Below are 144,179 nucleotides of genomic sequence, written 5' to 3'. Positions count from 1 at the left end.
GGCTGATGGGCACAGGCGGGCAGGTATTACGCTGATATTAATATCCAGTTAAATTGTATTTATAAATGAAATTCATACTGAGGGTATGACCCAACGGCCCTATCCCCCCACCCTTGAATTTAATAGACCATTCAATAGAGGAAAAAGCACAACCAATATAGTGCTTTTATTTCGGTCTCGTCAAAAACGAGATTTAAACCCTGCGTTTTAAATTTTAATACATCCCTGCCCTTCTCCACCACCTCGCCACGGTGGCGTCCTTGCGTCAGGTTAGTTTTTGTTTACGTATCTGTACCCTCTTCTTCCCCACGCCCTTGTTATCCATATTTGCACCAGACTTGATCTGCTCCGTAACATCAGGTTCATTATGTCGCCGAGGACGGCAAAGAATTCTAATATTTAACTAGCTCAAAGATGGGCCGTAAATACCCTGTTAGACTTTTTTTAATGCCCTTCAGAATTTAATTGAAGACCAACTATACAAAACCGAAATTGAAGAAAAAAAACTACATCACTTACTTAGGGTTAGGGATAATTTTGCTCAAATGTTTATAGCAACATAAAACATGACCTTTTTTTTGGTCCAGTGAAAAAGTAAGATGATCTACTTCGAACATGTAATATTTTCTAGTGTGGAACACAGGGAAAACAAGAATATAAAAATCATGAATCATCAGTAAAACGGCACAACTGGCTGAGAACCAGAAATCTGAATAGCCACTCTACTGCATTCATCAAGTATTTTGCCTTTACGCGAAGCACCACACCACAGGATAACATGCTCGGAAAAAACGGGGTATGGAAGAGTGTGTGCATGCCCCTTTAAACCTCCCGCTGCCACATGGTGAAGCCGGCACTGCCAGCATCATGCAAGGTGTGAGGGTGTGAGGGCCACAGCTTCCCGCCGCCATCAGCTGAGCTCCCACACTGCTCTGCCTGTTCTTGCTGCAGTAGCTCCAGAAACTTCCAATCGACGTTTGGTCCATCCATGGAGACTGAGAGTAGCTTATGCCTGTCCAGGTCCTTTGCATCCTCCTGAGAATTAAAGGATGATTAATGAAGCATATAACGATTGTAATAATTACAAAAACAATGATGCTGCATTCATATGGGACCCAGTAAACATATAGCAAACAGCACATCTTTGAAATGAATGGGAGGCCAACACAGGTAAGGCATCAATAATAATAATAATAATAATAATACACTTATTTTCTAACGCCACGCTGTTTCTGTTGTGTCACATTTTGATGGTGCAAACAAGCAACACACCTGTTAAATGATCGGCTGTTTGCGTGTTACTCGTAGCACGCTCCATTATCAAGGGATATGATCGTCTGTTTATGAGCCAGGGAGGGAGCACGCTTCACTAATAGCACAGCTAATGCTCAGTTAGCTGTCTCAACTAACGCTAACAGTGCTATAGCCATTAGCAGTAAGCTAAAGCAGGACAAGCTAAAGTTACTCTTAAGTTAACAATAGTCAATCACCCCCCAATCAGAACCGGGAAATACCCGGCGTCTGTTGGCGGGTTGACATGGCAGTTTTGTGTTTCTCACTCAGTATTTGCTCTATCCTGATCTTCATGACCTAAATGCGAAAGGCATTCGGTAAACTACATACAGTATAAAAAAAGTGAGCAATTATTTTGAGATTTTAAATTGCAATGAGTCTCAGCATTAAGACTTTTGAAAGATAAATTTTAGACATTTTAAAACCAATTAAGGCCTTATTTTTAGATTACTGAATTCAATGCCTTTTAAGACTTTTTAAGGATCCGCGGGTACCCTGCTGTGTGCGTGAACCAGCTCAGCGGGTCTCGCCTCCAACTTCTCCATTTTGAAAAAAACTGAGGATAACCGCACCTCGTGCCGCTCGCTGAGTTCCCCACACAGCATGGCGCTACCCCCCGGTGAGGTCATTAGCGTTTGTTATCAATGAATCGAAGACTATTTATTAAGGTTAACCTTAATAAACAGAGGGTGCAGAGCCGTGCCGAGGGTGGTGCGTTCAACCGAACGTACCACTGGAACTACCCTCCCCTCCCTGCAGGACTTATACACCAGGAGGTGTAGTAGCAGATCCAGCAGGATCATGAAGGATCCTCACCACCCCAACAACGGACTGTTCCAGCTGCTGCGGTCAGGCAAGCACCTCCGCAGTCACACAGAGAGACTGAGACTCCAGTCTTCCTCCACTCTGTATTACCTTTTTGAGCCTTATTTTATATCATTCTATTAACTAACTGCATTACGTTTTAGGAATCAGTTAGTTTCAGTTAGTAAGCGAGGTAGAAATTAGGTTAGCTATTATGTTCGGTTTAGTAACTATTGTGCATAATCTCTGGGTGCGTTGCAAAGACATTTCACTGCATATATGTATGAACACATGTATATGTACAGTATGTGTCAAATATACCTCTTGAATCTTGAACCATCAATTGAGGAAATTCATTTAAATTTGCATCCCTACAGGAAACGATTCAATATATTAATCTTCGTGACTATGAGCATGAAAAAGCATGAGACCGGGTTGTGTAGCCAGGTGAGGTCCAATGTTCAATCTGCACAGGATAATTTCCAGTGTCAGACATAGAACTACATGTAAGCTTCTGCAGTGAAATGTGATTGTCTTGTCAACTTGCCTTATGTTTCCTATGTCTATAGGGCTCAAAGTCCTCCGAGGTTCCAAGATAGCTCTGTGTTTATTATCGCTATGATGGATTGACAAATAAAAATCTTGAATCTTGAATCTTGAATTTTTACATAAACATGAAAAGATAATTACCTCACAGGTCAGAAGCGAGGGAAAAGACAATTATCTAGAACTGTATGTTTAAAGGACAAGTACGAATGTATTCATTTTGTTTTTACATTGGTATGGGAAACGATCTTTGCCAGCTTGACACAATCAAGACATGCTCCGATCCGGATCATAATTTGATAACATGTTTCCGTGATATATTATATCATGGTAACCAATCTGGCCATGTGCCATTTCGTTAATTTGTTAAAATTCAGTGCATTGTGTATTTAATTTGAATAATTAAAATCTTTCGACAGTGAGGAAGATTAAATAGTGAATGAGGGAATAGAACACACCCAACATTGCAAACCAAACTGATTATATTGTTTGATTGTTTCACAGTTTCATTTTTATTAAATTTTATCAATTTTTTTCCATTTGTAGATTCCTTTTCGTGCCATTTTTGTATTTACAGGTACTCCTCACTTAACGACCTGTTTAATAACCGGTCTGACTTACGACCAGCTCTCCGAACCAGTCGGTATTGTACGCCGCGCGGCGTCTCAACGTCAAGCATCTCATCGCGCGTCACCCTTTCTCAGTCTCGTTCCTGCAGTCGGTCAGTATTCACCACACTCGCGTTCGCAATCTCCAAGACTGAAATAACGGTAAGGGGGCGGGTCCTCCCTTATCAACCAATTTGCGTCATGGTCATTAATGCGTTGTTTCATTTGTTTTGGAGCTGGGAAATCTAAGAATTTCACTACATGTTGTACTGGGTATGATTGTGTATTTGACAATAAACCTTGATTTGATTTGGAAAAAAAAAAAAAAAAAGATTACCTTCCTTAAAAAGCCATCCAATGCTCCAACAACCACAATGGTGTACCTCACAAAAAGTTGATTGCTAAGACAGGACCGATATTAGGATCGGGCGACATAAAATCACCAGTGATTACAGTTCAGTAGGAGAAATAACACCTTATTAACTTGTTGTTTGTGTCTCTGCGCACAAGAGACAAGGGAGCAGGAGCAGAGTATGTCTGTCTTCCAATGCACGACAGCTGGACACCTGCCAATTACTCCTGCACCATCCACGCGCTGACATCTTCGCTGTTCGCCACAAAATCCGAAGCCCCATTGCTTGTAGAGATACTTTCACTAGCCTGTATCCAGCATGGGGCATTCTTGCCTTTATGGACCTAACCATCTGATCTGGCACATCATCTGCACATCTATGTCAGAATGTAATTTTCTGACAGAGAGGTTACGCCGTATCAACACGTCTAAACAAAGTTCATCTGGAAATCAAATGGAGGTCAGTCAAAGTAGTCAGTCGTAACCCAGTAATCAGTGAACACAGCGGGACTGTCGGACCGTCTTCTCTTCAGAGATTCACAGAAGGGGTTGACCAACCCCGCTGAGATCACGGGATCAGCAACACCTTTCTGTACTCCCAAACAATAAAGAGGCCATTGGGACCGAACGAGGACAGACAGGAGGACCATTTCGCCTTGTTTATTATCAGGCTGAGACTGGACCAACTCCACCCCCCCGCTTCGCGCGTAACACACATCCTTACCTTTTGGATCACGAAACCACTCAAGAACCCAACGGGATCAGTGGACCTAACAATGAACACCTGTTTCCTTTGAGCCAGACCCTCCCATGGAGAGCCAGTCTCCAAGACACGTCTGGAAGGAGATAACCCACCGTCTGAATTAATATGGACCAATGTCAAATCCGTCAGTAATTGAAGTAACATTCTGCAGATGTTTATATGAAGAAGGATCCAACTCCCATCACTGTACAACGTAAATTGGCAAAGTTACCAATAATTATATTTAAAATGTACTAACTAATGTTGCCAAGTTGCCATCTGGTGGCAAATGGGGAAAACCGTGATAACCATCGGATAACAATGCCCATTGTGTGGGATATAATCAGAATAAAGTTTTAGAGAATAAATAAAGAATAAATTTTATGACTTTTATTAGGAGTGTTGAGATTATGTTTTTATAGTTAGTAATTAGAAATAGTTTTAATAGTTAATTAGTCACAAATGTTATGTTACTGATAAAAAGTTGTTTAAAGATGACTGATATTTGAATAATTTATTTTCATTTTAGGTTCGTATGTAAAACATTATCACAAGAGTTTGTTTTGAATTCATTAACTGTTTTGAACATGGTGTTTTGTAAAGCTATGTGACTTGTGTATAACGTTAAATTACCTTCACCACCTAGAAATGATCAGCAGCCAGTTGAAAGAAAGGCACAAAAACTCTGCCTCCTCCTCCGCCATTTTGAGACGGAGAGACACCCTGAACTCCTCCTCCCCTGGTGAGTGTTTGAATCAAGCCTTTAGGCGGGTCCTCACTCGAGTAAAAACGTTTTGTTTTTATTGAAGTTAAAAAAAAAATGTCCTTAAAGCCTTTGTTTTTTATTTATTTAAAGTTTACTGAACAAGCCTGCTCCAGCCCCAGCTAAAGAACTGGGTTTTCTTATTTTCGGTCTTTTATTTTATTTTATTTTCTTTTGAGGTTTTCGCAACGTTACATTTTCTTTTTTTGGTTTTCCTCCGATCCACGGGAGATTCAAGCCTGAGGGCGAAAGTTAGCGTGGTCTGATTCATTTGATTCGACGCACGACCGCGACCAGGGAAGCAGGCGGGAGTCGTCGCATTCAACCAGGGAGTCGTGGGAGAATCAAATCAGTTCGCCCTGGAAAAAAAGTGTGTTATTAAAGATAGAAAAGAGATTATATAAAATGACAGCAAGTATGAGAAAACATGTGGCTACCTCCCCACTCCTTGTCATTGGGGAGAAGTGACCTGGCTCTTTAACATGCTTAATATTCATGAAAAACTAATGAGGACTCAAGCGGCGGCAGGTTAAAGCGGCATACACATAGCATTGCCATAAATTGGATTAAAAATGGATTGCCTTAGCGGGGTTTATCTACTCTCTAGCACAGGCCCGGTGACCTTATCAGTGTCGCCACGGAGACGGGGGGTGGGGACGCAGGGTCCCAGTGGGAACCAGCTGGAGAGACCCACTAACCCTATAGGACAAGGGATACACCACCCCTTATATAGTGGGAGAAGTACTCAGAATACCCCGGCACAAATCGAAACTCTGTTTCCGCCGGTGAGAGCTCATGCATAACCTGATTGATACAGTACTTGCAAAATAAATCTGAGTAGGTGGTTTCAGCCCATTTACCGAGATATGGACCTAACCAACCATTGATGAGTAATTCTAAATCGGCAGTTTGATGGACACCGTCCTTGACCTTTCCTCCTACCTTGGCTTGCTTATATATAAAACATCCTATAAAATACTCTATAATAAAAACAAAACTACCACGACTGTGTTCGAATGGTACTGCATTACAGTCAAAATATAAATATAAATATATATATATATATATATATATATATATATATATAGATAGATAGATATTTGCTTTGTGAGTAAAAGTCAAAACTCCCCAAAACTGTATAAACCCAGGTACGAATACTTGAAAAATGTACTTTCCGCCATGCTTATACTGACATATAATCCGACAAGATTCTTTGTGTCGTTGCACAAATTGAACCAGAATCACCTGAACCAAGATTAAAAAAACGGATTTTTCCCCAACTGAGAATTATGTGGGAAGGTAGATGTCTCGTTTACCTGACAGAAACATGGCCGCTGCTGATGCTGCTGCTGCTACTGCTGCTGCTGCACCCTTCAGGTTCTCCTGCCACGGCGTTCACTTCAGTGGTATTGTGATTTTGTGTCGAGCTTCTTCGCTCACTCACATTTTCATAAAAATCAAATTTATGAATTGGTCGTGTAAAAATGGAGGCAGATACGGTGATGTCTCCCGTTGGTTTCTGGAGTCACGTTTTGAAGGCTCGAGTTTGGCTTTACACTGGCCGCCATCTTGGCAGGCCAGAGCTTTATAAATTCGAAAAAGCGGGCGTGGTCAGTGAAACCACCAGACAGTCGAAGGGTTGCCTGAATTGAGAGGCCTGTCGATCAAGGCAACCACACCCCCAAACGTCCCCCTATTTAAGGGCTTAATGGAACAAAAGATAATCACATACTAGAAGAATTAAACATACATATTTTATATAGTATATTATTATACTATACAATTAGTATATAGTTTTTCTGTTGAGATGTTTCTTCTTTATCCATTGACTTACCGAGTGGGAGTTTTTCTGGATCCAGCTTCTGGTGGCTATTAGTGGAACTGCGGTTCCAAGCACTTGGGATCCTGAATATCTTGAATCCTAAATTAACATTCACATTCACGTTAATAATTTACATGCATCCATATTTATCTTTAAATTAAATTACACATGCTCCCATTCCTTTTTCTCCTGACTGGTGCTGACATGTTTACACTCACTTCCTGCCTTCACTTTGTGATGAACGAATCGACTCTTTTTTGGGGAGTTCGGTTCTTGACGAGTCACCCAGCAAAAGAGTATTTCGATTTTCTCACTCTTGATTAGTTTGATTCAGCACGAACAAATCTTACACTTGAAAGCAAACGTCAGAAGAACACTCCCAGCTGCAAAGTGTATTTACTCAGACACAGTTTTATTGCCAATCGTAACACAGACAGAATTTAAAATATTCTTAAGAGCCGTTCTTTGAACGTTGGAACATAAAAAAGTGGGGAAACAGTTCATGATTCAAAATTCTATTTGTTGCAAAATTTCCAACATTGGTTTTAAATTCCCCTTAAATTTAGATGAGATTTTACAAAATGATTGCTATCCACTCAAATAATAATAAATGGTAATATAAATGTATTTTTTTATTTGTATCAGCCTTTGATAACCTTATTACAAGTAAGAAATGGGTTATGTAACCTAGATAAATAGAAAATACATTTTCTTAATTTCTCCAATACTGTTAACAGTACAGGTAACACGGAGCTTATTACAGTCTTTAATAATTTTGCCCTGAGGCCCGTTTAATACCGGGTCTCGGTACACAACCGAGAGCTAGAGAGATCACTCGTGCCACGTTCCTCTATGCCCCCCCGAATATTTGCAGACGAACAGACGAATCCGAATTAACGGACAAAATTCTGGGTCGGGCACAGCCCTAAATAGCAGGGTGTTTCAGTACAAAACAGCGGGGAGGACTGACACCCTATAATGACACCCTATAATAATACCAAGGCGGCATTATCTATAATTTAGCTCATTACACACACAGAGGTTTCTATCATCACTGAAACGTTTCCCAGCCCCAGACTTCTTTCAAAGAACTGGTTGTGGCGTGCTGTTGTGATCGGTGGTAATGGAGGGGCCACATATCTGGCTGTCGGTGGGCATGGGATGGGGGGGCTGACATCGGGGTGTCCTGCGCCATGCGCAGTGGCTGGTTGGAGTATTTGGCCGGTTGTGGTATTGGGGGCCTCACCTTCGTGCAGGGCGTTGGTGGGCATGGGGGCCCCGTCGGCGGATCTGGCGGATGTCAGTCTGTCGGCATGGGACCTAGCTCAAGGCCTGGGAATGCTCTGGGACCTGGCGCCCACGGCCGGGTTTATGGCTTGCGAGTGCGTCTTATGCCTGCAGGTGGGGGGGCTTCGTATGTGTGCGCAGTTGTACAGGGAATCCTCGTGTTCTCTGGGACTGGTTTCCCGGCTTCTCTGGGGGCTGGTGGGTCCTCTGTGGCTGCAGGACAGGGTGCTCGGGGCTTATCTGCAGTTGTGGAGGGTCTATACGGCTGTGGGACGCAGAGGTGGCTGCAGGGCCTTTCCACTGCTTGAAGGCGCTAGAATATAATTCCGACCTCATACACCAGAACTAATTGGGACAAGTCTGGAAACTACTCTGGAATCTGTCTTAGAGATTTGAGACTCGGTTCTTGGCGACTCACTCAGTAAAAAGAGTTGTTCGATTTTCCAACTCTTTCGATACATTCAGTGTAATGCACGGTGAGCGAGGGACTCCTGTAGAATAAAAAACAGTCTGGCGTGGGACAGAAACTTCCATTCCCCCTCCCCTCCAATTAGCCTGTTTCAACTGAAGTGGGTCAATGAGTGGCCACCATGAAATTAGCGGCTGATAAATTGTTTGTTTCAAGCTCTCAAACTTTTGTTGCGCTGGAGAAAAAAAGAGAATCGTACGTGACCATGGATTCTTTATGTTGGATGTTGAAACTGTTGGACAGCTTGTGTGTGCAGAGGTTCTACGGTGTCTCTAAAGTTTGTCATTTGGTTGTTTTTCTCTCATTTGAATTGTACTTTTTTTAATGGCTTCCATTACCCTTATCCATGTAGCATGGACCAGTCATGGTGGGAGGGCTCATAGCAGCTCATTAATCATCTAAAGCTAAATTACATTTATATTAGTCTCCAGATCAATCAAGGCACTAAATCATATCATTAGATGAGGTAGACAACTTACCACCTCTTTGTCAGTTAAGAGTTTAGTCTGTGTTCAAATACAGGAAATGGAATCCTTTAAGGCTCAGAGCTTGGCGTTTGAAAGCCCAGATGAAGACCCATCGAGGTGGAGGTGATGCATGCAGCTTTTTGTCACCGGGACATCCTCAGATCTGATTCATTCCACACACTATGCAACGAGGTGACTTCAGGAGGAACAATGCAAAATGTTTCTTGTCCATAGTTAGATTAATGTTGTTTTGACAGACAACTCTTAGATTTACTTCAAAATTGTCATTATTTATTATACATAATTTTTCATAGGCATACTTAGTGAGAACTATTGGAGTGATGAGCTTGGATGCCCCCACTGGACAGAAGAGTAGAGCCCAACAGGTGGATGCAGGGGAGGTGGAGGGAGTGCAGCAAGCAAGCAGGCAGCAAAGCAGGTGGGGTAGAAGAAATTGCAACAACAACAACAACAACAACAACAACAACAACAACAACAATCCATGCACACTAAAGAATAGAATGTAGTTGAAGAGCCCTGTCTTAAAGAAAAATCGTATTGGTGGAAGATACAAAGACTATGTATAACACATAACATCTAAATGATTTGCTATGTGTACCGAATTTAACCTTAAACCTCCAACACTTCAATTTCGCAGTGGAACGACACACTCGTACATTGAAATAGTACATGTGTGGCGGATATTTACTGTACTTGACATTTTTACTCATGCCGTCAATCCTATATTCACAATAACCACCAAAAGTACAGTACTCACGTTGTGGTGTTAAGGTATTTAAAAAAATCGAAAAATCTTTTACAAATAAAAGTAGTGTACCCGCCAGATACTATCAGTTCCTCTGATCCCCCCACCCCCAAACATTAATTAGGACGAATGGCTGTTGACATTTTCAAAATGCACATCAATTAAAATGCTTTGAGGTGCCGCTCGCTCTCTCATCAAACATTAAAGTTCACTATGTGCTTTAGTTTTTCTTTATTATTACTGATTACCGACTGGGGAAAATAAATAATAAAAATCAATAAATTAATAAATCAAAAAGAAATCAAAAAACTCGTGAAAACAAAGAGTTAAATTCAAGGGCTCCGTGTGGCGCCGATAATCATCCTGAATAAATGTGAAGTGAATGTATAATCACCGTGTCAGAGCCTGACGGCTGTTTGCTTTTGTTTCTGGGGAGTTGCGTGGGTCCACAACCCGCCTCGGCTGTACCGGAAAAGTTTCACAGGAAATGAAATTTTCAGCTTACCTAACTCTCTGTTCAGTACCTAGAAATCTGCTATTATCAAGTGTGTGTGTGCGTGTGTGTGTGTGTGTGTGTGTGCCTGCCTGCGTACGTGCGTGCGTGCGTGCGTGCATGGTGAAAATTGCCCGAGTGGTCCATACAGTCGGCTTAATAGGGGTAAAGCATCGTCAAACAAAGCCCCCTTGGCACTCTCTCCCCATGTCGCTTTCGCTTTCATCTGGCTGAGAGAGGGAAAAGGAGAGGTAGAGAGAGAGAGATGGAAACAGCATTCAATAGGAGAGAGAGAGGGAGGAGAGGAGCGACTTATTACAAATCCATCTTCTCACTCACCCCAAAAGGAAAGAGGGTGTTGAATCCGCCGCCCATTACCTAAACCACAGGGAACAAAATATACCTTCTCTTCTCCCTCTCTCTCTTTCTTTACCTCCTTCAATACAATATGCCACGGTCGATATTACCTTTTTTTTTCTCCACCGTTGATGGATGACAAAGTTACGGCAATCTCCGACGCCAACAGCCGGCAGTTATTCAGGAGGAGAGGTGTCGAGGGCCTGCGAAGGTGATCCACTGCACACCCCGACCCCTGGGGTTTTGGGGGTGTGGGGGTGTGAACATTTTTTGTTGTTATGATGTGATGTGTCAGAACTCGATCTATACGAGCGTTTTTCAACCACTGTGCTCACCGGGCTCCCGTGTAAATGTTTCACATGATGGAAACTAGCTCGAACGTTTCAAGATCAAAATTGCAAGGCTGCATTAACACAAACAACTAATTGGCTCCTGCCAGGATAGCAGCTCTGTGTTCATCAGAAAAAGTTTACGTTTCAGACTGAAAGTAAGACTTAGTAGTGGTAGTGGTGAAAGGTTCGGGAAAAAATATACAATAGTTGATACCTGTGATAAAAATGTAATTATTGGTACTTTATATGCTATATATAAAGTATAGGATCATGTATCATGTGTGATATTTCTGTTCGCTTCAGAGCCAGTGTCAGCTAGTGTGACATCACAAAACTGATATTCCGGGCGTACGTGTAGATGTCCACGATGAATTTCCAGAACACAATGCTCTAAGTAACTTCCAGAATGTTTTAACAAACTCCTAGTTTGTTTGATATCAAATTTGTGTCACGTCAAATGTCCGGCTCTCTTCCTAATAAAAGGAGCCGTTTGTGCAGCCTGTCTGATAGGAACGGCTATGCTCCTTTGAATTGTATGCTGTTCTGTTTTCCTCTCCTGTTTTGCAAAATACATTTTGTTAATGAAGCTCAGTCCATTTCTAATAGCACAGATTTATCTCACCGACAACGCACTGGAAATTTCTTGGCCCGAGCCAACGCAGCCGAAAAAGCTGTTGATAAAGCTAACACTGTTCATGTTATAACAATGGTTGTTTTCCCCACAGATGAGGAGGACACAGATTTCCTCATTAACCATTCACACTTTAGGGCTTGAGAATTAAGGTAATACATTTGCAGGTCAAAGCAACCTGAACAGTCCCACAGTCGGGAATTGCTGCATGACCTCCAACCGGGCAACTTGGTGGTGAGCCAGGAATTCTGGAGAAAGAGCTGGAACTTGACTCATTTCCTGGGCCCGTTCCAGATCCTTCTCACCACTGCAGCACTAGTTAAGATACCTTGGTATTGATATATCCACCAATCTGTCAGATTTGTTTAGTCTTAGCGTTATTCCATAGCTCAAATCATTGAAGAAGAACTCACTTGATGGAACAACCTATCCATCTTACTCAATGACCCTAGTCCAACCAAAAGTAAATTGGTTTAATACTCGAGACTCAATAATCAATAAATTATATTGGAAATACAAGAAACCAAGAATTAAACTACAGAGCAATGCTACAGAAAAACAAAGACTGTGGGGGGCCAGCAGCCCCAAACTTCAGATACTTTTATTTAGCAAACCATCTTCAATTTATAATTAAATGGTTACAACCAGAGCAACAATTGGGTCATGGATGGCGAGACACTTAACAAACAGAATGTCAGGATTTATCAATATCTGATCTCCACAATACAACGCAGAATATTCCAACATTTTGTCTGTTTAAATAGTACTGTCTTCCAGACTGACTTAGCTCTATCTCTATCTCATTGAGCAAGAAAGCTACGCTCAAACCTCTATTTCAATAACCAAAACAATGTGTTGTGCTTAGCACATTCTGTAACTTTTCCACTACATAATTCCCCCTTTTCCCCCCTGCCAAGTCCCAAACATTAATTTCCTGCAAAGCAATTGAGTACATATCTCCTGAAGCGAGTCTGCAGGGGCTTCCTCATGATGGAGTTCATCCAAACGTTCACCGATCACGCCCCCTCGCCTTGAACATGGAACTTACGCTGAACTCTTCTGTCTGCTGCTGATGTTTGGTGAGTCCGATCAACTCTGACACTCTGCTTTACAAATTCCTGTAATTATAAACCATAGACCAAAATTATGTAACTTCTTTGTAACATACAGGAATCTAAACAATTTACTACCGTTTTGGACTCAAACTCTCAGTACCCCGCAAAGCCATGCACCCAGAACAATAAAAATGGCTCTATTCAACGTAAGGTCACTTAACCAACAAGTCAATTTTAGTTAATGGGCTTATAAGTATTTATAACCTGGATTGAGACCTGGCTGGATAGAAATGGCTCAGTCGCTCTCATTGAGACAGCACCTCCTAAATTCAAGTTCATCCAAACCACTAGAGCTGACCAGCGATGCGGTGGAATAGCTGCTGTCTTCTCTGATATCTATACCTGCAAAGAAAATCCTCCTCGGAGAATTCACGTCTTTTGAACACCTTGCTATATCTATAAACTGCAGTGCCCCCGTTTTAATCATCGCTGTCTATCGGCCACCAAAATCTAAATGTGGCTTTCTTGATGAATTCTCTGAGCTACTGTCCAAGGTCTCCACTGATTATGATTGTGTAATTATCTCAGGTGATTTTAAAATTCATGTTGACAATCAAACAGACCCAGATGCTCAACACTTCATTAGCCTATTAGAGGCATTTGACCTCACTCAGCACGTTTCTGGACCCACCCACAATAAGGGGCATACTCTGGACTTGGTCATATCAAAAGGACTACATATCACTGTCATGGATGTTGCTATTTCAGATCACTGTTGCATTTTATTTGACATGTCTGCTCTTCCTGTACAACAGAGGGGTACCCGAACAATTAAAAAATGTATCATTAACAATAACACCATTGAAACCTTTAAGATAATTGTAAATGAGTTACCGCTGTTCAAGGCATCATCAACTGTCCTGTGAACAACTTCAACTCCAAACTACAAAATATCATTGATAAGATTGCACCTGTTAAAACTAAAAGCATAGAAAAACAAAAAGCCCCCTGGAGGAATGGAGCATTTATTAGGCAGCTTAAGAGAGAGTGTCGCCAGGCAGAACGAAAATGGAGAAAGACAAATCTTCAGGTTCATCATGAAATTTACAAGGATAGACTCAATCGATCCAATATAGAAATGAAACAGGCCAGACAGTCTTTCTTCTCTAAAGTGCTCTTCTTCACTGTTGATCGACTTATTCATCCACCATCTACAACCCCGTCAGAGATGCTTTCCACTGAAAAATGTGAGGAGTTCGCTACATTCTTCAGTAACAAAATTATAGCTATCAGACAGAATATTAGTGCCTTAACATCCAGAAATGAACCAAAACAAAACAACTGTCATTAAACCACTCCTGTAGAAGAGCAATCTCGATGCAAGTTATTGCCAACTACATGCCCATTTCCACCTGCCGGTCCTCAGCAAAATACTTGAAAAAACAGTTTACCTTCAGCTTAACAACTATCTAACCTCAAACAGCCTTTTAGACACCTATCAATCTGGCTTTCAACCTCACCATAGCACAGAAACGGCACTTATTGAAGTTCTGAACGATCTACACATAAACACTGATGCACCTGGATCTCAGTGCTGCCTTCGGCACTGTTGACCATCAGATGTTATTGATTACAAAAGAGATTACAAAAATGGGTCAGCCTATCTGGCCCGGTTCTAAATTGGTTCAAAACCTACCTACAGGACAGGCAGTTCTTTGTGTCCATTGGAGATTTTGTGCCAAACAAAGTGGATATTGTATGTGGAGTGCCCCAAGGTTCAATTCTGGGACCATTATTGTTTAACCTCTATAAGCTTTCACTGGCACATATTGTAAAGAAACACAAAATAAATTACCATAATTATGCAGATGATTCACAACTGTACATATCCCTATCTCCTGATGACCTACTCCCCATACACTCCCTCACTCAGTGTATTAATGATTTTAATGTGTGGATGTCAAAGAACGTTTAACAACTGAACAAAGACAAAACAGAAATTCTCATCTTTGGTGCAAAGGCTCAAAGACAGAAAATTGTAGCTCATCTTAGATGTCTGTCCCTGGAGAGCAAGAATGAAGCCAAAAATCTGGGTGTAATCATAGACGGCGATCAAAATTTTAAGAGCCATATAAATCAAACCCTCTCTCCCGTCCTCTGCTCCCAGCTACCCTCTAGTGGGGGGGTATAACACTCTCTTCCTCCGCTCTCATAGATTCTGGGGTGAATGCGAGTTTTCTCGACCTGGGACTAGCACGCCAGCTAGGGCTGACACCCGTCCCTCTCCCTACACAACTCGAGGTCAAGGGGCTGACCGGGTCACATCTGACCCGGATTACCCACCAGACGGCACCCCTCGAGCTGCTACTCTCCGGCAAAAACCGTGAGTCCTTGAGGTTCTTCCTCATAGATTCCCCACTGAACCTCCTGGTTCTGGGGTACCCCTGGCTCCAGACCCACAACCCTCAGATGGACTGGCGCTCTGGCAACGTGAGCTCCTGGAGCACACACTGCCATGCCCACAACGGCCAGACGGAGTAGGTAAACCAGGAGGTGGAGGCCATGCTCCGCTGCCTGACAACCACCAGCCCCGCCTCCTGGAGCGACCAGCTGCCATTGGCCGAATACGCCCACAACACCCTGGTCAACGCCTCCTCTGGCCTGTCGTCCTTCCATTGCTCTCTGGGCTACCAACCCCCGCTGTTCCCTGGCCAGGAGGTTGAGATCGCCGTACTCTCCGTCAAGGCCCACATCCATCGCTGCCGGAGGACGTGGAGGAGGGCCCACTCTGCCCTACTCCAGGCCTCCGCCAGGTCCCAGCGGCAGGCAAACCGGCACCGTGCGCCCGCACCCACATACGTCCCCGGACAGATGGTATGGCTCTCCACAAAGGACTTGCCCCTCAAGGTAGACTCCCAAAAACTCGCTCCCCGGTATGTTGGTCCCTTCCCCATTGTGTCAATCATCAACCCCTCTGCCGTACGCCTCCGTCTCCCTCCTGCTAGATGTGCAGCGCCGGGTGAGGGGCCTTCAGTACCTCGTGGACTGGGAGGGGTACAGTCCGGAGGAACGCTCCTGGGTCCCCCAGAGACAGTTCCTGGATGCCTCCCTCATCCGGTATTTCAATCGGACTCGCCCTTCCGGTTCCAGATATCCGCCAGGGGGCGTCCGTAGAGGGGGGTACTGTTAGGCCCACAGCCTCCCAGCCCCACTAGAGGTCGCTCTTGCCTCATCTGCAGCTCCCCCTTGAGCCAATTGCACACACCTGGGATCAATTACCTGCATCACTCCACACAGTATTTAGTCTCAAGCTTCCCAGTCATTCTTTGCCAGACCGTCAACTAGCTTACCCGAGTTGTACAGCTACTGGCTCCATTCCTAGTTCCTAGCTCCTAGTGCTTGTTTCAAGTCTCTAGTCTATTTCTCTTTGTTACGGTTTCCCCTTACCTGCTTGTCTCCTCTCGTCGACCCAGTCTGTCCGTCCATCTCCAGCCAGCCAGGTTTACCTGCTCGTCTCCGCTTGTCGACCAAGGCTGTCCGTCCTTCTCCATCCAGCCCGGTCCCCCGTCTCTCCACCCGGATCCTGGACCCCTCCTCCCGGTCATCATCATCCCTGCCCAGCCCTGCTCCCTCCCTACCTGACCGGGTCCCCCCGGCCAGCTCCACTGTGTGGGCTAATAAACATCCTTTGTCTGCCTCCCGTCTCCCCGTGTCGTGCGCTTGGGTCTCTCCTAGCCCTGGTCGTGACAACGGTCATCATTACAGCCATTTATATCCCATTGCAAGCAGATACCAACACAGCACTGTCAGACCTGTATGATGTGTTGTGCCGATTTCAAATCAAATATCCCGACGCGGCCGGGGTTCTGCCTAATTTCACATCACGTGTGCCACCAGGGGAGACAGAACATTGGACCATTGCTACACACCTTACAAGAACGGATACAAGACCGTCTCGCTCCCTGCTTTCGGGAAATCGGATCACACCACAATCTCGCTGATTCCCGTTTACAGGCCTCTGATCGCGCGAGAACTGGTGGTGACGAGGGAAGTGAAGCGGTGGACGGACCAATCAGAGGTTGCGCTTCAGGACGCACTTGCTGATGTAGAGTGGGACACATTCCAATCAAGTTCAAGTGACATCAGCTAGTTTGCGGACGTAGCAGTGAGCTGCGTGGCTATGCTAGCAGACAGCATCATTCCCACGGTGAATGAATAGTATAAAAATGTTAAACCATGGAGTTAAATATTCCTATTCGATTACATGGGGAAACACAGTTCACTTACTGAGACACTTAATAGCACTGAACAATGACAATCGATGGTTTCCTTTAAAGCGAGCAAGTGAAGATCATTCATTCATATTCTATGTGATGTGAAGTCACAATGTGGAACCATTTTGATAGGGTTCAACGTTTAAATCATACTACTTTTACACACAACGGAGACATCATTGTGGAGGGGGCGTGTACCAACGTCTTCCATCAAAGAAGGAATCCTGACGTCACTGACAAAATGTTGTCCGTACTTTTAAGCTCCAAAATAATTCCACTTTTATAAAACAGGTATCTATAAGTCATAGCTTTAAAAATATGGGGAAAAAACAGAGTTAATTAGGTCCAGCACCTTGCGCAAACCACCGGCGAGCAGTCGGGACCCCCATGCCTACTCGCGCCCCACGCAGGAGTGGGACCGGCCCCACCGCGAGCCCCGAGCACCCATCCATGTAGCTAAGTGTGCTCAGCACAAGGCACATGGATGTTAGCCCCCCTCCCCCCAGCCTCTGCCAATGCCAGCAGGCCGCCAGATGTATGGGCCCTCTACCACCCACAACAGCAAGCGGCCCGGAAGGCACCCAGCAGTGCTCTCCACAGCCCCATTAGGTTGCAGCACACCAGAAACCACCATGTGCAAGCTGCAGTCAAAATTGCGGGGTGTGGGGGTACGAGTCCTCCAAGCAAGTCGAACCCGAAACCACTTGCACCCCTCCTGCCCTGCAGACCTTGGTCTGGTGGAGTGTTGTTCCGAGTAGGATTGGTGTGCGAGTTTATGTGTTTTAGGCTAATATGAGTGGGATGGGGACGGTCGAGTAGCATGTCGGGGCAGGAGCGTGATGGACAAGATCGCCGCCCGCCACATCCCAGCCCACATAGCTCCCACCCCACCAGTCCCACAAGCCCTAGGCCTATTTTGTGGTGTATGTACTGAGTATGAGTTTTGGCACTGGGAGAGACCAACCAGATCAACGCAGCGGCGCAGCATTCCGAGCATCTGATGGGATATTTGTCAACAGCGTATGTGGATTTAGGACCTCTGCCTGTTGGTCTTCTACAATCTCATTCACTGCCCTCAGATCATGTACCAGCCTCCACTTCTGTTTCTCTGCCTTCAGAACTGGGAGCAAAGGTGTATTGTAACAGCTCTGTGTCTCTATTAGTACTCCTGCCATTTTCAACCCTTCTATTGTTGTTTCAATATCTGCCTATGCTTCTGGCTTTATGTAATATTGTGCTCTCCAGGGCGGTTTTGTGTTTGGCTTTACCCATACGTGAACTGGATACGCCGACTTATCCAATCCCACATCCGTGTCATGCTTGGACCATATCTGTTCTGGGATTACCTGCTCCATTTCTTCCCTCAACATTTCCTGTTCACTTCTTCCTTCTTGATTCTGCATCTGTCGTTTTTCTGCTACCTCAATCTCTTGTTGCTCTCCTCCATCTCTTTGTAACTTTACAAAGTATTTTTGTAAAGTTATTTCATTCAGATTTGAGTATCAGTGGGTTATTTTTCATGCTTCATCATGTAACCTAACTCTTTAGTTTCTGTTCTTTTGTTCACCAGCAATGAAACATGTGGTGCCATTTCTGGCATTCTGTACCACTTCTGTATGTCATCTGCCTGTACATGATCTTCAAGTTCCATTGCTGCTCCCTGTGGGCCAATTATGATATATTGTGACAGCATAATTTTCATTTTCCTTGCTGCCTCTTTCTGCCATTCTTGTTCCAGTATTGGATCCTGAACCAGATCATACTGCAGTCTACAATGAAAGCCTCGTTTGGACTGTCTAGCTTTGGAAAGTAATGCCCTGATATACCTTCCCCATATGTCCATAGTTTGCTCCACTACTTGTTGTATTTCTCCTATCCAATAAACATTAGCTGTTTGTTCTTGCCTCATCAACATCTGCATGTTAATTCCTGCTTTTCTATGATCACTCCTTCGGGGGTGCATTATATCTGCAATCCCATTTTGCATAATGCATCTCTTCCTAACAAATTTACTGGCGTGCTTTCTGATCCTTATATTGAAATTTTGGTCACACAATAGCGTGTTTGTAGTTCTACTGGAGCTGTCATGGGGATAAGCTGCATATGTCCCAAGAATCCAACTGTCTTCACAAAATTTGCCAGACATGGGGAGGTGAGAGGCATTATTTGAATTTACACAAGTGTAAGCGGCTCCAGTGTCTACCATCATTGGTGTGCCTCTATCGTTTACCTGAACCTGCAGCATAGGTTCTTGATCAGCTTGCTTAGTTATGGCAGCCAGCTGACCCTCCCCGATTAGACTCTCTCGGCATCCCTGGTATCCTTGTCCCGCCCAGGGGTTTACTGGTCCCTGGATGGTCCTTCCCTGTGTCTGCTGCCACACTCCTTGCCCTGGGCCTTTCCTTGCTACCCACGGATTAATTGGACACTGTCTACGATTGTGTCTAGGCTGAAAGCATCCCCAACAGATCCCCACTGGGCCTCTTGATTCTCCCCTGAAGCCTGATTTTGAGGTCTCCTTTAACTCATCTTTTAATTGTTCCATTGATTTGGATGTTGCCTGTGGTTCTGATCAAATACATTGACAGTGATATTAGTGGGTGACCCTGGGCCCTTTTTCTGTCTCCATCCGCCATCTCTTGACCTGGCTTTGGATATAAGAGTTCTCTGTCTCTCCCAGCCGCTGTCCCTTCAATGCTTTCGGATCTACTCGGGTGGGATACTCCGCCCTCAGTGCTCCCCACAGTTGTTGTCTGTGTCCATCAATAGCAGTGCCATCCCAAAGCACTTGTTGCAAAGCTTCTGCTATACCTCCTTTTCTTAATACTCTGTTCTCGCTGGTCACCCCCAGTACTCTTGCCAACAGCGATTTCAGGTCTCTCACTGCTATTATCCTTCCCATTGTCTGCTCTTCAAATTTCTTGATCCATTCACTTGCTCCCTCATTTATTTTGAGTAAGATCAGTATCAGGGATATATTGGCCTGTTGCTCCTTTTTTTCGTATTGGATTTATTGACATTGGGATTAAGCTATAGATCACATAAAATATCTTGCATTTGGAGTGCTTCTTCGTTTTTCAAAGCTTTTAATATTTTCCTGCAACTGCTGGACTAATGATGAGCTCCTAGGTTGTGCTGGAGTTCCCTCACCTGGGTCTTGTTTCCCCTCAGTCAATGACAGTTCTTCCTCATACTCAAAATATGGATAAAGGTTTCTGGACATTATATCATTGTACCCTTTGTAACAGTCCAACATCAGCTTTTTCTCTTGGTTATCCTGGTCTCCACTGTACTATTCTTCTTCTTCATAACAAGTTGAAGTTCAAGTTCAAGTTCAAGAGATTATTTGTCACATACATATATACGGTCATACATATATCCAGTGAAATGTCATGACACCCAGTGATTATGCACAATAAGCTCTATAAGCTCTAAAAATACCAAAAATTCTAAAATGTGCGTCTATCTCCACTTCTCCCACAATATCTACCTTTCCTTTCACTATTGGGTATTGACCTTGATTGTTTGTTTCACCTTCTTCCCTTAATTTTATCAATACTTCTAGTTCTCTTCCTTTCTTCTTTACCCTATTCACTTTCTTGTCTCCCGGTTTGTAGTTTTTTATCAGAACTTCGATCTCCTCACTCAACGTTACATAGTACCTTCCCTCCTTTGGCAATTGAGAAACTAGCTTTGCTGTGCGTTTAGCCCACTTCTCTGATGTCTTTTGCATTTCTTCCTTATTCAGCAGGAAAATATTTCCCAGCATATGTACTAGTGTATCCTTCGTTTTACTGCTCAACTATAGTATAAAACACTATTTACTACAATCGAAAAATTTTAATTTCAACAACAAGTTAAACAAGTTATATTTCTTTTACACAAGATCACAATGAAAAAATAACTTATTTGTACAATTACTCCACCTACTCCTCCCTCTGCTTATTTATCTATTTTTATTGTTTTTAATTCACCTGTATTGCTTTTAGTTTATTTAATTTAAAATTTGATTGGTATACTGGTATAATTCACCCTGTGAAGCCCTGACACTCCAGCAAATGTTGCTCAGTATCACCCGCCACTCGAGATTAGCAGCCCACAGCGCTGAGTGAAATTACGATTTACGAGCCCACATTGCTGATTGCCCAAATTGGAACCCCTGATCTCAAAATGAGATCAGATCCAGACTTGATGACCTCAGAATTGGAACCCTCTATTCGAAGCCAACATAGCTTCACCCATGAAAACCAGCCTAATCCAAAACAGCGAGCACCTGAGTTTCTTCACGGGAATTTATCAGATCAACACTTGGAGAGTTATTCAAGATCCTTTAACTAAGTATTCTTGATCATCACAATGTCATACCTGGATTTTATCCTTACTACTGGGCAAATATTCCTCCTAATATTCCCTTATGTATTTTTATTTTACCTCAAAGTAAATTCTTTATTCCTTATACTTGTACTTTTTTAGTTATTCTAGTGTTCTGTTTTTCTCTCTCTTCTCCATCTCTCCTTCTCTGCTCCTGACCTCTGGATCTGACCTCCCGGCCAAGCTCCTCAGGGAATTCTTCTACAGGCCCATTTGTCACACACTCAACTCCTTAATTTTTACAGACCTTTGCACCAGTATTCCCTAGGGGACCGTGCTCACTGACACACACACACCAACACAATTAATGTTCAGCCTGCAGACAAACAGTGGACACACATACTATTTTATCAGAATCTCTAGTATTGAGTCAATATATCATAAACAGTTACTTTTAAGGATCTTATTTCAGGAATATTCTATGGGGGACTGTTTTCACACAATAATGTCCCTTGGAAGCAGAAACATAAGCATCGAGACTCAAATCCGAGTCTTTTCAATACACATATATTGCGGGCACCAAGGGAACAGGCCTGCCGGCCTCTTTGTGTTCCTCTAAAATGTATTTCTGTTATTGACCCAAGTTCTTATCTATTTTAATCACAATATGTCTTACAACGAATTATGAACTTTAATTCACACAGTTATTACAAACAGCAGTTTCACACCTGATAATTTAGTTGAAAAAATTGTTTTATCAAAAACAATTTCACAGACCGCTTTGAACAAAAGTTGACATAAGCAGTCTCACTCTGCAGCTGCAACACACACCCTGACACACACACACACTTACACACACACACACAGTCACCCACACACACACGCACACAAAAAGTGACCCACACACACACACCGAGTCACAGAGAAACCTTCTTCTTCCTTCCTTTCCCTCACTCTCTTCCTTTACCAGCCAAATACAATTTATATTATTTTATACTCCACCCTTTCAGCCCTAGAAGTGCACTTTCTTGAGGCGGTATCGCAGAACCTACCAGTCTATCCAAGCAGATCCTAATGAGACATCTCTCCTTAAGGCGGTACATACCCTTCAGATTTTGTCTCCCACCCCTGTTAGAGGCAGAATCTCAGAACAAAGACACACTTCTGACCAAGCAGACCTTTAACAAGACTTATCGCCTTAAAGCGGTATCCCAGAAGTACAATTACTCAAACCATTCAGTCCCTCAAGAGACACCTGTCTGAGGTGGTATCTTAGAGACCTGTTTGTTCAGTAGTTTACAGTACATTTCCTCTAATTTGTACCCAAAAAGTGGTATCCACAGGCTTTTCAAACACATGCACATGCTTTTTCCCAACACGGATCACATTTAATTTTTTTGCAACTCAGCTGTCTCTGCTGCTATAATACAATAATTTAATAATTTGTTCTTTACTTTGGAGAGTCCTACTCACTGCTCAGCCATAAGGTTGGTTGGGACGAACTACACAAAAGTTCTCGCTAAATAGTGAGAACGTTGCTTACCTCTTTTTGGAGCGGCCACTTGCTCTTTTGTGTGGTCCAGACCGGATCCTCCCTGGGCTCCGCAGGTCTTTGGACCCTTCTTTCCAATCCTGTTGATGACGCCAATTATGTCATGGTGCGGGAGTCTTCAAATCTTCAACTTTAAGAAGATGCATCAGATGCACCATGAGATAAGGTTGAGTATACAAATAGACATTTTATTACAGAGTTACAAGAAGCTGACTAGTTCTGCAGAAAAAGCTGATTTCTTCAACAATGTCACACACTTTTATACCTTTGCACACGTCTATTCTTGGGGCTCCCCTTTCAGGTTCTGCCTCTGAGGGATCATGTGTCTGTATTGCCTGGCACCTATATTTTAAACAGAGCTCCTATTCTCCCTTCTTTGGTTAGTAGTCCATTTTAATTGTGGCTGACTGCATGTTTTCATTGGCTGACCGCATGTCCTCTGGAGGACCCATGTTACCAGCTGTCTCCTCAGCTGTCTTTGTGCCACAATTAGGTTTCCCTCCTGACAGTTTGAACAAAATAAATAGGCATGCAGATCTAAACTCATACCCTAAAGGCATGCAGATTTAAACTTATACCATATGTTTGTACTATAACAGTTGGAACTTGCCAAGACAGCAGACAGAGTTGTAACAATACAAAGCAGAATAGCTAGAGAATATTAGAAATTGCCTACCTACATAGAATCTTTCCATGGCAGGGTTATAGAAAGCTTCGCAACAACCATGCCAACTAATAGCTGTCAAACAAAGTCATTTCTGGTCCTGCCTCCTCCTAAAGGAATAAACAGGCCAAATGGACAACTACTCTCCCTCTCTCATGACCATGACTTTTACATGAAGGACTTACTTTACCTGGCTCTGTGGCAAGTCACCTATCTTTTCTTTGTCATTTCCAAATCACGCTTTCCAAACCGCAATGCAGCCAAGTCACAGAGACCCATGGGTACATGTTGTACCTTGAAAGCTTTACTCCCTTTACCATCCCTTAAACCTGGTTGAAGAGCCACCATTTAAAGATTCCTCCTTCCAGCTTGAATAACCGTTTTGGAATGAGTCACGTTTCCTGCATTGAAAAAATGCACCAGATCCACCAAAGCCAACGATATTCCACCAAACCACTACACTCCAAGCTCGGAATAACTCCTACTGAGCATGCGAGCTGTGCCTCGATGTTCTAGGATCTGACAATACGGAATGATTCGGAATTGATCCAAAAAAAAAAAGCAAACAACTCATCTGAGCTGATACGGTGATCCAGACAAAGATGAACCCTGTGAGCTCCAGTAAAGCTTAGCTACATGATGTTGGTGTGGCACTGCGATGATATCTTTATTTTATTATACAGTTTAGAATATGTAGTTGCACCTTAGAGTGCATTTACATACAATCCGTCTCAGTCAATCTCTCCCTCTTTTCATAGCAACCACCATTTAATTTCGGAGATGTGTGTTCGTCTTTTAACCTACTTAAACTTAGATTTTCTACCTCAAGTTTTTAACCATATTATAGAGCTCTGTTATTAAAGATAAACATTCATTGCTTGATTAAGAAGTAGTCATCTAATTATCTAATATATCGTGGGAGTGTAGGAATTTCTGAATGTAAAAGATGCTTCCCTGAGAGCTGAGGACCTTTGTTGCTGCCCGTGCAACCATAAACTAAATTTAATTTCCAGGTTTTTGTTAGGCCCACGGCCTCGAGCACCACTAGAGGCCGCTCTTGATCCATCCGTGGCTCCTCCCCTAGGTCAGACTGTCAACTAGCTTACCCAAGTTGTACTGCTACTGGCCAGTTTATGTCTCCTTGTTTTGTCTTCCCCTAACCTGCTTGTCTCCCCTTGTCGACCAAGTCTGGCCATCCCTCTCCATCCAGCCCGGTTCCCCGTCTCTCCACCCAGATCCTGGACCCCTCCTTCCCGGTCGTCATCATCCCTGCCATGCCCTAATCCATCCTTACCTGATCGGGTCCCCCCAGCCATCTCCACCGTGTGGTCGAATAAACATCCTTCATCCGCCTCCCGTCTCTCTGTGTCGTGCGTTTGGGTCCCTCCTAGCTCCGGTCGTAACAGTTTTAGCAAAACTCGCTCAATTGGGTGGCGCCCAATTGAACTAAAATATAAATATTAATTAAAGTTAGTAATCCATATCCCACTACACATGTGTAGCTTAAATTAAGTTTGGTTACAGGTTAACTTAATTATTTACTTATGTTGATACAATCTTGTATAAAACAGAGAGGTAGAAAGGTCCAGGGTTATGTGTTCCTAGTTTATGGTCGGAAATCTGTGAGAGTTTGCACCTCAGGGTGATAAACAATAGGGGAGGGGATGTGGGTGTCTGTGTCTGTTTTACAGAAGGGCAGTGAGGTTATAAATACAAAGGTTGTGAGTAGTCGTTTTGTCTCACGGGTTTCCAGACCCAGGGTGATTGTGTCTTTGAAGTGTGTATTGTATGCCCGTCAGAGTGAGACGAGTAGAGGAGGGGGTGACGAGTTTGTCGTAGTTCACCATGGTTAGATGAGGGACTTTACATCTGCTTGTTAATTGCTTTTCCAGGTCTGGTGGCCAGAATGGAGCCGGTGACAAAACACAGTTCCAGAACATATGTGATCCACGTAGCAAAACCCGCTGTCTCGCGCATTTCTAAAATCACCAGGAGCAGCCAAATAAGTTGAAAAAACCTTTCTTGAAGGAAAATGAGATTTTTCCAGATTCATGTTCCTTTGTGGTTTTTTTTATCTCAACATATTTTTGAAACCGAGTTTCGATGTTAAACCGTGGAGTTAAATATTCCCATTATATTACATAGGGAAACACAGTTCACTTAGCGAGACGCTAAATAACACTGAACAACGCTGATTGATCGTTTCCTTTAAAGCGACCGTCCAGGTGAAGATCATTCATTCATATTCCATGTGATGTGAAGTCACAATGTGAACCGATTTTGATAGGGTTCAACCTTTAAATCGTACTACTTTTACACACAAACTGAGATATCATTGTGGCGGGGGCATGTACTAACATGTACCATAGAAGAAGAAATCTTGACATCACTGACGTCCCTACCGTAACCAAGACAAGGATCCTTCGGTTTCACTTGTCTGTGAAAACTCTGTGTTGTTATCGATTAGGAGAAGCGGGTGGAGGAAGATCTAAATCATATTGCGGACCTTAATCTGACCAATGCAATAGATCCAAGTCAGTGTAAGCAGCGCGTACTGGACCTCATTTTCCGCGATGATAGTCAGTTCCCTGACAGCGACGCTGAGAACGACAGCGCTGCTGAATCTGATATTATCCCGGACTTGGAGAACATTTCAAACAGCTGATTTCAGCCTGAATGTGACGGTGAAACTGAATATCTTCAAGAACCACTGGAGGAGACCAACGATACGCCCATTATTGTTACAGCCGTACCGTACTTTTAAACTCAAAAATAATTCCACTTTTTTAAAACATGTATATTCTTACTGTTAATAAAAGCTTTTTTTTTTTTAAATAGTTGTGTGTTGATGACGCTGTTCAACATTCCCTCAAAACAAAGAACAAAGAAAAAAGCAGTGATTGCCCCATTCACCAGCGTATCAAGTCTCCATTCAGCAGGGGGTGAAGTAGCCATGTGACAACTAGCTAGACTCTGTTAGTCCTCCAACCATTTGCATTCTGGGAGTTGACTGAATGAACCAAGTATGGGGGAAAACTTTGAAGGTGATTATCTCATAAACACGGTTTGCCTTGTTATTAACAAGTCATAGCTTTAAAAAATATTTGCTTGATTTGCAGAAGTGACACCTTGTTTGGAAGCTCTGATTCTCCACTTTCAAATGATGTGAAAAAGTCGAAAGCCTCCAAATGATCCTAAAGTATGCGGTGGGTCACATACGCTTTGAATATATTTCCCTTTCCAGTAGTTGAGGGTTAGTCCACAGTAATGGGATAATGTCCAGTAGTATGAGGCACTGTCCACTTCAACAACTAAAAAAAGAAGAAAAAAACAATAGAAGAGTATAATGGCTTCACATAGGATTTTCCTCTCAGCACAATTTGGATTTTTTCCATAGTGTGTTGTCATAGGATAGTGTAGAATGTTGTTTGGTCTTTTGTTTTTCCCTGGTCAATTGTGGGAAGAGCGGTTTGGCCAATCTGAGGTGAAGATGTCCTAAGACCTCTGTCATTGTTTGTTTTTTCATTGAACAAGGATTTTAAGTTGTTTTCCAATTACACAGGACAGGTATGTACCTTTTGACTTTTTTTTGCAGAATTTGAAAGTGAAGAATCAGAGCTTCAAAACAAGGTGTCACTAGTGTGAATCAAGCAAATATTTTTAAAGCTATGACTTGTTAATGACGAGTTTGCGGCAAACTGTGTTTCTAAAATAATCCCCCTCAAAGTTTTCCACTCAACACTTGGACCCATTCAACCAGCTCCCAGAATGCAAATTGTTGGAGGACCAACAAAGCCACATGGCTACTTGCCACATTGACACTTGGACCCTGCTGAATTGGACAATCTCTGCATTGTTCTTGTGTTTATTGGGAATGTTGAACAGCGTCATCAACACACAACTATTTTTGTTTTTAAAAAAACTTTTATTTAACAGTAAGAATAAACATGTTTTATAAAAGTGGAATTATTTAGAAGTGTTTTAAGTGCAGACAACACAACAAAATGTAGTCTGTCAATAAAATGAGTCTCTATATATCAACCTTGGTGTGTCATTTAATAAATAAATGTGCGTATGCCAAATAGCCAAAATCACCTAGGAATGTTAATAGTTGACCAACCCATATTTAATTTCTGCTGTAGCCTCTTGTCAACCTCTTTCCTGTAACTTTGTCCATGATGAAAAGCCTAAGTTTGCATCACTTCTTTAGACGATCTACTTACTTGTTGAGCAAAGTCAAAACTGTAATGCATCTTGATGTGGTTGAACGCAGGTTGAACATGACCACCCAAAGAGTGGTTGAGGCGCTCACAGGTGTTCTTGGAGTCCTTGATACTGGAGTTGTAGACCTCTCTCTCTGAGCGTAATTCCTTGTGCTGTAGAAATCGCTTCACGTAGAAACTTCTTCCGTTGTAACAACAACGTCGGTCTCCCTTGGTGGTTCTTGAAAATATTCAGTTTCCTAGTCACTTTCAGGTAGATCCGCTGTTTAAAATGTTCTGCAAGTCTGGGATAATGCCGATATCAGATTCAGCATCGCTGTCGTTCTCGGCGTCGCTGTCGGAGAACTGACTGTCATCGCGGAAAAGTTTGCGATATGATTTAGAGCTTCTGCCAACCGCTTCTCGTAATCCATAACAACACAGAGATGGAAGTTTGACAGAGTTTCTCATCCTGCGCTTTATCCATCTGTTTTATGGAAGTGACCTTTACAAAAATGTATCCAGGTGTGTGAAAAACTAATAACATTTAAAGGTTTAACTCTATCAAAATGGTTTCACATTGTAACTTCACATCACATGGAATATGGAGGAATGATTTTCACCGGGATGGTCGCTTTAAAGGAAAGGATCGATCGGCGTTCGAGCTGTTCAGCGTCTCGGTAAGTGAACTGTGTTTCCCATAATGGGAAACTGGGAGGGGGGCCTCAACGGTGCTCTTGGCATAGCTGGAGGGTTGACTAACTTGCACATCTGCCCAAATGCCTGGCCAATTGAAACAAACCATTATCCGCTGTAGTCTTTTCTCGTGAGCAAGGTGACCGACCATCGCATTATGGTGAGCCGCCTGGAAGAGCATTTCCCGGCGGCTCTTCGGCACTAACAACTGGGTTATCTCCTCTCCTGTCTGAGTGTCACGGCTCACTCAATATAACATGTCCCTAATCATTGAAAAATACGGGTGAGTGAGCACGGCGTCTGGGTGTGTCAATATGCCATCAATTTTAACTACCCCCTCAAAGGCCTTGCGTAGGGTGTCGTCTCTCGACTGTTGCAGCGGAAAATCATTGATAGGGAAGGTTAAAGGAACCAGGGGAGATTTTTCTTGGGTTCCCACCGTCCCTGCACCTGTCGCGCCACCAGCGACCCCTCTGCGTCACCGTGCATCACGCAACACTTACATTTCCCTCCCGACCGTGAATGCACTCCCCTAGCCTCTCTCATCAACACGTCAAACCCTGGCTTTTTTCCCTTGTCATGAATTTCGAGCCGGACCATCTGATATATGTGAATATCCCCCTCCACACAATGAACCTCCACCTGTGACGCCTCCACCTAAGCCCCGGGTTGAACCAAGAGTTGCTGGACCATTGTCTGCGAACAGCCCAAGTCCAGCAAAGCCTAATGTCTACCCCCTTGAAGCCTTACCTGTACTTTGTAGCCCCTTTCCGACCAGGGGAGGGGTCCAGTGGTTTGGTGACCCGGACCACCTGGCCGAGTTCCATCCGAGGACAGGGTCGTGGCCGAACCACCTGCAGTGTCCGCACCCCTGCCCAGGTGGAGGGGACAGCACAGGAAGGGGAGAGAGCGTCCCACGGCACCACAGAACCCGGCGAATCCCGCGTAGGTCCTGTGGTCAGACGTAGCCCCCCCCGGACATTGTCCTCCGGTGCACCATGATGGGCTGCAAACCCCGCTAATCCCGCGTGGGTCCTGGGGTTGGACGCAGCAGCCCCCTGGACATTCTCCTCCTGGCCATCGGGACAGACCCGGGTCCCGGCGAATCCCGCGTGGGTCCCCGGGTTGGACCCAGCGCCCCCCCCGGACATTCTCCTCCGGGCCATCGGGACGGGCTGGTGACCCGGTGAATCCCGGAGTCCTGGGGATAGACGCGGGTCTGTTCCACTGGCCGGCTCTCTGTCAGTGGTGGCGGGCCGGCGGCCAGTCAAGGCGTGCTCCAAGGAGCTCACGCTGGCAAGGATGTGCCACAGCTGACAGCGGAGGTCGTCCCGCTCCTCCTCCAGGTCTGCGAGGCACTTCCACAGCCAGCGGATCGGCTCCAGACCCTCCCCCATGTTGGGTGCCACTTGTGGGAGTCTCTGCCTGCAGGTAAGGGTTTTGGGAGGGAGATGATGGTAGCCAACATGGCGAGAGGTTTTATTGTCACCTTGAACAATAGGGTACGCTGGCCACAAGTATCAATCACAATTGATAATGATGACTATTCCAATAATAATAATAATAATGCTGATGATAATAATAATAATAATAATAATAATAATAATAATAATAATCATCATCATCATCATCTCGGGCGCAATAGGAATGGCGTACCACTGCTGGGCTGCTGACGAGCCTGTGCATTAACAATTCTCCCTTGATTCGAGGCAGCTCGGGAAAGGGAACTGTGCTGTCATCCACAGTCGGTGCTTGACCACACCCCTTTGTCCGCCACACTCCTAGTTAGTGTGATGTCAAACGGTTGTCGCAAAACAATGTCCAACTCTCTTCCTAATAAAGCGCCGTTTGAGCAGTCTGTCTGAGAGAGAAATGGCTATGCAGCTTTGAAGTGTATTCTGTATTGTTTTTCTCTCCTATTTTGCGAGAAAAAAATGTGAACAAAACTCTCAGTTTGTTTTTGATAGCAAAGATTTATCTCTCCGACCACACATCGGAAGCTCTTTGATGGGTTTGACTCTATTTTGAGATAAGATTCTTGACGAGTCATTCATTTACATTACATTTAGTAGACGCTTTTATCCAAAGAGACTTACAATTATTCAAACACCGACGGACGCAGCCATCAGGAGCAATTAGGGGTTAAGTGTCTCGCTCAAGGACACTACAGCATGCTAGCAGGAGGAGCCTGGGATCGAACCAGCAACCTTTAGATTACTAGACGACCAGCTCTACCTCCTGAGCTTCGTTTCATTTGATTCAGGGTAAACACATGGTGAGCGAGGGAGGACTTCCAGTGAACGATGAACGACAGTCAGAAGAATATTTTTCGACTGATTAGAATTCTCACAGGCATCATTTAATTCTGTCAAAATTATTTATTTATGTGGAAGGCTAGTGTGTAGAGCTGTCACATTCAATATGAATTACACCAAATGCCTTCACCTTTAATACATTTTTCAGTTCACCCTACTCTTCTACCAGAGCGATTCCACTCTCCCTTCAAGTCTTGCATCACCAACCATTAGTAGTTTGTGACTATTTTCAGTGGTTAACAAGACAGTGGTGTGCCGTGGCAGAATTTTTTTTTGGAAACACTGATTTATGCCATGGAGTCACCAAGGCAGGGAGGTGGGAGGGTTTGGGTGGAGGGGGCGGGGCAAAACAAACAGCGCCACATGGAGGAGTGACCTTTTGCGTGGTTTGTGGTCGGCCGTCTCTGCCTGGCACCGTCTGAATGTCACTGGTGTGATGCTCCAATGGAGCGGGAGTCCAACACACACACACACACACACACACACACACACACACACACACACACACACACACACACACACACCAAGAAGCGAGTCCAAGCAACGATTTTGAAAGACTCTCCCCTTAAAGCACACACAGTCATGCTGGAAGTCTATTTCTGATTGAATTGGTCAATCTGCTGCCCTGGCAAAGCTGTTTTAACTTAAAGTAAGTAATTTTTGTCCTTAAGCCGTTGCGTGGGGAATATGCATGTTGTTTTTTGGTCCTGTGGGTGTCTGGAGGGGTATGTTGGCTCCAGGAAGCTGCCCCCATGTTAGAGTGGGCACCCCCCACAGGGGATAATTGGCTTGTTAGGGCCCGGCGTGGCGTCGGCCCCTGGTGGGCTGCCGGGGGAACGGTCATGCATATATGGATGAAGGCTGAACACCGCTGACACCCTCTCCCCGGCTCGTGTAACATAGATAGGATGCTGGTCGAGAGGGTGGGGGTGGGAGTGGGTGGATAATCACATCAGTGACTGATTGATGGGTGGAGAAGACGGAGACGGGTTAAGGTAATGATGAACGGGATTCTTTGGCATTTAATTTGGATGAAGGGTAGATCTATGTGATGTGCGTGGATTGTCAATTATTTATATGATTTTATATAATTTTTTTTATTTTATATACGTTTTTATTTCATATGAAATAAAATGTTTTTTGTTTATGTTTTTTGTTATTTTTTGAGGTTATTGGACATTGCACATTTTCTTATTTACTAAATAATTAGTAAATAATTTACTAAACTTATTTACTAAATTAATTATTTTATTATCATTGCCTATTATTATGATTGAAAATATATAAAATATCCATCTATCTAATCCATCCATCCATATCTGTTTACACATCGGGAAACAACTGAAAACCTAATCATTTGCTGCATATTTATGATTCACCACACAGATTATGTGTGTGTGTGTGTGTGTGTGTGTGTGTGTTTGAAATGAATATGTGTGTGTTCTTCAATATGCGTGTGTGTCTGTGTGTGTGTGTGTGTGTGTGTATGTGTGTGTGTGTGTGTCTCATGGGAAGATTCCCACTACAATGACATCGCTTTGGGCGGGACATGCGTCGCTGCCACTCTCCTGCTGACTCGGCACCGTTGATTTGGGAGCGTGTGTGTGTATCCATCTAGGTATTGTATCTGCATCTACGTGTGTGTGTGTGTGTGTGTGTGTGTGTGTGTGTGTGTGTGTGTTTGTGTGTGTACATTTGGGTGGAGGGATTCCCAACAGGAGCGCTGTTTTCGTACACGTCCCACAGCGCAGCCTCCTCAAAAAAACAAAACACCAGCGCAACGACCATAACAACAACAACAACAACAACAACAACAACAACAATCCGGGAGGGGGGGGTATCATGGCAACTATAGAAACTTACCTTCAGAGCCCCCGCCATGCTCCCCAGAGCAGCTTATCAGGGATGTTATGAGTCCCCCCCACCCCCCACCCCACACACACCCACAAACACACACACACACACACACTCGCTGATTGAAAATGGATACAGGTGGAAATAGCAATGGTTAGAAAAAAAGGGAGGGAAACAGAAGTAAGATGGAGCTGCCGACCTATCTTAGGTAAATATATGTAGATAAATATACATCAGCGGGATTATGATGTGTGTGTGTGTGTGTGTGTGTGTGTGTGTGTGTGCAAGCATGTGTTGTGGTGTGTTGTGTGACAAATAAAGACTGTTTCTTCTTCTTCATAACACAACCTTGTTTGGAAGGATTCGGCCCTCTGGAATGAATTTGTCAGTCACCATTCTGTCGGTAGGAGGAAGTACTGTAGTTTGGTACGTTATTCCACGAGATCCTTCTGAGGAACAGCGAACATGGTTGTCGTTGATTGTTGTGATGACAAAATGTTAATTCATTGACAACAATCGTGAGTAGATCTATTGAAATGTTGGCTTCGAAATTCTCATAGCTAAACAAAGGTTTACTTGGGGCCAGTAAAAAATCTGGATCTCTGCAAGACGGTTCTATCCTATTCTGGACTCCAAAAGCTTAGAAGAAAAAAAATAGAACGGGACTGATGTGAACCAGAGACTGATGTGATCAAGTTTATTGTGTATTGGAAAAACAAATACAACAGCAAACTCAGAGTAAGCTTCGCGAAAACTAACAGATTTATTTTTCAGGTGTCATAAATCCCTCAAGACGTTTTGAGACTATCGCAGCTCTTAGTCTTTGTTAGCACTAGACTTCTGATGGCACTTACCAGACAGCCAATTCAGCCACATTCTTACAAAACAACGAGGATAAATGAAACACTAAGTAGTAACACTGGTTATACTGGATAACACGTGGCTTATGGATGGTAGCAATGACAATGCAGGATATATTGTAGGCAAACAAGGGGCACATAAATGTACCTGTAAGTGCAAAATCAAACAACTGTAGTGAATATATGAAACATCTTAATAAACCTCTTGAATCTTGAATCTATATAACACAACAACTGTCGTGAGTATACGAAAAATGCATAACGCCACAACTGTGGTGAGTATAAGAAACAAAAGCGTGACACAACAACTGACAAAAACTGTGAGGATCAGTGAATGGATCCGCCATTGTTTCCTGATGCATATTTTACATAGATGGATGGCTGTAGCAGGTGGGACCCTGGCCAGAAGGGAACTGAAAACCAACAAAGACATGGCTGCCACCATGGCAGGTTGAGCAACCAATGGGTCCACTGTGGGTTCTGGGACCTCCTGTGGGGAGTTGTTTGGAAGGGCGTTGTTTGGAGGGCCAATGTCCAACAAGGAGCCGGATGAGCTGCATTATGTGTTGTAGGAGTCTGGTGTAGTGGGGCTGTGACTGAGGGGTCACATCCAGTCGTCCTGGTCGATGATGGTGTGGGAGATATCCACGTGGACTGGAGTCGCTGAGGCAAGGGATGTCGGCCATGTGTTGGGAGTGCGTGGCTCGGCGCTGCTGTTAGATTTTACGGACGGTGGACCAGTTGTCTGTCATGATTATCGGCACATCTCTGGTCTTGTAATGGTCCTTCAAGTGGGATGGGTAGGGTTGCTTTGGCCTGGGCACATAGACTTAAACACTTGGGTGAGAGACACACATTGTGACAACAATGTCAATGTCCACAATTGTAAAAGTGGAGTAAGTGGAATAATTGTGTGATTCCCAAACAGTTATGTTGAATAGCTGACTACAATCTCAGCACCTAAAGTAAATGCGAGCACCCTAGTGAAACAACAGAATTATATTATCACAATGCCTCATATGTAGGGGATAATGTCCATAGAATATTGATTAGGCTACAAAATATTCAACAGTGTGTAAAATCCTTCTAATAGTTGTACTCACGAGTGTAAATCATCGTAGTTTAACTTTTCAAGAGCTTCAGTAGCAAGATCTGGATGGGGCAAGCCACAATGGCTATCGCTGCCAAGCAGTCATGTGAATCTCCATAAGAGGGAGGAAGAGAAGTTGGAGTAGGATCGGTGCACACGTCAAAGTGACATAAGCGAAGTGAAAGTTGCACATGTTGATGATGGAGGGATGAACCGGTTTGCTTCGTAGCAAGATAAAGGCCACAGCATGTAACCAAACCAATAACTCCAGCACCAAGTTTCCGAGCATAGTATGCAACAAGACGTAAAACAACAATGACCACAGCAGACCAGAAAAGCCATACCAGGATGCGACCCCGAGGAGAAAATAAATAATAAAATAAATGTCATGATTTAAATAGTGAATGTTCTTTTGTGTAAGCTAGAGTTATAAGGAAAAATAAACTATGCGACCATCTTGTTCTCTGTATTTTAGAAAGTCCTGTGTATCCATGAGACAAACAGATCAATAAACTATCAACATTCAAATTAATGTAGTGCCATTAATAAACTCAAAATAAGTCAAAATACATTTCTGTAATGTGTCAAAAAAAACATTACTGGAGGCTCCACAACACTCAACAATAAGTTAAGTAACTAGAGAGGGTAAGGAAAAATAATGCGATTTACACACCAAAACATTTTTTAATTTAGCATTCAATACTATATTCCTGATTTATTTATATAATTTTACTTATATCATTAAAGATACAACTAATAACTGTAACGAATAAGCCTGAGGTCTTCAGCAGTCATCAAGCTAATAGATGCCTGACTGGTGTTAATGAATAACATTTGATCAACTATCTATTATCTCATGATCATTTAGTGTTACCTAACTTCTAACAAATCACATGAATTATGCGTTAAGCCTTGAACTGCTAGTCCTACCCCTTGGCCAGGGGGTATTCAACTATAAATCACATCATTCTGAAGTCTGATTAGAGCAAAATTGAGAGGTTATTTGGCAATTCAGTTAACACCTTTACTAAAAAAAAAAACCCCATATATGTATATATATATATATATATATATATATATATATGACGATAACTCTTATACAATTTTTAAACTGGATTGTCTATCCTCTTAGGCTATTTTAAAACTCAATTGTCTATCCTCTTGGACATTTTTTAAACTCCATTGCCTATCCTCTTAGACAATTTTTTTACTTTTTTTACGTGCTACCTATCTGATGTTCTTTCTCGATAAAACTTCCTCAACACTAGAAAGTTGTATGTAATTATGAGCTGGATGAGCTGTATGTTTACCCACATCCACACTATAAAAAAGTGTTTTTACAGGGGTTTTTTTTCCAGTAACTAAATTATTCCCTGTATTTCAATTTAGAAAAAGAAAATGCAATGTGCAAATTTGAATTAAAAAATAACAATTTGACAGACTTTTTCTGCAAAACTCTTAACAGTATATTTAAACTTGGGCATTTGCAAAGTAAAATTACATGTTTTTTTGTGTCTTACATGTGAATGGTCTTAGATTGATGGTATTTTTGTAATAACAATAGTTATTATCTGTACTTAGGCTTTTCTTTATTGTTTTTAAAGATAATAATTCTGTTTTTTAGAGGTGTATAACTCTATCCTAATAGTTAATATATGTTATAAGTCAAAGATTTCATGAAATTATAGGGATATTTCTTGTAAAATTCCAGTAATGGATGTTAATTATGGGAAATGGCTCTGCTCAGTCAGAATAATTATGACATACATGCCCTTGTCTCTTATGATACTGTATTTTAACCGATTATAGCAACATTCACCAGAGAATCACTCACTCTTTTCATACCATGGTCTTTCATTAGCACACATTCATACAGATTTTTCGCACCAGCTTCTGTTGAAGTTCCTTTTTCTGATTACATTTATAATTACAGTAATTTTTAACTAGGTCAATATTTTAGGTTCATTGGAGAAGAGACTTTTGCGATATCTTACGACCTGGGTGGAGTTCTGCACTCAGACACAAACCGAATTTGTAGAAAAATAAACTTTGCTTAGCTCTAAAAAAAGTCATTTTTTTTTTTTTGGTCAATAGTGTCTTTGAAGTGCAGGCCGACTCCCCTAGGTTTTCAGTCTCCATCTAAGTCGTCGTTCTCGCTTGGCTCGGCTCCGACAAATGTCATGGCTAAACAAATGTCCAGACTTGGGGCCAGTAAAAAATCTGGATCTCTGCACGATGTTTCTATCTTGACTCAGAAATCTTAGAAGAAAAACACCGTAACCGGACCAGTCTGATGCGATTAAGTTTATTGTGTATTGTAAAAACAAATGCAACAGCAAACTTGGAGTTAGCTATTGCTTTATAGTCCCATCAAAGCTTTGCTCATTTACATGTCTTGCCTCTTTTGGTGATATGAATCCCTCAAAATCCTGTTTTGAGCCAATCGCAGCTCTTATTCTTTGTTTGCATGCCTTCTGATGTCACTTTCCAGACAGCCAATTTCAGCCTTCATAGTTGAACACCCTCCCCTCTTTTGGAGAAGGACGTTGCTGTAGTTTTCCATTCCAGATGGCTCAGAAGAGCTGACTCTGCAGTCCTTGGCTGTGCGACCTTGAAAAATGCAACATCTAATTTTCTGTATTGTGGAAGGCTTTGGCTCCCTCTGCTGGTCTCAGGATGTACTAGACTTTGGCTCCCTCTGCTGGTAAGCGTGGTGAACTAGAGTTTGGCTCCATCTGCTGGTTTAGCATGATGTACATTTAATATTATAATTTAAGTAACTTCTGTATATCATAATATTTCTGGATCATGTTTAGTGTAAAATTGATATTTGTTAATCTATTCTCGAGTAGATCTCTTATTATTCTGATTATGATTACAAGGGGTCCAGTCCTTGGGGTTGGACCCCATTAGACCCCAATTCCAAATTTCCCAATTCTTCAATCACAAACAAAAGAGTAGCTGAACATGTTTGAGTCAAACATGTCTTTTTTTGTTTGCAAAATAAAGTAGAGTGGAAATTTTAGAGGAATGATGACAAGACAGGTCAGATAATTGTTTCATTGAAAAATTGGCCAAAACATCTGGACAAAGCAACAAAACAAAATATAATAGTATTTATAAAGATCCCACCACATGTGGGTCAATATTTTTTAGTAAAAAAAAACAAGGCAATCTTTAGGAAAAAAAATCAATTTACAACGTAAACAAAGTTGTAAAATAAAACAATATTTGTGGACATCGCCTGATGTGTTATCTTTTTAGAAAAAAAAACAAGGCCATCTTCAGGAAAGTAATTTCATAAAGACAACTGACATTTATTAGTTTTTATTACAAAAACAAGGCCATCTCGAGAAAGGTAAATAAATCAATGATTCACCTTCATGTTCTGTTTTGACCACTTTTTCATCTTTGGTCATATCAGTATCACCATATTGTTGTTGGTGTAGCTGAGACTGAAGTAGCCACCTGTAACAAATTGTCGCTGGACGGCTGTAATATCTGTCATTAAGTTGGTAATTTTGTATTTTACCAAGTAATGGTGCATGACAGACATTGTAATAGTGACTGTAACATCCAGGTTATGTTCAACTGCATCATTTTTGCCATTTGTGCCACTCATTGTCGTAGTTGTATTTATCATTGAGCTGGAATCTATTGCAATCTTGGCAAGTGTGGTCTTCACACTTGATGCATACATGTTTGTTTTTCAAAGTAGTGGATGTTATTATGCTCGCTATTTCTGATGGTTCCTCCTGGAGTTTCATGTCAGTTTCATTATTTGCGACATCTACATCTAATCTCGGTAGAATGATTGTGTTCTTCGTACTTGTAAGATACACACAGTCGTCCAGATGACGTGTCATCAGCATCTTCACTGTGTACGATTGGACCTTTGTCACATGTTTAATTTGGTCTTCCCAAGGGCTGAGCTTCATTCCCATCATCATGTCACCAACGTAGCATTCCAGTAATTCCCTGTTTTCTCCACGAACATTCACTATTTTGGTTGCCAATGCGGTGTCCATAAGTTTGACATGGATTTCTCTGACCTTAAAGACATATCATTGATATTTACAGTTTTCCCGCAACACATACAGTTGGACTTTAATTATAATTAAGTGCATTATTTATGCGGTCTGAAAATGCCTCTTTGTGGTCCCTGGGCTTCAACTTCCTTCAATGTCAATTGTAATTTGAACTTGGAGATTTATGCATAAACAATTAACACAATTTGTATATACAAATATACAAAATTTGTTTATTTGTATATTTTATTTGTATAATTGTTTTATTATTTTTATGATTATTCTATTTTATTTTTTATTATAATTGTATTGTATTTGTTTAGAAATCATTCACTTAAATAAGATGTATCCTTCTGCAATGTATTTTAAAGTTTGTAGTCTTGTAGTCATTAGTCATTATATTGGTATAACAAAAATAAACACAAACTGAAATATACAACGTAAACAGTAACTAGATCACCTTCTTCCTAACTATAAATAATATGTTAACTTATGTAAGCTCTTGTTAACGTTTTGCTGGATATTTCATTATGAACTTTGTCCTTTCCAAATATATTTGATTTGCTACATACTGTATTCAAACACAGCCTTCTATATTTTTCCATTTTCACACGTGATGACTTCATAATGACTTTCATTGACATGTTTCAGGTAAATTGCTGTTTCTAATTTAAATTGTGATTTTGATGCAAAGTACTTCAACCACTTCTTATGTATTTATATACATGCATACTTATGTATGTATAATATGTGAAAATATGTATACCAAGTACATCTGCCGCTGCCTGTATTTCCACCTCAGTAGCCCAACTTCCAACACATTTCATATGCGATACTTGCAAATAATTTTCCACAGATGACTGCTCATGTCTTTGATTATTAACCTATTTGCCTAAGTTTTCCTTCATGTGTTTAACAACAGTACGTCTGATCTTTTTTGGATTCTGCTCGTTTTCACTTATTGCAAATGATAGTGCCCTAAAGAAGCAGTTACCATCAGCCACAATAGCTTTTGTTTTACAAGGCTCACCCATTACGGTTGCTTTATGTATGTCAATATTATCATTGAATGGTAGATATTTCATTTTAAGAACATTTATTTTCTTTGAAATATTATCAAAGGGAGGAAGTGAAAATTTATATCGTAATAAAAAAAATCGGATTATAATAATATCAGTTGCATTGAAATTTGTTTGTTAGATGTGAAGAATTAGTAGAACCATCTTGTTTTTTAGCTGTGTGTGTTGTTAGCTTTTGTTCAAATTATCATTTATTGGTATAGTTGTTTCATTACAGATGCTGCTTTGACCTTGCTCTAGTTTATTGTACTGTACAAGGGACGCCCTTTATGGCCAGTAATGACATCTAATGATTTATTCCTTTTATTGTCAGAGGTCTTTGGTACATTTGTTGGCACAGATTATGATTTATCGTATTTATCTTGGAATTCTGTGAAATGGAATGATTGTTTTTGGTGTCTGTCTTTTGCGGACACTTTGTAGTTTTCATAAAATTTGTTCTGTTGTTGCCTGTCAATTATATCTGCGTGTAGACAAATATCTTGACTTTGACTGAATGAATGCACAGCATAACAGAGATGCCTATAGACAATATTGCAATACTACAATCCTTGCTTGATAATTGCACATGTATTGCCAGAAATTGTTTATAAGCACACATCATCATTTACTGTAGCACTGATCCCCGGATTGCTTTATCTTTTGGCATTGCTACATTGTAAAATGCAGGGTCTTAGTGATCAACACCAATACAGCCAGGAAACGCCTCAGCATTCATTATTTTAAATGTTGTATTTCAAAAAGTATGTTTTCTTGGCAGTTATGTCATTGCAATATAATCTCTTCCTGGAACATTATCTTTTATTGTACGAGAATAGTTCCTTTCACCAAAACATACTCTCAAGTACTTGTTGCCCATGTGCAAACATTCTTTATTTAGCTTATAAGTATTGCTGTAAAACCGATAGCGGCACACTGCTTTCTGGAAGCTCCAAACTGCATACTGTATCACCTTGACGGAATTAGCCTTTTATTTAATATGAGTGTCACAGTGGTGTGGGGGAGGGTCAGGTTTGCAACCACACCTGATCTGGATCCAGGTGATTGGGACCAGAGTGACTGCATACCTGTTGCTCGTTGGTCGGTCTAACAAGCAACTGGTAAAACCCCCCATCCCCACACACACTCAGGAGAGGAGCTTGTGTCATGACACATCTCGATCTGCTCCTGGCTAATTCCAGCTGGCCCTCTCTCTACAATAAACTGGTGTTTACAACCCCGTCTTCTGTGTCTCTGTGCCAGAGGGCCCTGAACACGCCACTTGGGTGGTGCAGGGTAGGTGAAACTGCCACAGTCACTAACCTCTAAGGATGGGTGTTCTGTCCACTCCCTCGTTATTGCCTTGGACTTCTGGCGAACATAAAAACATACAGACAACGCAATTATTTCATAAAAATAAAGACATGTTACTTTCACTGTTTAATTTATTATAGTGTGATAACATTGTTCTGACTGAACCACTAATTACACTGGAATAATTTTAGTATTAATGACTTAACTACAATTCAAGATGACATAACCAAATGATACAACTCAACCCGATATAGAACCAGATTACTTGTCTTTAATACAATCTTGTACTCATGGCAAGAAATATAGCTTTGACAATGAAATATGTTTATTGTAGAGTTCAACAACTACTATAAATGTATGTATTCACAGACTCACCATGATGTGTGTTTATTTCTGCTAATTAAGCAGTTTTGTTTTCACATTATTCTCTTCCTGACATCCATTTTTAATGCCTTTATCCAAAGCAGTAGTCTGTGCGTGGCTGTAAACCAGGGTTTTTCATTGCTATAACTCACCGTGATGCTGGTGTTATTACAGCCGTACTCTCAGAGGCTGATATGAGTCTCGGTGTCGATTTTCCAGACTGTGATACAAGGTCTGTACGGCGCTGAAACGGTCATCCACTGTGTTCTCGCTGTCAAGGGTGATGGGACTTGGTCGGGTCGCACTGAGGAAAACCTGTCGTGATCGAGGGTCGCTCCGAGCTGCCGTGTCCACTGCGAGGTTGGGGCGGAGGGACGCTGTTTTTTTGTTTTACATACATGTAGTGATTTTGAATTAAATTGTGTATAAATAATTAATTTTTCACATGTTTTTTCACATCATGATTTAAACTGAACAGAAGAAGAGGAGCATTCGGTGATGTAAGTGCACGGTGAGCATTTCTCGTATAGGTCACTGAATAGGTCACTCTTCTGCAGTTCAGTTTAAATATCGCCCATTAACAGTATTTTGGCAATTACATAATTTTTTAAATAGAAATGTTTATAATTTTCATCAGATAATAGTCAATATCATTTGACGATGGTATGGCGCTATTGGCACCCGGGGTCAGGATCACTCAACATCAAGAGCCTTTAAAAGTAAAAAAAAAAAATAAAAAAACAAGACCTCGATATTCCTATGTTAAACCACCAAGGCCATTCCATGTCTCCAGGGTGCGTTCCAGTGGGTGTAGTAGTTGTTGTTGGTGGGAACGCTGCCCCCCACTGGGCTGCAGCTACAACTGAAACCTGTACTGTCCAACTCCAAAAAACCTTCATCTGTTCTGATTTGTAAAACTCCACTAACATTTGTCATTTGAGTGTGTTGGTAGGATCTGAAGGGAAGGCTTTGTGAAGGGGCCCCAATTTACAGGCAGGTCTCCACAGTGACAACTCTATTTCCAAGTCTCTCTGTCTTTCTCTTTCCCAGTATTTCAGTGTGTGCACGAGTGGCAATCCGATCGGACAACCTAGAGACTAAAAAAGATGAATCGGGACCCATGTCCTATTTGGTTGCCATGGCAACACAGGAAGATTTTTTTGGAACAAGATTACTTTATTCCCAAAGGAGAAGTCCAGCCACTCAAATCTGTCACCGTCTGCAGCGAGGTTCCACCACTTATCCGTGATGTGTGTGTTGGTGCGTGTGTGCGCGTCTACGCCGAACACGTGAATCACATGCTAATCGTGCTCCATGCACATGCACGTACATTATACAAAAAAACAGCCCTCGAGGGTAAACATCATCATCTGATCTCCTCCACAGTGGAAAGATGGCGGACGGTTTGTGTCGGGGTGTGTGTGTGTGTGTGTGTGTGTGTGTGTGTGCGTGTGTGCGCGTGTGCGCGCGCGGGCGTGGGGGGGGGGGTTTGTTGTTGTTGTCGACTCAACGTCAACATGGCATCAACACGCCGTCCAATCATCTGTCCGTCACAGCTAAAGCTCGAGTAGCTGGAGGCTCTCGAAGAACGTCCACGGGAATGTGCACAATTCAATCGGACGCCGGGGATCGGACGATGCCGTTGGAGACCGCTCTGAAGTCAGACTAGGCTTTAGATATCGGTGTTGTGAGCTGTCAACCCCGAAATGTTATCTTTTTGAAGGATGAGCTACAACAGGTCAGACGTTGAGTTTCGAGCGGCAATCCATAAGATTCCCCATAAGAAGTCCCAGAATTCCATTCTAAACTGCGACAACGTTGTGGATGTTTTTGTGTTTTTGTGAATGTTCATCTATATCGACGGTTTGCTGACCACGTGCTACGCTGCTCTATGAAATCCACCACGGCTGCATTTCACTTCTTGCCCGTGGCAGACACCGCCACCAACAGTAGAAACAACATATACAGGAGGACATGCATAGCACAAATACATAGAAAGGCTGTTTCTGAGAAAGTACCAGCTAAATGAAGTATCAAACATATTTGTTCAACAAAAAACTCTTACCGATATCCACTTGAAGTTTAGCGGTTCGAAAAGTCAAGAAGGCGGCTTGAAGATGGCACTTAGGGCGGCACTTCGGAGGCGGAGGAGTCAAGGCCCACAATATTGGTTGACGGACGGGGAAACGGATGCTACGATTGGACGGAGCTCACAGACGAAGAGCGCTTGAAGCCGGAACTCGGGTCAAAATATGGGTTTGTAGCGCCACTTCAAATAGAGCGTCTTTTTTTAGGATAATGGGTTAGGGGGGGGGGGGTTGGAGGAGATAGTCAAAATTCCATTTCCAGAGAGAGCGGAGAGAGACTTTGGTCAATAGCTGCTGTGTGACATCAGGGCCAAACAAAATGTTTGTCCTCAAGAAATATCTGTTCGGAAATACTAGACGATGTAAATTCGATGAGTACATGGTTTCGTTGTTTTCCGAAAGGCGCTTATGTTGATACGCGCGTATGACGCCTGTCATTGCACATCAGTCGTGTCCGCGGAAACCGCCGAGGGGAGTGAAACTGTGGAATCTGTTTCCTCGCTCAATTATATCCCCGGGTGAATGCCATGCCTTTGAAAAGTGTCATTAGTTGATTTGACTCGGCCTGTGTACTGTGTTGGCTCCTCATTGACTTTTACAAGGCCTTTCACAAAGGGCAGCGTGACGTGTGGTCCCCTCCGGGGGCGTCCGCCAGAAGAGCGCACGTGAGGCCGCCGAGCGCCGTCTCCACGCCCAAAACAAACCACTTCATATCCAACTCGAATATCTCAAAAGCAATTGGCTTCCATTTGTAAGCCAAAAAAAAATGTGGTGCTGGAAACATCAACTACCATCAACTGCCACTCGCGGTATTTCTATTAAAAAATACTATTTTTTAAGTGTACCCCCAAAATATATTTTTAAGGATGATGTATGTCTTGTTTAAAGTGGAAATTCATCAAATGGTCTGCATTACATGACAATGTCATAGAATTAGTCATAGACATAGAGTCATAGAACTTTTTTAATATCCGGTTTAACCTTGTACTTTTATTGTTGACGTTCAACCATATCTACAGTTTTACTGACAACAACCAGCTAGGCTGGTGGCGGACCCCGCCACCAACAATAGAAACAGAATAATGAAGGAGCACAAGCAGAACCTGAATACATTGAATGGCTGTTTCTTATACAGTCCCAGCTAAAGAAAAGGGATTTAAATTCAAATAAAATCTTACAGATTTGCACAGTAAGAGGCAGTTGCACAAGTATGCCTCTTCTCCTGTCATTCCACCCATGTCGGTCCACTCCTTCCTCGCATCCTTCCTTCCATTTTTGGGGGCGGTGGAGAGCCGCCTCCTCTCTCCGTCAGATCCAGGAAAGAGACTGAGGCGAGCGACATCATCAAACTCTCCCATAATGAAATATAGTCTCCTTCCGCGGCCAGATAAGACCCGTTTCCCCTTCTCATCACCCCCACCGCTGGCTTATCGGCCCCCGCTGGATTGAAACGCACCTTGGAAGCAGATGTGACCTTACACGAGCCCTGAATGCATTCTGGGAATATTAATATGTCGAGCAAAGGACAGGTTCTCGGCTGGTTGGTGGTTGGTGGTTCCGCAAAAGACAAGGGATTGTATTCAATCCCAAAGGGTCACAAGTGAATTACAACCAGTGTTTTTCAACTGCTGTGCCTGGAGAGCTCACCAGGTGTCCCTTGAAAATGTGTCAAATTCCACTGAAAAGACATAAACAATGGAAACTGGCTCTCGCGTTCATTCATCGAATCCGTCTGTCCTGGCAGAATAGTAGCTCTGTATACATCAGTCTGATGAATTGTGGCGACGGAAGGTTTCCAGCGGCTCTTTCTGGAGATTCGGTTCTTCATCCGTTATTCAGTAAAACACGGAGCCGCTCAATTTTCCGACTCCTCGTTCGTTCGGTTCAGTCGGTGAAACGCACTGTGAGCGAGGGAGGACTTCCTGGACGATGAACGAGAGGAGGAAGAGTCAGTCTCGGCTCTGAGCGATGAGAGGAATTCTCGCGGGAATCGTTTGATTCTGTCGAAATCTTTCATTTTGGTGGAATGCAAAAGTGTAAGTCACATTTATGAATTATGCCAAATAGCTACAACTTCTTGGCCATGGACGAGTCCTGAGTAATTATTCTCGTTTGTGACTCTCTCCTTCACTGGCTTGCCCACTCTTTTGCTGGATTGACTCCGGACTCCAGAGTCGTCGTAGTATGGTTTGCGAGTCTTGCATCAATAACTATTGCAGGTCGTAATAATAAGCACAGTTCTACTAGTTTAGGATGTTTTTGGGGTAAACAGGACAGTGGTACAGTGCTATTGGATTATCAAATTATTATATATAATTATTATTATTAGTGTGCCATGGCAGATGAAGGGTTGGGAAACACTGATTTTAGACATTAGCACGGACACCATTGTTAGGTGATGCTACCATAAAAATATTATTTCTCATCAAATACCAAATGAATTAATTTTAAAGTAAAAAGTATTTGCTTGGCATTTGGTTGAATTAACATTGACATGTGTACAGAGTTTCACTTTTTTTGTTGGTTCACGGTGAACTTGTCGGAGGCCTGGAACTAACTTATATTTTCTATATTTTGAAGTAAAAACAATTCACACAACCTTGAAAATGTCCATTAAAAGTTTGTCAAGGAAAAATAAAAATAAAAAAATGCCGCCACATAAAATCGCATCCAATCGTATCGCGTGTAAAGAGAAAAGAAACGGGGCGAGAAGGCTCATTTCAAAAGGTCAGGGACTTAATGAGGTCGGTGAGCGGAATGACAAAGAGGGCAAAGAATTCAAAAAGCTCATACTCCAGCTATGACTCAAACTAATGACTCCTACCAACATGTCAGACACGGGGCTGAAGACTTGGTCGGTGACGGGAGGTTCGCAGGGTAGGTCACCGCCACGTTTAACCGAATGTTACGAGCGGCTAATTACACCACGCTTTGTGGAAGATACACATAAAGAAGACCGAGGCCCCTTGTTTTGGCCCATAACCCCCCTTTTAGGTGCTAAAACTCCCATGAATTGTGAAGTGTGACAAATTTCCTTTTTGATTATTATGTTGGAGCCAGCATTGCTAATTGGCTGCGTTATAATTCAGATTTACACCGTTTTTAGCAACAGATTTAGGCTAAATGAGATGAAAACTCACGTTACTGGTCATTGCATATTTGACAACGGATTAAGGTGAATTTAACACAGAGCATGGAGGGAGCGCGAAATGAATTATATAAAAACTATCAATTTGAACAACATTGGTTATATATAAAATGTATACATAGCATTAGGTAACTTTCATGTGAATTTGCCTACTTTTACTATAGAGCATCCAAATGAATCATATAGAAATAATGATATTCTCAGAAATGTCCCTCGAGACATCTTCAAGCAACACAACGTTGGGACCGCAATCCAGAGGTTGAGAGCGTCCGGCCTCACAAGTTTATAGGAAAACCAAACCAACGGGTATTATGGGATAGACCTTCCGGCGGTCTCCCAGGGCTGTGAGAGGCCGCTCCATCGAAATTCAGCCGACGTTGAGGAAGTCCCCGAAGTCCCCCGAGTAATCGCCAGCACCGCGTGTGCATTGTTGTGCGTCACCAGATCCAGCCACAGCAGCCGAGTCCCGCCACCGTCGCATTGCATAAGCGACCCAGCGCTGCAGTTTTATCACATCTAACTAGCCTTAATGAACGGAGGCGCATGGACCGAGAAGAGAAATAATCAAACTTTTATTAAATGACTTTGTCTTCTGTACATGCATAATGGAATGGGGGGGTGGGTCCAAATATGAGTAAATGTGTCAACTGATCTAAAAATGTAATAATTTTCTTGGAAAGAGTGGTGGAAAGCCCTAGGTGGAATGCAGAGATGAAAACACAGGTGAAGGGACTATGCCTTTCCCCAGGTAAGCCCTTCCCCCTTTAGTTAAACCAAAAGAAATGCAATTTTCAAACAATATTTTCCTTCAGTTGATTTGGTTTTCATAAACAAATGCAAAGCTGCGGTGTACTCCACACACACTTCTAAATGTCTATTAACACAAGGAAAAAATTGTAAACACATGAATTACAAGATTCATTAAAAAAAAAAAAAAGAAAGATCCACATAGTGTATAATATAGATTTACTCCCCCCATAAAAAAAAATAAAAATACAGCTGTTGGGCATTATGAAGTTGCAATACCAAAGATTCAACTTTTAATATTTCCTCGCTTTCGTTCTCTCGATTTATCCCGGAGACACAATAGATGCAGTTTGGATTCAAGTGTACCGAAAAAAATATCTCACTGGACTTATAAGCGCAAAACTGAGTGCAAACTGTAGAAACTAGAAGATAAAAGGTCTCTAAAGTGTCAAACTGGAAGGCTTTACGCCCACTTTGGCCGATGGTAGCGAAGGTGGTAAATTTTGTCGAAATGATATGTTGAGACGTTGACTCCTTCGTACGGTACGGCGTGGTTACAGGATGGAATTTGACAGTGGGACAGTCCTCACCTGATATTGTAGATTTGTAATGGTGGACAGGTGAAGAACACTCTACAACTGAAAAATTGGTGCTGGTTAATGCATTGTATACATTCATTTCACTTCTGTTTTTGACTATTTATCCCTTGATTAAAAATGAACTAAAGAGCCCTATGTACAATACATTTACATTAAATACACCATTCGTGTGGAAAACGGTGGCCCTTATTAAAATATAACCACCGGCTCCGGCTCAGCCAGATGTTTCCAGAAGCCTTTTAAGACCTTGAAGGCCACGAGGGCTCCTCTGCTTTACAGTTTCTCCTTCGATATAGTACCGCGGAGAGAAAGACGGTATCGTGGGCGTAAAAACGGCTACGCTGGTGGACTGGTCGAGAGGGGTGGAAGGGTAGGGCTGAGATGGTCCTCCCAGAGGTGGAGATGTCAGGAACTTCATTGGGGGGACTGGACTGGTTCAAGGATGTTCTACCTGGTGAGTTGTCCCACCACCTTCAGCAGAGTCTTGTTCTCCTGCTTGAGCTGCTCGTTCTCGTCCTCGATGTCGTCGAGGTCCTAAGGAGGGAAAACATGACCATGTAAGCTGTCGTTTTGGGCCAATGAGGCTAGGATGGGCAGTGATTAAGAGGGTACAGATGTAATTTCAGTCTTGACTTAAAAATGTCAAAGGAGCAAGCTTTTCTGACAAATGCAGGGAATGTGTTCCAAAGTGATGTTTTGTTGACTTTAGGGATGACCAAAGTGCATGATGGGGTTCATGGATTATGAGTCCAACGGGGCACACTTTAAAACCTTCAAAATAAAAAATTATAATCTCCTTTTCGAAAAATGCTGGACCCATCCTTTAAGGCTTTATAGATTCAGAGCAGAATTTTAATCTGCTATAACTCATATTGACAGCCAGCGTAGGGAAGCCAGAATGGGGGTTTAAGTCAAACTTATTTTTCGTTAAGTCAGGTGACATTTCGAACAAGGCCCAGACATCGTGTCGCTCAATTAGATGGGGCAGAAAAGGGACATTACAACAACAAAGACGGGAAGAGACAAATGCATGTATCACGGTTTCAGCAAAATTGAGTAACGCGGCATAGATGAGGAGGAGTTGGAATCATCAGCATACAGTAGCATCAGCAAATGTTAACATCATAGTTACAAATAATATGAGATGAAATAGTAATGGGCCAAGGACAGATCCCTGGTGCACACCAAAATTAATTTTAAATGTCATGGACTATACTATGAGTTCTACTTGGAACAAAATTATGAGAGCGCAGACACTATAAAACCAATCATTTTCAGGACAACAAGTTACATATAATTTTGTTTCAAAATAGCTGTCCAATCAAAAGCTGTTCGGTTGGCACATCAAAACCAAATCTTGTCGGCCAAAGGTACTGGCACTGAGGGTCCGGAAAAACTAAGAGTGATGAATATTCAAGACGCTGCCCCTGTACCTTTGAGGACCCGGTCAGGCGTGAGAGCATGTCTGAAAGTATGAATCATGGCTTACTTGATGTCAGTTCTCTGAGAGCCACAAATTAAACATTAACAGCTTAAATTAGCTGCAAATGAGAGCGCCCCTTCGCCGTGACAGCGCTGTCTAATCAAAGTGACACCGCTCAATTTCATGTTTCTTTCTTCGATGGCTGTGTTGCTCGGGAACAAACCCGATGAACAATAGTCAAAGTAGGGAAGTCAGCGGTGCAAAGACACGGCGTAACCTCCATAAATTATGCTGTCAGTTGCATAGAAACAGAAAGCGTTGAAAGAAATGATTACACTGGGCCGAAATGATCTGCTCCGTGGATGTCATACAACATAGAAGGCCTCCTTGTTTGTTCCATCCACTTTTCAAAAGTAAAAAAAAAAACAAAAAAAAACACCCAAATAACTTTCATGATCAGATTAAATATCTTGTCTGTAGCTGGATGTGCCGGCGGCTATCTATCTGCAGTATGTTCTCTGAGCAGAAAGCCTTTCTCTCTTCAAAAGGGATATCAACAGGGAGAGACATGGGACAAGGGGTTCAAAATTATCTTTGCTTTCTCTGCCAAATAACCCCCTCCTGTGAGCCCGAGTTCAATCTTCCTCTGCCGAGACGCCAGGCTGGATCAGCCCTTATCTCCTAAATTTACCCGGTAGACCTCGCTGAGGCTCGCACAGGGATATTTCTGATGGCTACGCCATCGTCTTATTATGAGCAACTTTTCTGTCCCTGAAATACCATTGATTCTCTTGTAACCCCAAGGTTACATGTCATGTTTTCATATAAATTGCGCATGAAGTATGCCAATGACAAAAACCACAGGGAGAAGTAGTAGCACGCTAATCGGATCCCCAGAGCTGTTAAGTAATAACTGGCCATTACATGTGAGTCAGCGGGGCTTTGGATCATCTTGTCAGGGGAGAACTCTCTTCTCAGAGAGCCGGAGACAGAAAAGGCTTTTAGATCTTTCAGAGTTTTGCCTTAAGAGATGCTGAAAACAGAATTGCGTTTTAATGTCCTCCACTGTGGCCCAGAAAAGTGGGAGGGATCAAGGCTGCAAGATGCGAATGGATTGTTGACATGTCTAGATTGCGAGGCCGTGAGGAAGGCAGGAGGGTCGTGAATTATTCGGGCGGCTAATGTGTGAAGGACAATAACATAACATGAGTGTCCCTGTCTTCTGACCTCTGACCCCAGTGCAAGGAGGAAACATTACTTACGGGCTAAGGGCAAACCAACAACACAGATGAGATGAAGATAATGAGGCTGAGGTCAAATGAGCTGAAGCTTTGAAGAGAATGTAATATACATGTGCACAAACCAGAAAAAATAACGCAAAAACAAACCTAGGAAACCGAAAATAAAATTGACAGAAGACTTCAATATTATTCTTCAACTTTCATATGCTGTTCAGCTACTGTACTGGTCAACGATTCTAAATTGGCAATCTCTACAACTATAAAAACTATTGATCACAGATTTCTAGTCTAATGTTCAGAGAATGCCAAATCACAAATAGAATCTAGGTTACTATAGGGATCAACAGTTATTCCATAGTGGTGTAGAGTTCCTACGGAGTCTTTCTGCCCCTAAAATGTGTCACAGGCTCCATGACATTAAAACCATCTCTAGACTATTGGTCTGGTGTGGTATGTTTGAGTCCAACAATATTGATAAAATGGGAAATAAATTTGGGGCCTGCACATCGCTGCCGGTTACAAATGAGAAAGCCTTTTAGCGAGATGCATCTGGGAGATGAGTGTGTTGCTCCAAAGTGGAGGGTGATTACAATCTCTGCTGATCCCAGAAGTGAGCCGACAATATTGAGCTGATTGCAGGGAGAGGACGAGGCGGTAATTTGGTCATAGTTTTTACCGGGTTCCCAGGCTTGGCCAGATACAACTCTACTTGGCCTTGTAAACAGACCCACTTCTATTATGGACCATTCTGAAACAGTCAAGATCGCTTAATTTGCCCGTTTTTGTCAAAGGTGTGTTAGAGGAAATACAATAAAACTGAACACGTGAAATTTGAGGAAACATTGCTGTATCACACTCTAAACCAGCCGTTGGAAAAGCAACTCACTCTGTTAAGCAAGTCAATCTCCTCCTTCAGCTTCCCAATCAGGTCGTCTTTGTCCTGGTGGGCTTTGAGCAGCCTGGCGTTTTCCTGACACTCCCTCGCCAGCTCCTACAATCACACAAATGCACACGCAAACAGGGAGGGATTTGTAAAAATGTGCAGACAGGAACAAGGCAGAGAAAAATAAAAGCCACAATCAATGGATTTGCTCAAGTTTTAACAGAAGTAGCGAAGCCTCTGTTTGGTAGGGCCAACACCTAACAGTACTGTGGCGGACCAAGCCGCAGCTGCAGACGGCAGCATGGCTCCCTTTCCCGCGGCCGTCATGCTGCCTCGAATCAGCCAGATCGGCGCCCACGTGGCGCTAATTGGTCCGATTCGGGGCAGGGAGCTTTCTTAATGTTTGTCTGTCTTGCAGAGGGGATCGGCGCAAGGGCTCGTCAGTCGACCTGGATCCATTCCTCCTGCCCACGAAAAAATTAATCTTTATTATTTATACTTGTGTCCAGCAGGGCTTTTTGTTCAACTTCATCATAAAAAGCTCTCGCCATGTTGGCCAACCACAACCAGAAACCCCAACCAGAAGGACCAGCGGAGGAAGTCCCGCTCCTCCTTTCAGGGAGGAGCGGGACTTCCTCCGCTGCCAGCTGGAACACGTCCTCGTCAGCGTGAGCTCCCGGGAGCCCCCCGCGCCTGATTGCTGGTCCGCCGCCAACCAGGAGCCGGCCAGAGAACCAGACCCGCGTCCGACCCCAGGACCCACCTGGGAATCGCCGGGTCCCTAGCTTGTCCCGGCTCCCCGGAGGGGAACAGCCAGGTCTCCGTTGCACCTACGGGTGTCGGGAGACGCCCCTTTTCTTTCCTGCACGCTCCCCATCGGCCGGCCAGGGGAGGGCGGATGTCTACCAGCCGGGTCTTGCGGTGCCGCGGAATGCTGTCTCCCCTTCCCATCCCCTGTCTGTCTCCTGTCAGCTCCCAGTGCAGCGCCGCGCCGCCGCGGTACAGGGAGCCATGCAGCCGTCTGCAGCCGTGGCTTGACCACGCCCCTTGGTCCGCCACAAGTACGGACTTGCGTATCATTATTTAAGAGTAGGAAGCTCACTGGCACAATAGGAGACTGAATTGGAAGGAAAGTTTAAATGTTATAGACTACATGCATGACGTGATAGAGTGTGATGGTATTATGTCCCATTTATTGATCTTATCAACTAGATAATTCACTTGTACAGTTTGTGAAATCACATCAAAGCACTCATATGTGCGATACAGTTCTTCAAACCATCCGTCTGGTAAACACCATAACAAGTATTGGTGGGGGAGGAGGGAAATGGATTTACTCAGGTTTCAACAAAAATTGGTAGGAATACATCTACCAGACAGACCAGACTTTACTTTGCATACTTGATTATTCTGGCAGATACTGCAGCAAGAAGAGGAAAGAAAATGAAAAATGAAAGCCAAAAACGAAACAAAGATTGTTTTTTTTATGAAGTTTAATTTGAATATCTTTAAGTTTTAAGTTGAGAATGATAGCAGAGTCTCCCTATCATCTCTTACCCCTGCCCCCCAAGCAAGATATTTGAATCAAGTTACACAGTGGCTAGGGGCTAATTTATGCAAATTATTGGTCACAGATCTTTGGCAGGAATCCACATCTATAGCTCACTTGTTTTGTACGATGATTCCATTTTTGGAGTAAGGGACAAACTGTTCCAACATGTTATACAGGTTTCACCCTACTTGTCAGACCTAGTGGGACCCTTTGGATGACAAAACTGAAAAAAATATTTGTAAAAGGGTGACTCAAATCACAAATGTTTGAAATCAAAGATTGTGTAGCATCAGACAATCTCTGTGGATGTGGCTAAAATCCCCGTTGGATACAGTAGTTGGCACTTGAATTCTGCTCCAAGAAGACGGGAACTCAGTAAATTATTTTGTCAATGAAAACGCCTTATTTAAACACTTAAATGCACAGATTTTTGACAATGCAGTGTTTTTCCAAACACAATTTAGGGGACATATCAGTGAGTACACAAATAGTTTTGAATAATTTTAAGTACTCTAAGTAACCTGTCGGTGGTTTATGCCCTTGTTAGGTTTTTTTCTTTTTTTTTTCTAACCTTCTCCAACTTATGAATGAGGAAAAGAAAGAGACAAGTGGGATGGCACAAAAAATATGAATATTAGGTTCGCCCTGCGATGAAAAACGCCAAAGAATTAGAGTTTTCCAGCACGGCTTTATTTGTACTTCGGATAGCCGTGTGGTTGTTTCCATGGCAACGAATCTAGCAGGGAGAAGATGTAAAGGATAAAGAGGCCTTTGTTCCAAAGTAAGCTACCTTGAATCTCCAGCCCACTGGGAACTTTATTCATCTTTTTGGCTATGGCGGCCAGACTGTACGCTGTTAAGTCTCAAGAACTCTCTCTCTCTGGGAATGTAGGGCAAACAACTCTCATGAATAACGTACATATCAATAAAAATACAAGTCTGAAAAGGGATATTATTGGCTTTTCTGAGTTTGTTTTTTCCATGGTGGAGGTTACAGCAGACTTCTTCTTTCTATGTCTTTTTCACCGGGGTTCTGCATGACATTTGAGTCACAGTTGTTCTGTGGCAGCGAAGCGAAGGGTTGAGTATGTCACGATAAAGCTTCTCCACAGTAAAGGTCACCTCCTCCGAGAACATGGGGAAGGTTTTTCAGGGGGCCGGAGCCAAACCGGCCTCAAGGTGTCAGCTCAGAACTCAAACGGACATAGAGGAAATATTTCTTACTTTTCCCTCCACAGACAAATGCTTTTGAACCATCTAGACAGCGGCGGGGCCAGAGACCTCTGTGGGGGTAAGTTGTAGTAAGTAGTTTAACAGGAAAGTAGCAAGTGGACAGACATGTGAGAGATGCTGGTTTCTTTTTCCTCAAAGATTTTCAGAGAAGCGGTAGCTAAAGGCCAATTGCAGTAGTTTTTTCGACTTCAAGCTATTGATTAGATAAATGTTTCTCTACGGCAGTGTTTTTCAACCACTGTGCCAGTTGAGCTTGTCAGGTGTGCCGTGGACGTTTCTCAAATTCCGCTTGAAACGTTTTTTTTAATAGAGAAAAGTAGCTCTTGTGTTGCACGATCAAAATTCAAAGGCTGTACTACAGTAATTTATCAGTTCGGGCCAGAATAGCAGCTGTGTTCACCAGAACAAGTCCTGAGTTTCCTACTGAAAGTGAGAACTATTAGTAGGCCATAATAATAATAGCAGTTCAACATCTCTGTGACGTTTTGAGTGGTTAACAGGGTAGTAGTGTGCCGTGCTTATTTAATTGTAAAATGTGTGCCATGGCAGAATAAAAGGTATACTTCCACAGTCACTGCAATACATTTTCCATTTAAGCACCAACACTTTGAAATCTCAAACTCTCAGCTCTTGTTAAAACTTAACCTCTTCACACTCATTCCGTCCCGTTGCGGCTGGGTGACCCACAGCCTTTTGAGGACAAGTCTATTAAGCAAATCAGCAATCGCTATAAGAAAAGCCTCCACCTCAAAACTCCATTTGAGTGGTGGTTAGTTTACTTTTTCTCTCCACTACAGACACTAGCCAGCAGCCTGACGTCACCATGCTTTAGCAACACTGGTTTCCACCGTGTTGCTAAAGCATGATTAATTTAATCAAAGGACACCTATTTTCCTCTTGGAGATAACCTGAGCGGGGCATGAAATTGGCTGGAAGTGGCCTTTGAGGTTGTAATTTTGAGCCAGTTTTAGTCTTAGCTTTAGCAAGGTTGTATATACAGTAGCTGCTTTCTTTGGGTCAAGCTTTTGAAAGACTTTGTGATTCAGACTTTGTGATTTTGGCCTGATTTTGTGAGCGACAAACGTGTGGTGTGAACTGCTCACATTGCGATGCCACTGCACGCCGATGGCTCGCAAATGCCGGCGAGATATCAAGCAGGTTTAATATCCATTTGTGTTGGGGTCGACTCGGGAGTGCCCCAATGAGCTACAGACAATGACGGCAGACACGGAGTGAAGGGGAGGAGTCCAGACGGGCATACGGTACGGCGCACGCTATAGTGTCATTTCCGCTGTCACTTCTCACCTGTGTTTTCATGACAAAACGTAGTTTGGAGACCCGACAAGACTTGTCTCCGATTCCTCCTGGTGAAAAACCTTGTAACGCGTGACCCCCTGTAGCTGATAAGTCATGCAGTGTGAAATCTTAAAGACTTCAAGATTCCTGATCAGTACAGCGATCTGACGACTTTTGAAAGTCGCGTAGCGTGTCCGTGGCATATCCCTCCCTGAAATAGGGTGGATTTTTTAACTGCGGTGTGAGGAACTTACCTTCTCCAGCTCCTCCATCCTCCGCTCCAGGCTTCCGGAGCCCGAGGAGGCGCTGCCGTCCCTGCCGTGACGAGTGTGTCGATGTCTGCTGTTACCTGCCACCTCCTCCTCAGCAGAGCCAGGCCCGGAAGAGCTGCGCACGCACACACACACACACACAGACACACACACACACACACACACACACACACACACACACACACACACAGACACACACACACAGATGCAGGAAATGAAAAAAAAAAAACACTTATTTGAGAGAAAAAGCATTGAAAGACATTGCTTTAAAGTAGCTTTTGGCATTGTCTCTACCCAGGCGGTGCATAAAATAACGCATCATTCAGGAAGGTGAGAACGTGTGACTTGCAAGGAGCTGGGTGACGCTCAAAACCATGATGTTCGGAGACCTTAGTCATGCCCGCCTGCTGAAATGTCATCGGCGTGATGTTAGCTCTCAAAAAAAAAACACTTTGATAAACGTCTTCCCCCTCACTGTTTCAATGAGGGAAAACATGATTACACCCCCTCGCTGTTTATTTCAATAATGGCAGCGGTTTTGAAACAAAGGTTGGAAAATGACGCAAAAAGGATTTAGATTAAGACATCATTTACATGTGAAAACCTCAAAGTGAGCTTTGAGTGAGTGCTGTTGGTTTCCCATATGCCATTAGCACCTTCAGAGACCCTATTTTGGAAACAAAAATGTGTTTAGTAGGCGAGAAACACTCACCGTATCTCCTATGTACATGAGGGATTATGGGGCGGCAGAGCAGAACACTTGTGTTCGAATTTATTTTCTGACGCACTTTATTTCAATAATTATGAATATGAACCCTCCTCTGCTTCTTTTTTTAACTAATGGATTGTGCCAGGTTCATAAATCTCCCAGGGAATCCAATTATTGGAGAGCCCGCAGGCTCCACTATATCGTCTGTCGGCAAATTTTGGAGAAGGACGAGTTCAAACGCATGGGAAGGCTGACGGTCTTGATGAAAAGACAAAATACAACTCCATCGTGAGCCAGCGGCGCCCTCAAGTCCTCCCAGCTAAATAGGAAAGGTGACAATACAGCGGCAGTAGATGGTTGGATAGGAAAATAAACACACCACTTCGACGTCACCGGGTGAGATGATTTAATAGATTTTAACAAAATAGGGCGGCTGTAACAAAACTCGGCCATTATGCTTTCATCTGGTGGGGCTCGGGAGTTTTCTTCTGCACCTTGACATTTATTGAATCGATGGCTGGGTTTATACTGTGGCTCCTTTTTAAGCTCTAACCATCGCTGTGCCCACTGCTATCTGATAAAAGCGAGAAAAAGAGTGCTTCATACTCCCGTCGGTGACACTCGCTTGTGCCGAGATAAAGAGAGGGTTTCACATCTGGGTTCTTCAAGGCTATTCATCCTCTATAGCCACGGCACACTTGCAAACACTCACACAAAAATTGGCCTCCTACACTCACACAGAGTGACCATTCTGTCCCAAATAGAGTCTCGGACAAAAAAGAAACAATTAAAAAGAAAAACATGTTTTTGTATGGGATTTAAGTGCATTTGATTTAGGCTCACAGAGGAGTCCTAACAGCCGTGCCCTCTGTGCTGAATAGCACACTGCAAGCCCATTAGCGCCCCGCGGCGAAGGATCTGGGTGTGAGGGGTTCTGAGCCAGTCATCTGTCCCGGGGGGGACCTCAGCAGGTGGGAAGGGCTCAGCGGAGACACCAGAGCTTTCTGGAAAATGCTCGTCTACTTGGTAAACAGTCAATGTTGAAATAGTAGCTTGCGACTTAAAACGCCCGACCGACTACATCCACATAGCAATAGCAATGTGGGGTGGGGGGGTTTGTTCATACCTAGACCAGTATTCAGCTGGCGGCCAGGGGGCCAAATGTGGCCCACGCAATACTGTAGATTGGCCCCTTTGAATTAATAAGTAATGCGCAAAGAATAAATAAGCAATAAACAAACACATCAACCAATCCCAATTTGTTTACTCACATTCTGTAAAACCACTTTAACTTCTTCTAAATAGTCTGGCATATTACATATGTGCTGTTTGGCTGGTACGAGACAGATGTGGGAAAACCTATTATTGATAAATTGGCAAAGCTAAAAAAGTTTTCTTGTTCATAGTTGGATTAATATACATACATATATAATATACATTAATATAACATAAAACCATATAAGAGAATAAAATCCCCAAATACAGTTATAGGATTCGAATTAGTTTGTGTTCTTTTTCATCTTTCTTTAAGTAGCCCCACTGTTTCATCAACAGTGTTTGGGGGATTTTTAGCAAGCTTTAAGCTGGTACCAAGTTGAAAATCTGGTCCCCAACAGAATGCATTTGAGGTTAATAAAGTACAAGAAGCAGGGAGAGAACGCGAGGGATACAGAAAGGTTGGAGTCTCAGAAGACCCTGGGCCATCTTGTGTGGGCTGTCTGCTCAAAGTGTGTCCGGGCCAGCCAGTCCAAACAGCAGCATAATTACACGGCCAGATTGCGGGTGTCAGCTGCGGAACTTGGCCGCCCGATTGGCAGCAGCTTCAGAAATTCGGTAGCCGTTGTCTCCGTCTCAAATACCCCAAATAAATATGTAGAAAAGGGAGATTTTTAATGAACTTATCACTCACTTGGAAAAGCAAGCGTGAGCTGCAAGCTGCCTTGCTATATGTGCTTATCTTATAATTAATCGGGAATGCTAAATTAATGGTAATCTGCAATGTAACCCAGCGGCCCATTGCACTCGGGTGTCCTTGAGATTAGATTTTCAATTAGAACAAAATTAATTATAACTATTCAATTAAACTGTTTCCGCAGGTTTCCACTATAAAAATTGCTGAACTGATTTCAGCTATGACTTAAGAAGGTGTGGCAATTTGCAGAGCGAGTTGTTGTGTATTAAAATCATCTAATGACCAAACAGAATCATTATCTTCGGTTTTCCTTTTCGACCTTCCCCAGGAAGAGGCACTTATTTGCCTGATTGGGAAATCCAGGCAATCACCACAGCAACGACATACTACAAATTTAGCATTTTGACTGCGGACCTTCACATAGAACATGGTTTTCAGTATAGGGCATAATCCTTTGCTGATGATAGCACTGTGTTCATCATCACCAAACAGAACGACAGCCTAGGTAAACACTTAAAAGTCTTTACCTCTCGAAAGGTGACCAGTGGCAAGACAAACCAGAGTAAAAAAATAATCAATAGGAACACAGTCAAGCGGGGGAAACGCATTGGACAACTTTAGATGAGATGTGCTCTTACCAGTTAATGGCTCAAACAGCTACTACTCTGACCTCGTCTTTGCTTTTCAACTTAACAGCTCGATTGGTTTGTGACGCCATGTGATAGAACAAGGACTCTCACCTCTTGTGACGACTGCTCCCGGATCTCTGAGTCTCCTGCAAAAACAATAGAAAGAACAGGCATGAGAAAAGGAAATCGAAAGGAAGCAGCCCTGCCAACAACAATGACTTCAAGGATCTGAACGACAAGGCTGATGCTTGGGTGAAGTGTTCGACTGAATTGATGATGGATGATGAAGCTACGTCTTGAGAATTGCACCTCAAGACACTGTCCTCCAGCGTTAATCCCTAAAATAAGTGTATATGAGATTAAATCACACACACGCACGCACGCACGCACGCACACACACACACACACACACACACACACACACACACACACACACACACACACACACACACACACACACACACACACACACACACACACACACACACACACACACACACACACACACACACACACACACACACCTATCAGCCGCTAATAAACCACTGACAAGTGAAGTGAATAACATGGATTATCTTGTTACAATGGCCCCTGTCAAGGAGTGGGATATATTAGTAAGCAAGTGAACAGTCAGTTGTTGAAGTTCATGTGTTGAAAGCAGGAAAAATGAGAAAGAGTAAGGATCGAGCAACTTGTATACATACATACATATATATACATCCATATACCTATATACAAACATACAAATATTTATACATATATACAAACATACAAATATATAAACAAATTTACATACATTCATACATACATATATACAGTATATATACACACATACATATATACACATATTCATACATACACACACATATATATATACACACATACCTATATACATGCATACATACATATACACATATACATGCATATATACATATATACATGCACACGCATATACATACATGCATACATATACACATTCTGTATATACATATACACATACTGTATATACATATACACATATTTATATATATGTGTATATACAGTATATGTGTTTATATATATATATACACATATTCTTATATACATATACACATAGTTATATATATATGTGTATATACAGTATATGTGATATATATATATATATATATATGTGATATATATATATATATATATATATATATATATATATATATACACACACACACACACACACACACACACACACACACACACACACACACACACACACACACACACACACACACACACATATACAGTTTACATACACAGACATACATAAACATATACATGTATAAACATACTGTATACACATAAATACATATACACAGTATATACATATACACACATATAAACACACACACACACACACACACACACAATATACACACATATATAATATACACAAGCCCACACGCAAACACTAAATCCACAGTGAAAAAGAAATCCATCAGTGGTAGCATTTAGAAGGAGCCTGCAGGTGGAGTGTGAACTCTCATAGCGTGACTGCTAAACTGATAGATAAGGTTTGGTGCTTTTAATAGCTCAGCCCGGGTGCCATTGCCTCCAGTGTTGAAAGACAATCTTGTTACATAACGCGTGGTGCGTGTTTGTCATCTTTTCCCATTACCGCATGATCTGAAAGGTTGCACAGATCTATGCTGCAGCGAAAAACCCTTTTGGCAAAACCGTGTTCTCCGTCGGGGGAAAATAGATGATTTCTTCGACACAGACACTGTGAGATAAATACTCATCTCCCCCCTTTTCCGAAGGTCTTGTGTAGCGGAGGATCACAGACGTTATTTTTGTTGTTTATTGTTTAGGTTTATATTTTTTATCCATTTTCTATCTTATTTGTTTTGTACATTTTTCGGATAATTGCATATTGTCAATTCTTTTCTATTTTTTTGGGGTATTATTTTATTATTATTGCCTATTTTTTTTTCTTTTTATCTATCTACTGTATATTATTACATTAGTACCATTTCTCAAGATCACATTTTTGTTATTTAGCTTTGCACAAAAAGGCTACATTTCTGGCCGGATTGGATTAACAAAAAATGTTATAATCTTGAGTCCTGAGTGTGGTTATATCACACTATATGGAGGACTGGTGGTAAAATTATAGGCAAAAACGGGAGCTTCCCTCTGGCTGCACCGAGTCTATAGCCTTATTAAGGATTAGGGCTTAGTGGGGACGGTCAATGTCTCACATCACTGTCCCCGAGAAGAAAAATTAAAAAAAAGAGAAAGAGTTGGAGGAGGGTGGCCATGATTGAATACATGGTGACAGGGCTGAAGGCACGGTGGATTTCACACCTGGAAAAAAGAGAGCACAGAGAAATTGAGGGAGGAACACTGTCGACCCAATATTTATTACGCTTGAAACCAAAATGGAGTTTTCTATTTTGATCACAAAGCAGCTCTATTTTAGCTGTCAATACAGGGCTCTTTTCCCCCCTAAGAAAAAAAGAGTCAAAGTATTTACTCGATGGGTATAGGGCTTGGGAAAATGCTGTCTATATGTAAATGTTGTTTATTCTCTACAAATCTGGGGGGTGGGGGGTTCGGTGAGATAGGAGGCGGCCGAGGTTTGGACACACACCGCCTGACCAATGAAAAACAATTCCGCTGATGATATTGTATGGAATTAATCATGGCTTAAATGTCTCGTAAGAAATCTCTGCACGTCCCAAAACTGTAACATGAGGGTAAAGCTCATGACTGGACAACAGGGTCTGAAGGTGGAGTTTCATTGTAGGGTTTTTTTTGCCATGATAACAATTAACTTATATTTGACCGTTAAAAAGATTTTCCCAGACAGAGGACAGAGGGTTCAAAGTGCATTTTAATGACACGGAGAGATAGGCAACTTTATCAGTCATGAGGTGTGATTTAATCCTGTGATTGTAAGCCTGAAGGAAAACATAAGTAATGAAAAACACAATCCAAATGAAATCAAGGAATTGCTGATTTGAAACGACATATTTACCACATAAACCTTTGAAACTATTGACGAGCGGGCTCGCACATTAGCACAAATTGATCGATCTACATACGAGTGAGTGACAAAGGATTATGGGCAAGCATTAAACGACAAGCTTGATGATGCACTCAGTGACTGCAAAGCTTCTTAGCTTCCACTAAGAAAAACTTCAAAAAACGTAGCTAGCCAACCCTGCAACAACCTGGCAAACTATTCACTCTACAAAACAAAACTTCACCTACAATGACAACCTATTTACTGTTATAAATGTTTATGTTTAATGAAATGTTATTAATGCTATGTTTAATGAAATTTGAAATGTTTGAAAATGAACATATCTGCATTCATAACGTCTAGTCTTCCACTGCAGTTCCTATGTAGCGTCACAAGTTGTACCAGCTAGTGTCAGCCTAAGCATGGCGGCATGAAACGAGGGACATAAAGCCAGGCAGGAAGAGGTGAAGCGGTTGCCCGTGACAGTGGCCATTATTCAGAAACTGCTGATCGAATGAATGATGAAACATTAAATGGAAGGACTTTTTATTTGCCTGCAGTTTCCTCGTCGCTCCTCGGACTAAGGGCACATCTGACACTGACATATGACGTACTTTCCAAACAACAGCATCCAAGATTGCACTTGATGCATGTCTATTGCACCTCTTGGCAGTGTTTCAGAGCGTGCAGCTTCCATCTCAGATGTTAATCCGCAAGGCGAGGTCAGTGTTATTCGTTCAAGAACGCCAGCGCCACATCGCATGGGCCGGGCCATTGGATTTATCATACTCCAGTTCTAGCGACAGATAGAATAAAGCTGGGAGATGCTAAGAACAGAGGGAGACAAATATGTTACAAGGGTCAAGTTGTGAAAGTGCTGTAGTTGTGGATGTTCTATTATTTTAATATGGACCCTATGTGTCCTCTATTACTTTGTGGAGGGGCGGGGGGGGGGGGGGGGGATTTTATCAGCTGTCGAGTCTAAAATGACCTAATATCTCCAGATTTCAAAAAATCGGGTTGAGCAAAAGCCTGAAGTCTTCAAATTTCCACTCAGATTCAGGATGACCGTGAACTATTGACTGTGTGTTTATGGTCTCCACAAATCTCTGAAAACCGACATAAAATATTTTTGTGCCATTCCTTTGTGATGTTGAAGGCCATTAAATCCAGACACTTTCTAAAGGTCTTACTGCCTAACAATGGGCTCTTCTGCAGCGTTCCAGGCAGCTGCCCGGTTCTGCGGCCCAATCTCTCTCAGCAACTCCAATAAAGATCATGGTATTGGAGGCATTCGCTCAGGTAATGATATATTCTTTTCAAATCAGTAAGTATGATTGGCATTTAAAAGAACAGGGTGCAAGGGGTTTGTGGAGAGAGCAATAAACACTGGGTCTTAAAAGTTAACTGACACAACTTTGCAAGCAGTAAAACCACTGTGCTCAGTGTGGTGAACTGGGTTTATTTCACTGTAACCTTCACATTAAAGGACAAAAAAAACCTTAATTTTGGTGTTCGTAAAGCAACTTTTTAATGTAAATTTTAGGTGGTGACCTGAAAGGAACTAATTAAAAATGCAAATGCAAAAAAAGTGCCGGATGCTGATTGTAATCGTTGTTTCAAAGCAAAGAAGAGAGAGAAAGAGAGAGCCTGAACTGTTCCTGTGGTTCCGCCGTGAGCCTGGCGGCACATTAGAAGCAGATGATGTTCTGGAATGTTCCACACGGTTGGATTTTCCGTAACTGGGCCTCGCTGGACGGTGGAAGCGGTTCTTCTTCTTCCTTGAAGGGATCACGTAACAGGGGGAGGTAAAGTCCTGATAACCAGGACCACATGGCTAGAGCGCCTCAGTGCTACCTGAACCTATGGATGTTGGATCATGGTAATCTGCCGAGGATGAGCAGCATTTTCTTTGTGCCGGTGCTGTAGTGTTATGGTTTGTCTGGGCATCTATTTCAAAGATGTGAACACACTTTACCCTAGCCCTACACGCAAAGCTTAGTTCATAAAGGGAAACGACTAAAAATATAGCTGCAGACAGCATTACACGGGGTCCAGTTTAGTCGTGTTGGGTTTTACACTTTCCCAAATTCTATGAAACGCAGCATGATTTTCCGAGTTGAACGCAACATGGGCTCCCACCGATCTGTTGTCTCCTGGTTGCTCGTTTGCAGAGCAACCACTATGCGGTCTACACAGCGCAACCCTCCTGTCTTTGCCTGTAAACCAGAACTTCTCATTGTTAGAACTCACCCTGTTTTCTGCGAAAATAGAGCTGCACTCTCAGTGACGGGTGGCTGTTTTTTCCAAAATGTTAAATAAAATCAATGAGTAAAACATGAACATGCTACAGCAGTTATTTTTTTAATAAAACTATGTCAATGTAATTTAAAGAGAATATAAAATGGCAATCCTAAACAGAATGATATTGCCTTTAGTTGGCACTGGTCATTATTTTACTTATGACTTATTTTTTGTATGTAAGTTCTTCTTTACAAAAATAATTATTTCTGCTTTGTCACAAGCTCGCCGTATTTTTTTCGTCCACACATTTTTCGTCCACCAAAGCGGATCTTATTTGTGCGGCAGTAGACCAAAGCCTATTAGATTCTTGATATCTGCACCTCGAAAAGGTAGCTCTGCACCTGCAATGCTGTAGGTTTGCCCATGACCTGATTCTCTTCAGAATTTTCTTCCGATATCTCACTGTGCATCGGGAACAGTGAGCTGCAAGGTATTTTCTCTACTGGCGTGTCTGGGCTGCTGTCTTCGTTGGCCTCTCAAGTCTGTTTTTGTAACACATTCTGAAGCATTTCTGGTACACAATGTTTGACTGTAGAAGAAATATCGATCCTTGTACGTTATTGATTAAAGAAAATTCAGACCTCATAATCAGACCTACTTGTACAATTGTAATAATCGTATGCATTTAAATGCCATATAGCCAGGCAACATTCGGCTAAGAATTATTAGTCTGGTTTTGAACGTCTCTTCGCCATGCTATGCTTCAGAGCTTTTTCTTAGGAGATGTTTCAGTGCAACGACTGACAGAATGACATCTGCCGCAGTCTCTGGGGATGAGCTGATCTCTTTTGCAAGCTCTTTAAAAGGTGAAAGAAGAGTCAAGATATTCTCTATTGGACCCCATTGGTTCAAAGTAAGGGTTGTCGGTAATTCGTAGTCTGCAGCATATGCCCCTAAAACAGGCTTCTGCTCCATAAGACATATATTACAGATGGAACAGCACGTATAATATGTGCTGTTCCATCTGGTAGGCACATCCTTTTGTAGCCTTTTCTTTAAATGGCCATGTTGTTTGTGCACATTCTTAAGTCGGGTTATGCGATAGGCGAATGTTTGAAGTGGCCAATCATTCTTCCAATCGCTACCATGCCACTTACACTGCACTGTGAGAGCATCCCTTCATTTACCGCCAGGTAAGTGAGCATCCTGCATTGCTTTCGACATATTTCGGACATTATCGCGCAGAATTGCATGCACTTTGCTCCAGGGGAATGTTCCAGGTTTTAAGCATTTTGTCACAGCCATTAAAAGAGAAGATGTCAGCCTATCATGTATGTATGTATTAGCCTTAAGTAGACTGTGAATGTGTGACACAGAATTGTACAATTCGGGTACAGCCAGATCCAAAAAGTCACCACTGCACGTCTGCTGGGCGTTCTATATCGTGGATCCATGTGCTCCATTAGACTGCGAAAAAACCATGAACTTCTACGACCGAAAATGGCTGGTCATCTAATGCAATAAATTATATTACTTTCTTTGTAATGGCTAGCGCTTTTGACTATCCTGGCCGTAGCTTAGGGTTTTCTGAAACATCGCCTGTACCGATGGTTGAGTGAGGGGTGAAGCTTTTGCCTGTTTAGCATCATCAAAGCGTTTAAGATACTCACCACATTCTTTCGGGTGATGCACCTTCAAATTTGGATCAAATTTTGTCGTGTAGAATATCTTCGCTGTAGTTCCTCAGCAATAAACTTTTCCTTTGCAGACATTACAGATAGCAATTTTAACGTCCTGTTCACAGACTTCGTAACATTTTCACATAACTGACACTTTGGAAAAAAATTCCCATGCAGCTTGTTGGCTTGGACGCAGTGTTGTCACTAGGGGGGTGCGTGGGCTGCGGACTGCACCGGGTGAGAGGGTGGTGACACAAAAATGACTGTCTATAAAATGTTTGTGCAATGTTTCAACAGAAATGTATTATTGTTAATAATGATGTTTGGGCATACATCCACTTTATGTGCGCATTGAATGAGCTTTTCCCGTACATCTCTTTAACCATATAAAGGAAGTCTTAAACTGTGATTCACGCAAACAACTTACTCGGCGTTTTCACACCAAACAGTTCTGGGAACTCCAAGAGGGGAACTAGGAACTGGAGAGGTCCTCCGAGAACTAGATACCGTCAAATGCTTTTTTTTTTCTGGTTGTATTCCCACCGGCAATAGGAACTGTGAAGTGACGTAAGCCAATCGGGTTTTAGCGTGAGTGCCCTGTTCTGTCTTGTAATTGCTCCATAACTTTCACTGATTTCACCTCATCAGTCCACCAAAATCTGTTTCTGAACAAATTTGAGGCGAGAAATAAGCAATTGACGAATCTTCACTCATATAAGATCGACAAGACTTTGGTAAGGCATAGGCTCGCATAGGGACACCGCAAGGAGATCATGGGGCACACCATTATTCCCTCAATGAATGTCGTAAAATGAAATAAATACAGTTTTAATTGGTATATATTTAAATGGTTATTTTTTTATTAACCCTGAGTTTACATGGGCTTGTCTGCATCCAGAGCGATGTGACTTCACTTGTCAGACTCAGGCGAGGGACCATGCACTTACGTCTGGACCAATCACCGTGCACTTACGTTACCGATGGTTCCTCTTGCGCCAGTTAATCCCCTGGAGTAGGAGCTGAAAAAGTTCCTCAAAACAGGGTTCTAAGAACTACGAATGTTCCTAGTTACTGTAGTGCGGACAGAAAGAAAGGAACGGTTCCTCCAAAAAGTTCTTAGAACTATGAAAAGGTTCTTGCGGTGCGGAAACGCCTACCGTTGTACTGAAGAATACAGAGCTCTGCCATTTTCTACTACATGTTTTGTGAGACAAAGTCTGTACACATGCACTGTGGCAACCACTGGGCAATTCCCCAGTTAACCATGTATCTTGATACAGGCTGGGGGGGTCGGGGCAGAGCTGTATTTTACAAATGACCTGATGTGGCAAGCTGTATTAAAAAAAAAAAGGCACATACATTTTTTTGGGGGACGTTCCATCTTCACAGCTCTTGACTGTTCATTTCATCCATCGCCCACTCTCAATCTTCCACAGGTTCTCTCTCTCTCTCTTGAAGCCAGTGAAGCCATGAGCATCTTTTTTGAAATGTAGCCATCATTATGGTCGCCACAGGACTCGTAGCGGAACATAAATGTCAAATTCTGTTTGACGGATCGGCGGGGTGGGAGTGCGGGAGATCCGACGGATGGCGTCTGCCACGGCCACAAACTGTTAAATCCCAGAATCCCTGAGTGTTTTTTCTTCCCTTTAAATAGATGGAATACGTGACCGGGGTGCAGAGGCTTTACTCTGCACCACTCCACTTTGCGTGGCGGTGTCTGTTTTTCATGAAGTAGAAGGAAAATAAACACCTTTTACGAAATGCATTCTGGGACTTTGTGTCGGCAGATGCTGTCAAACTCTTTCCCGTGAGTGCACTGTTTGTGTACATCCATCACACACCAGAGCTCACTTTGCATTACTAGCCTTGGACGTTTGCAGCATTTGGAAGAAGAGGACAGAAAAAAAAAAACAAAAAAAAAAAACACCCCGCCAATGCATAGCGACCGATCCATCTGGAAAACAACTCTTGGCAAAATTCACATAAACTGTCAATCCGCAAGCCTGTTTAGATATGTGCCTTTCCTTCCAATAGTTTTGTTTTTATGACCGCCTGATCATTTTGTACAGAAATAGCTTTCGGTACAAGCTATTAAGTAAATGGGATAGTCTGATTGTCTTAATTGTGAATTGATAAAATATCAGGGCATCTGTTGGTATCAGAAAGTTTAATTGAATACATTACGACCTTTTTGAGGCAAACCAATGATATTTAAGAGGAGATGGATGAATCATCTCTCTCTTATTCAATAACGTAGGTAAGGTAGCACTACAATTTGGTACAAGCAAGGCTTAAGTATTAGGTAGAAGTTACATTGAAGTTAATACTATTTCAGACCTTTAAGGCCTACAATTTGTAAAATGGAGTTCAAGATATTTTGAAACTTTTTAAGGACCTATCTTTGGACTCGTCGGCACGTATATGGTCTTTTCTTAAAACGTAGTATTTTCTCTGCGTTATGGCTTCCTGTCCACACCAAAACAGCGTTACAGGTCACTGAAAACGAAGGCAGGAAAAACTCCTTCCAGGGTGGAGATGTTTCAAAATTTGTTTTCTGCGTATTCGTGTGGACTGATGAAACAGGTTTCGCCAAACGATGACGTCATGACCTTGATTTACACCTGCCCAATTGTTGTATCACACATAGTGCATGTGCCAGAAACCTGTAAACAATGGCAGGCTACCGGTGTATTTACATAGGGCTAGTACTGTTCGGTTTAATGTAGGGTATTTTGCCGTAAATATCCCATATTTTAAGCCTTCCTAAAAATAGAAAAGAAAAAAAAACGCTGTGCGTCACCGCTCCTCATTTCTCCAAACAAAACCAATAATAACAGTGTGTTTTTCTAGTCGATGTATTTATTGTTATTGAATGAAACTGTCTCTTTCTTTGGGCTGCTCCCGTTAGGGGTCGTCACAGCGGTTGATGTGCCTCCAATACCTTCCGTTCTGCCCATTGTCCTTCCTTACACCAACCGCCTGCATGTCCTCCCTCACCACATCCATAAACCTTCTCTTTGGCCTTCCTCCTTTCGTCTTGCCTGGCAGCTCCATATTGAATGAAACAAAACATTAAGCAAAAACGTGCGTAACCGTGCGTAACAGCGAGCTTGAAACCGGGACAATCGTGAACAAACCCAGACAATCTCGGACAAACCGGAACGTCTGGTCACCATAGTTTAATTACATGTTTAAGTCAGCCTTGCGTTACTTCATCATTACACTGCCGTGGGACGCATATAAATCGTGGCGCCCAATAATTCTCATCGTGCTGTGATTCTGCTCAAGAAGAAGCGCATCAATGCACATGCTCCCAATGTTCTTCTGTGGTGTTGGACATAAAAGTTTTATTGCCCCCCACTGGCCTGGCATGCCAATGTGAGCATTTTCAATCACCTTTGCGTTTGCTTGTGGATGCAGATATTTTCAAAAACACTGTTTGTATAAACAGGAATTCTTTGAAAACAGAGGTAAAAAAATATGTTTTTAAAAATACCCATATATGTGTGGACAAGGCCTTTATGTATGAAATAACAACCTTGGCGGCTTCTAACTCTGTACCACGTTTAAATTCGCCTGAATATTCTAAGAACAAACTGTCACACTTAATTGCGGTGAGGGAGGCAGGCTCTCTCTGCATGGGTTTAGTTTGACTGAAAAAATTCAATAAATTACTTCCCAAGCTTTGGGTTGACATGAGCAGTCCCTAATTCAGACAGATGACACGCTGAGCACGGTTCCATGTGCATATACACATTGGATCATAATGCAGGTCTCATAAACTGACTTTTATTTATGTAACACCTCACCTTGTGGGCCTTACTGACTTGTCCTGAAAGCGCCATTGAATGAAATAGGGTTGAAACAACAAAAAAAAAAAAAGAGTAATAATAAAAATAAAAATAAAATTTTATTAAAACCTATAAATCTTGCATTCCCAACGTTTTAGCAATTTCTGAAATTCAAATTGTATTTTCAAATGGAATTTGTTTTAAATTGGATTTTTTTAATAAAAATTTGTGAATGCTGAAATAAAGTAAAATGTGCTTCTCAGTCATCTGCCATAATGTGCCCTCCACAATGAGGTGACACAGGTTTTAAGATGTATTGTTTTGATGGTTTGTCAATGTTCAAAGGGAGAACAAAATGAATCATTCTAATCACTTTTGCATGCAACTACAATTTGTCCCCTGCATTTAAGCAGTCCCAGCCATAGTACGGTGACCAGAGACCCACTTAAGTCAGGCCCTTGATCAAGGACTTTTGCAGATGTGTGTCCTTAGTGTCGAGGTCTGGAGGTTGAGGAAGAAAAGGGCCCAAGTCTATTTTGAACCCAGAACCCACTTGCTGTTGCAACACTGCCAACCACTGTTCTATCAATGGTTGGCGATGGTCAGCCTCTTACCTGAACAAGGTGGCCAGAGCCTTGGTCTGTGGTCATGGCCTCGTTCTGAAAAGTGTTGGCCTGCACCAGCTTCTGCTCCCTCTCTCTCTCCTTCTCTCCTCCGTCATCATCATCCAGCTCATCCAGGCTCTGCGAGAGAGAGTGTAAGAACTGTTGGTTCAGCAATTTGATAGAAATAAGCTACAACAAAAAATCATGTTCTTAATTGTGGACAGAGTGAACACTACTACCTGGTAACGGACAAGGTTTTTCTCACCAAAACAGTTATGGTAAACTCTGGCTCAACACAGCCAGGTTCCTCTGGTAATCCCCTTATACCTTTTTCCACACCAAAATTAGCGGATTGACACAGGTTTAAAAAAATGAGGCCGGTGCACGCATCGGTCATTCAGCAGCGGAAAGCAGGGACCGGTTTGGGGCGGTGCTGGTTCAGAGCCAGAGAGCCCAGCGGGGAGTGTCGGGGTTCTCCACTGTGCTCCCCATGGTGCGATCCCCAGAACAGATGCCCTATTAAAACCCTGGTCATTTGACCTGGGTTTTTCCTTTCCCATTGATGAAAAATGCCGGATGTTAGCGGCTGTTACTGGGTTTTGGTGCAGTGAGAAAGGGGTATTAGTCCAGACTTACCTTCACAAGTTCGGTCAGAGGGTTTTTTTGACCTGTGGAATGTCCCTTGGAAAAAACGTGCGGATACTCAAACATAGACATGCACACGGAGCAAATGTCCCTTTGACACAAGAGTGGAGGGATTTCACTGCTAAGTAAGGTATTTCTCACATTGACTGGGAAAGGGTCAAACTCAACATCTTGGCTCAAACTGGGTTCTTAACTTTTATCTTGAAATATGAGCGTCCAGTTTCCTCTTCACATTACTTTACCGGGAACTGCACAGTAGAGTTATCACGTTAATCTGTCAGAAGCTGTAGATGTATTGGACAAACAGAGCTGGACATGAGCATGGATTGTTGGATCTTGAAGTGAGACAGAGCCACAGGCTCAGCTCCCAGAGGATCACAATGCAAACCAGTCCTTCCTGCCTTGTGTTGTACACTGAACAAAAGGTGCCCAGCTATACAAGCCTTTTACTGGTAAAAATAGCCTGTCGAGGTTCACAAAGAATGCGGACATTTGCGAAAGCGCTTCCTGCCCGATGATTTATCAGCTGTCCTTGGGGGAAAACGCCTGCTTTCCTTTCTCCTACAGTGCCCCTCCCTGATGCTCGTGTGGTATCCTCCTTATAGCCTCCTAATAACACTCTCCTCTCTCTTTCCATCTCTCTCCTACCCAGCTACATGTATGTGTGTGCACAGCATGTCCCCCCCCGCCCCCCCAAATGTTTATCACTTAACAGCAGCTCCACGCAGCTGTGACCTCAAGCAATCTGCAGTCAGGGAATGTGAATCTGATAGTATATGGCTAATAAACATATAAAATAATAGGGTATCTAATGCAAAAATAAACCACAAGTAATTCTGTGTCAACACAATGGGTAATGACTCATTGTTTTGCTATGTACAGGCGGCCTGAAATCTGGAATCTGAACGTTTATGTTGGAGAAAGACACAGCTTGTGTTGCCCCCTAATACTCGAGATTGCTATGCATTTCTTGTATTCCAAACAAAGGAGCGAGAGATCAGTATGCAACCATATAAGGGAGGTTTTTCATTTCTGACATTCTGAAAATGGGGGTCTAAGTGAAGTTTTTGGGCCTCTTGATACAAACACCACAAGGAGGATGGTGAGGGATGTTTTGACTGTGTGCTCAAAGTTAATCATTAAAAGGGGCCTTGCGAAGGAGAGTTTAACACCAGTTGGGGAATGTCTAAATATAGCACAAGCTGTGGCCAAGGTGAAGAGGTTAGTATACATTCAAATTAGACAAGCATACCAAAAGAACCATAGGGAGCCCCGTCAACAGCATAGGTGGCTCAGGCCTCTCTGATGAGGAGATGAGGACATAGTCAAAAAATCCAAAATGGTTGTGTGAGCTGAAAAGCATCCAGACATGCAGAATCTTCTTCCTTCCTGCTTCCTGTTTACAAAAGAACAGTGTGAGAGGGCCTCACCACAGTGTTTACTGTCCTATACAACCAGCCCTGGTCGGTCCAAGCCTAGGCAGCCTCGACCGTCACAGTCGTCTGATGTGAATTTAAGATGCTGCATCTGGAGCAGGCTGTCTCGGGTTTATTGGAAATGCGTGTTGTGGTTGGAAACTCTCTTAATTTGGTTGGGAATAGGACCTGCCATCTATCATTTCAAAGCACCATCGTTGGCAGTTGGAATTCAAATTGCATGTGAACACACAGAGTACTTGAGTTCCCAAGCTGAGGTCTTCACGGGTCCCAAAATTCGACCCCAAACCCGGTGAGACCTGGGAATTTAGTTGCAAGATCCGATTGGAAACAAACATAAAAAAAACAAAACAGACAAGCTTTTTTCTTTTTTAGATATTACAGAACTGAACCGTTGCATTCCGAGGGGAGAAAGGTCCAGATCCGAGTCTGGTCGGCTATTTTCTAGGTCCAAACAGATTCAATAATTATGAATATGCATGCGTACACCTTGTAATCTGATAGGCTTACCGTTGCTCACATAGCTAATAAATGTTCCATAGTAACTGTGGAATGACATGTTAGTAACACGTAATATACAGGGACCTATGGCAATAGGATGAGATAGGGGTGCGGGGAAATAATTGAATAACGTAAGAAACACGATTCTGTCTTTTAAGAATCAAAATGGATTTTCAAATTCCAAAAATCGATTTTATTTTAATTTTGATAATGTGGTATCATGTACTCCTGAGAACTATAAATGGCTGGCTTGCTTTTGTGACTTGGCGTGAGGGGCGCAGGAGCACGAGGGAAGTTCCCTGGAAGAAATGCATTGGAAGCGATGAGATCAGCGTTTTGCTGTTTTATTTCAAATATATTTCAAAATTAATCCCCAGCACAAGTCAGATGTGAAATTCGAAGTCTATCAATTACTTTTTTTACACAGAGACAAAATAGTATACGCAAACTGCTCATTCAGGTTTGGTGATTTTATTGTAAATTAAGGGTAAGGGTCGTTCAGTTTACAACTGGTATGTATGTGCATTTCCATTTTAGAGATTCTTGCAATGAGGGATAGTAATTACACATTGTGAGTCCTTTCCATAGTTCAGTAAGTTCCTCTGTAATAAAATGCTGAGCAGGCTATAACTTCAACCCCCCTCTCCCATGGAACGGGTGGACAGACCAGCTCCTTTTCGGCGCTTTTGTTGGTTTAACCACCATGGACAGCAATTCCTCCTCGGAATAAAAAAGTCCAATGCTGTGCGTGCAGCCATGTTTGCTGTTTAGCGTCTTCTTTGTTTACTACTTCCTGCTTCACACGGGCCATATCTCAGCCGATAGAACACATTGGTGCGACAGACAAGCAATGGAGAAGGTAGAAGGCTATCATGGTAGAGCAAAATCAAATTCAACCTGTCCCTTCTTCAATGAAGGATGCCATTTGGACACACTTCGGATTTTATAGTCTACCGTGGAAGAAGGAACTTCTAAAGACTTACACCATATGCAAGCTTTGCAAAATGTAGGTGAAATATTAGAGTGCTAAATGTAGTAGTCCTTGAGTGATTTTAATTGGTCATTTGAAGTTGCTGAGGAATTGTAGATGAAAAATGTTATGTTAAAATGTTTTTTTTGGTTTGAAAGGTTGTCATTTGTACCAGAGCTGCATCCTGTTTTCAAATTATTGCAGAGGACTTAACTGCTAGTTACATGTTCATTATATGCTCAGTACCAAGACACACTCAACTGTTGCATCTAAAGTATGTGTTAAGAGGGTTCATGCTCTAAAAACCTGATAAGAGGTGATCTACTGTTAAGTACATATGGATATACTTGAAATACTTATTTCAATAATTTAAGAAGAAGCATAATAAATCCAATTTATTCAAGGTTACATTTTTTTGATTGTGTGTGTGTAATAGTTTCTATACTTTTCTGGGATTGGGATGTATAACACTGTCTACTGTAGTCAAATGGGAAAATTATCGAATTGAATCAAGAATCCTTTTTAAATCTAATTGTGACCCCAAGAATAGAAATTGAATCGTGAGATTCTGAATGATTCCCACCCCTAGAATTAAAACCACCACTAATAACCACTAACATGGGGTAGCTTCCCCTCATGCCGCTAAAACAGCTCTGACCCGTCAAGCCATGGACTCCACAAGACCTCTGAAGGTGTACTGTGGTATCTGGCACCAAGACGTTAGTAGCAGATCCTTTAAGTCTGTTAAGTTGCGAGTTGCAACTTGTTGTTCCAGCACATGCCACAGATGCACAATTGGACCAGTCTGTGGCTATGCACCCCATACGCAGCAATCTGCGATGCACTGTGTGTTCTGACACCTTTATATGCATGCATAGCCAGCAATAACGTTTTCACTACTTTGAGCTACAGTAGCTCTTCTGTGGGATAGGACCAGACGAGCTAGACTTTGCTCCCCACACGTATCAATGAGCCCAGGGGCACCCATGACCCTGTCACCGGTTCACCGACTGTCCTTCCTTGGACCACATTTTGTAGGTACTAACTACTGCATACCGGGAACACCCCACAAGAACTATCGTTTGGAGATACTCTGATGATGGTGTATGGGTCCACCTACGTGGTGGAAGTAATAATCCTTAATTAAGAGATGGAGTGTTTGCTATGGGGGTATATGGATATATAATTTTCGTGTTCAGCCTGCAAATATATACTGCTTGCATTCCAATCAGACCTCGTTGTGGTGTGGGGATGGTCTGGTTTGAGCAGCAACACCTGACCAAACCCCCATCCCCACACACACTCAGGAGAGGAGCCCTGTCATGATAAGTGTCTATCGGCTCCTGGCTCATTCCAACTGGCCAACTCTCTACAATAAACTGGTGTTTACAACCCCTCCGCCTGTGCCGGAGGTCCCTGAAAAGCCACTTGGGTGCTGCGTGGAACAAGAAACTGCCACGCTCGTGTTTACGAGGTGCGGGTGTTATTTACTGCAGATGCCCTTGTCACCCCAGCCAAAGTCAGCACTTGCCACTGATTTTGTGTGCCTTTTGTTTTGCTGGCTGAGAGATTTAATTTTCAATGACAGATTTGTGAATCTGCCTTTTTGTGTGGCTGCCCATTCATTTTGGATGATGGAGACTATCCACACAAAGAGTGTCATATTTCCCTGATTGCACAATACAGCAAAGTTTGCACCATATAGTCAGTCCTGAATTAACTACACCCACATAAACTAAGCACAACAGAAACAATTCGCTTTCTGCAGTCAAACGCTAATACCACTATCTCGCTAATCATAACTATGAGGACAATCTCATTCCTTTTGAGATCCCAGAAAGATTGCAACCCAAAGGCAAGCACTGCTTTGACACCCTGCCAATTCCCTGTCCACTTAGAACTCAGATTTATCAGTAAACAAGCAAAGGCCACATCCGGAGCTCCCTCTCCACCGGAGGCAGCTCTCCTATACAGCAGGGCTAATGACACACGCACATTAATCACCTGCCGTGTGCCCCCGCATAGTGACTTCATTTAGATGATCTATTGAGAGGGAGGGCCTGCCAGTGCAAAAGATGCTGTGTCTGGATGCCCGCTGTCTTTTAATCATCCAAATGCTGGTCGCGTCCTGGGAAAAGCCCTGACAGGCTGAGTGCCAGCCTCAGGAGAGGCAGGGATCAAAGTGAAGTTGGATGTTCACCCTGGAGAAATGGAGGGCTAATTAATGCGACAGAGAGCACTCTCGGGGTCACTATCCTGACAGGCAATATGTCCGCCATGAGCTGGCATGAACCATAATCCGACACCCCTAGAAAAGGTGTGAGTTGAATTTGACCACGTTGTGGTGACCATTGTAGTCATCTGTCAGTATAAGATTAGTCATATTGAACTTATCTGTCTTCCTCCAGGAAGTAAAAAAATAAAATAAAAAAAGTATATATCCAAAAAACAACTGAGAATGACAGGGAGCTCTGACTGCAGGGTGCACAGTGGTGCTCAATGTCTGGTTCCAATTAGTTTCCTCGCACACGCACATGTGCACATGTGCACACAAGCAAAAACATGCTAAACATGAGCACACAAATTGAAACACAATTACATTTCCTACTGCCTTCAGAACCTGAAATACCAGATTTTGGCTTCTGCTGCTTCACGATCGGCCCAGAATACAAAGCACTGCATAACATTTTTTGTCGACAGGGTTATCTGGGGACAGACAGTCAAACAGCGCGCAAGACATTCTCACAGAGAGAAGCTGGGATTGGCTACAGGGCCCTTGGTGCATTTTAAAAATCAATGTTTACCAAGCGAAAGCCTTGGAACGTTCCGGCTTTGAACTTGTTGCTCGCTTGACCCCTCAATTTCACCCAGAGCGAGACTATAATATTCTAATCAGTAAGTGGCGCGACGAGGCCCAAGCCAACGGGCCTATGAATTATTTTCCACACTATTTACATGGGGTGACAGTCAAAAAAAAGGGCAGAAATGCTCTTATCAAAAAATAAAAGAAATCTGTCGAGAAGCGTGATGTGATTGTTGACCTGGTGACGGCAGCATCAGCATTCCTTTGCAGTGGCGGTTGGGGTGGTGGGGGAAGGCCAGTTGCTGGGGAGAGGGCTCCTACTGTCTGGAACAACTTTAATTCAAGTGTGGGAAACGGCCCTCGGTGCACCTCGGTTCCACCAAGCTCCTTCTCTTGGCTTGGAACAAGCAGTTTTTTTTGGCTTTCTGTGGGTTTTTGAATGTGTGTGTGTAGGGTTGAACTTTGAACTACTTTACTTTATTGATATTACTTGTGTATATATTTTAACTTTTGTAAATATCTTGAATATACTTTTGACCTCATGTTCTTGCATTGTTGGGATTGTGTTTAAGATTAAGCATTTTGTTGCATAGATGACACTGGCTTTGCTATTAGGTATTTGACCACTAAAATTTGGAGCTTTGAATGGGTAGAGATGGTATTTGAATCTTCAGGATATATGGGAGAACGGAGGGATGGAGGGATTGGGTGTTTCTGTGTAAATGGTACATTACACTCTCACAGACCATTCTCCCCTAGAAAACCACAAAGTACCCTGATTAAGCACCCACTGCATTTCTTCCAGAATGCAGGGGGTTCAGCAACAAGACAACATGGGAGCCTGAGCGGGAAAGGGCAATGCGTTAAGAAATCAGTAACCGTAATCATTCTTTTGGGCTTATGTCCCTAGATGTGAGGCTTGGGGAAGACCTTACATAACTTTTATCTCAGCCCTCTTGACAGGTTTAAGTGCAGCCCCGCGCCTTGTCTTTGACCCTGGGCCCTGACTCGACCTCTGAGTATGTTTTTTGGGGTGGGTCTTCACGTGCAAAAACTGAGCGACTACAGAAGAACACCAGAAGGCACAACATGAGGTTTAGACAGACGACGGATCGGTTAATTCATGAGTAGAGCCGAATGACAGCAATACTTTTCCTGTCAAATTAACCCCCCCCCCCCCCCATATAAATAACCATTACCAATTCCAAACATCAACAGCTGTGGACGCAATCTCAATTATTTATTAAAAGCATTTAATCCCAAGTGGATACTAGCTAGATATTGGAGCTGCAGGTAAGCAATAATTAGTGTAAAAAACAAATCTGTGGGATGGACATTAAAGGGGTCGTAAAACAAATATTGTGACGTAGCATTACGTGATTTTATTTTAAAAGCCATGCCAATTTAGCAGAATTACGGGAGACTGCCTGATCATATTTCTTTACCTCTTAATACTGATAATACTGATATTTATTTTGAATATCTATGCAGAAATAGCTTGGCTCTAAATTGTCGCAGAGAAAAGGCAGACAACCAAAACCGCAGTGTTTTTGAAGGAGCAAGTTTTCTACATCAAAGCCTAAACAAAAACCTATTGTACAGACTAGGGCTGCCCCCGAATAAAGATTTTTCGAGCCGACGATTAGTCGTCAGTTCAAGCCATTAGTCGACAAATCCTCCCACGTTTATGATATTAATTTAATTAGTTAAATATATGTTCTAAAGGCATCAGATAATGTTTGAGTTCCAGGGCTGAGAAAGAATGTTATACCTAACAATGTTGACACTGTGCTACATAGGAGATAAATACAAAACCTAATAAGCAGCCCCTAAAATATAAATCTAAGTTACAAGTGCTGCACGCGGAAAGCGAGACATCTTTTAATTACACTGGTTAAACATGACATCGGTTAAATTTATTAGGCCCTATAATTATTGCCCCGGTCCATCGGGGCATTTAAAATACGATTTGGTTATTGAAGAATGTGATTAAAAGACATCAATTACATCAAAAGATGTAATTATTCTTCTGAATGTGTCAGAACAACCAGCAAGGAAACTGAACATTTATTTTTGTTAAAATTTGTTTCAAATTTAAAAAAAACCTTTTTTTTTCCCTGCTACCAACCGCCCAATTAAAATCTTGATCGACTAAGATTCTTCTCGCTGATGTATGGTCGAGTATTTGGGGGCATTCCTAGTACAGACACAAAACCTCCCTGATTTACCACCATTCTTATATTAGTTTTTATCTTCTACCCTCTTATATAAATTCCACATTACTGCATATTGACAAGAAACTCTGACCAGCTTTAGAAAATACTTTCTAGAAATTGTCTTTCTGTGTTCTTGAATTGTCAATGAACTTAGATATGGCCATATTTTGATGCATAAATGATAACTTTTGTAGTCTAATACAATAAGAAATTACACAAAAAATACAAAGTGTGAAATATAATATCTGGGGGCGTTTCATTATGAAAATAAGGTTAGGGTTCTGCTCTGATATTATATGATAGTTTACCATATACTGTATATCTCAATGCGATGAATCTCACCACACTGACAAAAACCGTCTTCCCAGATCCCAAATAGAGAGCAGATCAAACTATCCTGTTTAGGCAGGGGGCTTCTCAATTGTGTATTTGCTTCGACCTACTCAATAAACACTGCCGACCTGAGTCTGAATAAAGGGTAAGTGGGTTGTTGTTAGGGCCTCATTAGCAGGTTCAGCTGTTTGATTTACCTCTGTGCTTGACCAAGGATGGGGAAGACTGTGCTGCACTCACGAACCACAAACAGAATGGATCCATCCCATTGGACAGTGTCGGGGCTGACGGTTGACTCAGGGTGCGCTCGCTGAGACAGAATTGTCAAGTGAGTGGAGACTGGATTCAATTATTAATAGCCACTACAAACTAGTAATGAGATCTACAGATTGCCTACTGTCCTGCACTCCCGTCCTTTTAGCTGTGTCCGGCATCCTCTTCCCTTGATACATGATATTGAGTAATACGAGATTTCCTCCTCAGTCTCTTTGCTTAGCAGTACAATACATCTATGATACATTAAACATCTGCCTGTCCCAAGCCCCCAAACCACAGGCCAGTGCAGCTGTAATACTCTATAAACTACTCAAATAGCCCTCTCAACTGGCCCCGCACTCCCCAAACTGAACCCTATCACCACGGGCCAGCGGTGGTGATGAGGTGTATGGAAGTGGCAGCACGGGTGTGAGGAAGGACAGTGTTTCGTCTAGATTCCATTCCTGTATTTCGCCCCAGCAACTGCCACGCACACTTCCTCTTCTTAACGCTTTTTTAAGATAATGCAGCCAATAGCGCCACTAGTCCTGCTACTCAACACACTCATTCTACACCCTATCGACTGAGGCCACAGCTTGACTACATCTTCTGGATGATCACATGCAGAAAGGCTACCGTACATCTCATGCAAGTGTAGTAAAGCTGTCTCGCCTGGCTTTTCTCGAAGGTTTGGTGGTACTGGAAAACACAGTCAGGTGACTGAGGGCAGAGTGGGAGCAGCCAACAGCCTGCTTCTCTCCCTTTGCATTCCATTCTCTCATTTTCCAAGTCTTTTCTTTTTTGATAAACACAAGTTGATAGAGGGTCAAGAGATTTGTGTGTGTGGACTGGGGAACTGAGAATGATCCTGCACCAAATAGCTACTTATCGGCTGTAATGCTTCTGGGTTTATCAGCAGAGTACACCATGACCTCTGACCCCAAGATATTTGGCAATAGCCTCCCCTTCTCCAGAAATCTTCGACCTCGGAATGCTTGGTATTTCTGTAAGCCAGGAGCTGATACTCCACCCCTCCCTGGCCCACAGCACAGTGCCAAGCAGGTCGTTTAAAGGCTTGCATCGTGGGCCATCCCCCACCCAGCCACCTAAAGTTTCTCCAGTACCTAGCAACCTGGTACAAAAGAGCTCATCCAATTGGCAGGGGAAGATAATATGCAGCACCCTAGACAATAGGCTACTGTGTCGGTGGAGCCGTTTTCATCCCCCCCTCAAACAGAGGCCCCACCACCACCACCACCTCCAACAAAAAAACACCTTGACTATAGTGTTCTGACACTTAAAGAGAACTCAATCTGTTCTTCCTCGCCTTTGATTGGGTTTATCTAACAAAAACGAGTCACTGGCAAGAAGAGTCAAGTGCCATTCAGCTTGCGCAGGCCTTTGTGTTAGGCCGCTGAGGGAGGTTTGTTCCATTTTTTTTTCTTTTGGCTGCAGACACTGGGTTTTATTGCCTCTGGGCTCACTTGCATTCAGAACTCCCCTCAACACTGGGACTATTCACATTTCATAGAGCTATCAAAAGGGCCAGAGACATGCTGGGGAGGGAGTGTGGACAGGTCCATGTCCACACATTTCAGAAAGCTACAAAAGATGTGAAGCAGGAACCAACGAGGAGATGGAATTCTCACAATGTCGGACCGTCTAATAATACTACTGCCCAACCATCCCTGAGATTATCCACTGTGACCTTAAAGATGAATTATACTTTTTATTATCATATAATACCAGTGTATTTGCTGATGAACCAATATTGTCACAAGCAAACTTTGGTTCCCTGATCAGAGAAGCCAATCCTTTACGTACTATCGTATACCGTAAAGTGGTTTACAGATGATGAAACTTTCCCTAAATGTCAAAAAATGCAATTTTATAATTTTCAGAAAATCAAAAGAAAGATTGTAAATTGTTAATGACATTGAAGTGAACCGAGTCACTTCTGCAAAAAAAAATGGTGTATTATTAGATGAAAAACTGTCCTGGAAAGACCATATTGAGTATGTGTGTAAAAAAAAACATGAAGTCTTTTGGCATCATTAGAAAAGTTTGTTCACTGGTAAATCAATCCTGTTTTCCAACACTCTATTATTGTTTAATGTATCCATATATATCATACTGTAACATCTTTTGAGCTTGAACATATCCCTCATCCCTTCAAAAATTATTTTAATCCAAAATAAATGTTTACGATTGCCTACTGCATCAAATCGCCATGAACCATCCGCTCCACTGTTCATGAAATTAAATCTGTTATCCATTTCCAACATCAATATACATCAAAAATGCATCTTTATGTATAAATGTACATTTCAAAAGCACAGCTTACCAAACAAATTTTACAACTTATTTTTAATGAACTCTGATGTCCATTCATATCCAACCAGACAAGCAAAGGACATTTATCTTCCTTATGATCATACAACTCTTTGACAATAAGTCATAAAACACAGAGGACCATCACTTTGGAATACCAGTCCTCTCTCTATCAAAACCTGTCAATCACTGTCAGTTAGGGCTGGGTGGTATGGCCTAAAATTTATATCACGGTATAATTTGAAGCATGGACAGTAATGGTATACATCACGCTAGGCATTCATTTTTCTAAAAATTTCAACATAAATGCCTCTGAAGGGGTAAAGCACTGGTATGGCAACTGCATGGCAGCTATTACTGTACTCTTAGCTGTATCACTAGGACATATTTCACATAGTAGAGAGGTGTTCTAAAAACTGCCAAATAGAAAAAAATACAAACTTTTATTTATTCCCCTTTTGTGCCAGGAAAAATATATATTTTTTGCAGTCCTCTGTGATTATTGATAATTGCAATTCAATAAATGTTAGTAAAATCTGATATGCATTTAAATATTTCAATTATAAAACAAACAAAAAAAAAAAGTCCATGTGAATGTTTCAGTTAAAATCAAAGGCTAACAAACTAACATTAGCTTTGGCATGGGTTTCCTATTGTTCCCTATGGGCTGGACGGCTAGAAGGGCTAACAGAGCTAGCGATGGAGCTGGAGAACAAGTCGGGGAGCAGGAAAACAACTTTGCTGCGCCCCAAACCCACACACAACAATGAAAGCCCACAGCCCCGCACGTAGCCCCCACGAGACGGAGACGCGGAGACAGCGAGTCCCATTCCCTGCAGAGTACTGTGAGTGAGAGGAGGCGGGACTATGTGGGCGCTGCAGCTGTGTGTCAACTGGCTGTCGGAGAGACAAGAGACCGAGGAAAGACAGTTGGTACAGGCATATCAATAGTGCGGAAAATTTGTATTGAAACCGTTTCAAAAATTCCAGATCGATATGTATAGAAAAATCAATGTTCACACTAACCCTACTTTACGGGTTATCTCCCAATTAGGGACCTTTCTGTGTGGAGTTTGCATGTTCTCCCCGTGCTGACATGGGGTTTCCTCCATCTAACATCAGTTAGGATCCCCACCAAAAACATGCACAACATCTTCATCTGCGGCATTGTGTTCCTCCTTACTTTGTGGGATTTGCGGAAGTCATAAGATACAAAATCAGCGAGTCTAGATTAGTTTCATATTCTCGGAACGAAAAATGTTATCCTGAAAATTGAATGAATGATGCGTTCGTGTACTTGGAGTGCATCAAAAAACTAGAACCCTTGAAATTGTAACTAGACACAAAAAGACGCCAACGCTTCAAAATATAATTTGTCACTAACAAGACTAAAATGGTGGATTGCTGCCTGCAGCTATATTTATTATTACTATTATTTTCTTCTTCCTTTTTTATCTCATGTTAAGGAAACATATGAATAATGAATAAAATAAAATAAAATAATAAACACTGTATGGAAGATACTTTTATCTCTGCACCGCACAATAAAGAATGGTTACCTAGGATAAAGTTTGTTCTACGAATTAAGGTCAACCCGCCACTGTATGGGTCAGCCTCGCCAAGAAGGGGAACTGTCAAGGAATCTGTATAGCAAAAAACCCCACTACCGGTGGACACACCGTGACCAGCTATAAATAGCACTGCATGTCCGCGTACACATCCTCTTTTGCAGACTGAGGGCCATAGAATTCCCGGAGTGACCACACCGGGTGGCATGTTGACCTTTATTCATAGAACTGAGGTTAACCATTGATCCTGCGACAGCATAATGGCTTTGAGTGAGAGACGACATTGGGCCCCCAAAAGTAACACCCCCAGATCTGCCATTGACGCCTGGTGGGGCCAGTCTGGAGCTACCAGCAGAACCTCCACCTTTGATACCCTTATACTTGCCAGGACAGCTGTCAGAAGAGGAAAAGGAGGGAAAGCATAAAGCAGAGTTAGAGGCCACTGGTTCACTAATGCATCCACCCACAATGTCACTTCCGGTCCCACCAGTAAGTTCCACAGATGGCAATGAGTGGTCTCCTGAGAAGCGAAGAGGTCCAACTGTGCCTTCCAAGAGCAAATTGTCTGCACGATGTCCGGGTGAAGGCTCCCCAGGTCAGAAGATCAGCTGCCACGTTGTTCACCCCCGGAAAGTGGACAGCCCTCAGAGACATGCCTTGGGCCTGTGCCCAAAGAAGGAGCTGTCGTGCATTGGCGTGCAGAGATGGCGACCTCGCACATGTATCTGTATGTACCTCATCATCATGTCACCATGTAGGACACCACGCAAAATGAGGAATGAGTGCTGCATCCATGCACTGTGTGAAAGTGCGTGGGGCTGGAGCCGGACCAAAGGGGAGAACCGCATACTCTTACACTTTGCCTTGAAAGAAAATCCGGAGGTAATTCCTGTGGGACTGGTGAATGGGGATGTGAAAATATGCAACCTTGAAGTCCACAGTGGTGAACCAGTCGTCGTCCCTTATAGATGGAAGGAGATGGGAGAGGTCGACCATCTGAAAAGGCTTGCGTTTCAAGGAACGGTTGAATACCTTAAGATTAAGGGTAGGATGAAAGCCGGCGTCCCTCTTCGGTGAAATAGATTAAATAAAAACCGTGTTTGTTATTGCGCCCGTTTCCCAAAAGACACCTGGCCTCTATTGAAAGAACGTAGAGATGGTCTTATTTCTAAATAATGTGGGAACAATGACCCGAAATCGGGGGGGGGGGGTTGATTTGAATTGCAGTCTGTATCCTGATTCTAGGGTGCTGAGCCTAAGGGCACAAGCTACACTGGCGCCACTAATGGAGATGCTTAGGTGTAAAGTGCAGCACCGGAGGTTGGCAACTGTCACCAATGGGGCCGACCACCGGGCACATGAGTTGGGGAGGCTCACCAGCACAAACCTGCACCTGGAAAGGGAACGGTGAGGCACACGACCAGAGGAGCTGGTTGAGGGACACTGGAAGATGATCCGTCGTTCACCAGAATAGGCCGGCCAGGCCAACCAAAGGGGTGTCACAAGCAATGCGCCTCCCAGCAAAACCGCACATGCTGGGCCACGCTGGAACCTGTCGCACGGAGTGCGTTAGTTCACTTGTTCTGCGAGACTGTTTCAGAGCAGACTCTGCTGGCAGCCCAAAAACTTCTCCAGGGTCGACAGGGAAATGGATGGCCAAGCAGTACTGGTCAGACAGGGAAATGGTACAAGCCAGCCTGGCCCTATTGTTATTGGTCGGGCAAAAATTCTCTGAATTTTGAAGCCTAAAACTATCTGGAACACCAACTTCGGCCATAACACACAAGTTTCATCCATATCGATTCACATACAAAAACAGATACTAGTGAAAAACTGGCCACATTTAGATCGACATTACAGAGACAAGCTAGTGCATCTTACGCTGAAATACTGTATGTCTAACCCGGCTAAAACTATCTGGAAGACATACTTCGGCATAAGGTACGAACACCATGGGGTGTTGTTTAAACCGCTATGTCACAAGGATCTTGTGGTTTAAATTTCATCCAAATATTTATAAGGAGCAGATGTCACTGAAAAACCAAACAACTTTGACCCAAAATATTCAGCCGGTCTTAGTTAACCGACACGCCACATGTCTCGTTCTCAAATGAACAAGATGAGATTTACAGTAAGACGCTTGATGACCTCATCATATTATTTACTATAAATGTATAGATTCCGATTGGGAATGTCCAGCTGAACGGTGTCCAGTGTGCAGCGTGGACTCTCCGTAGATCTGTTCGAATGATATTTAAAATCCACGGTCCACATTACTTTGCTGGATTAATGAAAAATACAATATAAAATATAAAATATATATAAAAATATAAATATAAAATACAAAAGTAGTCCTTAAAAATTTGTCACCACATCCACAAAAAAACACTTACTTGAAAACTTAACTAATAAAGTACGTGCTTGACACAGCACCAAACAACCACCCGTCACTAAGAGTGCAGCTCTATTTCCACAAACAACATGGTGAGTTATAACAATGAGACGTTCTGGTTTACAGGAAAACATGGACTGTTTTACAGACAGGGGGGTTGCGCTGTGCAGGCTGCATTTTTGTTTCTGCGCTCCCATTAGTTGCTCCGGTCCCCCCTGTGAGATGACAGACAGGGGGGAGCCCATGCGGCATTCAACCTAAACTCGGAAAATTGTGCTGTGTTTCAGATAATCTGGGGAACTGTAAAACTGGCCCTGGGCTGAGCCGTTCGCAGTCGCGTTCCCCCACACAGGAGAAGAGACTCTTTTGCGGAGTTTCCAGGCGGTAGCAGAGAGCGAGCAGCTGTGAGGATGTAAACAAAGGAGTAAAAAGCACCGTTTTCGTTAAGTCACGATAGTCTCTGTCTCACTAGAATACAAACCGATCTCAAGGAAGCAAAAATAGATTTCGCGGGAGGACACGCAGCCATATACTGTATATAGCTGGTGACGGCGTGTCCGCTGGTTGTGCAGTTGATTTGCTATAAAGTCTCCTAGCAAGCTCCCTTGGCGAGGCTGACCCACACAGTGGCGTCTTGACCGATATGAAATACAACCTCTATTGAAGCATATGAAACCATTTAAGGCTTAGGGCTTATTATTAAAGGTCACTGGGCACAAAATGGCTAATTTGGCTGATAATTATTTTACTGCTCATCGCCCTTAGGTAAAATTAATTCCTTAATATACCTCTGATGAATATGAGCTATGCAGTTAGAATCACGCTTAGAAAGAAGCAATTATGCGGAACACATCTGTGAAGCACAAAATGACTGAAAACGAGCCTGCGGATGCCTGTTGACGGGACCGGCTGTGATGAAAGGATAGCTACAAAGAAACAAGAGGAGGTGATGAGTCAGATGGGACTTTTGTGTCCGTGGAGAGTGGGCAGTTGCTGAGCACTAGCAGCGGAGAGCACCTGGTGGCAGTGCTTAACCTACTCCACCCCCCTCCTCAATCAATACCTGAGCTATACACCTGAATACATGCAGCACCACCTCTGCACTGCTCCCACATCTGCTTCTATTCCCAGACACTTGGCAAGACTTGTTGGTATGGTAACGCGAGTCAATGCCTACGCTGGTCATGATAGGGTTTACCAGCTCTGCAAAGTCCAATGGCAGTACTGTAACCGGAGGCTCTGTGCGATACAATATTATCCCTCCCAGTTGTCTCTTTTTATTATGCATGTCATTCTTCACATAGAGGCACAGCAAACCACTCAAAACCAAAACGGAAGCCTATAGTCTGCTCGAAAGTTTCCAGAAGGGTTATAAAGAGGTGGGAGGGAAAAACTTCAAAAACCATTCTCTCTTCAACGATTCAGAATCAATGCACCAAACTATCATTAAACTTTTATGATTCCATTTTTGACAATTTTATCACATTTTAAGAGTTGCTAAAAGAGCGCTTCAAAGAAGAAGTTTTTTCCCCAAAAATATTTACTCCTCTACACTTCTGCTGAACCCTGGGCTTTCTCTCGATGTTGCACACTAGAGAGAAGGTACAGTACAACATATGGTTGCATTGTAACTAGATTATTACAGCAACACCCCTCTACAATCACACCAAAACTGCTGTTTGGGACTGATTTAGGGAAACCAAAAGGGTTCATATCATACAGAAATGAAAAATCAAGATGCATTGAAAATTGATTCATAATGGTACCATGGCATCCTAAATCAAAATGGAATAGAATTGGGAATGGTCTTGTGGAAACACAACCAAATACCTCTGGCAACCAAAGTTGCCTGAAGATCCTAGAATTGGACTTAATAGCAAATTATTAGATTAAGCGTCTTGCTTGCTCACTGAGGTGAATAAAATAAGTCTTGTTTATATCTTCTAACTATAAAGGAAGGAATCTCTGTACATCTGTCTGTCTGTATGTCCTTTTATTATCTCGACAACCATTCAACCTGTACTCAAAATTGATGGGTGTATTGTTAGAGAACCAGGCCGGCTCCCTCTGCCTGGCTCTCTCATACCACCAACACAAACCTAGTTCTGGTTTGGGCTGGTGCTGGTGTCGGTTCGCATTTTGTTCAACTTTGTGAACCTTCTAATAACCGGTTTTCTTTTCCAGGGGAAAAACAGGCCCGAGAGCAACGTCATTACATTACTGTACGTGCATTGTAACACACATTCATGCACGCACACGTACAGAGCCGGCGAGCGGGGAAAACACATGCATTAGGAGACCCTGCTCTGAGTAAGTGACAACGGTGGAGAGAATTAAACGGGGCCACAGAAGACCCCCGGGCCCCCAGCGAAGCAAGAGGGCCGCGGAGTAACCCCCACACCCAGAGGAGCATAACCCAGTCCCAGGAAGCAAGAGGAGACCCTGTACCCCAGGGGCGCACACATACAACCCACCCTCAAGGGCAGGCACATGACGCAGCCGCAGGCACAAAACCCGGGCCGACGCCTCGCCCGAACTGCCCACCCTGCAGGCGATCCGGCGGGACTCCCATGCCCACCCACAGCCCACCGCAGCCGACCAGACACCCCACCCGGCCGTGAGCGCCGAGTACCCATCCACGTAGCAGAGAGTGCTCAGTGCGGGGCACCTGGATGTTAGCCCCCCCCGCCCCGTCAATGTCAGCAGGCCGCCAGATAAAAATATATTTATGATTCCTTGCTTATTTCTAATTCCTCATTGAAATGGTATCACTGTGCATATTTGTAAGCTTCTATTCATGTTATACTGTATGTAATGCTCACTGACTGACAAAAAAGAAATAAATAAAAGGGGGAAAAAAAGGATGTTGGACTGTTGGAATTTCAGTTGCCTGAGAGGTCTCTGACTGATGATTCGACCCGTTGACTTTCAGGAGGCAGCCCTCACATGCTGTGTCGAATTTGGTGCAGATTGGACACGCAACACGTGTAATATTAACAGACTTTCAGGAGTGGGGCTTCAGAGCTCTGCAACAGATTTACAAAGACCATCTTTACTCTGTCAAGGACTTTAACTGTCAGTTTCATCTTCCATTGTGGAACACAGGACTGAATCATTGACATTTTGTTAAACTGTGCCATTAAAATGTCTTAAAAAGTCTTAAATGTTGAATGGACATGGACTAGTTATAATTATAATTCAATAATGGGCTTACCCCTCCGTAAGAGATTTAAAGTTTTATTGAAGTCTAAATAGCCTTGAGTTAATTGTCCACTTTAATATTCAGCCATTTTTCAAAATAAAACTCCTAAAACAGTTTCAATCGCCTTCTCTACATTTGAGAACCATAGATTAGTCTACATGGAGAAGACATTCAACCTGCCCTGCTACAGGGATTTTTCTGTTTTGCTTGACTTAAGCCTGTTTCGAATCGATTAGCCTTGTTAGAAAAAGATCACATTTGTCCCCTATTCACAGTTGAGCTGAGTGGAGGCCCATAATACGCCCATCTTCTAAATATCAGTCCCCACTCCCAGAATACCTACCGCAAAGCCCAGCAGGAGAAATGCTTCAGGGAATACATTTCCTATGATTGCCGTATACATGGAAATGAAAAATCCAGTAACTCAATAACACGGTATGTTTCCACCTAACGGTAAAAGTCCATCAAGCATGTTGGTGCAGTGTATGGGTGCGGCGTGGAGCGTGGTTTTTCACCAGCTCCATCGGTTACTGGGTGAAGCGTCCCAGACGTGTCAATGTTGTCGTAGAGAGAGGAGTATTGGAAATAACAGTGATTTTAATATTTTTTAACAAACAGTTTGATCACCAATACTTTTATTAATTATTGTGTCGGAAATATAAAACAATCTTTGTTATTTCTGCTAATTACTTTATTAAAAATTTGTTTAGACTGTCTCACAATATGTCCTATGATCTCTGCTCTACACTTTAAGTTAAACAAAGTCTTGCAGCCATCCAGTTAAAAAGGTATAAAAAAATTTTTAAAGTCGTATGCCATAAATAACTTTTAATAGTGTAACATTGTGTGTGTATGACTGTGGGGAGAGGGGGGTTCAAGTTAATTGGCGGGTTGTTATAATTTGTATAAGTTCTTCTGATCAGAGGGGAGGTGTCCAGGATAGTGGGAAATTGGCCCAGGAGTCTAGAGGGCGAGAGGGAAGTGAGGTGTTCTGGTGCAAGTGTGAGTAGAAGTGAGTTTAACAGTGTCTGACAAGAAGTCCATAATAAAAAGGGACACGGCCATCCCAGGGGGTTGTTTTCCGGCTGGACACCTCAACCCCGGGCTAGCTGTAAGCCTCGCAGCAGGCAACAAAACCCACTTTGGCTATCCACAGAGGTTTCCCTCTGCGCTTCCTTAATTGTGTCTTTTTGGTCAACCCCGCCAAACGTCACAGTATAATTGAAATGTGAGCTACAACTGTAATTGTTGAAATTTGTCAGTGGGACATGTTCGTACTGAATTGTATTACTTTGTTGTATTACATATGTTGAATGTTTGCAGCCCTAGGTCTTTGGTACAATGTTGATTTATAAAACACATTTAAATTGATTGCACTCTTACAAAAACAGTTCTATGTATTTTTAACTACAAATATGTAGTTGTATTTTGTGTAGCTGAGCATTTGAAAGGGATGGTTCTTTTTTAATCTCAACGTTTGGTATCTGGACACATGTTTCCCGTAAATTGGGCCCCAGGCAGGCAGTAACATCACATCATCAACACATTCTTTTAGCATTTGGTACCATTTTACCAAAGGGAATATGCATGTATTCTTACACATACTTGCTTTACATTCACAAACCATTCTGCCCTTGACCAACAGTAAAATTATCTTTAAAAACACTTAAAACACAATGCATAATCTCCTCCTAAGTTCAATTACAAGTTATGCGATGCCAACAAAGGAGTTAGAAGCCATATTAGAAGTGGCATGTATTGGCTGGATTTTTCCCAGAAAATCAGTAGATGGGAACAACCTCAACTCAAATGCATAGTTCTGAGGTAATGCAAACTTTAGGACACGGCACAAGAATCTATGCATTTCAGTCACAGATTGCAATGATGGATGCAATGCAACTGGAAGAGCATCCAAAGTAAGTTGAAATGACTGTAGTCACGCAGTATGCTTAAATTCCTACATTGTCAACCAGGAGGAACAGTTAATATTCAGGAACAGAGCATCTCAGTGCCTTGGGAGATGAGGTTTGTGGTTAACGTTAGAGCCAAAGAGAGATCTTGGAGTTTGGACTTTTTCTTAAAATTGATGCGTGTACAAAGCATGGCAGCACAGGTGAACGGTTTTAAAGTGGACCATGATTGTGTATGTCTAGCTCTGGCCCGGAATGTTATAAGTCTCGGAGGAATCTCGGCAGCCGGGACCCGGTAACGAGACAGAATGTCAACAGAGCGAGTGTGGCTCCCCTGGCAGGATGCTCATCAAATTCCTGTGGGTTTTCCTTGGCCCGCTAAGCCCACATTTTCACTACAGAATCGCCGGGAAGGATGGGGAGTAGACTATTAAGAAAATAAGCTGCTTCTTTTTCCACCCTTCAACAGGTACGATTACATCTGGCGGAATTATTTATATATATATGGCTTTGTGTGTGTGTGTGTGGCCAAATTGACCACAACAAAGAAATCTGACATGTACGAGCAAATGCAGTGAGTGTCAGAAGTGTCAGAATATGAACTTTTACATATGAATACCAGGCCTATTTTCCAGGCCTGGTATTCATATGTAAAAGCAGCAGAAGTTAGGATTGTTGACTTTTCCTTGGGAGAAATGTTTGGCACAGGATGAAAGCTAAAAATGGCTTTATTAGCAGGTATAACCTTATCTCCCTCCAGCAGACAAATATCAAAAACATGAAAAGCTAAAAAAAAAAAATGGCAGACGGAAGCAGATGAAACTGAATTACTAAGGGAGGTTGAGGGAAAGGTGAGGTGTTTTGTATTCTTCTTTACCGTCTAAAGAAGAATATTTTACCAGGATTGCTATTGAAGCACTAGCATTAGATACAAAGTACAAGAAACACATTTGTTTTCTTCTTTTTGCCATGATTTGTTGCTGTGTTCTCTGGAGATTGGGGGAGCTCGATGAGATGCACCTGAGGCAGTGCAAATGGGCCATCTTCGCAAATATTCCGCCATACACAGTATTTCTGGGTCAAAAATAAGCCTTGAGTGTTTGAGCTGTATGGCGGTGCTGGAAGCCACCTCATCAACAGCGTATGGCAGGTTAGGATGAAACAGGAGTGCGATTTTGTACAGTTCTAGGTAGTGATTATAGAGTGTTGGTAGGAGGCGGCTTGACTCCCTCCCCTAACTGGATGGCTAACAATACCCCCTCCGCAAATTAACGGGTAAAATGGGTCCAAATGGGTCCTCTATTTTAGGGGCATGGGGGGAGTTAATCCGTGTGGATTTGACGTTGTCTATCCTTTCTGTCCCACGTTATTCAAGGGCAAGAAATACACCAGGGAGGCTGTGTGCTATCACCTGCTACCCCCCAAGGCTTAAGCTGTGGAGCAATTCAGGCTGTAATTTGAACCGTAAAAACAGTAGTTACATCGCCTCTCGACAGACAAAATGGTATTGTAGAGGGCTGAAATATCCCTCAAGAAATTTAGCAGACATTGATCACATATCCTAACCGGTGTGGTTTATAGTCTGACAGCTGTCAAACAGAAAAAAGGAAGAAGATACAAAAAAACGAAATGGAGGCTTCAATAAAAGAAAAATACCTATCTCAACAGAGTTGCTGTTCCAATAATCGGACGGAAAGATCAGAATGCTTCCCCCCCCCCATTCCCTCTGCTTGAGTGCCCGTTAAAGATACAGTTTCCAAGCCAAAGGGACCACACTGTTCTGACCGTTCCTGGCACCCTGTCCTGTTCATGTTTAGACGTCTAACTGCAGGTAAGACATGGGACTATCGTCTCAGAGGTCATTTTGAGGTTTGCGTGTAGGGTGTGTCATAGAAGTCATAGAAAAAAATACAGAAATGCTTCCACGTGCATCTCCAAATTGTCGTACACTGAATGAGGAAATCAGATTTCATTAAGGCAACTCCCAGCATGCAATTACTTCTGCAAAAATGACCAGTAGGTAACCCCGACTGGATTCAACTAATATAATGGGAATTCAATGGCTTGCTGTGTCTACTGTGTTTTTATGTCAGTGGGTGGGACAAAAAAGGCAGCGTAAGATGGCCTAGATGTGGCTTTTCACTGACTAACACACTAATACAATCCCAGACATGCACGGAAGCACTGAAATGAGTTTCTTTCTGGATGCCTCTACATTGGTAAGAAGCCACAGGACTGTCCTGTTGGGACTCATCCTGGAGCAAAGAGCAGACACCCTTTTTACCACCTGGTTTAAAGGCAGACAGCCGCTGGGTCTAGGTGGAAGCATCCCACTTGGGGAAACTTTTAATCATGGAAGAGCACCCAATCACATCAGACGTACATGTGGTTCCAAGGTGACGTACTGTAGCGCTGCTACCACACTGGTAACCTGATATGCTTTTGCTTTGTGTCGCACTGCTACCACACTGGTAACCTGATATGCTTTTGCTTTGATGGTACAGAGTATGTCAACTTGCTTTGTCATTTGGAACAATCGAAGAGCTTTGTTGTGACAGCGCTGAACTCTGCAGCCCGAGATCGTGGGCTCCACACAAAAGGGCGTAATTTGCAATTTCAGAATTTTACAGGAGAGAAAAAACAATCTTTGGATTGACTGTAATTATTTAATTAAAGAGAGGGAGAGTGCAAGAGAGAGAGAGAGACAATGAGTAAACAGAATGCATCTTTCATGTCATTGTTGCACAACAGTAATTACGTTTTTGGCAGGACTCGAACCAATATGACTTAACAGCGGCCATGCTCTTCTGGAGGTACTTCAATTATGAGTACAAGCTGAAACGGGGGAGGAGGAGTTGGTGGGGGGTATTATTCTGCAGGGAGAGCGGCCAACGTATTAAATCCACGGAAGCAGGCAACAGGGAAGACCAAAGTGGAATCGAGTGTGGTGAGTTACGTTGGGTAATCCCTGGGCCACACCAGAAGCGTCACATCAGCCGTACGTCAGCAGCGCGTCAACGCTTCAGATACGCTGCCATGTTAATCGATATGGAAGGTCATACCAAGCGCCTCCCAAATCCCTCACGTTTTTTTTTACGCATCGGCTCTATATTTTACGGGCTGCACATGTAACTGGTGCATAGATTCCCATAGAAGTCCATTCAAAATATGTAATTAGTGCAAATATTTAATTACCAAACCTGGTATGCATCAACCACATTTATAACATTGCTGATGTGCGGTCCTAACGTGGAATACTGAGTCAAATACATTTTTCCCCACAACAAATTAAACCTCACTTATGTAAAGAAAATATTCTCAATCCAGCAGGAAAACAAATATCACACCCATGAATAGACTTTAGATTTTACTTAATACTTTGGAAGGAGTTTTATTGACTTTATTGCTCTGGTATACTGTACCGGTCAGCAACATGGAAGACAGTGGAAGCGGGACAGCCTCCTAGCTGCTTGGAATCAACTACGGGCTCAAGTCAAACTGACTTGTCAAGCAATAGATTTTTGTAGTAGAGAAATCTACTACTATTGAAATCTCTTTCAATTTATTGAAAAGGTTTTAATATTAATAATTAAGGTATTAATTAATATTCATATTGTTAATGTTATTATTAATTAATATTTATCAAAGCTACAATAATATTTCAATTGCATGTTTTTCATTTAATAATCAGATCACAAATAACACAACAAAATATAATCAGAAAACACTTTATTACAGTAACGGCTCAAAAAAATAGACATACTGTATATAGATTGTGAACATCTCCCTGCATCCTCCTTCTCTGGTTAGTGTTATAACCCCTTAAAGGTTGTTAATGTAGCGGATGGTATGGGTTCATCTGAACGATAAATGGGAATAATCAGATACAATCACAGGATGAAATTCGGTATAAACACCACTTTATTGTCTCCATTCCTCTCTTACAGAACGCACCACTGCTCACGTCACACCGAGGGACGAACCCAACCAACCTGGCACAAGCGAAATAACAAAATGACATAAATCTGTGACAATACATTCCACAATAGCAGTTTCAGTGATATAAAGTCGAGAGAGTGCTGCTTTCGGTAGTGCTTTGTAGACGGCGTGAAGACGGAAGGTGTGGATTGACGAATCCAACGCGTGACGCGCCGCTGACATGACGCTTCTAGCGTGGCCCGGGGGTAAGACACCGCAGCACAGTCTGTACTGACTTCACACAGAGCAACGACAGAGAAGTGTGAAAGTGTTTACTCTTCGTGAAAAGGAGGGGAAAACATGATGCGGTATTCAGTGGGAACCAAAGAAAGTGTCTTCCTACTCAGACACTGTAAGTTAAACAAGGTCTTAAATGGTATAAAACAATGTTTGTAATGAGTGCACTCTTACAAAAACATTCCTATGTAGTTTTATCTTCTGATTCTATGGAGAAGGCTCACCACAAATAGAGCTCTCGTGCAAAAATAAAGAAATGCCGTGCGGCTCCACACGGACCTCTCGCGGCTGAGGTGGCCAGTGGAGCGGCAACAGTGGACTAACATGGATTTAATGTGGCACAGTAACAATGCATGCAAAAATTCTAATTTGAGTTTTATGTTGAGCGAGGGCTGGGGCTCAGAACCGGTGATTGATTTTAAACGGGTGAATCCAACAGCAAACATTGAGGGAAAATGGACACAGCCAAATGAGTTGGGAAAGGAAAAAGAAAAAAAGTCACAGAAAAACACACAAGGAGTATTAGTTGTGTGAATATGCCGCTGGGCTCCGCGGCGTACCAAAATGCAGCAGTGCAATTTCTATATATACTGTATATATATATATATATATATATATAACACACACACACACACACACACACACACACACACACACACACACACACACACACACACACACACACACACACACACACACACACACACACACACACACACACACACACACACACACACACACACACACAGCGTATTTCCTCCAATAGTGACCGGGGCTTTTATTCAACTCAAATGCAGTGAGTACCAGGCAACTTCTGTCTGGGCGCCAAGTGAGATTTCTTCATCATTTTTACAACACTGGTATTATTTTCGATGTTTGGAGACACAGGAACGGCCGGAGCACACAGTGGGCCTGATATCGTTCTCTGTCCATTACGCAATCTACTGTCCTGCTCCAAGGCGGAATGTCCCTTAAGTAGGTTTATGTTTGTTTCGTAGAAGTAAAAACTAATGAAAACAAATAGATCTAAAATAAAAACATGGGAAAACCAACACAGAAAACAGCACAGGAGGCACAGCCCACCACTGGAGGAGAAAAAAACAAATAAAAATACATCCCAATTCTCTGAGTTAGGTTCACATTTAAAACAATGAGTAATCCAGAATAACAAAGTGTTGAATATGGCATGATTATATTGTGGAACTGATCAATTCAAAGCATTGGGAATTATGAAATTAGTACATTATGCTTCACTGGCATGCACATTATATAACAAGCACCGGGAGTTTATCCATCCTTGATTTTTACCCCGGTCTTTATTTGAGGCAGGCTTTATTAGAGGCCCATTTTTTATTTGAGGAAATATGGTATTATCTTTTTATATAAATATAACTAAGTTGAGCACAGCGTGTACTCTGGCACTCTGCTTAAAATAAGACCATCTGCTATGCAAAACATGCAGCTCCCTTGAAAAAAATGTATTTGGCAGAATGCGAAACTGTCAAATGTATTGTCTCGTGAAAGCAGCAAAAAGATAAACCTCAGGTAGTTAAAAGAGTGGAGGAGAGAGAGAGAGAGAGAGAGAGAGAGAGAGAGAGAGAGAGAGAGAGAGAGAGTCTGGTGGCAAGAGAATGGCAAATGTGTCATTACAAATCCAACATATTCCAATGCACCTGCCCGAGACAAGTGAGGTACTATCCATTGGCTGACAAATATACTGTAGAGAGAGAGAGATATAGAGAGAGGGAAAAAGAGAAAGATGCTCCATTCAACTCATTCATTATGAATAAGAGCTATTGTTCGCCACGGTTCAGAGCAGGCTGTGCAATCCTGCCAGGATTACCGTTTGTGTCACAACATTCCAGTCATAGCGGGGGAGAGGAAAAAATTGTTTTAGGTGCATGCGTGTGTGTGTGTGTGTGTCTGTGTGTGTGTGTGTGTTTGTGTATGTGTGTGTGTGTTTGTGTGTGTGTGAGAGATGGGGGTGGGGCGGGGGGGTGAAGAGGTTGCTCTTACTGGTGGAACAATACGAGACACTACTTCCCCAGCAGGGGTTTGACCTCTCTTTCACTGTACTGGTTTACCTTAAGGAAGGGAAATGGTTTGGGGCTATTTTGCAATGGCAGGGTAATGTGCAGAAAGGCAGGGCTGGACAGGGAGGGAGGGAGGGATGGACAGACGGACAGGAGCTCCCTGGACCGAGTTCGAGCTTGGTCAGTACAGGGCAGGCAGAGTTGCCCGATTAGTGCATTCCTCACCGCTCCAGTGGAACCGTCCAGGCCAGAGTCACCAGACGCGATAATCTTCTTCCTGCCCTCTCTGTCCATCCAGATCACTCTCTATCCCTTCCCATAAAACTCCCCACCCTCCATTTACATACAAATTAGAACAAGGGATGTGGGCCTTTATCGGCATCTGTGAGCCGGAGTGGATCCGCGGTGGTAATTTCGTTCAAACCTGGCCCTTTTTTTTGTCATCACTTGCCGGGCGCCCGTCAAGACGATAAGATTGAAAAGCGTCCCCCGTGTCAGCCGAGAGAACATAACAGACAATCCCCTCATCCCGGGGCACCACGTGACCCCTCTACCCCTGTAGGGGGGGACGAGAGGACACAAAGAGGATGACACAGACAAGAAGATAGCAGTGACATTACCCAGAGTTCCCCTTTTTAACGCTTGACGTCTGCACTGCGATAAGAGTGTTCCACGCAAACTAGTTTTGTTTTCTTTTTCTTACACGAGTCATCAAACTCACAGGGGGTCACTTTGCATCAACTCCCTCCAAAAGAGAGAGTATCCACATGGCGGACCAAGGGGCGTTGTACAGGTCTCGAGAGCCGACCAGGAACCCAGTCACAGCACCATTTGCGCAAGAGTCTGAGATTCCTCCAGAATCCAGATTAAAACGATTATCCTTATTATTTATCATTTTTGCAAGGGAGCCTTTCTGTTTAGAGTTATTAATAAAGATTCTCGCCATGTTGGCAATCCAACGCCAGAAAGACTGTCTCCTTCCCTAAACCTCTATCTGTGGGCAGGGACTCCTACAATCCGCATATGAGGAAAGGAGGATGAAGGCCCTGTAGCAGCATGTTCCTCTGTTGGAACTTTTCTCTCATTCAACCTCTCTCAAGTCCAGCCTGCAGATGGGATCACCACAAAAATGTGCAATAAACATTTGTGAGGAGCTCTGAAAAGGTTCAAGGTGAAAGCAGGATGTATCCATCAGACAGTAATGGTGTCACTCAAACATCTGGACAAATTAACCTCTGACTGTCTTCTGCAACCTTGCACCCATCTGTGACTAACCAGAGAGAAGGGCTAGATACCAAAAAGTAAGAGTAAGAAATATGGAATTAGTTGAGCCTTCTCATAATGGAAATACTTTTGGAAGAAGCCCAAGCAGTCATCAGTTGATGTGGGAGGGGAGCTGGGGAGGGGGTTGAAACAGAAATGATGAAGACAAATAAGCGGAAGAAGGGAAAGCAGAACGCGCATTCAAGCGTTTCCCATAAACTTCAGGGCCGCACCGGCAGGCCAAGATTGGGATTAAGACCCTTAGATCGACGAGCCGAAACAAGGTACAGCAATCAGCAGCGTTCTTTACAATTCACTGTTCTGAACTCTCAGAATCAGGGAATCCCTTTACGATGTTAAAGCTAAAGCCTCCTTACTGAGATGGGAAGATGGCTGCCACATAATGAATTATCACTGACTGCGGATTGCACTTCTTTAATAATTCAAAGCTAAACCACTTTATCTGTCCTTTCAAGCGTCCCTAGAATAGAGAGGGAAAATAAAAAGACGCAGCTCAATCCCTGGAGAGAGACAAGCAGAGTTTGCATGCAAATGAGGAATCCAGATGGAAAATGTTATAACAGAATTCACCTGGCCTCGGAATAGCGTCAAAATTTGCCACGGCATCGCATATTTCAAGCTAGTGCTGAGGTCTAAATCAGGACGCCGCTAATCTGACAGGTTACGCTTTCAGGCATCCAAGTTGGTAATATCAGTGAGCTGGTGTTGGCTTATTCAAAAATAAAGAGAGTGACAAAATGACACCTTCCTGACGTGTACTTGGCAGAATAAACATCTGAACTGTTAAGCGGTTGCATAAGAGAACGTTCGCTGTAGAATTACATAACGAATCTCTGTGACAAATTGATCTACACCAACAGCCACTTTCCTTGCAGGCGTTAATCATGTTCAGTGTTCAGAAGGATGTTGAAAATGTTTTACTCGGAAAAAGGATAAACAATATTCTGACTAATTAAAGCCAAACTCCCTCTGTGATAGGTGTGGAAAGATCTGCAGATCCAGGAGAATGCTAAATATATGATCAATTTTACAGTACACAAAGTGGACAAAGTACAAACACTATTACTTGAGTCAAAGTACATTCACTTCTGGTCAAATATCACTGAGCTCCAAGTGAAAGTTGTTCATTCCAATATGTACAGTATTGATAAGGGGTGTCTCGATTTCGATTCAAAATCGAAAAATCGATCAAAATGAGCGTTCAATTTCAAACTCTGAAATCACAAGCGGGCTTGCGATTCTCCCCATATTTTTGTGGGTGATATTGTCAGACATGGTCGCCATATTGGGATGGTCAAGATCCGCCGGTAAACAAATGCAGTGTGCGCTGGGGGGTGTCGACTGCAGCTTGCCCGGCCCCGAACTGACTGATGAAATTTGGATCAGAGTTTGGAGCGGGTGTGCTGCAGTCAGCTTCTCAGAGGGGTCCGCTGCGCAGCATCCCTCAACGCACACTGCAACCGCCCACTTGACACTAGGGCTGCAGGAACAAAATTCGAATCTATTGTGAATATTACAAAAACATAACAATAAAGTTCAATATAAGTTTATCAAGTTTGTTGCACAGTGAACACACATTGGAGAGAAATATTCCCGGAAATGATGTGCGAAGTCCGTGTTGGTGGAGACCCACGAGCACACCGGCGCACCTCCCTCTCCTCCGGCGTTTCCCTGTGTGTACAAGGGAAAGTGTGTGCCTTTGACCAGAATGTCTAGTAATTCCACAAATGTGGCAATGAAAGTGGAAAATAAATCCGACCATCACCGAGGGAATGTCCTCTAGTGCAGAGGTTCTCAACAATCGGCTCACGGAGCATTTGTCGCCGGGCGTCAGAAAATGGACTATTTTTGTTAAAGCTCTTAACTGTTAAGGTGTGTCTGTGGCAGTTTCACCTACTATGCGCCACCCAAGTGGCGTGTTCAGGGACCTACGGCACAGAGAACAGAAGACGGTTTGTAGACACCAGTTTAATGTAGAGAGAGGGCTAGTTGGAATTAACTCAGGAGCAGATAGAGATGGGATGACACGGGCTCCTCTCCTGAGTGTGTGTGGGGATGGGGGTTTTAACCTGTTGCTTGTCAGACCAACCAATAGGCAACAGGTATGCAGCCACTCTGATTCTGGGTTCAAGGTCAGTTGTGGCTGCTGAAACCACACCCTCCCCACACCACAGTGTTGTCAAAATATTCTTATATTTTTTTTATTATTTGTCATTTCAAATATTCAAATAAAAGTAACTTATTGAGAAACAGCTGTTTTTCTTTACAAATCAAGACTCGATAACTAATCGTCTAACAATAGCATAGCCGTCAATGCTGGGGAAGAAAAAAAAATCTAATCTTGATTGACCCTCAATCTACTTGAGGGTCCGAAAGTATATTTTTCTTGCCTGCCACAGCTTTACACTAACCACGCAGACACACACTTGTTTGTGGATAACTTCCTCCATCCGTCAAGCATTTTAGCTATGATTAGTTGTTCTCACGCGATAATGATGATGACTGAAAAATGTAAAGATTTGAAGTACTGACTTCCAAGTAATCACGAACGACAGCCATCAAAGAAATGTAGAATGTCGTCAAAAGCAGGGTATCTACCAACGTAATTGAGTGAAAGTGTCCAAAATGTTTCCAAAGAAGTCAACTCAGACACTTCTGGCGTATTTAAATCCAGTACTTCAATACTATCCACCACTTCTTATAAATATAAAGCCTATTATATGCTGTGAGCCGATCACTGTTTAACCCACCTCATCCCATTTCCTCCCTCTGGAAGTACGTGAACCTCCCACAGCACTATGTCAGTGCTGGGGTTGAAAAGTTCAGGGAGAAAAAGATGAGGTTTTTTGAGTCAAATACAGCTAAATGCTCCAAAGTGAACAGAGTTATTGGGTAATAACTGCACCGTGAGTACATATGGAGAAAGTTGCTGGAGACGGCAACATGGAACCGGCAAATTCAGGACAGCAGTGATGCGGTAGGAAGCAAAGATGGACAACCACTTAGTAGGGTGCAAATAATTGAACCTTCTACAGTTGGTTAGCTCAGTCAGCAAGAACAAAACCACAAACCACTTTCTTCAACCTTAAGAGCAACATATTTCATACGTACTTACAGTATGCAAGGGATGCTAAATTTCAAGCTTTATTCCATAGCAAGTTATTAACTGTTATTTTTTTTATGCTATGATAATTTGACACAAGAGCGATTACACTTACACCACAGTGCCCACTGCTTCTCTTTTGGATTATTGGTCTTATTTATGGATTTTTTTTCGGGACAATAAAACTCCCAGTGCTGCACCTCAACATCTAATTTCATGCTTCAGACCCACATTGACTGCCTTGCGTCCCCTACCATGTGTCTGGACTTCGGAAGACACCATTCTTTGGATCCTATTTGTGGTAAGAATAATAGTTTAGGGTTATGAAAACTTTTTCCAAACATACATGGCACGTTTTGGTGTGGACAAAATTAAGAGAAATAAAGACATATTGAAGGTCAAGCCGTTCATGGTGTGATTCATATATTCTGTCTGCTCAGTACTCCGATAGGCAAAGAGAGGGTATAACTTTTAGAACACAAACTAGCTCTAAAGCAATAAGCAGAAACCATGATGGGCGTGCTTTTCCAATATCCAATTTAACTTCTAATCTTTTCAAGATTCAAGAGGTTTATTCGTCACATACATATACATACTCTCATACATGCAGTATATGCAGTGAAATGCCTTCTCATCTAACTATAAAGGCAGGAATCTCTGTGTGTTTGTATGTCCTTATTAACGTGTCCTTCAATTATCTCGACAACAGTTCATCCCATCTACTTCACACTTTGTTCACACAACACGTGTAAAATGAATAAACTTTCAATAGACAGCGAACAGCGAGCCAGCGGGGGGCAGGGACTAAGGGCACTGCGACTGCGAGTCACAAAGAACTTCTTTCCCCGGTCGATGACTTTAACCGGCAGTTTCGTCACACACGACTGGATCATTGACATTTTGTTAAACAGTGGCATTCAAATGTCTTAGGAAGTCTTACATTTTGAACAGGCATGCACGAGTTATAATAACACAAAGTATTAATGTGACCGTAACAAAATTGAGAAAGTGCCTACGGCAAAAAATATCCTGGTTCACACTTCTTCTCTTCTACCAATCTATCCCACAATTAATCATAATCAACTCAGAATTTGAACTCAATGCACGGGAATGTCTTGCCTCAATCCGGTAACACCAAGTATTGTCTATAAATGGACAACAATTTGCTCATGATCAATATTTATAGCCATATCCCCGTTGAAGAATTCAACGTCATTTGGTAGAGAAAAAAAAACTTTTCTCCCCCAAACCACCAAAGCAGCCGGTGCACCAAGTTAGGGACCTTTATACTAAAATTGGAAAAATCATTCCAAGAGCTTAACAATTTAATTTGTAGCAAATTAACCGAACGGCCCATTGTCTGAATGAGATGACAAATGAGGGGAAATGAGATAACCGGTAAAAATTGTAAGACAGCATCTGTTGTGGGACAGCAGAATTAATTGCCAGTCGTGTTGTTAACACGTTATTAACCTACTGCCTGTTCTGCTGTCATTGAGCACAGGGGAACTGACTAAATATAAAGGCAGGGACTGGCGGGATGGGGATGTCCAAAATTTGCCAGGCCAGCGCATTTAAGTATTGCAAGACAAACACAACAAGGCCTTTTCATCGAAAATAATCTAACAAATTGTATTATTTGTATCCAGTTTCTCTTCAATGGGCACGAGGTGTCTGGGCAATTGAATACAATTCCCCGGCAAAGTCGGATTTTACAAATCCCATTTGCGTACGCCATCTTTTGTGTGTTGGAACTGTTTAGGAATAAGGCCTCAGGTTCCTGCACTATGCCCCCTTCTGCAAGTGCGGACGTGCTGGGACTGGAACCAGAATGACTTTTGGAAACGGGCGGAGGGGAGGGCAATCAGACAGCCACTACTTTCTCAGCAAACAGAGCCTTACAATCAAGCTCCTGAAGTGGTGGTGGGGGAGGGGGTTACTGATGGAAATCTTTGTCCGTATTGTTACGCTTTCAAAAAGGAGAGTTTTGCCAGAAGACTTCCATGAGAACTCTCTCACTTTCTCTTTACTCCTCTTAATCTTCCCACACTCGGCAGGTTTTTCTTCTTTTGTTGCGTTTTCTTGAATCAGAGCAAAAAGCATTCTCTGTGTTTAATTAGCAGTAGGTACATTTTAGAATGAAAGAACACGAGGACAGGCCTGAACATCATGTGACATTCTTCCACATTCCTGCATATCAGAGTGTCGCAGGTTTTCAGCCTCCCAGTCGCAAAACATCCTCTCATAGATGCTTTGTGTATGAGGAAGCCTCTACTCCCTCGTGTTAGCCAGTTGGGTCACGAGACATTTTCATGACAATGAAAAGGGATTTAAACACCATGGCAACACAGGTCGGCACATCGCAGGTCAATTCAAACACGAGTTATGCTCATTTGAAGGTATCCATTTCAGCCTGGCCATCCTGCAAGAGGGATTTCTCCCTTCGTGACCCCTTCTCAAAGTATCGGAGGGGTATCTCAAGGGAGTTTTTCTGTGAGTTTTTTCTTGCCCGCGTGGAGGTTAAGATGCGGGGATGTCGTTGATTTCTTGGTAAAATGTGAGATTTGAGATTTGAGACTATACTGTGATTAAGGGCTATAGAAATACACGTGACTTGAAGAAAGTCTCCTAGAAGCTCCAGCACTAAGGTTTTTAGTCGGGTTTTTGCCAGTCTGAGTCAATCAGACTGTATCGGGTTGGGGCAGAGTGCACCTTCCCTACAGTACATGCCTACCGGGTAATGCACTATGCAGATATAGTGTAACGGAAACAGTTAAAGCATGTTTCGCATTCCAGCTGGAGAGAGGCAGGACCATTGTGTACAGAGGCCATTGTGTTTGTCCTGTCGCAGACACCGTGGTAGACCGTGAGTCATGCTATGCGCTGTCTGAACTCTGACCACCGGGCTGGGAAAGGTGAATTCAGACACTCAGTTAGAACAAGAGAGATTCAGGCCTTGTGGCCTTTTCCACGCTGTAACCAGAGCGAGCGATAAACCCAGCTATAGCTGTAGCTGATATAAAAGAAATAAAATAAATAAATAAATAAAAACTGGTGTACTACTAAGGGTTAGGGTTATAGTTTTCCTCCCAAGACAAAAACAATGAATTTGGGTGTTTTGTCTTTGTTTTCCCAAGTATAAATCAATTATCTTTCTGGTGCTGCCACAAATGAGATTCCAGGCTTGTGGTGACTGTGAAATATCAACTGACTATTAGTTGTCATGCAAATAATTGTGCTTAACAATTTAATTTCCTTTTTGTTCACTATCACCATATAACAGTGTAATAATACTGTACACAACCACCTCATGAAGAACAGCCACTTATGGACACTGAATATTGAAACCTTAAAAAATTGGGTAGACTGTTAATTTGACTCAACCAAACTTCTGGAAACAATCCTAATTCCAACATTGATTAACATCTAAACTTGAAACAGATGATTGTGGAATCGAACGATTTTATAAAAATATTGCGGCCTGCTCAAGCAAACATTGTGATCAGGCGATTAAGCAATAATTGTGACAGGTTGTGTTGCCTGTAAAGGTACAGACTAAAAAGGCTTTATTTTTTCAAAATCTTATACTGATTACTGGGGCTTGTGTGGGATTTTTGAAGTCATGCCTCGTGCCCCGGCAGCGTCCCGTATACATCTGGTGACATTTCACCAGGGCTCCTCAGGGGTTCTGCGCTCGTCTCTTTCTGTCTTGTAGATAATAGCGGTATCAGCGACTGTTTGCACTTTATTGTGTGACCTTTCAGGCCTACACCAGGAAGATAAATCCTGCCCTGTCGCCAGATGAAGCAGGTGACACATGCCCAGCCAGTTTGAAACAGAGTCTATACTGGAGTGGGGGAGGAGGTAATAGGGTTGGTCAGTACAGGCAAAATGAAATACCTAAATCATTTTGATGAATACCTTGATATCGATAAAATCACAATATTTTGAGGATGGCTATTAGTTCTTTCATAATATATTTACACACAAAGATATATTTGAGAAACTACAATTAGTAATTTGGATATGACCAAACAGGTACGGACCAGTCCATGAAGTTTAGAAAATTGCATTACTAAGGACAACATTTGCAATATGACGATACCCAAAATCCCACACGAAATTCAGTTTCCTATAGCAATATAGATGTTATATAAATATATCACCCAATACAAGTTGGTAGTGGGCTGGAATGGATGTAATGACGGAGAATGCAGTGGAATGTTGGGCCACATAAAGCCATTCGTTCTCCTCGTGTTTTTGTTTTTTTTACTTATAAGCCCCCGAGCGTGGAAAAAAATAAAGAGATAAATAAAAATTGTCTGGACACAAATAACTAGGGTTGTGTGCAGACTCAAAGGCTATATTGCAAATGAGCTGGGATAGCCGGGGACAGGGGACCTTCTTATATGGGAATAACTGGGAGAATAAATGGGAAGGCACAGGTCCGGCATACCGAGCAAAGCTAAAGAAAGCATGTGTGTCCAAAGGCCAAATACCAGGGGAGATCAAACCCAGGGAAGCCAGGAGGAAGGAGGGATAAAGGGAATAGATGAAGAGAGAAGAAAGGTTCGGGGAGAAAGCCAAGCAAGAGGCATCGCTTGTGCAATTTAATTTTCAGTTTTGGGTGATGTCAGGAGTTGAAAGCAACTAAAATGGCCATCCCATGATATCCAACTTTGCACAACTGGAGAAGCGAGATAGCTTATAAAATAAATAGATGGAATGTTCATCAGCATGCAGAGTGGGAATGCTCAGAACCTCACAGACGGTCTCTCCCCAAGGGTCTGGAATATTCCCTGGCCTTGATCAGGTCAGTGGACAGTTTTTAATGGTGCGGACCGTGGACGACCTGGTATTAGCAGCTTCATAACGCTGCCCTTGGAGGTAGAAGTAGGGAATTATACACTGCGTCTGCACTCGTCTGTTGTAATAACTTGGTTGTTCTTTTGGGTGGGAAATGGATGGTAATAGTCAAACAAGGACCACAACAACCTCCCGCAAAAAGCAAGCCTTGTAGGAATTGTTATTGGCTAGCTTTTCTTTTCCATATTACGACCGCCTGGGACAAGCACAAGAATGCGTAAAATTGTGTGTTCCAAGGTTATCTCTGACAAAGGATCATTAGGAGAGCATTTCATTTAAATCCTTTCATAGAAAACGTCCGCTGTGATTGAATGCTGCCATGTCATCTCCGGAGAAGTGTTTTTGTCTGCCAAACCACTCACACCATTGATCTCATCTCATTCAGTTTTCAAGCATACCACCACACAATTATATAAATTATATAATCTTGACAATAGAGTCTGATTGTAAACGCTGTGTTTAGGGTTGTAATCCAAGCAGTGGGGTACGTGTGACCTTATTTGTTGAGAGGATCAGGACAGATCACCCTATGATCTGCTATAGTGATCTTGTAAGACTATCCAAATCAATTAAATTCACACTGAAGCCAAACGCTGAGTATTTTTCCAAAATAAAAGCTGAAAGAAAAAGAATAAGAAAAGCTTTCAAAAAAATATATTGTCCAAATAAAATCCTGCAACCTTTTTTTTCCATGTATATTTAACTTTCATCAAATGGCATTTCTTATAAAATACAAGTATTTGTTATTATTATCAAATAACTTCTCCTTATTCTCCTCTAATTATTTTGACAAAATAAACCTTTTTATGCTTTTATTTTCAAATACTTTTACAAGTATTTTTTGCATTTTTACTCCTTATTTTGCACCCATCATACGGGTGCAACAGGTGTCAACAGGTGACATTTTTAAAGTAAACCCTTTCATTAAAATAACAACATATGGCACTAGGGTTGCTGTGGTAACCGATGTTCGGGCATACTCTGATTACATTACTTGCCCACCGCTTCCACCATCATTTTGCTTTTTTGTTTATTTTTCATATATATAAATATCCAATACATTTAGTTAATTTTTGCATATCAGCATCCTTGCTCATCCAATTAAAAAAACGTAATTTGTAAAATACTCAGCGTTACTTATGCTGAATTCACCTGGAACATGGTAGACTGTAACGGGATATCGGCACTTTCTGAACGGCGCGGGGAGATCGAGGGGGAGGTAAGAAACAAGCGTGATGATATGTTGCTGTGGTGATGTACAAAAATAAAACATATTCGAAAAAAATATTATGCGTTTTATAATATATATATATATATATATATATATATATATATATATATATATATATATATATATATAAGCACTTAAACAAGTAATAACTTTTGACCGGCCGTGCCATGCAAGACCACCAAATCAATGTCCAAATCCATCTGCTTCCCCGCTACAAGTATCAAACAGCCTCCATGCAATTAATAAATAGAAAAAACAACTTTTATATCAATCCACATTTATTTAAGCCATTAAGTGTTAACTCTTATATTCCAGAAAAAACATCTTCTACCAGGTCCGGCACCTGAAGTTTGCACAGCAGACATGCGCAGTAGAGTGTACAGATATTGAGCGTCATCCACAAATATCTTATCTCGTAAAATGTCCGGGGCTACCAGTAACACTGGTGTTGTCATCAGTTTAACTGGTGGGAAAAATTCCTCACCGTGGCGTCACTATATGGCACCAACAACTGACATGCACAACTCTGAATGCGTTTCTTCTTTGCTCATAGAGACTTGGCACAGTCGCCCAGGCTATTGTTGCTTTTTACGTGTGAGTATGCTTGAGAACTGCATTCACTTTTTCATAAACCGGTGTCACGCAAGGTCACCACATGCCAACGCCAAGGGCAGAGGAATGTTCACCAGCCTGGGTTACAGAGAGAGATGGTGCACAGAAATATCTAGCTCAAGAGCTTGCCATTTCTGATTTGTTCATCATTTTGGAAACAACACAAATCCCACACAAGGGAAGCCAGGTAACATGAGGGGGACAACCTTTTTAAAAAAACAGCATTAAGTTATCTATTCCATCTAGATAGAATTTATAATCACTTATTTTTTCTATAAGCTGCTACTTGTGAAGTAACTTCAGATAAGTAGTCAGACATTGAGTGTTTAATCATTAAGAAAACAGAACAATGAAGAACAGGCACCACAAGCATAACACAGCTTTCTCAAACATCAAAAATTCTCAAAAAACATGATTACGCTAGTACTACAGAGCAAACCATCTCACCCAGGACTCAGTGACTGATCAGTCTTTGACCCAAGTGATGATTCATGAGTTAATTCTACAGTAGAAAGGCTCAGAGGGTTCCGCTTTGTCCCGATTATACCTACACACTACACACTGCTATAATGTATACAAGCCATCATGGAGATATTTAATCCATTTAACATTGCCAACATGTGTCATGCAATTCCAGAGAAGAAAAACATCATAATGGGACAAGATGTGGCACCTTTTCAACTAATGGAAACACATATTGTTTACTACGATAAGGGGGATATACAGTATTGCGCCACTTATTGTTGTGTTTTGTGTGGTGAAAATTGGTATTCTACAAAGATAAAGACTGTTACCAAGCAACAAATGGAAACCACAAAACACACTTAAAGCACTTTCAGGATTTAAGGTTAACGCTTGATGACCGCACCATCTAGTAAAAGTGCTTTCCAAACCCCTCAGGCTTACAGATGAAGGTTTCATAGATTTGACATATTTACGGTACGAGCCACTCAAAGAAGGCCGTCCAAACCGGAGGCCTCTCGGCTGGCAGTCGAATGGCAGCCAGTTCCCAATCAGTACCCAGTCAATTACCAGGCAGCTCCCAACCGGCTGGGAGACCCCCCCCCCCCCGTTCTCATGTGTCCTGTCAGGGTTTGTTTAGTTTCATTTCTAAACACGCCCATTCATTCAATTGCAGTGTGTCAAAATGAGATGGCACTAACTTCACAAAAACACATTCACATTTCAAAGAGAGGTTCCAGTAAACCTGAGATATTGTCCTTTGAACCCTGACCAGAGGTAATCTTTCAAAGTTCAATCTTTTTTGTCATATGAATGAGAACAGGTCATGCCTTATTCTAATCTACATATTGCACAGCTTTTTAATTTCAAAATAGAAGCTGTTTTTTTATTAACATTTTTCTTTATTACAACGTTCGATAACTGTTGTCATGGGAGCACTCAAACTAGGTCTATATAATTATAGTTTAAATTTTATTGTAAAATACTTGATAACAATGTAAGCATCATTACCAGTAATGACATTCTTAGTTTCAGAGCCAATTCAACATGACATGATAAGTAGAATGAGGGCATAGCTGTGTTTCTAATAAAATGTCTTTAAAAACAGAATTTAAAGAATATTTAAACAGTATTTAAAAACTGAAGTTAAATATCTGAAATGCAAAGGAGTAGTATAGTATAAATAATAAGGTATTTATCTAAAATAAATATAAAACAAAATACAGTGAATAATAATATTTAACTTGATAGTTGATATCTCATATTCATGGGTCACAACAATACACTGTCACACTGAAAGGTATGAGGCTACATTGTTGTAAGACAAACACTGCAATGTACTACTAGGAGGTAAGACAAAACAGATATGCAATGCAATACTTGATACATTAACGTGATTAGTGGGAGATGATGTAAACAGTAATTTTCCTTCTTTTTAAAGTGGTCAGGTGTGTGGATGTATACAGTAACTGCATTCCAGGACCTTTCAAATTAAGTGCAAGCCGAGTCCACCTGACATGCAAATGGGGGCCATTTTTCAAACAAGAGGTGCAAGGAAAGATTATTGGTGTCCATTTTCCCTCATTGAAAGCTGTTACACTGATTTCTTCAAACATTTCTCTTTCAAGGCATAAACACATGGGTGGAAAATGCCAGAGTGCCACTGAAGTACCGGTATTCAAATAAGTTTGAGGTTTTGGGTGATCTAAAATTTTCCATCAACTCTAACCCAAAGAAAGAGAGAACAGCGCCAGACAAAAATACAGTTTATAAAACATGAACCTCCAGAATGCTCAGAGCCACCTTTTGGTTTCATCCTAGTATATTCAGTCTCTGGAAAGCAGGCTGAGGTCGTGCGTGCATAATAAGTTTGGTCTGATGTCGGCCTCGCTTATCTCATGCAGGATGACATAACACACCGCGTGTGGACGCTGCTGCTGTGCAAACACAGCGATCACTAAGTGTTAGTACGCACTGATATCCTCTGTTGTGATTTGGGTTTTTCGAATCAAATGTGTCATATTTATTCATCCTGTACAGTATAATCCAGCGTAATTAAAATTTTATAACCACAGCCAATTCGAGCAACCATACCGCCACCTACCTATTATATTTTAACCTAGCTTATCCTGCATGTAGAATCGCATTATGTATATTCTATATTTTTGTATAATTGGCTATTTTTGTATATTTAGCTATTTCTTCTCTTTTTTAGACTGTTATGGTTTTTAATGCTAATTGTCTGGACAGCTACACATCAATCCTTACCTCATATATGAAAGTGCGCAAATCCAAATAAACAGATTCCGATTCAATTTTTAAAGTGTTAGGGAATATGGCTTTACTCAGACAGGTGTTTCAAAAAATGAAACGAGAGATTTGATTGTGTATAAGATTGGGAGTTCTCGCAATGTAAATGATCACCTGGAAGTTTCAGGAGCTCTCCCCTACTACTACTACTACTAAGTACCTAAGTATGCAGCGAGGGAAGAAAGAAGAAGAAAAATAAAAAGTTTTAAGTAAAACAAAGCAGCTGGTGAAACATATAAAAATAGGCCGTTGGGGGTCGTGGATAGGGAAGAGGGGAGCCAGAGTGGAAACGGTGTAATTCTACTTTAACGAACACAAACAGACTCCCCGATGCCTAATCACACAGCGTGGCCTGATTAGGGCTGACTCACACATTCCCAGCAGTTGTCACCAAACACGCAGGAATGTCCGACACACGCACACACACGGATACAAACACACACTTTTATGAGGCTTAATCAGCGGGGAAAGAGCCTGCCGATCAGCAGACAGGCTCTAATCCACCACTTTCTAGCTCCGAGCACCCGATGAGGTTTCTGTGTGTGTGTGTGTGTGTGTGTGTGTGTGTGTGTGTGTGTGTGTGTGTGTGTGTGTGTGTGTGTGTGAGTGTGAGACACCCAGCAGCGGAGTCCAGAAAGTTCCCACAAGAAGCTTTTCCTTATTTTCTGTCATATATACAGTATAAGATTACAATGTCGGATGTTCATGTTAGACATCGTTGTGTTTACATGAAACAAAAAATCCCCACGTGCGACAGTCCTGGTGAGGTGTCCCCAAAAAGCCTGGAGCACGGCAACGAAAGTCAGAACAACCTCTAAATTAGGCCTTGTAGATCAAATATGTGTGAAGATTCAGCAACTGGATTGCTTATTTCTTGCCACAAATTTGTTCAGAAACAGATTTTGGTGGACTGAGGTGAAATCAATGAAAGATATGGAGTAAATAGAATGAAACCCCGAAGCCAGGCTCAAACGCCATTGGCCTACAGAACCCAAAACTTGTGCCCAAACCCCATTGGCTCACATAACTCGTGGCTCCACCCACTGAAACAGAGCGTCAGGAACACAATGGATTTAGAGGATTTACAGTATGTTAGAATGGCTCTAATGTATAATCTGAGTGGTATTTTCAGAAAAATATCACCGGACGAGATAGATGGATGGATAGATGGATAGGTAGGTAGGTATGGGTACAGTAGATACTTTACTTATACCGGGAGGGAAATTGCGGTGTTACAGCAGTTCACATTAAAACAATAGAAGAAGAAGAAGAATCTTTATTGGTCAGAAAACACACCACACTACACATGCATGCATATATATACAGTATATATACACACACACACACACACGCTTTGGATGGTGGCCGGTGAAATGAGGCCTCTGCATTTCACCCATCCTGGCTTGTCCTTCCTCCGGGTGCACAGCCAGGAGCAGTGGGCAGCATTCGTCGACGCGCCCGGGGACCGGGTACCAAGTCTCCAGCGCTGGTCGGACGATGGCGATGTGTGCATGTTTTTGGTGGGGGTCCTTACTGACGTTAGGTGGGGGAAACCCCATGTGAGCATGGGGAGAACATGCAAACTCCACACAGAAAGGCTCCTAATTGGACGATAACCCACCAGAGCACGGTGCCGATGGTGCCTTTGCGCTCAAAAACAACAGCGTGAAGAAGATTATCCCTGTGTCTCACTTTGACAACAGCAGCCAATAGAATTTGATATTTAGACTACGGAGGGATGTAGGAGGGATGACTCTTGGTGCTTTGAACGTAATGTATAAATGTGTACATTTTGGTGTGGTGGTATCGCAACATAATGAGTGACTTATAATCGAGTCTAGCTCTACGAGAAAGATCAAATATGTCATGTCAGAGGCAGAAAATCAAGTTATGTTCTTTAATATCTGACACGGTTGATATATCAAATATAAAAATTCTGATAATTTTTTCTATTTTAATAAACAAACAAAACACAGTATTATAAGTAAGTAGTAGTATAAATTACAAAGTAAAATACATAAATAAATTCAATTCAATTAAAACGATCAAATAATATTCCAAATTGTTATACTGAGCAACAGATTTTAAATTTTAATTTTAAAGCCGATACCTATCCAGTATTCGATACTAGTATCAATTTCAACATGGCGGCAACTGTACTCAGTGAGTACAACAAAAAACGCTTTGTGTTCTGTTCTTGGCGTGCTCAATAGTAATAAGGCAGGGGGCAGATTTCGGCAAAGCACAAGTATGAGGACGATGAGAAACGACAGGACTTTTCCTCTCGCCTCTCAAGAATGAAGCGAGACGGTGCAGCGAAACCAGGGAGAAGAAGACCTTGGTCCTTGAACTTCCAAAGATTCCGAGTCAGACAAGGCGATCGACTTTGACATGGTTTGGATACCCGGAGAGAAAGTTTACTGAGTGGCTCTGACCCATTTATCCAACTGTGGCTAACAATTTCTGACAGCTGTGCATTCCACTGGATCAGTCATTTATGCTCTATTAGGGTTTTTTTCCTCTTAAACCTGCATCACACTCAATACCACAAACGACAAGGACAAAACGGAAGTTAGGGCTGCACGATTCTAAAATGTGAATCACAATTGTTCACCCGAAGAATTGAGATCCTGATTCTAACACGATTCCTGTTTCTTTCAAAAGACAAAAAAAATAAAAAAACATTTATTGCACTCTATCTTAAACAGAGAACAAAACATACAGTATATCAAAGTGCCTGACTTAAACTTAAACATAAAGTGTTTGACTTAGGGATGTTAAAAATGTATCAACTATGGATAAATTGCTCATAAGAATTTAATCGATGAAGATTTTGTCGTATCGTATAACAACTGGACAATCTGCGTCTTCTTGTTATTGTATCAATATCAGCCAGGAAGTAGTAGTTCTCACCGGAACGAAAGTAGGCAGTGGAGAAAAAATGCCCAGTAGAGCAAGAAGTCACAGTAGAAGTAGGTGGAGGCTTCAGCCAAAGAACGACAAACAAACATGGTTGTGTGCATCGATGCCGAGGAGGAAACTAGGTTTATTGTTGCTCAACAACTAATGCAACGTTCGGATGGAACATGGTAATGGCACTTTCTGAACGGCAGGGGGAAAGGGAAAAAAACCCGGAGCAAGGGAGGGGTACGAAACGGCAAAAGGAAACAAGTGATATGTTGCTATGTTGATGACTCTAATTAAAGATATACAACTTAATAAATTTGTCTGTTTATATATAAGAATTTAGTAATGTTTAGTCATTTTGTAAGCCTCTTGCACCAGACTTGATCTGCTATGTAACATCCGACTGATTCCGTTGCAGGGGATGGCAAAAAAATTCTAATAATTAACTCGCACAAACATGGGTCGTTAATATTCCTGTATGAGCAAAACCAGCTCAGCGAGTCCTGCCTCGAACTTCTCCATTTTGGAATTAAATTTAATTAAATTAAATAAGGAGAAATGCTCCTTGCGCCCCGTCATAAACTCTTGGAGGTGTGGGACGTCACGTATGTCCGCATGCAGCATAGTGCCACTACCTGGTGACGTCATTAGTTTTTGTTATCAATCAATCGACGATTGTTTGTTTAAGTTAACAAATATCAATTAAGAAAATTCCTTTAAATTTGCATCCCTAGTTTGAGTTAAACTTAAAAGCGTTAAAAAAAAAAAAAAAGTCTGCTTTTACCACATATTTTAGAACACTTAATCAAAGTGATTAAATTAAATGGTGGCTGGGCAGTATGACCTCAAATGTTTATTATAGTTCTGAAGCAGGGACGATAATGATATATATATATATATATATATATATATATATCACGGTATATATATATATCACGGTATATTCGTTTTTCTTATAATTAAAATATAAATGCTTCTGAAGGGGTAAATAACTGGTATGGCAACTGCATGGCAGTTATTTCTGTACTCTTAACTGTATTACTGTACTAGGACATATTTCCCATTGTACAGAGGTATTTTAGGTACTGCAATAATAAATGGAAAAAATACAAAACCTTTTCTCAAGTAACTTCCATCTCTGAAAAACACTTTCTCATGAAATACAAGCTACTTTGACTTAAAGCATCAACGTGGCACTGGGTTGAATAAATGATACCCTCCTGTAGCGTTTGGATAGAGAAATTAGCAAGAGCCAACATCTAACTATCCATTTAATATGTAGTGCGATTCTTTAACTGTAGGTTAAGTTTTTAAATGAAATATAACAATTTCTTAAAAGACTGATTGATTTTTCAACACAACATTATGGGCTACATAATGTTGATGCTATTTTACCTTTAAAAAGTAAAAATAAAAATGTCCTACTTGATGCTCTTAACCTCAAACTCAACATTTTTCATCTTTTCAATTGAAATTGCATAAATTCGGTAAGAAACTCTTGCACTTCACTCATTTCGACATTGTTTCTCGGTCTGGATTGCTTTGGAGCTTTGCAGCCATTTGTAGTGGACAACTTCTTACAGGACATAGTTCACTCGCAATTTGGGACTCATCATGGTGGAAATGGTGAAATTGCGAAAACAGATTTTTATCATTTACTGCAGAAATAATGACCCAGCCCCTCCAGCCATGGCAGATCTCAGAGTAACATCGCAAAGAAGTGTCAAAGGCAGTGGTTCTCTCTTAAGCCAAAGGCAAAATTTTATACGTTGGTTTGTTTATGTGTGTTCTTAATGCACAGTTGGACACAGCTGCAGGAAAATGCTTGTTTGCCATTGCGATTTAGGAGGCGGCGGCCTCAGTGTTAGTTCAAGGAAGGGGAAGAAGAAGGAGGGGGGAGAACAATTCTCGCTGTTCTGGCTTATTCACAAGGGCAGCACAGGTCTTGCATGACTGTGCATTGTTGTAGGAGGGAATTTATGTTGGGTAATGATTAACGGTCCGCTCCAATCTCCAATTCGACCTGGTCCAAACTACACAGCACCGAAAACACAGAAATAGGAGACTGAAGACCTTGTATGAAGTTAACAGCCAAACATTTTAGGACAGGGATCCACAATGGTGTGCCACGGTGTGCCAACTAAGAGCATGCAGAGCTTGCCATTCCAACCCATCTCTGCACCAGCTGATTTCAAAGGTTGGCTCCTCCCCGCCGGGCTGGAAGCGTTGCTAACCACTGAAATCAGCTGGAATCAGAATGTCAACTTGCATGCTCTTACTTCACACGCCACGACACATTGCTACCTATTCTTGCTTCTCAACATCAGAGACTTGGCATGTTAGGGCTTTCATAAATTGGTAAACTGAAGACACTAAACACCTTTGACAGTATCGGGATAAGTATATTTTACTTAAAATATGAAAATGTGCAAGGAAGTCACAGCTGCCTCCAAATCTCTCATTCCGGTCCCTCGGGTTTCCGACCGATGGTCTAATCCCCCTTGACAACATAATGGAGGGCCATTCATTGTGGATCACCTAGTCAGTGGCCATTCAGTTTTAATGAGAGCCGACGTTTACGTAACGTTTCCAGCAAACCGAACAAAACCACGTACCATGGTCCATTACGTGGGTGCAGGGTGTTTTACGAGGTGCTGAGAGACCCCTGGGTGCCCCTGTGGAAAGGGGCCTACCTGGTATCTACTGGATGCCGTAAGAGGCCAGACAAACTTCCACATTCTTTCCTCTACTCCGCCTTCCCTTCTGGACTTCCCCCAACTTTCACAGAACAGCACCACTGGGACTTTTTTTTTTTTTTTTTTCAATTTGTCACCAATTGAACCATTTCCAAATGGCAGTGGCCCTTGTAAACAGCCCAGAGTTCATTTCTATAAGTCAACCAAGTAAAATGTTCTTGGGAACTTTGTTGGTGCTCCTAGCTTTGGGATGAGTCATATTTTTAAGAAGCACTTGTTTCAATTTAAGAGTTTAACATTCCTGTTGCTCAACCAACAAGTGAAAAGGAAGGGAGAAAAACACTACCTAATAACTCTTTGCTTACCTAAGTCTGTGATAAAATCCCTGCGGTATTTGCCATGATGATATGACCTTGTTTGGAGAGGGTTTTAAGCTCAAGTGAAACTCATTCCACCAAATGCAGAATTTTCATTCTTGCATTCCTTTGCAGCAGGATGTAAACTAGGAACAGAGGAGCATTATCAGAGACAGAAACATCCAAGCAGTCGGGGGCAACTTTCCTACTTGTGCTCCAGCGGCGCAGCTACATTCAACATAACAGTGTGAAAATCTGTCTGTAAACAGAGAGTAGACACAGTTGACAATACAGTTGACAAGGGAACCCAGCAATGTTTTTGTGCTTTGCGATAGGACTCTCAGCTCACAACACAAGACAAGCGTATAATTTGGTTTCAGCCGCACCCACGGACACTTTGCTAATTTATCCAAATTTCACGAAATAAAAGGTGGGCCGACAGCGAACAGACTTGTTTGGGATTTAATAGGGAATCGGACAGATAGAACTAGCAGAAATATCGACACAAACATTTCACAGAGCCCATTACAACAAATGGGTCTTTAAAATGTGATATTCCCACCGGCGGCCGGTCCCCTGCAGTCTGACCCAGAGTGCGCTAACTGCCCGTGCATCTAACTGGGATGAGTGTCGTAAAGGGTGTAAAAAGCCTTTCGCGGACTGGCCTGACAAATAGCTGCGAGGGGCCCCTGCCCGTTTCATGCACGGCAGTGAGCGGCAGTGGTCTTGATCAGAGAGGTCCGAAACACGAAAGCACACGTTCTCCCCCGTCCCATCGTTAATCACGTCCAGCAAACAGACGTCACAACCCAACCACCCCCCTTTGTATTTTGTGGTGAGAAAAGAACATGGATCTCCAAACGCACACTCAACCCTTGTTCCCAATGACCAATGCACACACTCACTTTGGTTCTCTCGTTGCCAAGATTTTTTAGATGCATGAGCGCGTCTCCGGGCGGGTCAAAGGTTACACAGGCTGCGTCCGATGGAACAAGGGGGGAGAAAGTAGACACCTTTCCGGAATGCCGGAGGTGGGTATTGATCGACTGCACAGACTTTTGAGTGTCTGCTCCAGTTGAGCGGGAAGCCATTATCGGACCATTACGGCCCTTGACGCGCGGAAGATAGAGAGACTGGGTTTCCCCCGTTCGCACCGAAATCTACCCCTTTGCTGCCATTGTGCCTTGATAATCCAGGAGTATCTATTCACACCTATTCACTCCAGGATGACTTCATGTGTGTGTGCATTAGGGATGAAACCGTTACTGGTTTCACGATAAACCGCGGTACAATTCCTGACAGTTAATGTTACCATTTTAAACTGTAATTATCATTAACACCGTCTTTGATTACCACGCTTTAAAAACCTCACGTTAAATACTGCCCAGCAGCAACAGTGATCTCCCAGGCACAGGCGCAAACACAGAACATGGTGAAAGGTTAGGCAGTTATTTACCGAGTGGGCGTGCAGCAGGCAACCCCAGCGATGCAACTGCACCGTTGTCCTCATCTTTAAGGGACAGGCTGCTTATGCACCCAAATCAAAAAATGCTCGAGCCCTCACTGCAGCACTGTCATATTATATTGCAAAGGACACGATGCCATTCCAAATCGTTGAGAGGGCTGCACTAGGGAAACTGTGCAAGTGAAAAAAATCTATAGTATAGAATGTGAAGAAATGCATTTTTGCTTGCTGTGTGCACAAAGAAAAGTTACCTCTCATGGCCACGTGGTGCCATATTTAATGTTAATGCACGTTTATTTGATATGATTTTCATATGTTTACATAAAGTATTGGCTATGCTATTATTTTAATGTTTATGCAAACAATGTTCATAGTGCTGCTAATTTAATTTTTATTTTTCAGTATAAAACTTTGTGAAATTAGTTCAGTGTATCAAAGCTTTTTGAACATTTTCAGCACATTTGAACAATACCGTGATAATACTGATAACTGTGACAATTTTGGTCACGATAATGGTGATATAACATTTTCATACCGTTTCATCTCTGGTGTACGTATGAAACTTTACAGGGAAATGGAAACGTTGCCAAGTTCCCTCTGTCGGGCTCTGCATTGACGTATCTCTCGTCTGTTTGGAGCCTCGTAGGGGTCATGGCCGCCGGCTCGGGCACCTGGGAGATGAACAAAAGAGGCAGCTGCTCCTCTCCGCCGTCGAATCAGGATTAGGGAGCCTTTGTGCCGAAAAACGTAATTCTGCTTTGTCAACCCTTTTCGCGGTTACTACTGTTTCAACTCTGCGGCTGGGGCTCGCTAACCGGGAAATAATGTGGATCAAATGAGGCTCGGCTTAAAAGTGACATGCACTGCTGCCAAAAAAAAAAAAAGGAGGCTTGGAACTCTTTTTTTCCTGCTTCAGCATGTTTAGCAACGATTGGAGTTATATCAAGACCTCAAGTGTGACCCCATTAACCTTAAGAATTACACAAATCAAATTCTCACAAAATGATAGAGTAAGTTTAAACCTTTTCTTCTAAAATCGATTGGGTATTATTGAAAGAAATGTTTTACAAGGTAGCTAAAAAAAAAAGGGGGGGGGGGAGGGGCCTGATCCGTTTCGGGGCCGTTTTGTATGAGCTGCACTTGGACCGCGAGCATTCCAGATGGGATCACCAAGTTCCAGTTGATTGATCATACCGCAAGATAAATCTCTCTACATTTCTCCCCTCTTCACACACACACACACACACACACACACACACACACACACACACACACACACACACACACACACACACACACACACACACACACACACACACACACCTCCTGTCCCGGGCCCCCAAATGTTAGTCTGGCCCCCTCGGTTTATATCAAACCAGGCTGCCTTTGGACATAATCAAACATTTCTGGCGCGACCCGGTGCCGAGCCAGCGAACCCTAGCATTACAAGCTCCACTCTGGCACGAGGGAGGCCTAATAACAGGATGCAGACACTGGTCAAACTCCAAGTTAAGCTTCCCCCCAGGGTACCGCAGGCCCACTCTGGGTGGCAAGATACTGAGAAAAAGAAGCGGGGGGGGGGGGGGGGGGGTGTGCTTAAACATCACACCGTATGAAAGCCTATTCATCCCCAACGTGCAATTTGAGTGCCTATCCCAAGCGCATGGGACCACATGTAATCACAGCGTGGTCCTTGCTGGCTCGTCACGGCACGTCCCACCACAGCAGGTTCTAATATCGGTATTTGCTCTCAAACACTGGCATTAGCCCTGTGACACCATTCAAATTCAATGGAAACCTACCCCCTTAGATACACCCCCCCCCACACACACACACACACCTATCAAGTTGCCCTTTCCCACTACTCTTTAAAACAAACTTCCACAACGCACACTTCAGCTTTTGAATTAGATATTAATGCCACTTTGACTGACGTGTCATTGCTTCTTGAGTAATGGGAGTCCGAACGGGGTGTTCTGAGGACGCCTGTCGAGTATGGGTCTGATCGTTTTGATGGGAATGGGATCGTACCATGAGTCATTTCAAAACCAGGCACGCAGGTTCCAAAGACGCACTGGCGATGCGAGACTCAATTTGAACGAGTCGTTCGTAGCGAACAAATCTCTTTCAGTTACTCAGGAGTCGGGAGTCACTCTGGCAAAAGAGTGAATGTTCACAAACTGAACATAATTCAAGAGGACTAACAAGTCCAAAAGTAATGCATGTTGAATATGACAGATTTACACTTCTACAATCCTTTTGATGTAAGTAAATGAAGTAAAGTGAATCGTGAGTGATTCACGCCGTGCATTTCTCTGGCCAAATATTATTTTGAGAGAGGATTAGGAAAAACAATTTTATGGGATCCAGATTGCATGCCTCCACCTAAGTTCTGCCTCCCGCTCACCGGAAGCCCTCCCTCGCCCACCGCGCTTTACACCAACCGAATCAAACAAACGCAGAGCCGCAAAACCGAACGACTCTTTTTTTTTTTCCGCCAAGTGACTAGTCGAGAACCGACTCTCCAAAAAACGAGTCGATCACCGTTCATATCATCGATCATGGTGTGAAGGCCAGACTGTGTGTCACCTGGGGTCACGTGGTTTCCCAGAGACTCACCTCATTGGACGGAATGCTGACCACGCCCGTCGACCGCCGCTTCTCCCTCAGCTTTCTCTTCTCTATTTGACCTTTGCCCTTCCTGGCGCTGGGCCCCGTGCTCTTCTTCTCCTTACCCTTGCCGGGCGACGGGCTCAGGCCAGAGCTCTCCTTGTCGCTGTCGTTGCCCGCCGCCATCGGGCTGGAGTCCTGCTGTGGCGGGCAGGGGAACTGGGGCGGCTGCGTCTTCTTGGGGTTACTTCCAGGTGGGTTGGCGGGCCCGGGCTGAGGCTCCGCCTCCTCGGGTGTCTTCAGGACCGTGGAGGAGGCGGAGCGCGGCGCGGGGCACGGGGACGCGCAGTTGTTGTTGTTATTATTGAGCTCGCGCGTCTCACTTTTATTGCTACTCGTGCCGGTGCCGGTGCCGGTGCCGGTGCCGGTTCCCGGGGGAGCGCCGGCGGCAATGCCGGTGGCGGCGGCAATGTCGCCGAGCATCTTGGCCCGCATCTTCTCCCGCTTCGCCTTCCACTCCTCCAGGAAGTCCGTGGTGGCGTTGGATTTAAACCCGCCCGTCGCCATGGCAACCGTTAAAAAGTTGGCGTTCAAGTTACGCGTGCGTGCGTGCGTCAAAGTCGGTGGGAGCTCCGGGAAAGTTGCGTGGCGCTTCTTTAACGGCACCGCATTCCTCACGGTGCTCGGTCCGACCGGAGCTGGTGACGGGACAGGTAGAAGGAAGCAAGCAGTCAGCCTCGGGAAAGCGGAGCTCTCAACAAGCAAACAATAAACACGCCGGGATCCCCGAAGTCGTTTTGACTTTCCCGTTTCAATAAGAGCAGACGCCGCGACGCGCGTCTCGTTTCGGGCAGAGCCACACGAGATAAGCGCAAACAAGTCCCGAACCGCCCCCGTCCCCGTCCCCGTCCCCGTCCCCGTCTCTAAACGTTCCCCCGCAGTCGAGGGGCGAAACGACAGAACTCAACCGACCGCCCGAGACGAAATGGAACTTTCCGTTCAGACTTACCTGTGTCGGTGCTTGTCCCGGGGGGGGGGGGGGGGGGCGACTGTTCGCAGGTCCCAGGTGCAGCCGCGGCGGGTGGGATGGACTGGTCCGCTCCGGCTGCCGCTGCGTGTGCTCGTCCCAAGCGGAGACACCCGAGCTCTGCCCCCCCGCGCCGGGCCACGCCGAGCCGGGCACGGAGATTCCCGAGTGGAGCCGAAGGAAGACCCGAAGGAGTCAAAAGAAAATGAAAAAGGAAAATGAATGCGGGAGGGATTGTTTCCGATTTACTTTTGTTATTTTTATTAGTTCTAACCACGAATCACCGCGACAAGAATTGAACATAAATATTTCAAATAAAATTGTAAAAAAAATTGTACATACTTTTCCCCCAGATAATCTCGCAAAAATATCGGATGAACATATTTTATGTTATTGTGTTTTTTTCCTCTCTCTCGAAATCGTCCTCATGCCACTGACAACTAAGACAAAACATTTGCGCGTTCTTGCACAAACTGTACAGCCTTATTAAAATTTTAAAAAAAACACAGCCTCATTTGACATATTCTTATACACTTTACTTTTTTTTTTTTGCATTCATCTTTCATGTATCTCCGTGGATGTACACCAAGACAAATTCCTTGTCGGTGTAAACTTACTTGGCAATAAAGACGACTCTGACGTCTGATTCTGATTGTCCCGAAGGAAATTTGTGTTTGACACCGACCGTATCTGCTGTGAAAACACAAATACAAATAACAGAGTGCATACATAGGTACATACACAGACCGTCACCTATACACATGCGCACACACATCACCTACAGTACATGTACAGACTGCCCTCAACCACCAAACTCACCCGAAGTTTTCAAGATTCAAGATGTTCATTCATCACATGCATATATGCAGTGAAATGTCATTGCAACGCACCTGGAGATTATGCACAATAAGTACGAACACAACGGCTAACCAATAACTAACTTCCTAAACTAACTGAACTATATCATAGTCATCATAATGGTGTACATCATATGTGCAGTACTGGTAAAGCAGCCTCATCAACATAGAGTCATCATAAAGTGTACATGTGTACAGTTAAAATTAAAAGCAGCGTTACAAGGGGTTGGCCTCCATTTAGGGCTTTGATGGACAAGCGGACAAAGAATGCCTCAAAGTGGTTGAGCCTGCATTGGGTCAACCTGGGCTGTGTTCTGGTCATGGATAACCACTGGCGACTGGTCTCCAATGGATTTGGGGTGAAGAAGCGTTTGTCGCACCACTGGACAAAGCTCTGAATCTCGTGTTTATGTACAACTATATCTGATGTGTCAGACATGAGACGCAGGACAGCCGTGCCGCCCGAAAACTCTATCATGTAATTGTTAGCAGTGCTGCATGTGCATTCATCGGTGCAGTGGGTGAATAGGACGAGGGAATTAACGCTTTTTCCATTGTGTTGGTAGAGTGTGAGAAAGCGCGCGCCATCAATTCATCAGCGCATCTTCCTAAAAGAAAAGCAGAGAAGCCAAAATATTAGACAGCAAATAAAGACATTGATATATGTGATAAAAAAAAATATGAAAATTCCCAAATCATCTCACAATAATAACTGAATACGAATACACTGTGAAATCATCCCACGGAAAGAGCTGAATGTAATTTAAATGGAAATATGTATTTATTCATTTCATTTACTATTATTATTATTTTCTCCCAACCATCCCACAATATCTTATCTTTGACTCCCCTTGTGTCAAGTAAGTCACCACTTTATATACAGAAATAAAGCGGTTTACACAGTTATTCGATGCACATTTAAAGCATGTATAGAATCTATTGATTTCCGTTTGGATTCCTCTGACGGATGTATTTGATTAAAAAACATTATACAGTATATAGACAGTGTGTCCGGCGGGGCTGAGTGCTCCCACACAGAGTGCAGCCCTGGCCTCCCTCATTTCCCCGTGCAGCGGTTGCGAATCGAGTCTATTTTATTTTCTTTTTTTTTTTTTTTTTTTTTTTCGTCCATTATCTCCCAAAAGGTCGATGACATTTATACAGTCGAAGTCCAGTATTCCAGGCAGAAAGACGGTGTGTTGATAATTGTGCGCGCCCACGCAGCTCCCACAGGCGGGGCGCCTCGGGGAGCGTGAGTCACTCCGTCATGCGCCGCGGGGCGCAGCAGAGGTGAAGCTTCTCCTTTTGTGTTCGTCCCCGACGCGAGGCCCCCCCCCGTGCACAACACGCAGCGTCACGCAACCACGTCTGACTCCGCCACGGGGAGCTGGGCCGCGGTGGGCGTACGTGAAACGGGTGCGTTGTGCGAGAAGGACCAGGCGGAAGTGCGTTCATTCCGATGGAGAGTGGGATTCTGCACGCAGACAAATGTTTTGTTGGAATTAGTTAATAAGTCACGTATTTCAAAATAATCACGCTATGGACGTTGACCTTGGATGCCATTATATTACATTATATTCACTGTCAAAAAATATATTTTTATGCAAGAGCATTTTGTGTATTTTTGTTTGTTTGCACTATATCAACGGAGTTTCAAAGTTTCATTCATGGAGCAAAGTAAATGTGCAGCTGAGCAAACCGCGAGCGGTCGTACTGGTGGAACGAGTTCTCCCGTTTGCCCAGACATGTGACGCGAAACCCAGACGCAGCTCACCCGACGGCCACTGGGACGAGCTCCAAAGTCCAATATTGAATTTTCCTGGGTGGTGATCAGGCTGGAAATCATTTCCCCCCCCACGTTCCTTGCTTTGAAAAACAAATGACCACACTAAAAACACGGGAGTCGGGTCTGACGGCCTTTAAATTGTAGATCGGACTCAATCATCTTTGCTCCGTCATTACACAAAACCCACTTTTAGATCCAGCCTCGAGTGACATCTTGCTCAGTGTCCAACGGAACAAGGGAAGGCGGTAATGGTGGTAGTGAGTTTTTTATGTACTACAATGGTGAGTTGGCTTTGTGAAATGGTCTGAAATTGGACATATCTGGCAACTTGAACGAAAAGAAAAATACCTGCACGCTGTCCTTTTCTGAAATGAGTTATCATATTGTATCTGACCCTATCCTTTCATTTTCCTACCTTATCTTATCTTAGCTTATCTTATCTTATCTTATCTCATCTAATGTTAATTATCCTTGTGGTGCAATATCTGCGTCATACACATAACATCGGACCTTGCAGTGCTTTTTCTTCCATCCCCACTCGTTCCTTCCTTTCTGATCAGCACTTGCATGAGCTGTGCTGTTTTTTTTGTTGTTGTTTTTTTGTAAAGCCCTGCACCAACACATCTGCCAGCCATAAGGCTGCCAGCGTTTTCCCCCATCTCTAACTCCCCATGCCTTATGTGAAAGGGATTTTTCACGAGCTATTACAGAGTTGTCATATCCACCTGGAGTCGCTGTCTTTAATTTAGTCCTTGCGTGTAATGGCCCAATATAACACAACTGACTTTTTCCCTTCTCGTTTCATTAGTGTGTGTTGATGCATAAACAGAGTAATAACTCAGAGAGACATTCCAATCCAATTCCTGCCAGTGTTACCGTCAAACCGCCTCCATTATGCCTCCATGGGCCAAATGTACATTCCCTGCAAACAAACCGGCTGTAGGTGCTTACAGTCGCAAACCTAATTTCATGGTGGGGTAATAGTGTCATAATTTAGCTGTGATATGGACTTGCTCCTGGTGATGCATGGCTGCCGTCGGGTTGCACCGATCTTTATCCTCAAAGCATCACTTCTTCCATGAAAGAGGCCGTGGAGTGAATCGTAAAGAGCATCCGTGTTAGTAGGGACGTATCGAAACCAAAACCAATACTGATACTGGATATTGTCTGAATATCAGGCTTATATCTGTTGATGCAAGAACTAAATCAGCTGTAAAAGCGGTCGATATGTTTTCAAAGCAACGTGAGCCAACTCAATTCACAAATCGTTGCATCAACTATTTGTTGTGGCAAGCAGAACGGGTTTCAAAAATAAACGGCAAACGTGGAGAAACGGCAGCAGCTTTGTGTGTTGTGTTTTCATCATTGGTGGTCGCAAGAGGAAAGGGTGGACCTACTCGTCTCATTGGATTCTTGATATCCATATGTTTATAAGGGGTTTCAGTTATTTCCGCCCCTTTATATGTAAAACATATCATTAGGTTCTAAGGACCCCCAACCCTAAAATAAATGTATAGAATTCATAAGTAGATCAGTGGGTTGGAGTAATTTAGGACTGTGTGATGAAACACCGATATGTTAATGGACCATGATGACTGCTTATATACATCAATCAGCCACAACATTAAACCCACTGACAGGTGAAGTGAATAACATCACTCATCTGGTCACAGTGGCGTCTGTCAAAGGGTGGGGATATATTAGGCAGCGAGTGAACAGGCGGTTCTTGAAGTTGATGTGTTGGAAGCAGGAAAAATGGGCAAGCGTAATGGATCTGAGCGACTTTGACAAGGGCCAAATTGTGATGGCTGGACGACTGGGTCAGAGCATCTCCAAAACGACAGGTCTTGTAGGGTGTTCCCTGTATGCAGTGGTCAGTACCTACCGAAAGAGGTCCAAGCCATGACAACCGGTGAACCGACGACAGGGTCATGGGAGCCCATGGGCTCATTGTTGTGCATGGGGAGCGAAGTCTAGCGCGTCTGGCTCGATCCCACAGAAGAGCTGCTGTAGCACTAATTGCTGAAAAAGTTCATGCTGCTATGATAGAAAGGTGTCAGAACACACAGAGCATCACAGCTTGCTGCGTATTAGTCTGCGTAGTCGCAGACTAGTCAGAGTGCACATGATGACCCCTGTCCACCGCTGAAAGCGCCTACAATGGCCATGTGAGCATCAGAACCGAACCATGGAGCAAAGGAAGAAGGTGACCGCATCTGATGACCAGGCCACCTTCCAGCCTGGACAAAACACAATGAATTCATAAGCCATTATGATCATATTTCACTGAATAAATCTCCCCCTTAAATATGTATTGAGACCGGTGAAACAATTATTTCACCTTAAATAAAGAGCGAAAATAATCACAGGGTGCATTTGACAGCTCGTGACAACTATCTCGGTGCGCTTCACGCCAAACCTGGGCCAAATGGGGTTTCATCGCCGACGTCGCAGTGAGCAGCGCTGCCCTCGGCATCACTCACTTCTGGGCTCACAACGGGGGGGGGGGGGGGGGGGCAAGGGGGTCTGGACCCCCGTTTCCTGGGAAAAACAGAGAGATTTTCAGAGAAGCAGCTCATGCAGTATATTTAAGGTGGTATATTTGCTATATTTCATTCTTCTGTTTTGCGGATTTGACAGCTATAATGGGGCATAATGGTCGTCGGTAGCTGGGGCTTCTCTTTCCTGCCAACACAAACCCTCTCTCCCCTAAATCCGAAATTGCGTTCCAGAAACATACTTCCAGAAGGGGGTGAGGGAGTATGGGAGACTCAGACATTTTTTTTTTTTTTTTTTGGGATAATTGGCCAATGTAACACATATAAGATTCACAGCGCGGAAGAAAAACACGAAGCCTAACCACGTAGTAAAAAAAACAAGACAAAACCTATATTGCCCGTTGGCCAAAAATTGGATTCACATAGCGGTGATGTAACGGCCGCTGCTTTGCCTTTATTCAGCAGTAATGTTTCAGTCGAAAGCTTTTAGGTGAGCAATTTCGTTGTTATGAGCCAGTGTAAAAAAAATAAAAATAAAAACATAGGGCCTCTGAAAAAAAATCAAGTACCATAGCCCATGTTCTCTGATCTCCCCTGCAGAATGAAAAAATAAATAAACATTAAATAAAAAATAAACGTGCTGGAGCCTTGAGCGGGTGAAGCGCTCTCCAGCTTGTAAATTGGCAGGGAAATTGATGTGATTGATGATAAATAACAGCGATTTGTGGAAGTGAGAACGCAAATGAGATGATGGCGCTGAGCTAGAGGCGAGTTTCCAGCCCTGCACAGTGCGGTAAATGGACGGACCCGAGGACGGTGCACTACCGAAACATTTTTCAGCCGTTCAATATGTGCACTTAAGGCACTCTGCAATAAATAGTTAGTGCCCGCTTAAAGGTGCTTAGGTGATATATTACCTTTTGGAACCTTCGCTCCTCCTTTGCACCATTATCTGACCAGCGTGAGCAGCTACCGCAGAGTTTGAGGTGGATCACGCTCAGGACCGTGTTAAGTCTCCGCCCGCAAGTTCGGGCTTTGCTTAGCCACGGAAGGCCGAGCGAGGGCGCCGGGTCTTTTGCAGCGACGCCCCTCTCCGACCGGTGCGCAGGTGACACGTTCGCTCTTGTGAGCAAAACCCCGGCGTCGCGAGGGGGGCCTCCACGAGGAGCAGCTCGTCGGCCGAGCCCCGTCGGTCGTCGGGACGTTTGTCCCTGACTTCGACAAACTGCACGGTCAACGGCAGGAAGGAAGCGGAAGAGAGGGACGACAGAGCTCATGGGGACACACTTCCTCCAGAGCAGCGGCTCTCAACCTGGGGTCCGGGCACCTCCCCACGCACACCAAAACACACCAAAATTAGCGGGTTGATCCGGGTTTGTCAAACCCGGTTCAACCCGCTAAAAATTTTGCCCGGAGGCAAAACCGTATCAAATGGGATGCGTGGGGGCCCAACGCCGATCAAACCGAGGGTCGTTGATGTGGAGAAGAGTTGGAATCACAGCTCTAGAACGCAGAGACGAGAGTTGGTGAGAGAGAGAGAGATGGAGAGGGAGAGCGAGGGAGAGAGAGGGAGAGAGAGAGAGAGAGAGAGGGGGGGGGAAGAGCGCCAACGGCCGGGCGAGATCTGAATCCGCGGTTTCGGGAGATAAACTCCCTTGATCCGGATCCCTTCTCCTCCGTCCAACTGCTTTGTTTGTCGGCTTTAATGTCCAATCTAAAAACGGCTGCGGCGCGGCCATCTGCGGGGCGCCATCTGGTGATGATGGCCGGTCGATCGGGGCGGGTCGCCATCTCGCTACTCGCCGCCTGGAGTTAAGCCATGCTCCGGGACGCCGCACGGATTCGATGCGCTTGCCAAAGGGGGACGGATAAGGTTCGATGAAAAAGAAATCGAGGCCGAGAGAGCTCTGACTGCTAAGCAGCGTTGGTAGTGATGAAAGGGTCGACTCTTTTGGGAGATGGGTCGCCCGACAAGTCCCGCAGTCGTTTCGATTTGACCCGCTCTCGGTTTCGTGGGTGCAGAGGGTGAGGGAGGACTTCATGAACAGTGAACGCGAGTCGGAAGAGTCGGTTCGGCTCCGAGTCGCAAATGGAATTCTCGCCAGAATGGTTTTCGTTCCGTCACTCTCATTGAACGGGAAAGTGTCTGAGACGCGTCACGTACAAGGTGAAGCATTGCCAAACGCCTGGAGGTTTTTCCACCGAGGACTCTGACTTACTCCTCGGCGATTAATTGTCGGTCGAGGATCGACTCTCTCGCCGGAGCGGCGCCTCTGCGTCATTTAGTTTGCGAGTCACGCGTCGCTACTCTATTGCCCCGACTTGCAGGGGGACCGACATCCCATCAGCATTCGACACGTCAAGTCAAGTCCAGTTTATTTCTACAGCCCCCAATCACAGCACCGCCTTCCGAGGGCTTCACAAGCTTCACATTTCACATACAAATCGAGGGACCTCCCCTCGCCTTCGCCTCCAGCCGGACAAGGGAAAACCCCCGGGGCCAAATTTGATTTTGTTCGACCCCTCGCTCGCACCTGCATGCGTTTTTAGGGGTTCCCGAATCCTCTTCCTGTCACCCTTCCCACCAGGATCTGCGAGCTTTGACGATGCTTTTCCAACCGCCTTCCTCCGAGTGACGGACAGCGCCGGCATTTCACAGGGAACGGCTGTGATTGAGACGGCGGAGAAATTGGTCATGGCCGCTGTAGTTTGGCTTATAGAGCAGAGAGGCTTCGCTGGTGTGTGTGTGTGTGTGTGTGGATGGGAGGAATGACTGGTCGGGCCTTGCGGGGCCCACCGCAACCGCTACGAGCGCCACCCGCATCTGTTGGCGGCACCGAGGGAAGAAAACCAGGGCGTGGGTTTTGCAACCGGAGACGCAGTCTCCGACACATTTACATTACATTTACATTTAGTCATTTATCAGACGCTTTTATCCAAAGCGACTTACAATTGTTCAAACACCGACGGACGCAGCCATCAGGAGCAATTAGAGGTTAAGTGTCTTGCTCAAGGACACTACAGCCTGCTAGCAGGAGGAGCCTGGGATCCAACCAGCAACCTTTAGATCACTAGACCACCAGCTCTACCTCCAGAGCTACCATCCCCACACGTCGCTCGGGGGTTTCTGTGAGGACCCCCGAAAAAGAAAAAAAGAACGAGTGCCGTTGAGTTTTTTTTGCAACGCAGATAAGGTGGTCCAGTGAATTAGCATCTTCACGTTATTTCTCCCCCAAACACCCCGACGCCTAGGTAGGTCCTTTGAAAGCTCCCGGGCGTTTTCTTTCCCACTCGGAGACAGCCCGCCGCCACAAACCGGTCGCAATAATCAAAATCATTTGTTACAAACGATTATCCGCGGGATGTTTCCCGCCGAGGTCCGGGACGCCATCCAAGCGATGCTTTCCTCATCATCGTACGGCTCGGGGTTTCCTGATGGGAACAAGCTGCTTGGAAAGGTCCTGCAAGAGTGCTGTTCACGAATCCAGGCCATGGCACCTCTTAGCGTTACTTAGGGTGGAATAGAGCAAGTCACACACAGGCTAGTGCCCGTTTTTGGCCATGAACTTACCGTATAATGCAGGGAGCAGGGAACCCTGGGAACTCGGTGAAAGGCATTTACAGATGATGATTTTTCTGTCGACTTCCAAACAAAAATGCGCTTGCTATCTAAAGGCACTATGAGACCGCCTTCGCAAACAGGCGGTTTATTGACATTGCATCCGTTTTTAAACAATGTTGACAAAAGCCAGACGGTCCCCAAGATCCGCCCAAGGTCCCGGGATTCTCCCCGTGATCTGGTCCGGGGATCTTAAGGGCCTTGGTTCCTTCTGTCTCCGCGGTCTCCTGGGCATTTAAATGGTTACATTTTTTTCAGGGTACGTTTTTGTCATTTTTCTTTTTTGAATTTTGCACAGCGCAGCTTTAAACGTCCTTGTTAGTTTCCTTGAAGTCATCTCTGATGTAGACCGCTTCATGTGTAAATGTTATTACCTCACGTTGTGTTCAGATGCAGCCATTTGATAGAAAAATCCATTGATGTTGATGGGGATTGTTATAAAGTCCGACATGGAATCTTCAGGAGCCTGTATATCAAGAGACTGACACGATTGCAGCAATAATATTAAAATATGTGCTTTTAATGTTATTGCTCATTTGTTTTACTTATTTAAACAGTGTTTAAATGGATTGGAGGGAATCAGCGCGCCATCTAGTGGTTGGATTTGGTATTACCAGCCAATGCAAAATGGCTCATGATTTCATTGTGTAATAGGGCAGGTTCTTATAATGATTGCAGCTTGTCAAGATCAAAATATGAATGTACTGATTCCTCAGTGCATTTCACCAAGCGCACTTCTATTTCAATGCAAACTATTGAAGGGACACCAGTTTTTCGAAAGAGCATTCCCTGTTTTGTCCATCTCCCTCAGACTGCCTCACGTGAGTTGGGGGCTGCTGGGCATTCTGGCTGATCAGGCAACCCGATGGCAGCAAGGCATTGAGTTCCACAATTGAAAAACAATTACAGATCTAGTCATGCCTTGACTTGTCACGAAGGATGGAAGACGCACCGCTTAATCCCAGCTCAGCTTTTTAGATGCTGTAAGGTGCATTTCCCCACTTTCACAGGCGCTAGACTGCAGTCATACACTGAGCTGACAGTGTGCAACCTGTCAATCTCTGTACTGGACACACACGGATGAAATGGGTTTTGACCCTCCTGTCGGAATCTGGACGATGGAGATCCAGAGTGAAATTTCCAATCCCTAGAACACTCGTTTATCAAGTGTAAGAAAAACAAACAGAAGGGAAGAAACAAACGCGGGAACTTTACAATGTACAAGTTTATTTTTAATTAACTCTTCAGTGGTTGGTAGTCACAGCACAGCTTGCATGTATGAAGCCACACACCTATTTTACAAGATGATGGGAAAAAATATATATATAATAAAGAAAAACATCGGAACAAAAAAAAAAAAGAAAAAAAACAAAAAATGAAATTTCTTTACTAAAATATTCTTAAAAAGGCCACTGAAATGCATAAAAATGTGTTTTCAGAAGCACGGGGCTATTTTTCAACGGCGTGGCATCAACAGTGCATGTAGACATGGTAAAAAGGACAGGGTTAGCGGTAGTTAAGAGTCTCTTTCCTTTCTTTTTTTTGTTGTTTTTTTTTTAGTGACAACACCTCAGCTATAATACTACAGCATTTTAAAAAAAAAAAGAAAAGAAAATGAACAGCACTCTTCAAAAAAAAAAAAAAAAAAAAAGGAGGGGGGGGGAGATACCAGATACAATGTAGTGAAGGTTTGTTTTTGTTGTGGGTTTTTTCTGCTTAAATCGTGAAACGGCTTCGTGTTAAAACTGAAGAACGTAAGGAGGGAAAAAAAAAAAAAAAAAAAAAAAAAAATATAGCACAGAGTAATCTGACTTATTTTAGACTGGAAAAGAAAAGAAAGAAAAAAATAAAGGATTTAAAAACACACCTTTCCATCCTCGGGGGTTGGTTATAGGTTTTAATAGTAACAGACTGGAGCATGCCATGTGCTGATCTCAAACAATACATACAGGTATATACAGCATCACTCAGTACCTGCTAAAACAAAAAAAAAACAAACAAACAAAAAAAAAAAAAGTGAGGAACACAGAGTACAAACTGACTACACCACAAACTTAAAATAAAAATAAAAAATAAAAAAAAAGAATTTTTAAACTAGGGGGCGAGGAAGTGGTGAGCGACGGAAGCAGTGAAAGAGTGAAAATCCTACCTGTGTGATGGACTCGTCATTAAAGCGTTTAAAAGAAAAAAAGAAAAAAAAAAAAGAATAATAATAATAATAATAATAATAAAGAATGCATATTGCACATAAAGTGAAAGCTTAAATTCCACCAGGTCCACCTTGTTTGTAAAGCAAGAATCTTTTTATTTGATTTTTTTTATTGGATTTTTTTTTTTTTTTTTTTTTTTTTTTTTCCATTTTTATTTGAACGTGACCTCTCGGAAGATCGAAAGGAGAGGGTCGGGGACTGTAATGGACAGGTTTGGGTTGGCGAGGCATAAAAGGTGCACAGGTTCGGGGTAACTGTGTGTGTGTGTGTGTGTGTGTGTGTGTGTGTGTGTGTGTGTGTGTGTGTGTGTGTGTGTGTGTGTGCGCGCCGCGCGGGGGGGGGGGGGGGGGGGCAGCTAAGGGTGGAATTAGGGTGGAGTAAAACTGCACAGCACACTGCACTTTACACAAAGGAAAAAGGGAAAACGAAAAGAGGAAAGAAAAGGTAAGAAAAAAAAAAAAAAAGGAACAAATAACACACCGAATAACAGCTGGTGGCACAAATGGATAATAACTCTTCTTCGGTGACAACTGAGGGGGAGGAGGAGGAAGAAGACGGATGCGAGTGTTTTCTTTCTTTCTTTCCCCTCCATCTTTTCATTTCTTTTTTTTTTTTTTTTTTTTGTTTTATGTACAACTAAGGCTTATTGGTTAAATAGTTTTCAGGCCGTCCCGCCATGCTTCCCTACGACCCCCTCGCTATGTAAACTCAGTGGTTCTATTCGTATCATCTACTATGTGCGGGGAGGGTGGGGTGGGTGGATCGACGGATGGATGCTGCGTGGCTGGGTGGGAGGAGCAAGAGGAGAGAGGAGGAGCAGGAAGGGTGGCGAGTCTCATTTTCTGATGTCTGCTGCAATTGATCTCTAAATGTGCAATTCCGTTAGTGGCAGCCAGGGGGGGCTGGGGGGTGGGCGTCCGGAGGCGCCGCTCTACTTTGAGAGCTTGCTAATGACCCGAATGAGCGCTCCGTTCTCATCCTTTAGTCTCTGGTTGTCCGCTTTCAAGTCCGGTAGCGTCTGGAAGAGAGAGAGAGTGAGAGATGGGGAGGGAGAGAGAGAGAGAGGGTTTAGATGAGTGTGGGCAGAAACTCGACTCGTCTTAAGCGTTCAGCTTGGCAAATACCGTTAATTGCCGCGCGTGTCAGCAAAAACACGATTTCCCACTATTATTATTAGGGTAGGTTTTTTGCTTTTCAATCACATCCTTGCTCCATGTCAAGAAAGAGAGAGAGAGAGAGAACGTCCTGACGAAGGAGCCGTGCGGAGTCAATCATGGCCTCCTCCTCCAAATCCAAACAAATCAATCCGCCTTTGAAACACACAGCACAACACAAGGAGCAGCGCCTTTGTTTCTCTTCCCCAAAAGGTGGAATATAGACTGACGCGCCAAATCCACGGTGGTCTTTTTGGGCGACTGCGCCTCAAAACATTTAATGACCAAACACACCGATACGCTGGAGCGACTCCACAAACAGCGGGGAAGCGCTCGTATTTAATTGTTCTGTATTTAATGGTGAAGTTTGTTTGGGAAAACGACTTAAATTACTCCTGCGGCAATCCAAACTTCAGTCAGGCGGGCAGCGTAATTTACTTGTGTACCCTGGATAGAAAATTCAGCTCGGGAAGAGAGCATTTTAAACGTGCCATTATGACCGTCTCTGCAATTACTGTCATTTTCTTTCCACAGAAATAAGTGTGTGTGTGTGAAAGAGAGAGAGAGAGAGAGAGAGAGAGAGAGAGAGAGAGAGAGACATGCTTTGCTTGTAATTGTTGGAGAGTTCAACCGTTTGGCACACCCATACGCGGGGAGAAAACTGAAATAAACGGGAGCGTTTCCGGCGAAGTGTCGCTGCAGCGTAAACACAGGTGGAGCTCTGAGCACGGACGTTCGTCTGGGCGTTGCAGAGACGCTCCACGACGGAAGAATGGGAACGGACGGGAACCACGGCTCAGAACTACACCTGCCACCACACCCCTGCTATGTCTGAAAACTCAAACTATTGAGTATGCATCAAACCACAGTTTGCAGCAAATAGTACTGGAGCAATGCCACCGCTGGACACGAGCCTGCAAAACTGTTTGAACAATGCATGAACTAGGTAGTATGAGCTATGTGGTATGCACTTTGCAATATGTAATACGCGCTTTGTAGTATGCACTTTGTAATATGCACTATGTAGTATGTCATATGCGCTATGTAGTATGTACTATGTAATATGCACTATGTAGTATGTCATATGCGCTATGTAGTATGCGCTTTGCAAGATGTAGTATACACTATGTAGTATGTCATATGCGCTATGAGTATGCACTTTGCAAGATGTAGTATGCACTATGTAGTATGTCATATGCGCTATGTAGTATGCACTTTGCAAGATGTAGTATGCACTATGTAGTATGTCATATGCGCTATGAGTATGCACTTTGCAAGATGTAGTATGCATTATGTAGTATGCGCTATGTAGTATGTCATATGCGCGATGTAGTATGGGCCATCATGCGGGGTGTCTTCAGTCAGATTCTAAATGGATCGAGATAAGCGTTCCGTTTCGAAACTTCGAAATCACAAGCAGGCTTGCGAGCCGCAGGGGCCCGAGCTTGCAGCTTGCAGCTTGCAGCTTGCGGTTCTAAGATGAAAGAAAAGCTTTGCTCCGATTCAATGAAACCTGATCGAATTCACAATATGTTCACGTGATTTGTCCACCTGAGAGGGCAGAACAGACAGCGGCAGCTTGTGAGGAGTGCCGCTACGCGCTCCATAACAGTAGTTGACGCTGTGGATACGACTTGGATTGTGATAACGAAGATAAGATAATAACGTTGAACGGAACGCGATGCTGTGATGTGAGGAGTAGAATTAGGAAAAAAGTCAGAATAGGGAAGAACGTACAGAGCGGACACAGACGTGGAGGGCGGAGGAGGAGAGACACACTTGCAGTAGATTTGAAGTTGATCCCGGCTCACTGAAAAGAGCCGGCTCTTACGGCTCCCAAGCATTTATTTTATCTATGAAATTGAATGAAATATTTTGTTCATATTTATTCCACTACAAAAAATTACAAGTTTTAATGTGACTGGACTCAAAGTTACTTATTGAGAAACAAATGTTTTCTTGTCAACTCAAGACTTGTAGATGGTCTAACAATGGCATAGCAGTCAGTGCTGTAAAAATAAAAATCCTTACCTTTAAATCTAAAATTCAATCGGGACCTCAAAATCGAATCCTGGATTTGGGGAATCGTGACACCCCTAATATTGCGCTATGTAGTACGTGCTTTGCAATATGATATGCGTCATATAGTATGTGCTATGTAGTATCGATTTGCAATATGTAGTATGCGCTATGTGATATGCACTATATAATGTATGCAATGTCGTATGCACTATGTAGTATGTACTTTGCAATATGTAGTATGTGGAATATGGTATGCACTATGTAGTATGTACTTTGCAATATGTAGTATGTGGAATATGGTATGCACTATGTAGTATGTGCTTTTCATTATGTAATATGCGCTATGTCGTATGCACAAGGTAATTATGCACTAGGTAATACGCGCTATTAGCGCTATGTATTATGCGCTTTGCAACATGCACTTTATAGTGTGTGCTTTGCAATATGTAGTATGCAGTACGTACTATATGTACTACGTGGTATGTTCTGTGTAGTATGTGATCTCAGACGCAGGGTGGCTGCGGGTCCATCAGAACAAATTGACTGCAGATGAGGATCAACAAAACTACCGTGGAACCTGAGTTTCGTGCTGCGTGCTGTTCCCAACAGCAGTTCCTCAACCTGTAATGGACTGCACATGTGGCAGCATGCTGCACACCCCAGGCTAGGTTGATGTCATCTGCGCAACGAGGCAACAAAATGCTCCAATCTCTTCAAGATGTGGGGGCAAGGAGTTGAGGAACAAGACAACAAAAACAAAACAACCCCAAAACAAAGCGGCGTCATGCAGAGGAGCCAAGACAAGCAACACAACCGCACTCTCTGACGACACTGTGTCAAAACTACAAGTCCAACCAAAAAGGGAATGTGGCACTTTCCTTCACAATACTTAAAGATCCATTCCCTGAGAACGCAATTATCACCAATTATGCCGCCATTTATGAATTACCATCCCACAATGACTGCGTGACGTTGCTCAGGAGAGTGGATGTAAATAAGTACTTTCACTCTGAGAGGGCATTTAAAATGATGTTTACTGTGAAAGGAAAGTGCCCTGCGACGACCTTCAAAACCCCAAAACCTAAAAGCAATCCAAACAGGAAGGTCCGGGGAGGCAGTGAAGGTGAATTCTACTCAAATAAAAAAATAAAAATAAAAAATAAGTAAATAAATAAGTAAATAAATAAATAAATAAAAAAAGAAACCACAGGGTTTGGGGCGGCCGGGCACCTGCCTGTCTATGGGTGCGTGGCAGAGCGGTAATGGAGCATGAGAAGGTGTGGGGGAGGGGGGGGGGGTGGGGGTGGGGAAAGAGGGGAGAAGGTGGAGGACGAGAAGAGAGGAAGGTGGTGGTGGTGGTGGTGGTGGTGGTGGACGGACGGAGGGCGTGGCGTTCAGAGGTCGACGGAGGGCAGGCGGGCGCTGCAGGCGGACTGGGACAGCTTGGCCACCACGCGGGCCAGGGCCCGGTTCTCAGCCTGCAGCCGCTCCTGGACCTGCCGAAGGGCCTGAACCTGTTTTACCTGGGGGAGGTTCTACGGGGAGGGGGGCACACAGATGGACAGAAAGATAGAGATAGACAGATATAGAAATAGATTGGAATGGAAAGATAGAGATAGATGATAAATATAAATAAATATAGAGGCCGATAAATACATTAGATATATAAAAATAGGGATAGAGATAAAGAGAGAAATGGATAGAGATATAAATGATAGATATAAATGATAAGACAGATAGAGAGACAGATACAATAATACATAGAGATATATAAATATAGAGATATAAATAGATAAAGGTAGAGACAGATAGGGATGGACAGATAGAAATAGATTGAAAGATAGAGACAGATATAGATGTATAAAAGAACAAGAGAAAAATAAAGAGACAGACAGACAGACAGACAGAAAGACAGACAGACAGACGGGGAAGGGGGGAAGACAAGTGTCCAGGTGGTGGGGGTGATACAAGAGAGAGGGAGTTAGAAGAAGAAGAGAAAGAAAGACAGAGTGTTAGAGAAGGGGACAGAAGGAACACTGAGCGCTTCCAAGGCCTGGCCTGAAGTACAAACAACAACAACAACAACAACAACAACAAGGACGGAGAGCAGCTCCACAAGACCAACTACGAAAACATAAACAAATTAAATCGCGACATCACAATTGACCAAAAAAATAAATAAGAGGCTAAGCCCCGCCCACTTTTTAATATTTGCCAATGCGCCAACCACCGTTCCTGTAGAGCAGAGGTTCCCAACCACTGGGCTGCGAACCGGTGCCCGGCCGCGGGGGATTTGCCAGCGGGCCGTGAGAAGGTGGGAAGAGAATCTTTTCAGAAGCGATGTCGGGTCCGCAGCGCAATCAGAGTTTTTTTTTTTTTTTTTACTTCAAAACAAAGCAAATAAAAAGAATGCGTTTTAAATGTGGGTCTCCTTGCGTTTACTCCGTTTCCTAACCCCGTGGGAGACTCTCAAGTCACTCCATGAACATTTTGTGCACTGCGGTCAGGTCCGTCATAATAAAAAGGTTGGGAAGCCCTGCTGTAGGCGACCAACAGAAAACAAAATGGATTGGATTCTGTTGTAGAAGACATTTGGAATAAACTACCGGAAATGTCGGCTCTAAAATCGGCATCGGAAGCATTTCTTCCAAGGGGGAGATGTTTTCCGTGTTCCCCCGACACAACGTGGGAAAAAGTTTACTCCGTCAGTCGGTCACTCTGGTACTGACAGAAGTGACGACTAATGGTTGTATCGTGAATGCGTTTACACAGATCCTGCCTGACTTTAGGTCGAGATAATGCAATGACGCCGACACCACTTAATCTCTCTGACAAAGATTTTCCGTTTGGATAAATTTGTTTGCCAAATAAAAGTCTCGTGCGAGACACTTTCCCCTTTATCAACAGATTGGCATCGCACAGACGATGGTTGACATTGACCGACATCGCTAGTTAGTTAAGAGCATCTTGGCGAGCTGTCACGCTGCCATCAACGCCTGTTACAAGAACGAACAACAGTGTCGCTTGAGAGTGATGTCATCCGCTTAAGCCTGGTCCATACGTCTCTGTGGTCGAGTGTCCGACTTCCTGTCGGGAGGCAGGGTTGAAACAAACCCTTTCGTGGATAGAATCCTGGCTTGCGGATGAAGTTCGAGCACGGATTTCTATAATTGTATCCATATTTTTGGGGTCTTGAAGTTTTCAAATACAGTTAAAGGAATAGAAGGACTGCCCCCCAGTGGACACTTAACGCTAATCGAATAATCCGTACAAGTATAACAGCAGACCGCCACGCAAACCTCTCCATACGACACCCGTGCACGGTGGCCTACGTGCAGATAGAGAAGCAGAATCCAGCCATTTGTGATTTCGTTTCGGTCGAAGCAAGAGGGTCAAATCACAAGGACTCAATTTGCGACCCCGCCCAGTCTCTACAAAACGGCTCCGAGGGAAGACACTTCAGGCAGAATTACGAAGTGAAACAAAATAGAAATGAAGGATCGTCAGGCTTGCTCAGGTGCACACTGGGAAATCAAAACCAATTCAACCTGTCCAAAAACAAGGAGGAGGTCAAATCTTATAGCCGACAATGTGAATCATCAACTTGATATCTATGTTAAACAAACCATCTCCACGTCCAAAGCCAAATTAAATGCATCAACTCAGGATCCATACGGAAATCAGGTGGACCAAGATAAAATTATTGTTCTCAAGTATTTGTTTCTTTATTTGTAAATGGTCACTAAATAAATTAATGAAAAAAAAATATATAATATATATGCACACACCGATAAATTGCATCAATATAGTGTGATTAACAGCAAGTACTTTTTTTTTTTTTTTTTTTTAATTACTGGAACATTTTAAAACTACTAAAGCAGAATGGTTAAGAGCTCATAAAACTCAAAACACTCAACAAGCGACTGAGAAACACTTTTACCCACAATTCCGCTCTGCTCATTTTAAACCACGCCGTTGAGCACTCACACGGAAACACACACACACACACACACACACACACACACACACACACACACACTGTACCTTGAGTTCCTCCTCCATTTCAGAAATCTTCCTTTCTAGAGCTCTTCTTTCCTGCAGGGACGGAGGAGAGCGGTTAATATCCACACACACACACGCGCACACACGCACACACACACACAGACGCGCACACACACACAGACACGCACACACGAACACGTGAACACACGCATGACCGTGATGTGACAGCAAGCCGAAACAGCAAAGCGTAAATATTGATATGAAATCTGATATCAAAATATGTCAGGATGGCAGGTGATGAACGGGACACTGAGGATGTTTAGAGGGCAGGTTAGGTGCCAAATTAACTAAACTGACTCATGGACAACCAAAATAAATGACAAAATATATCACAGTTAATATACTGTTATTACATTGCACCGTAATAATATCAAATTGAGAGCCATGCTGGGTTAAAAGAGGACAAAATGAGGACGTTGGGATGTTTACATTTTAAGCCAATCGTGAAATTGGTGAATCCCTGCTGATGTAAGAAGGGAGGAAAGAAGGGGGGGAGATAAGATAAAGTTTCCTTCATCGGCCATGATGACTACGGGAACCACAAGTGATGGGTGTGAGGACACGACAACAAAATACTAAACACACACACACACACACACACACACACACACACACACACACACACACACACACACACACACACACACACACACACACACACACACACACACACACACACACACACACACACACACACACACACACACGCGTCTTGAAAAGGTGACCACACGCTGCCTGGAAAAGCTAGAAATAGACAAGGTGAGAAAGGGGTAGCGATGGCCGCGCTGCTAGCGATGCTACGTTCTGGGACAGTGACTGGGCAGCCAGCAGCAGAGAGAGAAGACCCAAAAAGGTGGTATCATACCGCCGCCCAGGTGGTACTGGGGCCTGCTCACAACCTTCAGACATAGAGCCACAGGAAGCCATTAGCACTTCCCTGATTGCATAGTGGCTAATACACTGACGGTCTGAGGGAAGCGGACCATTTCTCTTTCGAGAGATTGAATGTTGGGTTCGACAAGGGGTTAAAACATGTTTTTGTTAAGAAAAAAAACAAAACAAAACAACAAAAAAAAAAACATAAGCACAACAACAACCATAAAATCCAAAAGTGGTCGTTACCCTTTTCTCCATTTCAAGCTGTGACCGGTCAGCGTAGCGCTCCTGCCTCTGTGAAAATAAACACCAAAACAAAGGTTTCGATGGATATATAGATGGATGTTAATAATACTGTAATAAGAATAAAAAAGGAAGGAAGGCATACATGTAATATACCTAAGAATTATTAATAAAAAAAAAACTCAAGTAAACAAACTAGAAAAATAAATAAAATTGCCAATATAGAATAAACCTAAACAATACATAAACTATTATTTATTTTGATACATTTTTTCTTTGGACACATAATTGTACCTATATTTAACAGAAAACAACTACATAAACCCAAACAATAAAGGTTTGGCAATAATAATAAACCTAAAAATTAACAAACAATAAATACAGTATAAACCTAATACTAAACAAGACAACAACAATCAACTATAGAAATTTGATTTAAATTGAGTTAATAGGAAGATTGAAAAAAAAAAAAAATTTTGGAAATATAAAACCATAAACCAAAAAAAAAAAAAAAAAAGAACCATAAACAAAATGACCAAGAGCTGCTCGCTGGATGCACTTCTGGACAATATGGCCAAAGTTTTTAATCACAATATGATTTTTTTTAATATTGATGGATGTTGATAATTATCATGATATATATTTATCATTATTAATACTAATAATAATAATAATAATAATGCTCTATTCCCATGGCTTAACGTTTAACACTGAATAAATAAATATGCAAACAAAAAAAGAGATGCATAAATAAAATAATATAGAAATCGATATTCTATCCACTGAAATATAAAACATAATCATTATCATCTGAGAACAGTCTGAAAAGTTCCTCAAGCTGCGCCCTGTGATCATATGCGGAGACGGTTGGAGTGGACAGAGGGACGCTGAGAATCAGATTCCTTCTTTAATCGCTCTCCTTTTGTGGGGACGGGGCTCAGGCTCAGGTTGGGAGGAGGGCCAGTTGTTTCTCTGCTCTTTACGATTGGCTGTTCGTGTCACATGGTTGTTTCTCTGCTGTACAATAGGCTGTTAGTCATGTTTTTGTAGGTAGAGGAAAATTACTATATCGAAAATACATTTGATGGATTTATCATCGGTATTGTGGAAGATTATATTGTGAAAATGATTGAGATCGTTTTATCGCCGAGCCTACCAAGAACCAATGGATAGTTTATCAAGTAGACGATTTAAGTATGTATTTAGAGATGGAGGTCAGTGTCTGGTACCTGCGTGGCCTTCTCCAGCTGCAGCTTGAGGTCGTTCAGCTCCTTGTCGCTGTCGTGTAACTGGGCCTTCAGCTTCTCGTTCTCAGCTAGAATCTGCTCGTTCAGCTGGGGGGGGTTAAAATGTAATCATAGTCTGGTTGATTCAGAGATAAAGAAAAATAAATAAGGCAAAAAAATAAAAAATAAAAGTGTCGTAGTAGTAAACCTGCTGCTTTTTTCTTTCATCTTCCCTATGTTTGTTCCTTTTAAATCCTATAATGCATTTGTCAGTACACGGTTTAAAATCATTATTTTTTTTTTTTTATTATTTCTAAGTCTGTACCTAAGATTTAAACTAATTGAGAGAGAGAGAGAGACAATGAATTTGCATCATCTGAAAAACACCTTAATGACAATTCAAATAAAAATGTAATAAACCTAACCTAAGATTTTTGACGCATCATCGGGATAAAAGGGACAAAGGGAGATGGATACAGGGATGGTAGATAAATTAACCAACCAACGAACAAACAAATGAAACAACAAACAAACTTGTATTTCAATCAAGTTTTTTCAGTGACCTCTTTATCCCAGAATATAAGATAGAAGCAATGCAGAAATTGCCATAAATGTAATATCAACTCAGAATAATAATCCAGAGTATTCTGGGATGTTGAGTACCTTCTTGTAGTCGGTGGTGTCGTCCCTCTCCAGCCGGCTCGAGTAAGGCTTCCGCCCATCGCCATAGCTACGGCTGCCCAGGACGTCGGTGCGCTCCGAGGAGGAAGAGGTGCTGCCCTCGATCCTTTTGGGGAAGAAAGAGAGAGGAAAGTCACCTGACTTTTAGTTGATGATTAATAATCCAAACAAATAATTGCGATAAAACATTTTTTGGGCCCCATTATAGTGCCATGAAATCATACGCATAATAACCCATGTCTACGTGTTGCAGGAGAGCTATTAGCATTGACGGATGGAGCACAGCAATTTGGGTCGAGAGTTAATTCTCCTCAACTGATGGAAAGTCACCTAATTTAACATTCTATCCAACATTGGTTTAAAATTCAAAATTTGGATGTAATCAGAACATACCTGGAGAGTCTGTCGCTCTGAAAGAAAGAAAGAGAGAAAGAGGATTAATTTCTACTCACATTGTTGGGATGGCACAAGGAAGTGTTTCATTACTAACGATGTACTTGCCGTGCGGCTAAATAAATGAATTACTTGGACTTTGTTCACGGAATTTAAGGCAAGACTTGGACTTTGTTCAAGGAATTCAGTGGAGATTTTTATTTTGATTTTTTACTGAGTAAAAAAAACAAAAAAAAACATTATTTAATTTATTCGATTTTGATTTAATTTTAAAATTCATTATTGTACTTAATTTTAATGTTTTTTTTATTTTGAGATGTTTTACTAGCTGGGTTTTAATTTATTTATATATGTTTTTCCCCCCATTCATTATTTAATAAATGTTTGATTTAAC

The 144,179-nt window shown here is 42.9% G+C and overlaps 2 protein-coding genes across 6 annotated transcripts in view; both read right to left on the bottom strand.

Annotated features, from left to right (window-relative positions):
* Positions 1–47,198: 47,198 nt before the first annotated feature.
* On the bottom strand, positions 47,199–121,698 carry pawr (PRKC, apoptosis, WT1, regulator; the record flags this gene model as incomplete). Of its 2 annotated transcripts, XM_080022562.1 has the most annotated exons (6): positions 47,199–48,483; positions 51,500–51,604; positions 55,832–55,964; positions 59,211–59,245; positions 70,429–70,557; positions 121,141–121,698. In XM_080022562.1, 6 exons carry the CDS (start codon positions 121,696–121,698, stop codon positions 48,397–48,399), a joined length of 1,047 nt encoding a protein of 348 aa, XP_079878688.1. In that variant the 3' UTR covers positions 47,199–48,396. The 2 variants fall into 2 exon arrangements, with proteins under 2 accessions (XP_079878688.1, XP_079878689.1); XM_080022563.1 differs by lacking the exon at positions 70,429–70,557.
* A 10,468-nt stretch (positions 121,699–132,166) lies between these two features.
* ppp1r12a (protein phosphatase 1, regulatory subunit 12A) overlaps positions 132,167–144,179 on the bottom strand; it is a gene marked incomplete at its 5' end in the record, with an annotated part of 55,731 nt that continues 43,718 nt past the window's right edge. For 3 of the 4 annotated variants that reach the window (XM_080022792.1, XM_080022789.1, XM_080022790.1), the window contains 6 exons: positions 137,668–137,839; positions 140,349–140,399; positions 141,489–141,536; positions 142,715–142,819; positions 143,375–143,498; positions 143,786–143,802. In XM_080022792.1, coding sequence (XP_079878918.1) covers positions 137,699–137,839; positions 140,349–140,399; positions 141,489–141,536; positions 142,715–142,819; positions 143,375–143,498; positions 143,786–143,802 — 486 coding nt within the window. In that variant the 3' untranslated portion in view covers positions 137,668–137,698. Of the gene's footprint in view, positions 134,147–137,667; positions 137,840–140,348; positions 140,400–141,488; positions 141,537–142,714; positions 142,820–143,374; positions 143,499–143,785; positions 143,803–144,179 lie in introns of those variants that run through there. The other variant, XM_080022791.1, reaches the window with a different exon arrangement.

The sequence above is a fragment of the Zeus faber genome (genome assembly GCF_960531495.2).
Source record: "Zeus faber genome assembly, chromosome: 21".
NCBI lineage: Eukaryota > Metazoa > Chordata > Actinopteri > Zeiformes > Zeidae > Zeus > Zeus faber.
The sequence above is the reverse complement of the archived record's forward strand: the minus strand, read 5'-3'. Positions and strand labels throughout refer to the sequence as shown.